At 54.4% G+C, this 121,896-nt stretch overlaps 7 protein-coding genes across 8 annotated transcripts; 3 read left to right on the top strand and 4 right to left on the bottom strand.

Annotated features, from left to right (window-relative positions):
• Positions 1-47,334: 47,334 nt before the first annotated feature.
• SMARCD2 (SWI/SNF related BAF chromatin remodeling complex subunit D2) lies at positions 47,335-62,122 on the top strand. The gene is made up of 13 exons (XM_082778907.1): positions 47,335-47,539; positions 55,226-55,410; positions 56,945-56,987; positions 57,524-57,646; positions 57,762-57,881; positions 58,061-58,156; positions 59,139-59,240; positions 59,526-59,687; positions 59,947-60,044; positions 60,320-60,455; positions 60,619-60,741; positions 60,831-60,932; positions 61,048-62,122. Exons 1-13 carry the CDS (start codon positions 47,360-47,362, stop codon positions 61,099-61,101), a joined length of 1,524 nt encoding a protein of 507 aa, XP_082635033.1. The 5' UTR covers positions 47,335-47,359; the 3' UTR covers positions 61,102-62,122.
• A 99-nt stretch (positions 62,123-62,221) lies between these two features.
• On the bottom strand, positions 62,222-65,617 carry PSMC5 (proteasome 26S subunit, ATPase 5). 2 transcript variants are annotated; one of them, XM_082778909.1, is made up of 12 exons: positions 65,490-65,614; positions 65,239-65,310; positions 64,850-64,919; positions 64,653-64,750; positions 64,251-64,307; positions 63,891-64,121; positions 63,552-63,678; positions 63,199-63,389; positions 62,996-63,094; positions 62,748-62,858; positions 62,553-62,639; positions 62,222-62,323 (listed from the first exon to the last, which is right to left on the bottom strand). In XM_082778909.1, exons 1-12 carry the CDS (start codon positions 65,526-65,528, stop codon positions 62,270-62,272), a joined length of 1,236 nt encoding a protein of 411 aa, XP_082635035.1. In that variant the 5' UTR covers positions 65,529-65,614; the 3' UTR covers positions 62,222-62,269. The 2 variants fall into 2 exon arrangements, with proteins under 2 accessions (XP_082635035.1, XP_082635034.1); XM_082778908.1 differs by having other exon boundaries at positions 63,891-64,307; positions 65,490-65,617.
• Positions 65,618-66,006: 389 nt separating this feature from the next.
• FTSJ3 (FtsJ RNA 2'-O-methyltransferase 3) lies at positions 66,007-72,920 on the top strand. The gene is made up of 22 exons (XM_082779286.1): positions 66,007-66,143; positions 66,279-66,390; positions 66,471-66,576; positions 66,769-66,815; positions 66,901-66,980; positions 67,212-67,311; positions 67,441-67,635; positions 67,732-67,847; positions 68,672-68,776; positions 68,953-69,053; positions 69,135-69,215; positions 69,305-69,463; positions 69,780-69,915; positions 70,023-70,228; positions 70,334-70,442; positions 70,525-70,618; positions 70,866-71,016; positions 71,117-71,193; positions 71,354-71,456; positions 71,598-71,781; positions 71,862-71,956; positions 72,251-72,920. The coding sequence occupies exons 2-22, from the start codon at positions 66,324-66,326 to the stop codon at positions 72,438-72,440; spliced, it is 2,502 nt and encodes an 833-aa protein (XP_082635412.1). The 5' UTR covers positions 66,007-66,143; positions 66,279-66,323; the 3' UTR covers positions 72,441-72,920.
• Positions 72,921-73,253: 333 nt separating this feature from the next.
• Positions 73,254-95,125, bottom strand: LOC309887340 (alpha-2-macroglobulin-like protein 1). The gene is made up of 58 exons (XM_082778965.1): positions 94,981-95,125; positions 94,321-94,510; positions 93,949-94,102; positions 93,788-93,840; positions 93,595-93,615; positions 92,892-93,042; positions 92,707-92,791; positions 92,528-92,633; positions 92,014-92,128; positions 90,790-90,899; positions 90,249-90,563; positions 89,956-90,013; positions 89,734-89,879; positions 89,472-89,621; positions 88,805-89,005; positions 88,176-88,239; positions 87,958-88,069; positions 87,395-87,620; positions 87,197-87,323; positions 86,996-87,117; positions 86,482-86,504; positions 85,212-85,293; positions 84,716-84,819; positions 84,149-84,338; positions 83,835-83,997; positions 83,514-83,566; positions 82,849-82,869; positions 82,543-82,696; positions 82,314-82,398; positions 82,071-82,200; positions 81,869-81,983; positions 81,051-81,160; positions 80,796-80,960; positions 80,408-80,638; positions 80,042-80,099; positions 79,820-79,965; positions 79,444-79,593; positions 79,028-79,225; positions 78,707-78,812; positions 78,303-78,462; positions 77,933-78,158; positions 77,727-77,853; positions 77,348-77,469; positions 77,123-77,174; positions 76,831-76,905; positions 76,510-76,686; positions 76,241-76,322; positions 75,950-76,106; positions 75,772-75,846; positions 75,411-75,567; positions 75,110-75,324; positions 74,809-75,024; positions 74,611-74,735; positions 74,437-74,527; positions 74,269-74,337; positions 74,074-74,176; positions 73,884-73,925; positions 73,254-73,691 (listed from the first exon to the last, which is right to left on the bottom strand). The coding sequence occupies exons 1-58, from the start codon at positions 95,055-95,057 to the stop codon at positions 73,660-73,662; spliced, it is 7,170 nt and encodes a 2,389-aa protein (XP_082635091.1). The 5' UTR covers positions 95,058-95,125; the 3' UTR covers positions 73,254-73,659.
• Positions 95,126-96,283: 1,158 nt separating this feature from the next.
• On the bottom strand, positions 96,284-100,676 carry LOC309887207 (1-acyl-sn-glycerol-3-phosphate acyltransferase alpha-like; the record flags this gene model as incomplete). Its single annotated transcript, XM_082778750.1, has 6 exons — positions 96,284-96,864; positions 97,040-97,112; positions 97,308-97,403; positions 97,562-97,737; positions 98,000-98,133; positions 100,492-100,676. The coding sequence occupies 6 exons, from the start codon at positions 100,674-100,676 to the stop codon at positions 96,629-96,631; spliced, it is 900 nt and encodes a 299-aa protein (XP_082634876.1). The 3' UTR covers positions 96,284-96,628.
• A 2,484-nt stretch (positions 100,677-103,160) lies between these two features.
• Positions 103,161-106,939, bottom strand: PRR29 (proline rich 29; the record flags this gene model as incomplete). The annotated part of the gene is made up of 6 exons (XM_082778966.1): positions 103,161-103,192; positions 103,351-103,418; positions 103,542-103,711; positions 104,992-105,107; positions 106,338-106,455; positions 106,862-106,939. 6 exons carry the CDS (start codon positions 106,937-106,939, stop codon positions 103,161-103,163), a joined length of 582 nt encoding a protein of 193 aa, XP_082635092.1.
• A 5,497-nt stretch (positions 106,940-112,436) lies between these two features.
• LOC309887236 (vasoactive intestinal polypeptide receptor 1-like) lies at positions 112,437-121,654 on the top strand (the record flags this gene model as incomplete). The annotated part of the gene is made up of 13 exons (XM_082778794.1): positions 112,437-112,520; positions 114,280-114,403; positions 117,254-117,361; positions 118,242-118,351; positions 118,525-118,622; positions 118,822-118,954; positions 119,508-119,661; positions 120,140-120,200; positions 120,436-120,502; positions 120,602-120,693; positions 120,840-120,969; positions 121,253-121,294; positions 121,562-121,654. Exons 1-13 carry the CDS (start codon positions 112,449-112,451, stop codon positions 121,652-121,654), a joined length of 1,284 nt encoding a protein of 427 aa, XP_082634920.1. The 5' UTR covers positions 112,437-112,448.
• Between the last annotated feature and the right edge of the window lie 242 nt (positions 121,655-121,896).

Here is a 121,896-nt window from a genome sequence, read left to right on the forward strand (position 1 = left end):
TGGCGGTGTCCCGCTGTGTCAGTGAGGATGGGAACAGGGGACACAAATCTGGGCAAAATCCCATGAAACCAGAGAGGAGCAGTTGTAGGACAGCACCTGGGCGTGCTCAGCCAGGAACCTGTTCCCATGCCCTGACCACCACGTCAGCGGCAGGCAGGAACCCGAGTGCAGGGCGCTCCCTGTCGCTCCACAGAGGTCAGCTCTGTGCAAAGCAGGGACTTCTGATTTGCTTTTAATGGCATTGTTTACTGCTAGCAAAACCTCCTGGAGCCAAAACATGTCTTTCCTAATAATAAACAAGCAAATAACAACAAGAGAGAGAAGGAAGCACATTTTTAAGCCATCAGGGCTTGATTTGATTGATCCTGGTAATAAACCGCAGCAAAAAGAAGTTGTTAAGCTGGAATGGAGGTTGTAGATCTCCATCAATAATTTAAGTAGGGAAAAAGGAATGAGAGCACTGCTTTTAAGCATGCAGAAGTTTCTAAGAGCTGGTAATGCAGAGACAAGGCTGAAAAAGGTGGAAAGGCACAAGTCAAAATTTCCTGGATGCTGGGGAGCCTGTGAGCCTGGAGGATGCACACAGGACACCACAGCACCCAGTCCCAAATAGGATGGAACAGGTCTGGAGGCTGACAGCTTTTTCTGCACAGGAGACTTAACCTGCATATGCTCATCCTGCTTGGTCATGTTTTTTTATTTTCTTTCTCTCCCTTCCTTCCAGGGCCAGGCAGCAGAGATTTTTCCCTCTGCCAACCCTATCCCTTGCCTGCGCATCACCCAGCCCACACATGACCAAGATGACAGAGGAAGGGATGAAGAACAAAACCTGATGTGAGATCTCCAGGCACAGCACCAAGCCTGCACCATCCTCAGGGCATTTCTCATGCACGGAGGAGGAATAGGGGATGCGGGGAGGGAGGAAGCCCTGCTCTCACCATTCACCTGTCTGCAGGGAGTCCTTCGTGCAAACAGCACTTTATAAACAGGGGACACAGGAGGCAGAGCTGCTCTTTACAAACTGCAGGGAAAGAGGCAAGATGAAAGCTTAATCCTTTAAAGGCATGCTGTGTAGCGGGGAAGCCGATACACAGTGCTGGGAACACTCCATCAGGCTGATTCTTATTTAAAACAGTAAATGGAAGACACTTCTGTTACTGTAGGATTTAAAGGCAATAAGGTGTGACTAATATCTCCTCGCTGAGCTCTAGCATCGGCACTTCACCAGCCATGCAGATTAGAGATGCTGTAAGTGCATCTTTACTTTGTTTCTCCCCCAGAGAAGGTGATACATCATGGCCTCGGAGAAGAGATGCTCCCAGCCTCGCATTGTTGATGGGGAGGACCCACAGTCTGGGCCCTGGACCAAGGCAAATCCCACCTTCTGGCTCCCCCACACCCATGCAAGCAGCTCAGCACCTCCACAGCTTTCCAGGTCGTGTTTTATCACTTCCTCCCCTGGAAACATGAGATGGTTTGAGGGCTGGTTGCTGCAGAGCAAGTGTGGGACATAATCTGCAAAGCCACTGGAAGGAGCCCCTGGGGCTGGTGCAGCCCATCTGGATGCAGCCACCTCAGGGCATGTCATAGCATCTTTGAGGTAGGTTTGGGTATGCCAGGACTGTGGGATCATGAAGAACAGGGATGCTTGGTGCTACCAGCCTGCTCTTCACTCACAAAGGACCAGCTCAACCTGAGCGTGCTTGCTGAGTTCTTTGTACAAGCTCTGCAGGCACATGGGTCCCTGCATGGCCAGGGGCATAATGGATGCTATGGGCAGAGCATGAACATGCCCCAAAGCCTTTCTCGTGTCTCCGTGTAAAACAGGAGATCCTTCAGCTGCTGCAGGGCTGCCCCTCCAGTAAAGACCGGTTTATGAACTATTTTAAAACTCCCAACATCTTCTGGCATCCAGCAGGAGTCTCACCTTGCTGAGAGAGCTGACAGCACGTAGTGCTTGCACCAGGGAGAAGGAAAAATGGGAAGAGATGGAGAGATGTCTTGCATTGACTGCTGCCTCCAATAAAACTCCATGGGCTTTGAAGCACCCTGAGTCAGGGGAGTGTGCAATATGCATGCCTCCCTGTGGAGATATACATGCTGCAAGGTGTATGGTGAGCACAGACAGCCCTGATTCTGTGTTACCTGCTCCCACAGCTGCCAAGCCAGAGAGATGGCATGAAAATCAGCATCACTAGAAAACATGCAGATGTCTTCAAGCCATGCAGCAAATCAAATGTACAACGGGCTAGCTATCACTTGATGGATATAGCCACCTTCACTTGCCAACTGTGTGGGGGAAAAAAAAAAGGAAGGGGAAGGGGAAGGGGAAGGGGAAGGGGAAGGGGAAGGGGAAGGGGAAGGGGAAGGGGAAGGGGAAGGGGAAGGGGAAGGGGAAGGGGAAGGGGAAGGGGAAGGGGAAGGGGAAGAGAGGAGAGGAAAAAGTAAAGAAGAAAAAGAAAAGATTTTTCCCGAACAGAGTTTTTATTTGGAATCAGCTAGCGTTGACTCTCAGGCATTCACAAGCACATATCTGCAGACATCCAACAGGCCAAGATGCCTCTGAGAGGTTTCCAAAAAACAGGTTGACTCCCAGGCTGGTGCTCATGGTTGCAGAGAGCAAAGGTTGCATTTACTGAAAGGCACCTTGAAAATTTGGGAATTTTCTGGTTATTCAGAGGGTGCGTTGTCACCTCCTGGTGCACACGCGGCCAAACATGTTCTCTCCTGCTGTCCCTCCTTCCCCACCTCCACCACTGCCCTGAGCTGGGGCACCAGACAGGCAAGAGGTGAGTTCCCACATGGCCATAAGGTGCTCCCTGGGAGCAGACCTCAAATTTCTGCAGGCAGTTTGGTGAAGGGGTTGAATGAGTGTGGGGCATCCAGATAGCATGCACACATCTCAAGTGGCCTCCTTAGGTCCCACCTGAGAGATGTGGACCAGAAATCTCCCCTCCTTCTGCCAGTGGCTGGAGGGAAGCTGGGAGCAGCCTGCTGGGCCAAGAAAGGGGAGATCAGCGTGGAGCCCTCCATCAAACAGCAGTGAATGCTGGACAGCCAGACCTCATCCTACACCTCTAACCCATTACCCTCATGATCAAACTTCATCTGTTGCTTTTAAGAGCCCAGGCCCTGGGCAATGTCCCTTGCATGGGAGTGTCTCTCCTCACAGTCTCTCCTCTTCCTCTGAGAGTGCCCTGAGCACTTCTGGCAAGTGGCCCAGGGCTTTCACCATCCCTACAAATGATTAGCTACTCTGTTTTCCAGCAAGGAAGGTTGTGAGAACATCTCCTTCTTACTCTGATCACATTAGGGACCAGAGTGAACATGGAACAGAAATTAAAGGAGGAAGCATTCGTGCTGGCTGCAATCACCCTGCCAGGATTTTGGCATCACCAGCAGGAGCAGAATGGGCTGCAGCTGGGCACTGGGAAGAAGCAGAACATGTCCTCGACCAGGGTTTTGTGGCCCTTTGGCTGCAAGCTGGACACCTCCTGTTCCCTGCCAGCTCTGCAAGAGCTACCTATTTAATTGAGCTATCAGTCCTTGAGACAGCTTGAATGCTGTGCAAGGCCCTGGGACAGCCTCTGCTGTGGCAAGGGACAAGTGCAGAGATATCCATGCCACTGGATAGCCATGCAGCAGGAGCCCAGTCTGTGGAAATCTGAAATGAAATGCCACTCTGCTTTCCAGGAATGGCTGCGTTGCTGTCACCAGCATAAATTATGGCTAATGATAAGTTATGCTTATTAAGTATGTCAATAATTTACACTCTTAAGACAGGAAGGATGTATTTTATCTCTGGCTCGAAGGCTGCTGCAAGTCCAATAAAACAGTGTAAATCAGCTGAAAGCAGCATGATCCCTGAGCCAGGTTGTGGAGTAAAATATTCCTGTGTTGTGAAGCAAGCTCCCCAGGAGGGGTGCAGAGCTCTGCAAAATCCAGCACCTGCCCAGACCCCATCATCATAGTCCCCAGGGTGGACCCCATTGGTCCCTGTGTAATGTTCTTCGAGAGCATGCAAGGTGCAAGGGACAGGTTGGGCACATAAAAACACCTGCAGAAGCACACAGAAAATGCAATGTGCAGCTTTAAAAATACATTTTCTGGGTGGTTATAGGTTGCATGCCTGCTCACCATGTCCTAAGGAGCTGTCCTGAGTATTGTATGAGCCTTGTTGCAGGCAGCAGGGCTTGCAGAGTTGCTGGAGGGTTGGAAAACACATTATTGTCCAAGTCTCGAGGGGCAATAAACGCAAACGTGGGGTTTCCAGAGCACCAAGTGGGAAAAGGAATCCCAAAGCTCAGCTTGGAAAACTGAGGGAACCCTCGGTTAATGAGGCCAGTGCAAGGCAGGGTGGGGAGACATGGCCACTTCTCACCCAGCATCTCTTTTATCCATTTTCCTCATTGACAAGCTTTTATTTTCTTTGATTGCAGGGTGTGGGCTGGAAATTTGCCACTGGTAATTTTTTTTCAATCAAAAAACAGGGGGTTTGATTACATGCAAATTTCTGCCCAAAACATCTGCTTTTCTCTGACAAGTTTGATTGTGCACTCAGAGAAAAACATTCTCATTTCCCCTTATGCTTCTGTGGGCAGAATATGTTCTTCCCTTCCCTCTCATGGAAAGATTCATTGTGCAGCTCTGCCTTTGTCCATGTCTCCCTCTGTCTCTTCAAGGTCCAGGTTTGCACCAGCTCCTTCTCCTCCCAGCCAGACAGGGCTTCTTTTCTGATGCACACATCCACAAATGTCTCTTGCATCTTTCAGGACATAAAAATATGTTTTCTATTAAATCAAGATCAAAGGGATGGGCTTGGAGGGAAATAAAAGGAGCTGTTTCTTCTCCACTTCCTTGTCTTTTTTTAAGCACATTCCTGAGAAACAATGGGTATTTGCCAAGATGTCTGGTGACAGCAGCTATCTCCTTCTCCAGCCCATCTCCATGTGGTAGCTGCAAGTTTTTTAACTGTTTTGCTTTGTTTTTCCTGCATGAGATGGGGGGAAAGGGAGGGAACAACCTTTTGATTTAGAAATGAAAGAGACTCCCCTCTCTTAAAACTTTTGTTATTATGCTTTTCTGCACTTGGTTGACTTTCCATAGCCCTTTCTCACGTGTGTCCTTCCATTCTCCAAGTTCTCCACCCAGCAGGGCTGCTGAGAAGCCAGCTGGTGACTTGTTGGCAGCCACACACGTATAGTGGACTGCAAAACCAGCAGTATTCCAGCACTGTGTGAGTTTCAATTGGGAGTTGTCTGGATGCAAACAAGAGCAGGCAGCTTCTGTTCCTCCTATGGGCCAGGAGAGCCCCGGTGAGGCTGACTGAGAGACCTCAGGTTGCACGGTTGTTTCTTCCTACCTCACAGGTCAATAAGAACAAGCTGCACATGGCCCCATTGCAGGTCATTAACACTGCATTGATCCTCCCAGGCTTTATGCTTTTTTAATTAAACTCCTTTAAAGGTTTATTGAAGTCTCAGAGGATCCGACTTCATTTCAGAAATAATCATGTTCTGCGGTCATAAAGAGTTTGTGGTTAATACGGTTATGTGCAGGCAGGATTTGCCAGTAGTCTGGGTCAGAGGTGTGCAGAAAACACAGAATCATCTAGGTTGGAAAAGACCTCCAAGATCACCGAGTCTAACCTCTGACCTAACACTAACAAGTCCTCCACTAAACCATATCACTAAGCTCTACATCTAAACATCTTTTAAAGACCTCCAGGGATGGTGACTACACCACTTCCCTGGGCAGCCCATTCCAATGCCTCACAACCCCTTCAGTAAAGAAGTTCTTCCTAACATCCAACATAAACCTACCCTGGCGCAACTTTAGCCCATTCCCCCTCGACCTGTCACCAGGCACGTAGGAGAACAGACTGACCCCCACCTTGCTACAGCCTCCTTTAAGGTACCTGTAGAGGCACACCTTGTGTTGGGGATAGGGAATGAGCTTTGCAAGACCACGTGGAGATGACTTAGGGAAGGGTCAGTTTCTACTGGAGGCTGGAGAAATAGGTTGATAAGAAGCTAATGGAGCTCAGGCAGCAGAAGTGCCAAGCCCAGCCCAGACTGGGGGCACCTGACTGAGAAGCTGTTCTGCAGGAAAGGCCCTGGGGTCCTGTGGGGCCCCAAGCTGAGCAGGAGCCAGCAGCGGGCCCTACAGCGAGGAAGGCTGGTGGTGGCCCGAGCTGAACCAGGCGAGGGATTGCCTGCAGGCAGAAGGAGGGGATCCTGTCCCTCTGCTCCTCGCTGCTGGGGCTGCCCACACAGTGCTGGGACTGCTGCTAGGCCCCTGGCACCAGAGAGGCCAGGCAGGCTGCAGAGAGCCCAGGAGAGGGCCACGAAGGTGGGGGGACCGGAGCAGCTCCTCTGGGAGGAGAGGCTGCGGGAGCTGGGGCTGCTCAGCCTGGATGCTGCGGGGATCCCGGCCATGCCCGTAAATCCCCGCGGGGAGGACGGAGCCGGGCCCAGGGGCACCGGGCACGAAGCGGGGCCCGGGAGGTGCCCTCTGACCGCCGGGAAGAGCTTCTGTTCCCTGGCGGTGGCGGAGCTGGCACAGGAGAGGCTGTGGGGGCTCCTCCTGGGAGACCTCCAGAAGCCACCGGGACCTCGCCCTGGGAACCCAGCTCTGGGCACCCCGGCTGTAGCAGGGGCTGGATCTGCTTCATTCTCAACCATTCTGTGGTTCTTTGAAGGGCTTTGATCGTGCCAGGGGAGCAGGGAAGTATGCACAACACCAGAGTCTGACTACCCTGTGCTCAGCAGCAATGGGACTTGTGTCTCATCTTGGCCCCGTGGTGCCCAACACAGTCCTGGCCCCAGGTCCGCCCTCCTGGCCCAGCCACCTGCAGCATCGCTGACACTGATCACACCCTGGCCAGTGTGGGGGGTTTTCTTGGCAAGCAGGGCCAGCATGAGGCCTGGAAGCTAACAACGGGTGGAATGTAATTGATTTTACAAGGAAAACAGAGTTTCCAGAATATGCACTCAACAACAAAGAGATGCAAGAGTAGTAATTGGAAGAAGGTACAGGCATGACTCACAGTATTATTAAATCACAAGCAAACACATTCCCAGAACTCAAACAGAGCCCATATGCTCAGCTCTGAAACCAGCTCAATCTGCATTCATTTCCAAACACCAAAACCACAGTATTTTATTTACTAGGGACAACTGGGTGAAGCTACTCAGAAAATCTACATTGTGGGGAAAATCAGAGCTTTGAATGCACCAACCTGTTGGAGATGGGTGTAAATACTCACCCTGAGTGCCAAAGGGGAGCATGGCATGGAAACAACTCTGGTACCACTGCTGTTGGAATTATTACTGGAGTGGTTGGATGTCCCAGGTGCTGGCAAGCACATCAGGACTGAAGGTAAGCCAGCAGTCGAGATAGTTCTCCCTTTAGCTGAGAAGAGAAACAACATCCTGAGAGATGGTGGCATGGTGTTCAGGAGGGAGAACATTCCCCATGAGACCTTCTGATGGAGCTTGAGAAAATGAGCAGCTTTTGGGCACCAAGTCCATCCCTAATGCCCTCCCTGGCTACAGCAGGATTGCACTGAGAAATGAAGGGATTTACCCCAATGGGAATAAAATCCATCCCTATAAGGAAGAGAGATGTATAATCCATGCCCACACTTCAAATGTTGAGCATGGCTTGGGTCTCCCATTACAAAGTGCAGCAGGGCTGAAAAAGGTTCAGTGCATGGTAATGGGGGGTGAGCAAAGCCCTGGCATGCTTTCTGGACAAGGAACAGTTGAGTAGACTAATCCAGGCCAAAATGAAAAGATTACTGAACAGTGGATATGGTAGATCAAACACTGAATGGCATAGGAAAAAAAAAAAAAAAAAAAAAAAAAAGGAACAGAAAATAATTTCTTATTGTTTATCTCAAGGAAAAAAAAAAGGGGGGGGGGGTGACAAACAAGGGAACTAGCAAAAGCCATGCTCTCTATGGGCAGCAATGTGGTTTTCACACTATGCCTGCAGTGTCCCTTGTTGTAAGATGTGTAGCTTCAAAAAGTGATGGCCATAATCAAGGAAAAAATATTGAAAAAATTCTAAAGCAAAGAGACCATGTCTGTCCCCAAAAGCACCTGCACTGCGAGCTTCTGAGGGCTGGGAAAGCATTTCACAAAGGAATCACAGCTTGATCCCCAATTCTCATATGCTTTCCAAGGTGTTGGGAAGGTGCCCACACTAGACCATGCAGGCTGGGCTGCCCCCAGGCCACATTGCAGCCCTTCTCCCCATTTGCTCTCACATGTACCTTCCTGTAGGGTACATGTACCTTCCCAACATCACATCCTACCTGCCAAGGAACTGCTCCAGGTAACTCACTGCCTTTTGTTTCCTTCAGCAACTGAGATAAAAGAGGGCAGCTCTTTGAACTCACCATTTGGATTGAAAGTAAGTGGTGGAGCACAATGCAGTAGATGCTCTTTGGTGCATTGCAGTGTGCTGGGGAAGAGGAGACGATTGGGGATCCCAGAGGTCTGTAGAGCACCCACCCATGAACACAAAGTTGGGAAACTCCAGAATGCAGAGCCTCAAGAGTATTGGGGGACCCTGGTCATTGGAAGCAAAGTCATTGGGATGGATGCTTAAATTGACCTAAAGTCCTGGGTCTCAGCCCCAGTTTTGTTTCAGCTTCTCTCCCACCTGGATGAGAGCAGGGCTGGTACCCCCAACACCCAAGGGTGCAAGATGAAGCATGTAGAGGACTGGGGAGTAGTGTGGGTATGCCAGGATATGAATGCGCAAATTGGTGATTTAGCTCTAAACTCATTCAGTTTTCTCATTGAACAGAGGTGACAATGGTTATTACCTGCGCAAAATCATAGCAGAAGAGCAATCATGCATCTGGAAATAGATAAAATCCCAAGTCATTATATTAGCACATTATCTGTTTGGGTCTGATTCCTATTGACAGTATTAAGCCTATTCCCATTAATATTTCAGTCTTCAGGGAAATTAAACTTTAATCAAAGTATGGCACTTACAATGCCAGCCTGACAATTCAAAAGGGAAAACAACAGCAAGGCCACTGCTGTCTGAATTAGCCCTTGCAAATAAGTCATCTAGGAAGTAAAGTCCTTATTTGTCCAAAAATTACTAAAGCCCGGCCCCAGCTGCTGGGAAGAGGCTGCACTAGGCTCTGTGTGACAACATGGTGGCCTCTGAGGGGACAGTATGGGAAAATGCATGGTGGCTGTGGTCCCCTTCATGCAGAGGTCCATGCATAGCTCCCCATGACTCCAGGGTTATCTCCTACTAACACACACTGCCACAGGGCCTTTGGGGCAGAATTTGTTTGCTTTGCTCCCTGTATCCTTTGCTTCCTGAATTCCCTATGTGAAATAAAAGCAAATATCCACGATGTGCATGAGCCCACCCCATCAGCATGCCCGGCAGAGCCTGGAGGAAGCAGGTCCTGGAGCAAACAAGTGAGCTCCAAGCCCCACGCACCAGTGTCTGCATGACAGTGATGTAGGGTGCAACACATCATGTATGAAGCCTCATTTGGAGTCTGAATTAATCTTGTGTGGTCTCAGCTGCTTCGGTTTCAGCTTCCCCCATTACCTCCAGAGCCCAACACTTTGGAAACGCAGTTACTGCTCAGCATTAAAAGAATATTTTTCTCTGTCACCACTTGACATTTCATTTTTGTCAAGACAAAGTAACTATTACTGTAACTGAGGGAGGGGAGCTGCTGCTGCAAAACAGCAATGCTCTCCTCCAGACTGCTGGCGCTGTGGCTGCTGATGAGAGAAAATTAATTAACTTCTTGGAATGCTTCCTGGGCACCCAGCAGCATCAGCTAGAGAAACCTTGCAAAGAGAGCATGTGGTGAGCCCAGCTCTGCCCTTTGCCTCTCCTCCCAGCACCCTCTCCTGGCAGCAGTGACTTCCAAGCAGCCTGACCCTCTGCCAGCTCTCTGCAATAGCACAAGGAGGATTTTTTTCTCCTTCACCATTGTATTTTGCAGCTCCAGTCCCCTGTGTGATTGACAGTGCCAGAGCAAGCCCAGGGGTCAGCCTTTGCTATGCATCAATGAAGTGAACATCATGCTGAAGGATGAAGTTGCTTGGACCCAGCTTTGCACTGGGAAGGAACAAGAGATTTCTGCTTCCAGCACTGCATTGCCCCATCTGCAGTTCTCCCAAAGCCTGAAAATACTCTCAGCCATCAAGCAGACAAACCACCTGCTCCTGCACTGCCCAGCACAGCCCCTGCAAGAACCCATCTCACACCTGGGACATGCCTGCATCTCTCCATCCATCTGGGGCTGCACCAATGTCCCTGCATAGGGCAGAGGCACCCAGAGCCCTTGCATAGGTGTGAGTCTATGGTCAAGATGCCCATCCTGGAGTTCAGGATCAAGAGATTGGATGTCTGGCACAAAAACCCGTTCAAGTGTTTCGATCCAGTCACAAGAAGGGGCTGTGGTAGAGAACCTGCCCTCCCAGCCCTGCAGCTGGGTCCTTCAGAGCCCCGTTGGTAGGATGAGAGCTGCCACAGGGCCACGCCTCTGCCTCTCAACCACAGAGGGTACCCAGAGAAGCCAGCTCTGGGTCTAGGTAACAATGAGGCTGCAGAGTCCTACTTGTTCCCCTAAGCAACATCTGCTGAAGCCCAGGGGGTTCCCAAGGACAAAACTTCTGCTTGAAGATTTTATAGGAAATATTTATTGAAAACAAGCTTTTTGCAGGGGTACAGAAAACTCATTTCAGGAAAGAGACTTTGAAGGCTGATGAAGGTGCAAGTCAGACCTAGAGAAAAAGCTTTCAAATAGGTGCCAGCCCCATGGGTACAAGCCAAAGCAGAGAGGAAAGGTAAAAAAGCCTCTTCCAGTGATTTTTCATTTCTGTAAGGACATGCACAAAGAAATTCTGCCAACTGGGTAAGCACAGAGCAGTCACCAGTTCCTGGGGCTACTGGGCTGAGACTTTATCCCAGCATCCCAGACTCTGTATCTCCTTTCATAAATAAAACCCTGGGGAAAAAAAAAAAAAAAAAAAAAAAAAAAAAAAAAAAAAAGCATTAAAGCTTCATGGAAAGTTTGGCTTGCTTTTAAAATCAACCATAGTGCATCTTCTTCTCTTACAATGATTAGTAAATAAACACCCCTGGGCCCAGTAGCAGTTAGCAGTGACATTTGGAATAACCCCAAGGAATTCACCTGTCAAGAGCAGCACAGCACAAAATGGGGCTTGTTGGGATATGCTTGGTCTCAGCAGTTGGCATCTCAGGGCAGAAGGGACTGTTTGCTTTCTGGAGGCATTCTTAGCTGAGTAGCGGATGGCAGCTGCCTCGCACCATGCAATTTGAGATCATTAAGTGCAGATGTACACACTGCCATCAGGCTGGTGGAGTATCACATGCAGCATCCCAGGTCAACAGAAAATTGGAGAAGAGTTGGCCAAATTGCAGAAATTGTGCTCCATTTCTAGAGAAAAATGGTGGGAAATTTCTCCCCATTTATCTGTGATGTGGATTGTGTGTCACCAGCTATTTCACAGCTCCTGTGCGGGCCCTGGGAGTTACCTTGGAGCAATCTTGAAGCACTCCTTGAAGCATCCTCCCCTTTACTTCTTAATTTGCTTCAACTCCACATCTTTTTCTTGCCAATGCAGCCAAGCCTCGGAAAATCTTAGCTCTCCAAGAAGAAAAGCTATGGGCCACTTCCCCCTTCATCTTGCTGTTTTCCCACTGCACGGAAATAAAAAGCAGAATGATTTTGGAGGAAGTCAGGCTTTTACTAAAGCTGCAAAATCACTTGTTTGTGTGATACGGAGCTTCCTGGTGCCCAGGAGCTTGTAGTTACTTTTCACCTTGGGATTTCAGTCCTATCCTTTTCTTCACTGGACTGTCTGCATTCATAGATGTCAGGATGTGAATGCCAGTTGATACAACAGCAGCAGCAAAGGCTGAAGAACATTCTGCAAAACGTTTCTACTTCACTAAAACTTGCTGCAAATAGAAACTGACTGTTTCTGTGCAATCCTGTTCTTGCAGGTCAGAAGTAATCCCACAGGACACCAGGCATAACTTTCCACCCTGTGTTACTGGTTAGACCCGGGCAGAAGTGGGCCAGGAAGCCTCTAACTGGCCTGGACTCAAACTCTTCAGAGACCCAAGGTACCATTACTATGATTTAGGTACCTAGCAAAATGCACTCAAAAGTTTAACCCCAAGACATTACTGAGGTCTGCTCCCCCATGACCCTGCATTTGCATCTGGTCTAGGGATGGAGAAGGTTTCTTGGGGGTTTTGGCACAGAGCCACCATCCCTTATTTTTCAAGGAGACAAGAAGTGCCAGCAACCTTTGCCTTGTCCCACTTCAATACCCTGCCAAGCCCCAGTCAAGCACTATTTGTGTTTTCAACCTTGCTGTTATTCTCCCAGAGACCAGCTGCCACACATACAAACAGCCACCTGTGGGGAGGGAAAGAGAGAAAAGATTTAAGCTGTATTACCAAAATGTGTGAAGCATAATGGGTACGATTTTGACACGCCAGCAAAATGCTGCCAGTTCTGCCTGGAAACCCACCAGTGCGTGCATCCCTCCCTCTAGTGACTAAACCCAGCATCTACAACCCCTCCGGGCTGGAGGCTTCGTCCTGCCAGAGCTGAGCAGCAAATCGGGCACCTCCACTGCATCCCGGGGGCCACAGCACCGGTGCTATGGCAGGTCCCCACTCTAGAAAGAGATGGGGATGCTGCAGAGACGCACCATGAGGGCTCCTCCACTCCCCTGTGCTACATTGGTCATGTACCACCCTGCTTTTGCTCCCAGATTATTAAAGAGGGGGATGCTGCCATGGCCAGCCAGGACTGTGATGGGATAAAAGCATGTCCTGGGTGATGGAGACCAGCTGAAGGGACATGATGGATGGGCACCTGGAGAAGAGGGGCTTTGAGTTCTCATTGCTCAGGTTGGATCTCCAAGCATGGAGCACTGGGTTTTGGTCCTCATCATTACCTGGAACGCCAGATGCATTCACCACAGATCCTCCACTTGAACAGCTTCTGTCCAACAGCAAAGACATTCAGGACAAGAAACGGCAGCCTTTGCCTAATTTTCGTCTCCTTGCATCTCCATGCCCCTCCTGGAGCCTGAGCAGGGCTGGAGAATTGGTGGATAACTAAATTCTGGTGCTCCCCACTGCAAACAGCCCTGAGCATGCACAGCAAGGATGTTCCATTCAAGCCCCAGGGTAGGGGCTGGGGAGGAAAATGCTGACCTTTGAGAACTGCCAGCCTGGTCTTGGCAAAATTCTGCCTTTGCTTTTTAATTGGACAAGTCTAGCTGCAGAACAAGGCTTCTCTGGACAACACTTCAGTGCAAGAAGAATAAGAACATCACACCACCTCAGCAGGGATCCATCTCAGAGATCCCCACCGCAGAACAGAGCTGCTTAAGCACTGCTATCGAACTCAGTGCAAGTGCCAAATTAACACAAATTCAAGGCTTGCTCCATAATAAGAGTTTGGTGGAGAGCTGCAAAATAGCACATGGAGACATCCCCCCCCCCCCCCCCCCCCCCCCCGCCCCAGCCATGCTGTTCCTTATCAGATCTCAGGAATACACCAGGGATGGTACAAATGAAAACAGCCCTGCATGGGGGAGATTTATGCATGGAACAGAAGGGAAATTAAAATTAAATCTCATTTCTTGGGTTGATCTCTGACCTAGCAGTCCAGGTCACTGCTGAGTCAGGGAGAGAAGTGCAGCATAGGAAGGGTGAGGACAGACTGTGCGTCCTCGTCATTTGCTCTAGCAGAGCTTTGGTCTCAGAGGCAGCACTGGAAAACATCTCTAAAGCTTTTAATCAGCTTAGCTCTCCCCCGTCCCTCCATGGAGGAGGGGCTCCAAGCTCTGCAGGAAAACAAGGCTGAGATACAAGCTGCTAGGGCAGATGCTGCTGTCCAAGAACTTTGCTCCCTCTTTCCCATGGACAGCAGGCAATGCTGCTCAGGCACAATGCTGCAGGGGCTGAGAGAAATTTTCCCAGATCTTTAAAGAGGGATTTTGCCTAGATCTTTAAGAGATGGGGGAGAATTGCCATCAACCAGAATATGTCTGGGGTCTCTGGAGCTGGTGACTGGGATTAAAGCACCTGAGGACTTGCTCAGCCAGAGCAAAAGTTGTGCACTGAGATGAGAGCTGATGCCTCAGGGAAATCCCTGGTAAAACACAGCACAAAGTTCTGCAACACTGCTGAACCAGTCACATGCTGAATACTTTCCCTGGCAAAATAAAGAAGTGTTCTTTTCAAGACATATTTCACAAAGAGGTTTCTGCTCCCTGTTGGAGGTATTGATTTCTGCTGTAAGAGATATAACTACACAGGAGCCCCCAGAAAACCTTCATATAGGAAGTGTTGACAGTGGGTCTTGTGGAAGCTGAAGTCCTCTTTTTTGGGGGGGTTAAATGAGGCTGTAGCAGCCATGTGATCATGGATGCCAATGAAACCATGGGAGGTGCAGCATGGGCAGAAAAATGGCTCAGCAAGAGCAGCTGAACCCACTCCCTGACCCCAGGCACAGAGCTCCAATTGCTAGACTTAGCTGAAACTTAGAGAAAAAAAAAAAAAAAAAAAAAGTTAGAAATCTCTTTTCCTCCATTATTGTTTACTAACCAAACTAACTCAGGAAACTATAGAAGCAGAAAAATTGCTAGGTCCACAGCAATCAGCATGCCAATTGTGACTGCCAGAATCTCTACCCAGAATGAAAAGGATTGGAGCTGTAAGTCACACTCGAGCTGCTGGTGGTGGTTTGGGGGCATTTGCTGTGCACATACCACTGCAATGCATGCTGGCTGAGAGGCAAACCTCCCTTGGTTTCTTGCCTGGGATGCTGCAGCTGGTGGAGCAGGATTTGGCTTAAAATGAGGCATTGAATCCAGCCACATCTCACCTCTCCAGGGAGGAGAGCAGCTGGGGACTGTTCCCATGGGTGAGCATTGGGATATACAGAGCCAAGGTCCCACTTGAACAGGAGGCATTAATGTTATTATTGCTCAGATTAAGAAGGATTAAGCAGATTTCAATTTGGCTTGACTCACAGCTGTGTGTGCCCTGTTTACCATGACCAAAGCCATCCCGGAGCTCTCTACACAGAGAAGGGATTTCAAGAACTGGGGCAGAATCATTAAAACAGGACACTTCAAGTACCGGATTTCCAAGGAGGACAAGAATGTTGTTTTCTTGGGCTCAGTTCTGAGAAGTCTCCCAAGTGACTTCAGGAACCAGCATGGGGACAACCATCAGCTTTGCTAGGTCCAGTCTCCAAAAGCCACCCTCCATCATGATCACAACTGGAAGCAAATACCTTTCCAACAGATCAGACTTTACAGAAACACAGCCACCCTCTATTGCTGCACTCGGCTTAGCTAATTAGTCATGTTTTGTGGGAAAAGAGCAGGTCGATATTTTAGTTTTCTATGGCCAACTTGACACCGCCAAGACAAGTTTATGGCTCCAACAAGATTTCCATCTGTCTTGGGAGGAATTCACTGCCACAGTAGAGCTCTCCACTTGCCATCTGCAGCAGGGGAGGAGGGAAAAGCTTTTATCCATTAAACATGAAGGCAAATCAGGCAAGAACTGTAAAGGAAAACAAACGTGGGTGCCAACCAAGAGCAGAGATTAGAGATAAGCATCATGTGGACAGTCAACCTCCATCACCTGCTAGAACTGGTTTGTGGGACATCTGGGACCAAGAAACCCTCTTGAATTTTGTTTAGGAGCCCCATAGCAGATGCACAGTTGGAGTACACTGCAAACGCTGTCTCTCCAGCAGTCTATGCCCAATTTGGAGCATCATGGCTTGGTCAGACCCCTCCGCTACCTAACCCAGCGATGGATAATAAATATCACCCCTAGCCCCAAGGCAGCATCACAACATTTGCAGTCACCTATATTAAGTCGATAACTTGTGTTAACATTACTACTCCCAATGGAGGTATATTACAGTCCACAATCAACTCAAAGCAATACCACACATACTTAAATGATGATTTAACATGAATTATTTAAGAAGGTCTAATGGGCTGGGAGGTTTAAATATGAAGAAGTTATCCATGACTATTGCTGGCTGTAAAAAGTGTTTATGCTTCTTCATATCATATTAGTGGCTACATGGTGATTTGCTAAAAACAGAAGAATAGCAGCATTTGGGAGTGCCATTTAAACAGATGTAATAACAGAGGGAGTGGTGCTGTCATGAGCAGCGTGAAGGAGGCTGCTCTGTTTGTACCTCAAAAGCAGTTGGGTGGGCAGCCAGGTTTGGGGATGGTGAGAAATTACAGGCAGAGAACAAAATCAAAGCCATCCTACTTTACTTTTAGAAGGATTTCTTTTTCACTTTCAGGAGGATTTTTGCAATAAGGGTGAAGCTTCCCTTCAAGATTCAGCCCCTGGATTGCTGTAAATGTGAGAAATTCAGCTTTGGGAAGAGATTTACATTTCTCATCATTAGAGAGATAAGGCTGAAAACAGCAAAAGGAAGTGATGGAGAATCACTAGTAACAACACAGCATTTGGGAGCCCACAGCATTGCTTGGTCCTACTAACCCAGAGCAGGGCTCACAGGCAGGGTGTTGCAAAAGCACTCAAAACCCCTGAACTCAGTCCATGCAGACCTAAAGAGGGCCCAAGCATGGTGACAGGGTGCTGCAACCACCCACCTGGGCTATGTGGACTCACAAGATCCAGTCCCCAAAACCCTGGGGACACCCAGACCAAGCTGAGAGTGCAATGTAGAGCAGCTGCTCTAGTGGACCACCGCATAAGGATTGCAAGGGGTGAAACACAGCACATATATGCAGGAAATCAGATTTTTGACAAATTAGTACTTTGGGGGACCCTGAGAGACAAGCAGAGACATGCTCCCAAGAAATTGCTAAGAAAATCACTTATTCCAGGCAGCACAGATGCTTCTGCACTTCTCCTGCAGCTACAGCAGAGCTGCAAATCTCTTCCTCCCCAAAGCCTAATGGTCCACCACAAAGGAAAAAAAATTAGATCTATCACTTCTCCCCAAATGTTTGAATATGATGCTCTAAACATTGTATAGGTTTAGATTTCCTACTCTTTTTCCATAGCTAACATATTACCTGGGATTTTTAGTGAATTAATTTCTCTTTGGGAAGTGTTGATGTTCATTCCCCTCTATATCTAGGGAATCAGTTCTTATAATCTCTCACATTTATGTACTATGTCATGCCCAAGTGGGTCCAGCTGCACTTTGCAGATCTGTGATTCACCCCATGTACAACTCTTCCACCCAGCACTGAAACAGCCAAGAAAAATAAGCAGGGGAAAAGCCACACACACACTTCCTAACTGATGGGAAAAGCTGCTACTTGCTTCTGTTTGAATCTGATTAAGGACAGAACGCTTCATTTCCTACACAAACAGCTATGAATCTCCTGTCCCCAAATAGTCCAACACTACAAGCATCAAAATAACTGCATGTTTGAAGAGGCTAATGCAGAACAAGCCAATAATGGGTGAACTTCATTACCCAGCAGCAATAGCGGGTTGTATTAACATGCCACAGCATCTGCTCGCCAGGACCTATATATGATGGAGGATGCTGTGCTGCTCAGAATGGCTGGGGATCCATGGCATTAGCATTAACAACTCACCCACATCACACTCAAAGTGTGATTTGCCTCCATTGCACTGGAAGCACAGAGGAGCAGCATTTGCCCTTTGTCCCCATCTGCTTCCCTCTGCACTGTCTGCTTGTCAAACCAACGCCAAGTGTTACACTGACTTCAAAAACCGGTGTTCCTGTGGGGATAGAAATCAATGTCTCTTGTTTGAGAGTGCAATTAGCACCATATGTTATGGACTTTCTCTCTGCTGGCCTGGGAACCCTTTGCTGTGGACTGCCAGCCAGAAGGACTGGTGCTGCAAAGAGCTAATAAGCAACAAGAGGTCTCCCTGTGTCCCAAAGGGGAGAGGAGCTGCTCTTCCCAGTGAAAAAAAAAAAAAGCCACACCACTTTTCCTGAAGTTATTAAGCCCTGCAGGTTTCCCTCTTCTGCCCAACACTCCAACAGTCACCATGGTTTACTGGGAAGCAATAAATGAAATAAGATGCTCTGCAGAGTTTATTTGCTACTGCTTTTGCCATAAAATACAGCTTAAATGTCACTTCACCTGTTTTCTTGCTTAGATGAAGCCTCATCTTCAGCTCTGATATGCCCAACAACCCTTTCTCCACTTATTTTTTACTGCCCTAAACACTCCTCTCACCTTTGCTTATTGGTTGCCAGTAAAAATGCTGGAGAAGCACCTTTGGGGAAACTTTTCCTCACTAAGAGAGGTCAGTCTGAATCAAGAAGTCACTGGCATTTCTGCAGGAGCTCACCTGCATCCATCTCTTTGGAGCTCCATAAGGGGAAGGGGGAAACTAGGAATCAGGCACTCAAAACACTGCTGCTGTGAGCAGTTCCTGATGGCCACAGCTTGACAAGGTTCCAAATACCCAGGCCCGTGAGCAGAGCCAGAAAAAGGATGGATAGGAAATAAACCCTATGTCCCAGCAGCCAGAGCTCAAATGTTTCCTCACTGGAAACATCCAGGTGAAATACAATTTCATTCCCTGTTGCCATGACCTGGTTCTCAGATCACAAAGTGCACTGCACACCCAATCCTGACCCATCACTGCCCAAACCCCTTCACTTGGGCTTCCCCTCTCTTCCCATATGGCCATAGGCATTTTCTACAGGTTGGCTCAGCCTTGTCCTTTTGGTGGGACCATCTGATATCTGCAGAGAGCCATTAGCAAATGTCCTTAATTACTGCATAGATACCACATGCCACCTAGGGCTGGTGACACGAAAAAACAAACAAACAAACAAAACAAAACAAAACAAAACAAAACAAACAAAAAAAAAAAAAAACACTTCTCTTTGCCACAACAAAGAGAAAGAAAAGAAAGAAAAAAGTCCCAGGAACAGTCAGGTTGCATGAGCTGGCTTCTCAATGGATACACTTCAGCTTCAAGGCAGGCTTTCCTGCTCACAAACCAAACCTCAAAAGCTCCACTTGCTGCAGCCCCTGGATCCCATGAGGACATGCCACAGGACTGCTCACTGAGCACCCTTGGCCAAGCATGGAGTCACCCAGAAAAGGGAGGATGCCCAAGTCCTGGGGAGGAAGATCTCTGCACAGGTTCTGCAGATGGAGCCAAGTGCCCAGCTTTCCTGAAGGTAGAAGGTTTCTTGGGGTCTGCAGGGACTCACCGCTGCAGAGGAAGGGTTCCCTGGGGGTTTGGAGGCTCAGGACTGGCACCACTTTCTTCTGCCCACATGCTCCTGGACCTACTCCCATCACCAAAATTCAGAAATCCCACCCTTTTCCTACCATATCTCTACAGATAAATTGCTTTTTTCACCTCTTTCTCACAAGCTTCAGCTTTAAGCCCACCCTCAGGAAGCAGCACTGTGTACATTGTCAGCAGTGTTTCTCTGCTTTATGGCAACACAAAGCCTCTTATCCCATTTGCAGCTACATTTGTACCCTGTTGCAGAGCCAGCCCTGCCTGGAGCACACACACCCTGCCTTGGATTAATCTTCGTCTGCTTACTGACAGATATATATATATTTCCTGTGCTCCATATCACTCTCCCATCTGTTTTTTTGATGGAACCCATGGGTTAAGCACATTTCTGTGCTTGCAGACAGATGCACCTCTATGTGAGAGAGAAACAGCTGGGTGCTCTGTGCACAGCTGGAAGCACAAGGGGCTGCACCCTTCTCAGCCTTGCTCAGAACCTCTCCAGCCCTTGAGGATTTGCCCTGTAGGGCATCTTAACTGCTGCCCCCTGTCCTGACAGGACATCATGCCCAAACTAGAAGTGAACATTAAATACTTCCTTGGGGCCATGTCAAGGGCTTGGAGTTGCACTTAAATCCCCTTGGGACAATGCTTCTCCCAGGGGAAGTCCACCAGCCCTGTATGGGTGCAGGGTGATGGCCATTTTTGGGATGTTGTTATGTTCTTGCACCTTTGTGTTTTAAGAGACCCAGGTGGTTTTTTTCCCTAACACATTTTTTTTCCATCCAAAAATCAAGATCTTTCCTGCAGAAAATCAGTTTCCAGGAAAAATTTCAGGAGCTCCACACAGCTTGTTTTCTTTACAAGAAATGCTCGGTAAACTTGCTGAGCCAAACAAGATGCTGGATAACTTCTTGCCTAACCTTTTATTACCATGACCAATAATCAATTGCTGCCTATCATACTAGCCCTTTTCAGAAAGAAATATCCCTTGTTCCAGAAAGCTGATTTTACTGGGCCTTCTTTCATCATCTGCCATGCAAATAGAATGTTTTCATAAAGTCAGCATCCTGCAACAAAAGAATGTCCTGAACTGCAAGCCTTGTTCCCAAAGGCCTAGAACCAAAACACATCATTGAGCCAACCTTGCTGGAAATACCTGCACCTGCAGAAAGCCTCAGAATGTTTGAGGTGCAACAGCTGAAACCACATTACAGGGCAAATTTACTGCTCATCAAGCTCTGTCATATAAATATAGCTGGGTTTATTCCTCCAGTTATGACTGGAACCAGTTCAAGGTTTTAGTAGTCTGACACTTTTCAGTATTACAGCAAAACAAAAATTTTCTAAAGGACAAAAAAGTAATGGAAAAATCAGGGCTTTTCATTAAGAAATGTTCAGTGCCTGTCAAAGCAGGCAATCTGTTAACATGAGTTATAACTGAAAGCCCATACCCAGGCAAATTCTTCCTTTTGAAAAGGATTCACTGAGACTTTTATCTGTAATATCATAACAACACATTTCATTACAGCCTCCTCCATGAAGGAGGCTATTTCAACCATTAGGTGAAAACACTGAATACCTGATGAATTTTTACATACCTCCAGGAACTCAGAAAAGGCTTTGAGCATGTCTTTATCCTTTTGCCTTCTTTTTATTTCCTGGGGAGAAAAAAAAACACAGTTGAGCTGTATTATTTTTGCTATTACCAAGACACTGTCTGTGCAATTTTTAATCAGACTCACCCCAAGAGTTGGAAAGCCTGCCAGCAGCATGCCTTGGGTTCAGCCAGTATAAGTTAGTTCAAGACTAAAGGAAGATTAATACAACAAAAGTAGGTATCATTCTTGAAAGTCTTAGGGTGAGCAAGAAGTGCAGAGACTTGGAGCAATGCTGTCCCCAAACAGAGAAACTCAAACAGAATAGGGCTGCTTTTAACAAGATGCCCTGGTTTGTCTTTATGGTGAGGAAGAAGAAAGTGACTGCTTCAGTCAGAGATTCTGCAAGACAAAGCATCCCAGCTCCTTCCACTGTTAATGCCAAGGCCAAGCTGTCAGAGTGCTTCAGGACCCAAAGGGATGCCTCTAACACATGCCACAAAAATTCCTCCAAGAGATTCATAAGTCCCCTACACACCCCTTTGCAGGCACTCAGTTTGACGCTAACTTATGTTTTACCTTACTTCCATCCACTGCTACAGCTCTAAATAACGGGTTTCTTCTGTCTTGCCTAAGAGAGATGCCAGATTCAGGAGGTACTAAGCACTGGAGAACTTAGAGAGCTGTAACATTAAGTGACTATGGGAGAGTTGATACAGCTGAAGATAAATCACTCACCAGCCCCAGGAGGGGTTCATCCAGCAGGCCACCACGGGTGAACCCCAGGGAGGCAGGAAACAGAGGGTGGTGCAGAGATCACTCTACACCTGACAAAGCTGGGCACAAGTGCAACAGATGCACTCAAAGCTTCTGGTGGGGAAGAAAGTTTTGGAGAAATAACAGAAGTATTTGAGGATGCTTGTTGCCTAAGAAGGTTTTTATTGCAAAGAACAGAATGAGGGAAAAGCAGAAAGGGAGTTTGTAAGAGATTTAAAATTAAGCCAGCCCTGTGAATATGTTTTTATAAGACTCTTTGAAGAAGACCACATAATCTACAAAGAGTTTCTTAGGGAGCTGGTTATGGGGCAAGGAAAAGTAACATGCACATACCAAGGGCTAGAAATCCCAGAAAGACAAATAAAAGCCTCACAGAAAGACCCAGGGACAGCTTATGGACCGAAGAGAAGCCGAGCTTTGGCTCACCCATACTTAGCTGTGAATTCAGAATCTTGGCAGTCACAAAAGAGGAAACCCAGGGCAGAATTAGTACACCCCCACACCAAAACCCACTTCACCATCCAAGCATCTTCCTCCCCCATGATGGAGCTGAGCACAAGTCAAGCCACTTAAAATAAAGCTCTACTCAGCAACCTCAAAAACCAAACCCACCACTCATAGAGGGTCCAGCCAAGGTTTATATACCTTTTGGGGTGTGCCCAAAAGGGCCTGAGCGGGAATGGGACTAACTGGAAACAAATGGGATTGATTGGTGTAGGTTTTTACACAGCCTGAGAGCATCTCTTGCTTGAGACCACACAGTCCACAGGTGGCGGGAAAGTTTCATGCAAATCTTGCACCACAGCCATGGTTGAACTCCTATCAAAGTCCTTGCATCTCCCAACTCCCAGACGGAAACCAAAAAGTTTTTCTTCTGCCCCAAATAATTAATTTGTGTAAGAGCTATTAAAATTTAATAAATTAATAAATTAATAATTAATAAAATTAATAAATATTTTAAAATTAATTTTTGTGTAAGAGCTATTTCTCAGTTCAGGAATGACTTTGTGGAAACTACAGGGATTGTGTAACCAAAGTGTGCCGTGATGGCTTAGACGTGGTCTGGCTGGTGCCACAGAGCCTCAAGCAGCTGTAGAGACATGAACTGATGGAAGTGGGAAGAAGCCTTGTGAAAAAGTAGGAGGAGGACAGGCATGGACACCAATGACCAAGGGGAGCAGCAACACAAGAGTTTGTGGCCACACAAAGAAGTAAAAAGTCAATTTTCACCCTACACTCACAGGTTTCCTCTCAGAACCAGTCTACTGAGTCAATCACGGCTGGATGCTGTATGTCTCAGTGTCCCGGAGAAGCTCAAAACCCTCTCTGAATTCACAGGAGATGTGGGCACCTGCTGAGGAAACCTGACACTGCTCCTCAGCAGCCTAAAGAGGGAGAGCAGCTTTTTTCATTCAAGGGCTGGAAAGTCCAAGATTTTGGTGTTACCATCAATGACACATCAGCTCCACCAAGGACTGGGATACAAAAAGCACATTTCATAGAATCATAGAATCATTAAGGTTGGAAAAGACCTTCAAGATCATGGCCAAGCTGTGTTCATGCTGGGCTTTGGCCTTCCTGATTTTTTCTCTGCAGGCTGCCCAGGGAAGTAGTGGAGTCACCATCCCTGGAAGTCTTCAAAAGACATTTAGATGTAGAGCTTAGGGATATGGTTTAGTGGGGACTGCTAGCGTTAGGTCAGAGGTTGGACTCGATGATCTTGAGGTCTCTTCCAACCTAGAAATTCTGTGATTCTGTGATATGCTGGCAACTTCCTTGTACTCTCCCTGAGTTGACTGCACCTTCTTCCACTGGGCATAAACTCTTTTTCTCCCAGACACTCAGCAAAAGTTCCCTGTTCATCCATGATAATCTTCCCCTCCAGCTCATCTTACAGCACATGAGGACAGCCTGCTTCTGTGCCTTGAAGACTTCTTGAGGAGCATCCAGCCTTCCTGGACCCCTCTGCCATTCAGGACTGACTCCAAAGGGACCCTTCCTACCAGCATCCTGAACAAATCAAAGTCTGCCCTCTGGACGTCAAAGGTAACAGTTTTATTGACCCCTCTACTGATTTCATCAAGAATCTTCTTCTTCACCTCTACCATTTTGTAGTCCCTCTGCCCAAGGCAGCTTCCGACTACCACATCTCTCTCCAGTCCTCTGTCTGTGAACAGCAGTTCTAACAGGGCACCCCCTCTGCTAGGCTCACTAACCAGCTGCATCAGGAAGCTGTCTTCCACACACCCCAGGAACCTCCTAGACTGCTTCCAGTCCAATTGTATTTCCAGCATATGTCCAGAAAGTTAAAGTGCCCCATGAGGACAAGTGCTGGTGATTGAGTGACTTCTTCCAGCTGCTTATAGAATGCCTCATCCATCTCTTCATCCTGGTTTGGGGGTCTATAACAGACCCCCACCAGGATGTCTGCCTTGTGGGCCATCCCCTTGATCCTTATCCACAGGAACTCAACCATATCATTCCCAGCCCCGAGCTCCTCAACATCGAAACACTCTCTAATATAGAGAGCCACACCACTGCCCCTCCTTAGCCCTTTTGAAGAGCTCGTAGCCATCCATTGCAGCACTCCAGTCATGGGAGTGCTCCCACCATTTTGTCAATGATGGCGACTAGGTCATAGTTTGTCTACTGCACAATGACTTTCAGCTCCTCCCGTTTGTTGCCTATGCTGTATGCCTTGGTGTAGATGCACTTCAGTTGTGCCATTGCCCTCACCCCCAGTCCTGGCATTGCTCTCCCAGGCTCATCTCTATCGAGCCTCATCCCCTCCCCCCAACCCCGTACCGCTTTATACCCAGTTTAAAGCCCTCTCAATGAGTTCTGCCCACTTCTGGGCTAGGATCCGTTTCCCCCTTCAGGACAGGTGGGACTCATCTGCAGCCATCAGACCAGGTGCCAAGTAAATTGCCCCATGGTCAAGAAAAAACAAAATTCCTACAATGGCACCAGCCTCTCAGCCATGTATTTATCAGCTGAGCTTTCCGTGTCTGCTCGGTATCCCTCCCTGCCACTGAAGGGACAGAGGAAAACACCACCTGTACTCTGTCTACTAACCACCCCAGTTCCCTTAAGTCCCTTTAGATAGCCTTCAAGCTTCTCTCAGTGATTTCATTGCTGCCAGCCTGAATTATCAGTAAGAAGTAATAATTGGAGGGGTAAACCAGGCCAGAGAATTTCCTGGTAATGTCCCTGACCGGGGCCCCAGGGAGGCAGCAGACTTCCCTATGGGTAGACTCTGGCCAATATATGGGGCCCTCTGTTCCCCTCAGAAGGGAGTTGCCTGTGACCATTACCCTTCTTTCCTTCTTGGTGGAGGCAGTCTTGAGGAGTGGGGTCAACCTCCTGGCCCTTGACAACCTCCTGTGTGCACTTTCCCCCACATCCTCACCTACCCATCCCTCAAGCACCAGGACCAGTTTCCAGTCCTCTCCATCTCTTAGGTCCCCTCCCTCTGCCCAACAGCAATAGGACAGAGGATCAATGAGTATTTGGGGTGTATCACCCCCATGCCTTTCTCGCAGGCATGGCAGGGAGCTGCTCCACCAGTCTAACTCTTGCTCACACACCCTGATGGTCCTTAATCTCTCCACCTCCTCAGTCACTCGTGTTCCCCAGGGACCAAATTTGTATGACCAGGGCACTGCTGGCTCCTCCCGCACCTCATCAGCTGCCCTCGTGAGGGTTGCCAGGCTCTGGCAGCTTCCTCAGCTGCCTTGTGTGGCCTCGATGCTGGAACCCCCCTGCCCACCTCAATCCCCCGCTCTGCACACCAGCAGCATGTGACTGCCTTGGAACCGATCACCTGGTGAGATTTCAAGACATAGATGGGAGAAAAAACAGATGAGCAGAGCGTAAGACTCTCATCAAGGTATCTGGTAGTCTGGAGAAAAGAGCAGAAGGAGAACAGACATACAGAAAGAAAACAATTTGCAGATTTATCCCACTGTTGATATGAAGAGTCAATGGCATCAATGGGGTAATGCAGGTATTGTCTGTCCTCAGGAACTGGAGAAGCAATGTAGATATATCAGGATCTATTAAAGCAATCGCAAGAATAAGGTGATGACTGGTTCTGTTACAGTTTGTTTTTGTTTTTTTTTTTTTTTTTTTTTTTTTTTTTCTAATTATCAGTGGTTTACTCATCTCTGAAGTCTTTTGGAAAGTGCAGAAGGGACCCAGGTCATTGCATTTATTGGGTGTCCCATGGGTGCAGCAGCACAAGATGCAGGATAAAGGAGCATGCTGCAGAGCGAGCCACCACTGCTAGAGGAAGAGTATAAAACATGCTGCCTTATTTTCAGCTATTTTCAGTTCTTACAAAAGCATCGACCTTGATGGCAATCTCCATCCCCAGGAAGCCAGCAGGCAGTAGGCAAAGTCTTTCACAGCTAAATAGGCAGAAGTCACCTAATGCATGCTCCAGCAGAGATACCAGGGGCTGCCTCTGACTCACTCTGTAATATTTAAGCTTGATTCAGGCAATTTTCATGTCTGTTGAGGACTTTGTTGTTCTATTACAGCAGAGAGCAAAACTAACGTACCCATTTTTGAGAGGCAGCGACAGCTTGTACCTCCTTCCCATGGGATGGGGAGTATCCTGCCTGGTCTGCCGTGCACAACGCACATATAGGACCATCCCAGTAGCATTCTCTTGTCCTCCCAGACCCTCTCAGCACATTGCCAGCTTCCAGCTTGGAGCATGCTCTCAGCTGGAAAGCAGCACATGCAAGCCTGCAGACACCACTCACCTGAATCCTGAGACTGAGCATGAGAGCCTAGTGCCATGCAGTGATGTTTGCTCCCTGCTTTTCCACGGCCTTTGGGAGTGTCCCTCCCTGCTGATAACCCCAGGGAAGAGAAGTGCTGCTACCGTCTGCACTGATGCTAGATAGCGATTGATCACCAGCCAGGTTCATTTACTCCTTTACGAAGCAATTTATCAGACAACTAGGAGACAGTTTAGAGAAACCAAAAGGAGTCCGTTGGCATGGTACTAATGACTTGTCACTTTAATAGAAAGAAAGGAGTGCAGGAAAACAAGTGGTTTCCCCATGAAGCGTCCATCCCACCTGCCTGCAGGGCTGAAGCAGCACAGTGGACAACACAGCCGACTTAACCATGAAAATTCAAATCCACAAAACACAGAGCCAGAAGGCACTGACAGGTGCTGAAGTGGTGGAAACCCCTGCAGCCGAGCCAGCGGGACCACTGCCACACTTTGCTGAAAGGCGTGGGTGGGCTGCAACCAGAAATGTGGACCACGCTCCCAGAGCAAGCTTTCCTAGAGACCTCCTCAGCTGTATTTCACTGTCGGCATGGGAAGCCTAAAGCTTCAGTGACCTTCATTGGGAGCTGAACCTTGCTGAAGTTCACCTGAAAGAGCTGGGCATGGCCGAACTGAAAAGTTGGGACTTGGTGGTTCAGAGGTGTTCAATGGATGGGCAAAGCCCACACTCCTAAAACCCCTGTAATAATTAAATCCTCAAAGAGCTGCTTGGATGCACAGCATAGGCAGAAGTGGACCCATCCCATCACCATCCCCAAGGAGAAGGGAAATGGGAGCTTGGCAGGGAAGATTCTGCTTGTAAAAAGTGCCAAGCTGTGCTGATGAATTGCTTGGGGGCATTTGGACAAGTCTGTTAGGTACTTAAGAAATTTCTTTAAAAAGGAGCAAATTGGGCTGGGTGAGCAGTTGGGTACTGCAGGGGGAAATGTCAGCTTGGAGGTCTCTGTGGGTCTTTCTGCACCTGTGGTGTCCATGTAGAGCCCTGTCCTTCCTGCACCATACTTAGCCCCCACAAGGCATCACCTCTACTCAACCTGCTTCCCCCAAACCTCTGAGAGCATCCACCCAGTCACCTGGAACTAGTTTTAATTACCAAAAAATAAATAAATAAAAATCAAGAAAAGGGTGTCCAACACACTCATTTAATATGGATCAGCTGCAAGACTCACCTAGCCAAGGGGAATATCAAGGGGTAGTCCCAATGCAATTACAGTGATGTTTCAGCAGCAGGAACAACAGCATTTTTGTGGCCAGGAACAAGGAAAAATCATTGTAAAATCCATTATGTCAGTTGTAAAGGGAGAGCAGCCAGAAGCCAAGGCTTTCCAAGTGATGAGGACTTGGATGAGAGCCAGAGATGCCTTGGTAGCTCTGTGCAATGGGGTTCAGAAAGGCAGGAGGAAGAAAAGAGAGGATAGACTATGCTTGTTCCTTGCTCCATCCACCTCAGCTTCCCCAGGAGGCAGAAAGCTAAAGTGGGTTGGATGCCTTAGCTGTGAGAGGGAGCAGAGGCATGAGCTCGGCCCCCGCATCAGCATCGCAGGGATCAAAAAGGAGGTGAGATGAACCTCACCTACAGCATGCGGGGCTGGCCAGTGCAGGAAAGTAGAAAGAAATACGTGTGTGTGTGTGCGTGCAGCTCTTATGTGCATGTGCATACGTGTGTGCATGCATGTGACCAGGGAGAATGGCTTCTTTGGAGAAGAAAGCTTTTACTTTACTCATACAAACACCCTTAAACTGCAGCACAGATGCCCATGGCCATGCAGCCTTTCAGCCTGATTTTCTTGCACTGTTACCACATCCTTCTCTCCCCGGCTTTAAGGACACTCACAGCTGCTCTCTGCTGTATCCTTTTCACGCTCCTGCCCTGCTCCCAGCAGGCTGTGGTTGATGTTTTTGCTGTCTTCACCTACAGGGTGCTGGTCCCCACCAGAGACTTTTGGACATTCGTAAGGAGGAGAGCAGCTGGCTCCTGTGTACTGGTATCCCCCTATCCTCATCGCTCCCATCCTGACCTTCATGGTGGGGACGGAGTAATGATATTGATGTACTCAGCCTCCCCCTCTCCCTGCTGCTTTCATCTTGGCACATTGACAGGGGGCCTGAGAGCTTTAAAGGGCATCAGCTGCAGAAGTGTGAAGGGCAGGAGAGACCCTGCAAAACTCTTTCCCAATAAATGTAGAGAAATAAATGCTCAACACCACCCCCATCCAGACTCCCCAGTTTGCAGACTGGCTTTGAAGGTTGAGCTGGTCCCTGCTGAGCTGGTCCCTAGTTGGTTCAGTAAGGCTGTGTGAAGGGCAGTTTCAGAGGGTTTCTCCCTTTATCCCCCATCAGTAAATAGTTTCTGGAGCTAATGATGATTACCTTTAGAGTGAAGCCTACCGAGTCCATGGGATTCTCCAAGCCCTTCTCTTGAGAGGAAACCAGGGGGATGATGCATCACCCCCAGCATGCTGGTTGGTATCCCAAGGGGATATAGGCACCTCTCCACCTTGTAGGGGCAGTTTTGATGCCCTGGGTGCTCAGCAAGGCTATCAGGACATCCAGAGCAATAGCAAAGTCTTGGTTGTTGTTGCTTGCTCTGTTCCCTTTTGAAGAGGAGGCTAAAGGTTACCTCCAGGGACTGGTCACCACAAGTGACTGTCCTAGTTCATGGCTGGGTTTTTTAGCCATGGATTGCACCTCAGCACCAGGCTCCTAACTGGCTGCAACAGGTTCTCCAGGGAAGCCTTCAGAAAGCAGCAATGGTCCTGCAGATGTGCTGCTTGAGGACAAACTCTGCTCCTATAGCAATTCATGGTTGGCTTTATCACGTTTCAGTAAATCCAAAGATTAATCATTTTCTGTCATCTTCTAAAAGATATTGTCACTTCGTTGTTTTGGCCTGCACCACCAGCCCTCAGTGCTAAAGGTTGGTTCATGCTTTATTATTCTTCCATCCTAGTGTGTATCTTCACACCCTTGATGCACAGCACAAATTCCCCAGAAGAGCTGACTCTGGTCCCAGATTAGTTTCATTATTATGCATCTTTATCAAATAGAGTTCATTGTGGATGGGTACTCAGCCAATGGGGAGTTTTCATGCAATTAACTGGTTTTGCTGATAATTTAATCAGTTTTGCTGCACAGGTTAGACCTCTCAGCTGGATGTATACAAATAGGCCACCATTTAGGAAAGCCTTTTGCAGGCCTTCAGGGGATTAACGTCTGATTTTCATTTGTATAACACATTTCAAGCTGTAATGGTGCTAAAACACTTTATGAACTCCTTCCTTAGCTGGTTGCCCAAAGCAATCCCATCACTGTTGGAGGTGCTCTGAGGGCTCCCAACAGCCAGGGGATGCTCCTCCAGGTGTAGAGGAATCTCTGGTGGTGCCTTCAAATTTTTGTCCCACCACCACTCTGCCTACATGTGCTGATGTTTCCTCAGTAAGAATACCTGAATTGTGATGTTTTGATTCCAGCTGTGGCCAGACGTAATGCTCTGGCTGATGTCACTTAAGATACTGAGGTTATAGTCTTCACCTGCCACTTTATCAGATGGTAGCTCCATAAACTGTTAGACAATATAAGAAAATTTCCTCCTTATGTCCCTGGGGACAGAAATAACAAGCTCTAACAAATACATGCATGAAACCAGCAGAAGACAGAGCTGTGATCCCACCTCTGCAATCCCACCTCTGCAAAGCCCTGCTCTGACCAACCCACAATGTCCCAGTGTCCATAAAAGCAATGCCCAGCTCTCCAAAACCAGCTACATGTTCCATTTGCTGGATAAACTTCATCCAGATGCTCAGTAAAGTTGCAGTAATCATGATGGATATCAGGAAAATTTGGTAAAGAAACACTTCATAAATCAAAACAATTAAAACAATAACAACAGCAAAAAAAAAAAAATTAACATTCAAAGCATAGGTAACCTTGATTTTACACCACACTACTTTTTGGATTTTGGTTTGTAAGCACCCAGAAAACAACAGCTATGCACTGAAGACATTAATTTTTGTTACAAAGTTCCAGGCAGTGAATCAATTTTACCTGGGTTACGTTCAGCTGCAAAAAAAAAGGAGCAGTGATGCAAAACTGGACTGCTGCATGGGCAGGTGGTGCAGACCTGCCCGGCTCGTCACATTACCAAGCCCCTTCACACACATTTATTTTGCAAGCAGCTGCTCCCATGCTAGATGCTAAAAACCTCATGCTTTTTATACATCTTGAGTATGTAGCTCCAAGCTACTGATTTCTGTATGGCCATCAACTCAGGGACCGTGGGAGTGGAGCACCCCAAAATGGAACAACAGCACTCATTGCAGCGCATCAGCATTATTCCCCTCTTAGATGAAGGAACAGAAGAGAGAGAGAAAAGAAAAGGGAATAGGAGCAAATAAAAATAAATAAATAAAAATGAAAACATTAAATGACTGCATTTTCATTTCTGGAGTGGAAATGGAAGTTTTTTCAAAGGCATCCAGGCTCATGGCTGCAGTAATACAGCAAAAGCACACAAATCCCAGCAAAAGCCTCCCCATGCAGCAAAAAAAGCGCAAAGCTCTCCCTCCTTCTCAAACCCCTCTGTCTTTGAAGGTAAGCGCCACAAAAGCACACAGGTCTTCTGAACAAAGGGAACGGCTACTCCAGGTGATCAAATGCTTTTCCTTACCAGGAACAAAGCAAATCAGGCTAAACAAGGCAACACAGATGGCATCCTTCTGATGAAGGTGCTGTGATAAAACAGCAAGGTCTGAAACATCCTGCATGCCCCAGGGATGGGTTCCCAGGCTCACAGCATCCTGGGGTAGCTGCTGAACTGAGGAGGGGGTGTTGCTGTCAGCACGGTCTGAAAACCCACCCAGGCATGGCAGCAGAGCTCGGTCGTGCTGCCAGGGAGGCTGGTAGCAACACTTATCTTCACAAAGCATGGTCAGACTGCAGGGAAATGTTTTTGGTTGGTTGGTTGGTTGGTTTTGTTTTTCCCCACTTCTAGCTCATCCAGGCCATGCAAAGTGATGGTTTTGTGCAAGGTTTTTGCTGGTATGGAAGTACCCCCAAAGCAACGTGCTGCTGAAAGATGAAGCTCTTGCCTGGTGCAGGTTTGGTGGCTTGTCCCCTTATGCTCAGCTCTGCCTGTCTGCACGAAGCCCAAGCAAGATCAGGGGTGCTTCAATGCAGGTAGAAGGGGGACAGGAGGTGCAGGAGCCCAAACTGCCCCATCTAAATGGGAATGACCCTCTTGATACCATCCCAAATTCCCTTTGCAACCCTGGTGCCATGAGCCCTCCCAGAGTCCTGTTCCCTGCTTCACACCAACGTAACTGATCTGAGATGAAGCAAGGGAAAATCAACTTATAAACCCAACAATTTATTCCATCAATGTCTGAACTGATTACTGGGAAAAAAAAAAAAAAAAAAAAAAAAAAAAAAAAAAAAGAGCTGGGATTAGGGGCTTAATAAGGGCAAGCGTTTATTGCCGTTTCTCTTATTCTCTTTGTAACAGTCGTGCTGGTAGAGCTGTTACGGAGTTAGGCTGATATTAGCATTACAGCATTATCCCCCATAGCAGTGTTAGCAGTCCCAGGGGCTACATTAAGCACAAATCTCTCTTGCTGATGGCAGGGCTTGACTACGTGTTGAACCCTGACTGCAGCAAGCTGCCCATGCACAGGGTGAGGAGAAAAACAAGCCTGCTGCCAAAATGGTGCATCATCCTCATTAATATCCTGAGGAAGAGAAACTCCAGAGAGCTGTAGCTGGCAATGCAAACCTCCACCATGCTGCAATACAGCCCTGACATTCTCCCTTTTGTGGACAGGACTCATGTTCAGGCTTTGCAGTTTTAGCTATATCAAGATATATGGATGTCTACTTCCTTTGCTTCATCCCCTAATTTAGCAGTTCCATCAAAAATGTAATTAAGTTTGTCTAGCATGATTTGTTCTTAATAAACCTGAGCTGCTCATGGCTCTGCTATTCTCTTGGTGTTTATAGCGATTAATATTTGCCCAGCAAATTTGCTGGGATTTGAAATGAGATTCACATAAACTTGTATATATTATCTAATTAATAAACAATACCAAAGTACAAGCAGAAGAAAATGAGCAATGCTCGGTGCTCAGGCTTTGCTATCTAATTAATTCTGGTGTTCTGCAGGACTGGGTGCCAGCTTCTGATGCAGGCAGTTGCTGCAGGGGTGCTCCAGCATGATGCTCCAGAAGGGACAAGGAGGCACAGAATGACACAGATGCTTTTGTGCCTCAGATGAAAGCCCAGGTCCCTTTGATCCTCAGCAGCAAATGTTGCCTGGGAGGAAGGAGAAGATGTCCCCTGCAAGCCTCCTCCTGGCTCCATTGGTCACCTTGTGGCCATCAGTGGTTCAGGGACTTCCCAAGCTGCCGGGTGCCCCCACACCATCAGATCTGATAGCCCCATCCTCCAGATCTCCCTCTCTGAGATAGGACCTCTTGTTACGACTACGAGCACTGCCTGCTCTTCTCTCCGCTAGATTAAAGCCCCCTTTGATGCCTTCTTTTTTCACTCTGAAGGTAATTCAACACCACAACCAAATTATTTCCAATCCTCTTTTCTGTGGCACCAAGCTTCCTGTGCTCTTTGCCCCAAGCACTTTTAGCAAGTGCACCATGGAAGCCAGATTCCTGGAGATGTACATCTGTTTGCTGTCCTATATCCCACATGGCAATGTGATCCCATACCCTGGACTCCCAGGTCTTCTCCTGCACCTCTGCCTGCTGGAAATGAGGGTCCCTCCAGCTGCTGCTGTGCCAGAAAGCCTCCTTGAACATCAGTGGAACTGCAGCAGCCAGCAGAAAGTCACTGGCTCCTTTAGAGATTGATTTCTGGAGAAATCAAACACATTGATGGCTAAAAGGATCTTGTTTATAAAAATCATTAGCCCCATAATACATTAAAAATAAATGTCAGTATTGGGTCACCACATACTGTGACAGGAGAATAATGAGCCACTTGCCCTCATTGCCACTGCAGGACCCTTCTTGCATCCTATAAGTGCCTCCAGAAAAGGATTAAAAGAAGAGTGGGGATGGCTGAAAAATATAAATTTGGCTGTGGGTTTTTTTTTTTTCATGGAAAATTAACATTTCAGCAGGATGAAAAAGCACACAGCAAATGAAAGGCCAAAAATAACACATTACAGGAGAAGGTCTTGGTTCCTTGGAAGTTCTGGTTATTTTCTTTCCCATTTAAAAGTCCACATGTTCTGCAGGTGCCTTCTACATCCAGTCTGGTGCTTGCTGCAGGCTTCAGATGTGGGATGGGGAAGAGGATGCTGAGACAAAGGCAAACCAAAAAACATAGAGAAAAGCTTCAAGGACAAGATATAGAAGCAGGAAGGATTACTTCTCCACAAAGAAAACACAACCCCCCCCCCAAAAAAAAAAAAAAAAAAAAAAAAAAAAAACAAAGGGGGGGGGGAAAGGGGGGGATTTACCTCTGTGGGCTTTTCCATAAAGCAGACCAAGGGCACCCCCAGATTTTGAAGATCTGCTCCCAGAGCCCCACAGGCTGTCTGCAGCCTCCTTTGCCATCTCCTGAAGCCAACTCCAGGGGGCTGCTCCATGCTGTCCTGGCAGCCACTCCGTGACATTCCCCTCTCTGCTGCATTTAAAGGTGCATTTATAGTACAAAGTAGATGTTTACAATTTATAATGGTGTTCCAATTATAGGCTGGGAAAGCGCCTGGAATCAAGCCTGTCTCCATTATTTATGGGCAGTGTAATCCTAACCCAATAGATACCTCTCACGAAGAAAGCTAACATTTTTCACCGGAGCACTGAAAGCAATACTTCATGCTAATAGAGTCTGTTATCAGAGGGAAATAAGCCTGCACAACCAGCTCACCAGCTCCCCAGAGAAGAGCATCTTAAAGCACAGGGATGCTGAGGTCCCAATCGAAAAGCAGCATCCTTCCCATGCTGACAGCCTCTGTCCTAGTCCCTTGTGCCCCACAGGGCTCAGCTGGGAGTAGCTGCAACTGGAGATTGTTTCACACCTCCCTGAAAGCAGTGCTGCCCACCTGTATGGGGGGATTTGCCTGCTGGATGGGACACCTGCTCTTGCAATGCTTCTGCTGACAAAGCCACACCTGGGGGTAGTAACCATGTCTTGGTCTGAGCCTGCACAGACTGGCCTAGGACAGATTCCTCTAAGCATCTTTGTCCAGGGTGCACAGGCTGATGGGCCTCTAGTGCAGAGACTATACACATATAAAATATCGTTTCAGCTCCTTAAGGTCCACCAGGACTTAGATGCTTGAGTAAATGCACTCTGCTTTCCTCAGATGGCTTTCCCCACTCTTCCCCCAAGGGGATGTGCTGGGCTGCGAGAAGAGCTGCGCCGGTGGAGCAATCATCCGCATCTCTCTCTTGATGACCTTGATTTTGCATGACAAGCTGCATACTTTAATTAAAGAAAAAAAACTTTCCATCCCTTCTAAAAGACCGTTATTTTAATTTTGACAGATAATTACAGGAGAAGAAGTGATAAATCTTCCTGAACACTGCTTGTCTTTAGCAGAGGTGTTAATTATGGATGCTTTAAAGCTATGGTTGGATATAGCTGAAGACATATCAGTGGGTGAAGAAGTGCTCAGGACCTCCCTGAGCATGACTTCCAGGTGGGCAGCTCCATCATCGGGTTTCTTTCTGCACCACTTCTGAAGCTCCATAACATGAGCAAAGGATTGAAACAGCTAAATAAAATTCACTAGAGAAACCTGTAATGGCATGACACACTTGGCCTCTGGAACTCATTGCCATCATATATCATCTGGCAGCATTTAAAAAGGGATCACCATAAAAAAAAAAAAAAAAAAAAAAAAAAAAAAAAAAGATAAAAATATAAAAAGATAAAAAGAAAATCCAGGGTTATAACAAAGGGGAAAGAAAAGAAAAAAAAATGTGAACTGTGGAATTAAGAGGGTCTGATTTCTCATGTACTGCTGTGCTCAATGCCTTAAATCTGCACCCCACAGTAACACCAGCTCCTCCCTATGTCCTGCAGAAGAGGCCAACACCTTGCTCCTTGGCCGACTGGCTGCTTCCAAACTCCCCATCTAATGGCCAGGTTCTGCCCATTTTCCTCTTGGGCAAGGCTTTAATTTGGGTTGCTCTTCTCTGTTCAACCAAGAATCACCACAAAAGCTGTAGGACCTCCACCAGCCCTCAGACTGCTCTGCAGTTTGATGGAGTTCAGTGACAAGAGGTCCCAGGTCACACCATGGTGGGGGCACTTTGTTGGTGTGTGTGGGGAGAGGTTTTCATTGCTCCCTCTGCCTGGATGCTCTCAGTCCATTGCTCATGAAGACCCCAGACACAAAACCAGGGAATACTGCTGTGCTGCTCCTGATAAAATTGTTCGACTTCAAAGAAAATAATAAATCCTGGAGCCAGAAAGCAAGAAACATGCTTGAATCCTCAACCTAGGTATCCCATGTGTAGCGGGCAGCTCAGGCATCCCCTTGCCCCCCCACCAGCAGAGATGAGACACTGCTGTCCTCATGACCCCATGTCCTGAGGCTTGCCAAAATGCTGGCACACCAGCAAGGAAAGTGTTTTTTAAGATGCCGTGGCTGAGTTATTAATTGCTTATCACATCACCTGCTGCTCTAAAGGGTGATTCATTTTGGTATGAGATAAGCCCAAGCCACCAAAGCACCGGAGCCAGCCAGGGAAGTGCTTTCACTCAGAGCTAGCATGGGAACAACAGCTTCCATAAGCCTGGATTGCCTTGTTCCTGATCATGAGCCAAACCAGCTGCTAACATGCAGGTAGCATGCAGAGGAGTCCAATTAAGCAGTCGTTAGCCTTTTCTGACATACCAAAGCTATTTGCATCCCTCAGCCTAGGAGCTGCGCAAGCAGCTGCTGCAGTGCAGGTGGACAGGACTCAGCTCCAGCAAACCCAGGTGGCTCAGAAAGCACCCCCCTTTCCCACAGTCCCCTCCTTAAAAAAAAAAACACAAACAAACAACAACAGAAAAAAAAAAAAAAAAGTTAAATCGCTGAAGATTAGATTCCCTCTCTTTGATTTCTACATCAGCTTTGCAGCTGTCACACAGTTGTCACACTGCAGAGAATGGGCTCATCCCCTCTGCACATTGCTCTTTGTCCCCAAGCATCCCTGCACATGGACACTTGGGAGGAAGGTCCACGTTCACTCCTGCTCCATGGGGAGAGCCCATCCTGCACCTACATCCAGGAGGAGGAGCGGCAGGGTGAACCAGCAGCAGCAGCACCAGGCACAGTGACAGCAGGACACAGGGGACATCCTCCCAGACAAAGGTCCAGCCAAGCAGTTGCCAGCGAGATGGTGGCATCCCATCTTGCTCTTGCTCCTGACCTTTCAGCTTTCCCTGACTTCCCGCCTGGCTCTGAGCAAGCCAAGAAACTCAGTGCATCTGGAAGAGTCATTATCCGGGTAATTTGCATACCCTGGACTTGGAACTGTCATTAATAGGGCTATTTGCAAAAAACAGCAGTAAGTCCGTTAGAGTTGTCAGGACGTCCAACCAGTACCAGTCAGACAGGCAGGTCAGACCCCACGGCTGGCTGCCTCCTGCTTTTTCCATTCTGCCCATCAAGTCCAGACTCTACAGAAGGATTTATGTTGTTCCTAGCTGCCGAAGCTGGAAACTGCTCCAGTAATTAGTCAGTGTTAGACCAAAGCATGTGGCAGGGTTCTGGGTGCTGCAAGGGGGTGTTGGCATTGGGATAAAGACCCAGCAGCATCCCATTCCCGTCGACTGATGGAGAAGGTCTCGGCTGGAGGGATCTGCTGGACTGCACGTAGACAGGAGCCTGCCAGAGCTCATCTATGCCAGCATTTGCCCCAGCTGCATGTTAGGGGGGGGGGGGTTATCTCATCCTGGGAAAAGCTGGTGAGAGGAACCAGCTTTTGCAGGCTAACCACACATTTGGGTGCAGATCCAGGCAAATCCAGGCTGGTGCAATGGTAATGTGACACCATAACAGGGTGATTGCACCCCCTTGGAGGCCCTGAGCTGTGATCTCATACCTGTTGAAGACTCATCCTAGTATCACATTACCACAGAGTGTTCTCCCCCCCCCCACCTTGGTTTTGAGCACCAAATCCTCACTTTTACTGGAAAGCCAAGCTCCCAGCCACTCCAAACAAAGGCTGTTGCCTCCAGCCCTGAGCCAGCTTCCCTGACTCTCCAGCAGCTCTACAGCATCAGGTTTCTGTGCTTTCTTTGCCAGAGGGCAGGTACAGCATTAAGACATCATAGCAAGCCCCAGCAGGCTGGGCTGGAGCCAGGCTCCTGCATTAAATGCTGGCCCTGTCAATGAATAACCTACAAAGCACCAAGGGCTCTATAGCCCAGCTGTCAGGCACACACATCTGTTTTGCATTCACCCATAGGAAAGAACATCAAAAATCCACTGTAAACGGCTGTGCAGCCTTTATACATGCCCAGGAGGAGCCCACCCTGGATACTCAGAGATGTGCCTCAGGGAGGCATCACTGTCCTTGTGATTATTAGCATAGCAAGGGATGCGCTGCCAAAGGCAGTGTCCCTGGATGTTTGTACTGAGCCATAATCATACTGGAGTCACTTTGTTGTTCTTTGAACAGCCTTGGACAGAAGTAAGGGATAAATCCAAATTATTAAACCCCTTAATCACTTCTTGTCACCGAGCACAGGGAGAAATGACAAGGTGGTAAGCAGCAGGGACTGCTGAGAGACCCAAGTCAGGGTGAAGACGGGCAGCCAGGGAAGGTCCCCAGAAAATCTGGCCACTTGGCCACCACCTAGGCAACCACACCAGGTCTGCGGGACTTCCAGAGGCTTCTCGGTCCCCACCTCCCTTAATTTTTTTTGTCCCAGTGCCCACCTCCACTGCAAGCATCAGGGGGACAGCAGCACTGCTCTCCTGTGCAGGGCCGTTATCGGGATGAGAGCGCTGAAGACTGCACGACGGTGAGATATTACTATGGTAACGGCACTACCACATACCTGAGACAGACTGGGAGGATACGGCCTCCATAAAAAGAGCAGAGAGGTGCAGAAAAATGGGAGACTTGTTCTAACTCCCGCCTGATGGGAGCAAGCACTGCACTGTCACCCAGCCCAAATATAGGATAAAATGGATGGAAAACCCTGCTCAGGAAGGAAAGACAGACACAGGACAGCTGGCAACACCCTACGGGGTAGGAAACTAGCAGAGAAGCCGACAAGCTGGTCAGCACTTAAGGAGAATGTGTCCCCAGGCTCATCTGCTGCAGAGCATATTAAACCAACCAGGGGACCAGCACCAAGGAGGAAAGAAGAATCAGACAAAGGAGGTGGTGAGAGAAATGTGGTTTGAGACCCATGGGTACCCTGCAGGGTCTGGGGAAGGTACAGCTTGTCCCTTGCATGGGGACACCTGCAGACACATCCTGTGGCTTTGAAGGCTTTGATTTCCCATGTAACCCTTCGTTCCTCCGGCCACAGGTTCACATGAGCATCTGATGTTCAGTCATTGGGACCAACCTTCTTGGCAGCTAAGGCCACTCCATCTCCTCCAGTTCCCCAATAATTCACATGGGAATGAAACATCTCTCCAAAAACCTTCAAGTCTCTGCAGGAAAACCCACCCTAAGAGCTTTGCTCACATGGTTAATCTCCCTGCCTGCTTGAAGCACAAGCCTTGTTTCTCATCCAGTTTCCTCCTGTGTCTCTTTCCACTGGACACTGGCTGCTCTAGAGATGCTCACACTGGAATAAAGTCACCTCACAACCATCTTTCTGAGGAGCTGAATAGCACAAACTCTCTCCTTTCACCCCCCCCTCCCCCATCAGACATTTTCTCCTGTTCATCCTTCACTGGAGGAGCAACATAAAAGAATCTATCCTATATTCCCCTTCCAACGTGAGATGCTTAATAAGTTGGTTTTATTCTCCTCACCTGCACAAAATTGCTCACACAGGTGCTTCAGGGTTTGCAGAGAGGGCATTTTTATCGTTTAGTCATCAAAGGTTTTCAAATCCCTTAATTATATGCAATTCATAGTGGTTTGAAGAAGCAGAACAGCATCAGCAGCTTCTGTAACAATCAACACAAAAGCATCTTCCAAGTGTCTCTTTTATGTGGTTTTGCCCATAATCATGGTAGAGAGATAAAGTTCTGTAATTTATTTCCACTAATATAGTCAGGCAGCAATTGATGTTTTTATGAGGGTGAATATGTCTGTGGGATGTACTAATGTTTATAGGCTGGTAAATTTGATTTATATAGAATAGTCAGTGCTGCTATTGGTAAAGACCTAGTGTTTCCAGGAGAGCTAATATGATTTGCATTGATTAGATTAATATCAATTAAGCGCTCTTTGGTTTGCAGAGCACAGATGGGTGATTTCCACCTGCTCCAGTCCCAGCAGACGAAGGTGCTCTTTGGTTTTGCAAGCACAGAGCAGGTGTTAGAGTTGAGCAAGAGTGAAGCAGAAGGGATGTTGTTGCTCTTGCTTCGCTGGGTGTCCCAGGAAGCGATGATGTCTGAGGCCCAGAAATACATCTCTGCTCACACAGGGTGAAGTGCTGGCTCCTAAAATGATGCAGTTTAATGGTAAGGGCGCAACATGGGCATGCATGTCAGGGTGCAAGACAGGGGCATCCTTCAGATGTGTCTGCTCACCCCTCCCGTGCGCAGCCAGGGAAGGTGCAGAAGGGTCTTTATGGCTGCGGCAGCTCCATTTGCATATATAAACCATCCCATCGTGGTGGTGTTTCAGTGCCCTCTTGTGCCCAAGGACGAAGCGTTTATGGAGGGGCTGATGCTGATGCCAAGTCCCTCCAGTGGCAACGGGTGGTTTTGGGAAGAGGGGAGAGGAGGTTTTCCACTGGGATCAGCACCTCCAGCATGCTCCTGGCGTAATGCTATCCCATGAAGGGATAAAAATGAAAAGATGGAAAAAAAAAAAAAAAAAAAGGAGAGAAAGAAAGAAAAAGAGAGAGATTTAATCTGTTTAAATACCAGCTGCCTAGGAAGGTGGGGGTAGCTTGGGGTCACTGCCTGTGCAGATGGAGCACTGTGGGGCAGCCCATCACTGCTGGAGAGGCATAGGGGGAAGCGATGGGACTGGAAATAATGCTGGGGCTCTGCTGGGGGACCTATCTCACCTGCCAGCAGGGGTGCAGCTTCCCAGCTCTGGGTATCTGAAATTTTCAGCATTAACAAGTGGTTTTAAGCTGATACTCTCAAAGCTTCTTGGCTGAGATGTGCTGCAAAACAAGAGATTTGTGCCAGCTCCATCCCACAGTGGCTGAGCTGCCTGACAAGCCCAGCCTTTGCCACCCAATGCACGGGAACAGAGGGGACCAAGAGCAACTGTCCCCAGCCTCCAGGCAGTGTGACCCATCCCAAGCCCATCTCAAAACCCTTTAGCAGGGATGGAGTTTGACAGGCTCCAGAGTCAGCCTGAAAACTAACATCCACTGAACAACGACTGTGCAGTAACGTGACAAAATAAATCTCATTACAGCTTGGAGAAGGTTAAACTGGAGTCATCTTCCCATCATCAGTTTAAACGCCTCCTGACAGGGAAGCCTTCCCTGCACAGGTAAGTAATTTAAAACCTGGTTCTCTGGTTGATAATTCAAATCCTGGTCATGTGTGTTGTGGGCAGGGCTGTCTCTGGGCTGGACCCAGATGGAGCCTGGATGGATTAGGGCAGGAATGTGCTTACAGGCGCTCATGGCTAGATGGAGGTTTTGCAGCAGCCAGCTCGAGAATCACCTAAAAAGAAAGGTTTCCTTCCAAAATGAGAAGCACACTTGCTTGAGTGGGGGGTTGGTGACCCCTGAGCCTGCTTGCCACAGCACCTGCATGGCTGGGAGACTTCTAGCAGCAGCCAGCTCAAGCTGTGGAGCCCTGAGATGTGGAGGGGCACCACAAAGCCCATGGTCCTACAGCCAGGAGGGGAAATCATCCCTAACAAACAAATGGCAGGGCGCAGAGCAGAGCAGAGCAGGCTTGTACCCAGCCACCTGCAAAATGCACGTGGCTGGAGGCTAAGGATGCAGCCCCACAGGGTCTTACCTGGTGATGGCGTGGTCCCACACGTGGTGGGAGAGGGCTGTGGCCCCTCTCTTTGGCTTCTTCTTGCGCATATGGTGATGCGGTGGAAGATGTGGGATCCAACCCAATTGTGGTTTCTGTCATTTTTTTGACAGACGCAACCTGTATGCCACCCAAACAGCAAAGATCTTCCCAGAGGTTCATGAAAAACTTTCTGCTCCCTCTACAAATATCCTCGCAGGCTGGGAAATGCTGCAGCCCCATCTCCAACGCTGCCATGTTTTGGGAGCTGGGGAACCTCTGGAGGATGAGAAAAACAATGCTGAAAGATAAGAAAACAAGCCCTTAGCTGGAAACCTTTTCCTTCTTTTTTTCCAGCTCTCTCAAGCCTGACTCCATCATGCTCTGCACTAATCAGCTTGGAAGGATGATTTAGTTGTTGTCATTCTTCCTCCATCCACATCTCCCTCTTCTGCTTCAGTCCCCGGAGCTATCAGTGAAAAAGCAGTGAGCTCCCTGCTCCTCAGCTCAGGCTGGAAGTCATCAGCTCAGGTCTGGATCAGATGAAGCAGAAGATTGCTAATACTGGGAGAAAGCAAAAGGTATGAAAACAATGTCTGCAGCCCTGAGAGTAGGGTTTGCCACTCTGTCCTAGCAAGGGGACCCTTCTCAGCAAAGTCAGCCCTTTAGCTGGCTGAGCTGTTCCAGCTCTTCTCTGTGGCAAGAGAAGGGAGGTTGAGTGGTGACACCCAGCTTAGGACTTCAGAAATCACCGTACCAGAGAGAGATGAGAGCCTCAGGCTCTCAGCTGGGAGACCTACACCTGCAGGAGGTGGCCAAGAAGAAGGTCTAAAGTTGTCTTCACAAAGTGCCCCAAAGGTAGGACCTCCTCATGAGCTGGGAAGGGGCTATTTCTTGTGTTGGAGAGGTGCTCAAATATCAGAGTGGGCTGAACTGAAAAAAAAAAAAAAAAAAAGTCAGCCAAAAAAAAACCCAGTCAGCTGGGTTTGGAAGGCTCCTTTTCCTCCTGGCCAAGCAAAGGCAGGTTCTCCATTTGCTGGAGACATCAGCCTGGGGACGTCAGCCTGCACAGCCTTGCTGCTTTGCCAGAGCTCATGTTCATGTCCTGCTTGGGGGATACCCACACAAAGGGCCCTTTGTCGTCAGTCCAGAGTGGGTCTATGGCTTGTAACAGACAAACTGCTTCAGTCCTCCAAGAAATAAAACTGGTAGAATTTGCAAAATCTGGATATTTTTAGAGACCTGTGCAGTCATCTTGGCCTTTCTTTGACATGACCAAAGCTGCTCACTAAATGATATTTCTCCCTGCTGCCTTCCTCCGCCACCCCTGTCTGTCTTTCCATCTCCCAAGAGTGTGGCAGTGATAAGGTAAATATCTCAATTCCATCCCCAAAGGCACAAATTGGCCACTGGCATGGATTTGCAATTTATATGTTAATCATATCTGCCTCAAGGGACTCTGCTGACCTCCAGAAAGGGAGGTTTAATTGAAAGATCTGCAAAGGATGCTCCCGACTTTTCATCCAGAGAGGAAGTTCCCCGCAGTCTGTGCTAACAGGCAGCCTATCCAGAGCAGCACTGAGCCTCGTCTGTGCTGATGAACAGGGCCTCACTAATTAGGCATCCGCTTGTGCCACAGGATAGGAAAAGAAGCTGGGATAATTACATTTGCTCCTAGTCAGCAAGGAGAAGGTCTTTTAATCAGCATCCTCTGCGCTTTGACCCTGTGCTAATGATCTGACACCCGGTGGGATAGTGGAAAAGTTCAAAATTTGAAGAGGAATTCCAGCAAAGTAAGTGCTGGGGCTTCCACACCTCAGAAAATGTCACAGGGGGAAATCAAACTAGTGTCAGAGTAATGAAAGGAGGTGGTGTGGGGCTGGGAGGGTACCAGAGTTTGCCCAAAGCCCAGTGGGCTCCTTATCAGTTCTCTGAGCAGAGCTTGCTGCAAGCACCCCGTGTCCCATCAGCTCCCTTGGCACTTCTTGCACTAAGGGGAAAAGGAAAGCAGGATTTTCCCTCTGGAGATGAATTGAAGCAAGGAAGTAGCAATCAAGCTGCAGGATCTCTCAAGCAATAAAATGATTACAAAGTGCACCCATCATGGGCCTGTAAACCCCCAGGAGATGTACCCATGCAGCCTGGCTCTGCTTAGCAAGGCCATGATGTATCAGCAGCCTCTGCCCCATATAGGGGGCACCAGACCGGCTGGGATGGAGCATTTACCACTGCAACCGTGTGGAAAAGGTGGGAGAAAAAGGGAAAAGGAGCAACTTGCAGAAGGTCATTCAGCTGTCAGTGCTCAGCTGCAAGCCCTGGGGATTTCTGTGTGCTCACGGTAAAAAAACAGAAACAAAAAAATGCACTGGAAAAGCAATAAAGTTGTAATCCTCCCAATCCTTGCCTTCTTTCCCCGCAAGCCCGTAGTTTGTACAAGGGCCCTGCAGCATCACGGCAGGACACCTTGTACCTACTGACTGCATTGCAGAGCGTACGTGCAGACAAATTAAATTGCTGTTGTGCTGGCATTTCTTCATTGTAAGCTTTTTGCTTATCTACCTTATTTTCCCGAGTTTATGTGGTTTTAGTGGCATCTCTTACATTTCAGCAAAGGGAAAAAAAAAAAAAAAAGACAAAAAAAAAAAAAGTGATGTTTCTGTCTCAGGTTTCTTTCCTACCAATGAGCAGGAAAAGCAGCTCTGAGCCCAGGAGCATGGCATTCCTATGAGATAGGAAACTGGTGCCCAGTGTGGCCCATTGCGAAACAGGGTAGGAAAATCAAAACCCAGCATTGCTGCCATCCCATTGAGCTAAGAAGCCACCAGAAATGAGACTGTGACAAAGTCCCACTGAGGTCAAGCCCTGTAGAAGAGGGAAAGGGCTGAAAGGATCCTCTGCTGACTTGTTTGTATAAAGGAGTGTGCTGGCAGGAAGCTCTTCACTGATAGCAGAGATATAAAGAGGCTTTGCTGTCACCTTCAGATGGGTTTTGCCCATGCCACAGTGCCTGGACACTGCTGAAGGTGCTGGAAAGGAACCTCATTATCATTCTTGCTGCTCCCAATGCCTTCACCAAATGGACTGTGTGCAGTTCTGGGCACCACAGTACAAAATGGATGTAAAAGTGTTGGAGAGTGTCCAGAGGAGAGCGACGAAGATGGTGAAGGGCCTAGAGGGGAAGATGTATGAGGAGCAGCTGAGGTCACTTGGCCTGTGCAGCTTGGAAAAGAGGAGGCTGAGGGGAGACCTCATCGCAGCATACAGCTTCCTCGAGAGGGGGAGTGGAGGGGCAGGCACCGACCTATTCTGCTTAATCGCCAGTGATAGGACCTGCGGGAACAGTGTTACGCTGAGGCGGGGGAAGTTTAGGCTGGCCATCAGGAAGAGGTTCTTCACTGAGAGGATGGTCGCACACTGGAACAGGTTCCCTAGGGAAGTAGTCACTGCACCAAGCCTGTCTGAATTTAAGAAGCGATTGGGCTGTGCACTTAGTCACATGGTCTAAATTTTTGGATAGACCTGTGCAGTGCCAGGAGTTGGACTTGATGATCCTTATGGGTCCTTTCCAACTCGGGATATTCTATGATTCTATGACCATAACTACATGGCACCTGAATTGCCCTGAAATCCTGAAAAACCTGCCCAAAGGCTGGTAGCAGACTTAGTGGGATGGCAGACAGCAACGCAATCTGCACTGAGGTCATGAAGCTGGCCCAGAGGGGGTGTCATGGGGGGAGAACTCCCAGGCAGGGAGCACAGTCCCTGAGCATGGCTTGGCTCCACGTGTCACTGCTGATAAACACGGGGCTCGTTTCAGAGAGCTAATGTGGTTTGTGTCGATTGGTATTTCAGCCTTTCATGGGATTTCATTAAGGGTTATTAGCGGCTCTATAATTGCCACTGGAGCAGGGCTTCGTGTTCTGCTTAATTAAGTGTCAGCCCTTCCAAAGGGAAGACACAGATTTTAATAATGGTGCATGTGGTGGAAGCACGCAGGCAGGGAGGCAGAGTGAGACCCAGGCAACGACAGCCCCAAGCAGGGAGCACAAAGTGCCCCCAAACCTCCTTTCATCCCCATTTCTTCCAGATGTGGGGGTCTACCACAAGGACGAACTCGAATAGCAGTGTTGCGGGAGATGTAATTTAACAGGCAGACTCACTTTATTAGTGCTTTGCTCCATCTAGTGATCATGAAGGAAAGCTCAAAGGGGACACCCTGCTCGTGGGGCCTGATTTCTGGGTAAGCAGACCCACAGCAGGGCACTTGGCAGCATTTCCACTTCTCCCCATCTGAGCCGCTCCGGGGACTCTTCATGGCACAGCCACAAAGCAGCTCAGGGTCAGCCCTGACCCCACAAGCTGCAGGGTAGCGACAAGCAGCAGCCTCGCAGCATGGGATGGAAAAGAGAAAAAAGAGACGACAATGAACACCCCCACGTGAACACTGGGATTTTTTGGCCACCCTGTGATGAGCAGCAAGGCCCATCACAGCATGCCGGAGCTGCCAGAAGGCCCCGTCCCCCGTAGGGTGCCCATTTTCACTTGCAGTTCCAGCTGAAAGGTCTGTTAAACATCCACTTTATTACTCCTAATCCAGTGCTAGAAGATAAAAAGCCTTTCGCATCCCATCTGTGGGATGGCCTGGCTGCTGCCTTCCCCACCACACCCCGTGTGGGCAAAAAGGGGTGCTTCTGGTGGGCCGGGAGGGATGGTGACCAGGGGACGGCTACCCCCGGGGATGGAAAGGAGGGAAAGGAGGGGGAAAAAAGGAGAAAAGGAGAAGGGAGCAAGCCTCAGCCGACTGTCGGGCAGCTCCCCTGAGCAGGTATGGGGAAGCCCCCGGGGCCGGGACAGGGGGACGCAGACGGAGGCAGACCTAGGGCTGCTCCGCACCGTGCGGTGCACACTGGCTCAGATGGGGGGCTGAGGGGAACGGGGGCCGCGGCCAAATACTTGGCACACAGCAGGCCCAGTGGGGCCGCTCACACGTGTGCTGGCACCGGCGGCTGGAGGGGCTGGAGCACCACAGGCCCTGGTGCCGCAGGCCTTGTGCGGCGCAGCCCTTGCGCACATGGCTGTACCTGGGGTCGCTCAGCGCCCACTGCCACACGCAGCCTTTGCCACTGACACAACACATGTACACACACTGACACATTCACACAACACACCTACACACACTCACATACTCACAGACACACACACACACACACACACACTCAGTCACATACACACTCACACACTCATTCACAGTCACACACACAGTCACACCCACACACACTCACTCACACACACACACACTGACACACTCTCACACACACACCCTCACACACACAGTCACACACACACACACTCACACACACTCACACATTCACACAGTCACACACACACACTCACACACCCTCACACACCCTCACACACACACCCTCACACTCACACACACTCACACTCACTCACACTCACACACCCTCACACACACCCTCACACACACACACACCCTCACACACACACCCTCACACACACACTCACACACACTCCCACTCCCACTCCCGTTGCCCGCCTTGCGGGTTGCGCGCTCAGCCCTGGGGGGCGGGGCCATGAGCGGGGCGGGGCTGCCCTGGGGCGGGGCTACCGGGGCGGGCGGGGCTCGCTCTGGAGGCGGAGCCTGCGCGGGGGGCGGAGCCTGCGGGCGCCGCGCGCTCCCTGCAGCCCCGGCCGCCGCCGCCGCCGCCGCTTCCGATCGCAGCGCGGGCGGGGCCGCCCCCCCCCTCCCCGCTCCCCTCAGGCCCCGCCATGGCCGCCCGCGGCGCCTTCCCGCTCAGCCCCCTACCGCCCGCCGCCCCCGCCGCCCCGCCGCCCCCCGGGCCCGGGCCCGGGCCCGGGCCCGGCATCCTGAGAGGCCCCAGCCCGGCTCCGGCAACCGCTGCGGCTCCGGGATACCGGCCCATGGGGCCCGCGGCCGCGCAGTACCAGGTGGGGGCGACCGGAGGGGGCGGGGGGGGTCCTGAGGGGGGCCGGAGGACGGGCGGGAGGGGCCGGGGGGGGCCCTGAGGGGGCTCGGGGAGCCCTGAGGGTGTTGGGGCCGGGGGGGGCTGCGGGGCTTGGAGGCCTCGTGAGCTGTGGCTGGGCCGGGGGGGGCAGTCCTGGAGCTCCATCTCCCCGTGTGCCCCTCCCGGCACCCAGCCCGGACCCGGCCTGAGCCCCCCAGCACGGCCCCCCCGGGCTTGGCTCAGGGCAGGTGCCCCCCCCCAACCCCTCCCGGGCCCAAAAAAGCCCAGGGCGCTGCGGGGTGGCCGCGGGTTTACCAGGCCTGGCTCCTCAGCAGCGCCCGCCGCTGCTCCGTACTGCGCCGTGAGCGCTTGGCAATTCCCAAAAAAGTTGTGGGAGGTGAAGCCATCGGCCCTGTGGCAGCGTGTGGGGACGGGGGGGCCCAGTCGAGCACCCTCGGGGGCCGCTGGCGATGGGAGAACCCCCCCGGGAGGCGCGAGCTGCTGCAGGACGCCGTGCGCGCAGCTCTGGCTTCGCGGCCGTGCCCCCGTTGCACGTTTCGTGCCCTGAAAGCCGTTTGCCTGCGTCTGTTGCAAACGTAGAGGTGACCGTTGCAAACGTGAGGTGGGTGTTTTCAGGAAGAAGATGGAGTGGTGGTGATGCAGGTGCTCGCAAATATTAGGGGAAAGAATGGGGACAGGCAAGGGCTGGGAAGGGAAATCCGATCAGCAGTCCTGGAGAAGCCACAGAAACTGCTCTTTCTTCTGCCTGCAAGTGTTTTGTAGGAGAGAGATTTTGTCTGACGCTCACTTTCAGCCTCCCCCTGCGTGCGCAGCTTGCCTGTTGGTTCGCTCATGCATGCGGGGCGATTATTTTGGTTCTGGTGCACAGCAGAGTCTTGCAGACAAGCTGGAAATGGAGGAGCCCAGTTGTGCAACGTGTTCTGAACCACTGACGATTGCCTCCTCCAGCACTGCCGCGTTGTTTGCACGCATTAAAACTTAAGAAATCGATGAAGCCAAGGGAATTTCCAACTTGTAAACCTTGCTAACAGAAAATGAGGAAACGACCCGGGAAGCCGAAAAGTGAAAACTGAGATGGCGCAGCCAAGACCAATCCGGGCGTGCATCGGCTGTAACTCGACTCAAAGGCTCAAGGGCCAGGCGGGATCCCGAGGGTTTGCCTTGCAGCAGGGTGCAAAATCCTGCCGGGCATCGCTTGCCGCTCCACTGCGGGTAAACGGGAGAACATATGCTTGTTTTCCCCCTGTGCCAGCCAAAATGCTGTGCTCAGAGCAGGTGCTGGAAGCGTGTGGATGGGGTAGGGTGGGACTGAGCATATGGCGCTGCGCTGCAGCCTTCGGGAAATCCACATCGCACAGGGCGGCAGCGAGCAGCGTGGGCTGTGCCTGGCCATGGGCTGTGTCTGGCTGGCTGCTTGCTGGCGGTTGCCTTGCAGCAGGAGGGGACAGTGGGTCTAATCAATACGGTCTGGCCTTTGTTTTGCAATTTCCAGGCGGTGGAAAGCAGCTCCTCCCTGCTGAGCGGTCAGCCCTGCCATGCCCGCGGGACCTCTAAGGGGGTAGCGAGTGACTCAGGCCCCTTCTGCTCTGTTATGCCCTGGTGTGAGAAAGAACTTTGTCCATTATTTGGCCACTAGAAAACACAACAGCCCTCATGTATGTCAGTGAGTGCTTAGGGGCTTCTTAATCAGTGGATTATTAAACATACGCTAATCCTCTGACATCCTGGCACGTCTGGTTATTCGCTAGCAGCTCAAGGAGGGAATTCAAGAGGACAACTCCCTCTGGCACCAGTGGGAGCTGATGTTTCCAGAGCAGAAAGGAGAGGGATTTTCAGGAGCGTGCTCAGGGAATGGGTGATTGGCTGCTTGGTGGCAGCTGCCCGCATTCCGACACACAGGTTTGTGTAAATTCAACAGGAGTTACTTGTGTTTATTGTGGTGCAAGTTTCAGGCTCAGGAGATTTCTCCCGAGATACGAGATTGATGCTGCTGTAGGGAGCAGGCTTGGCTCTGTGACACAGCTCTTCTTTAACACAGGTCGTGCAGTGGGGAAAGGGTTGTGCAAAATGGTGCTCTGGCCTTGAAGTTAGCATGTGCTTTTGCTTTACTGGCACAAATCAGTGGCAAAAAGCAGAGTTAGTGAAGTGCCACGTTAAAAGGGTTTCATTGGCACTTGCTGACAAGAAGGAATCCCATTTCCATGGGACGGAAAGGCTGTTGCAATCCAAACAACTGCTAACAAATTGATTTCGGAGGAGCCAGGAGGCTGAGCTGCTTTGATTCCTCGTGGAGTGGGGCTCTGGATGGCCAGGGCAGGGTTTGGGGCTTGCGGTCTGCAGATCCACTGGATCCACGCTGGGGAGGAGGAAAGTGGGCTTCCAGCTCGTCGGGTGAGCGGGGCCGGCTCGGAGGCAGCTCGGGCACAATGGCTGGGGCTGGAGCTGCAGGGACCAGCCTCGTGCCCGGCTGTGTGACCCACCCTTCCCGGGGGAGACGGTTTCCAAGGCAGGTTTCATCAGAGGCTGAGCATCCCATTAATTTAAGTGATGATACAAAGCAGAGAAATGCTCTCCTCTCGGGGCAAGAGGGAGGCGGGCAACCACAGAGGCCAGAGCACCCTTTGTTTCTCCTGTGGAGACATGGCGGTGAGGTTCTGCTGGGTGGAAAGCATCTCCAGAATTCGGTGCTGAAGGCCCTTGCTCTGTCTTCCTCTGTTCGGGGGCTCTCAGCACCGCTCCCTGGACATCTGAGCCGTGTTTTGTGCCAGGCACTGCTCTTCCCATGGGTGCCTCCATGCTGCCTTACCGAGGCTACCGCAGTTTCTCTTTCAAGTGGGAACCAAACACCTTTCTTCCTTGTTCCTGCTTGCGTTAACACCTCTGTTATCATTTAAATCCCTTGCCTTCTCCCTTTCTCTGCCTGCTGCGGTCTCTTTTCTTCAGGTCGCTCTTTGTTTCTGGTCTCCTTCTCCCCCTGTCCTGCCCTCATCGCCCTACCCTTCAGGGAGGGCAAATGCAGGATGTTGGCACGAGGTGAAAGTCCCAGGCCATAACACGCGCATCACGTCTGTGTGCTCGCCAAGTCCCTGTAGCATGGAAGCTGTGGAGAAAACTTCACTAGCTTGGCCTTTCCCCCGAGCCCGCGTGTCACAGTGTACAAGCCCGGTGTGCTCGTGCCAAGGGCAGCGGAGCTGCTGCCTGGGTCCTGACATGAGCCGCGCAGCCTGCACGGCTCGTGGCAGCCAGAGCCTCTGACCTGGAACATCTGTGGCTGCAGATATGAGGCCCCAGACAGGCAGGTTTGTCAGGACCCGAATATCTCGGCTGGTGCTTGACGCATTGCCAGCACATGTCCTCAGTCTGCTCGGTTTTGTTGCCTGTTGCTTTGCCATTCCTCCTTTCATTTACTACTGCCTCACCTACAGATTTTAGCGGAGACTCCGACTCCTGAAACGCGGCCGATCTTCCAAGCATCGCGAGCTGCCTCGGTGCAGCAGCCTGCCCGTGGCTCGGAGCTGGCTGGGAGCAAGGTGCTGTGCGAGAGCTCGCAGTGAGCAGCGGCACCTCGGTGGCAGTAACGCCTTGCTGCTGAAGGTCGCTGCCGATGCTAACCCAGGCTCTTCCTGGCACCCTCCCGGGAGGGATTTGCTCATGGATAAGAATGAACAGAGACACAGCAGCCTTTGGAGGCATGCTGCGGGGCCATGGTTCACCCCGAGCCATGGTTTGGGGCGATTGACCTGTCTGTGAGCCCAGCCTGATGCAGAGCTGGGATCCTGTCCGAGCAGGATTTGCTTTTTGCCTGTGGCACAATGGGAAGCTGGAGGAGCTCGCAGGAAGAGCCGTCCCCTGGCGCCACTCCAGACTCAGCTTCCAGAGCCCCGGGTGAGGATGCACGTGGGCTTTCCCTCCCTGAGCCTCAGTGTGTGCAAAGAGTGAACGCTCCTTTCTGCGCAGAGCCAAAACGGGATGTGTGTCAGGAAAGGCCGGTCAGCTGGCATGTTTATGAGCGCTTCTCGAGACTGTGTTTTGGGGAATTAGCAGGAAGCCGCGGGGGCTCGGGGTGTCTCAGCCCTCTCGCACGCACGTGTCCTTCACGTGGTGGCCCTCGGGAGCGCGTGCTCCACTCACATTCCTGACGAGAGGCACGGTGGGACGGGCGAGCTCTTGTTTTTGATGCAGATGGTCCTTTTTGTTTGTGCTGTGTCTGGGAAGAGCTTCCCCCTCCTCGGGGGGCTGCAGGGAAGATCTGTGCTCTCAGAGGGAGGACAGAGAGAGACTCTGGAGCTGTTCTCTGAATTGCAGCTTTTCTTCCAACTCGCTCCCAAGCCTGCCTTCTCGCAGATCCATCCTTCAATTTATTGTTCCCCTTGTTTTTCCCTTTCTGCTACCAGCATCTGATTTCTGGCCTGCCCTTCCTCAAGAAGAGGTTTTTGGCAAGCTGGGAGGCTCCTACCATGCAACCAAATGTCCATCGAGAGGCATTCCAGCCCCCGCTAGATCCAATTGAAGCTGACTCTAAACAGAGCTCCCCGAATGCAAGAGGCCTGCACGCTGACCTGGGATGAACCACGGCACTGCAGCCAGCCCCATTCGTTCTTTCAGCTTTGGCAGGGAGCAGAAACAAGCTGTTTTCTGTCCCATTTCCAAATGGCTCTACTCATTCTCCACGGGGAGGGCTGGATGCCATCCAGCTCGTTCCTTGGAGCGGAGCTTGCGAGATTTTGCCCTTTGTCCGCCCTGCTGGCAGGAGGAGGAGGCGGTGGTGGGACAGAGAGGGGAGGACGAGGAGGTGTCTGGAAGGGGCAGGACCAGAGCGCTGCTCAGATGAAGAGGGGTGGATGGAGCCCCCGAGCCTGCTCCACGGAGCTCCGTTAGCCAGGAAGGATGTGAAGAAGGTCTCAAATTGAGCTGCTCTAATAAAAGTTCCTGAATTTAAACCCTCCTGCATCCTGCTAATTTCCAGGGCTTCTGAAGGGTGCTGGAGGCTTCACCCCGCTGGGGCTGTAATGCTGCTTAACAGCTTAACCAGAGCTTTTTAAGGCTGCGCTGTGTTTGCGTGCCAGGAGCCTGCAGCCTTTAGGCCAGGGGGCTGGTGGCCCCAGACGGTGCTGGCTGGACACAGCAGGGGCTGCGCTGCTTTGCTGAGAGACTTCTCCATCTGCTCCTTGCAAATCTTACGGGTAAACAGAGAAGAAAACATACGCGGAGGATTCTGCCTTCCCTGTGGTGCTTGTCAAAATGATCAAATGCAGGTCCACAAGGGGCTCACTCCACAGGCAGCTTCACTGAGGCTGATGGTCCTGGGTCGTCTGTGGAAGGGATGTTCACGTCTGCAGTAGGACAGGTCCGCTCGTCCTTGTGCCGTCTCTCTCCTGGCCGACAGAAGCTTCCCTGGCTCTGAGCAGTCTGTGGCCTCCCCACAAGCAGACAGATGCGTGGGAGCCGTGCAGTAGATGTTACCCTTGTGTGGAGCTGTTGAAGACCTCAGTTCATTTCAGACAGTCCCCGTATCGCTCATTTCAGGGATGGATTCAGCAACGTGACCCAGGGAGTGGCACAGGAACCTCAGGGCCTGGTGTCAGTGCCAGGGGAACAGGAGCTGCTTGTGGCCGTGTCGTCTCATAGCTGCTCAAGAAGGCTGCCAGCAGTGTTTGCCCCAGCCATGGGCTTGCGCAAGGGGTCCTTGTCCTGCAGCTGTGTCAAGCTACGTGCAGGGAACCTGCGAAACCCTGGTTTCACTGTGGCACTGCAGATGGTTTTCTGCATGGGCTGCTGGTGCTGGAGCAACACCCAGGTGTTTCCTTGGTGGCCATTTGTCTTCTCCATGCTGCTGGTGGCTCAGGGGCTCTTAGACACAGTGTCACGGGTGACCGCAGAGTGTCTGCATATAGCCTTGGCCCCCTTTTCTGGGGGTTTCCCTATTTTTTTTTTTAAATCTAATTACAAGTTTCACAGCCCCTTTTCCTGGCTCGCTTGTTCTTCAGAAGCCCTCGCAGGCAAGTCAGCACAGTTCCCAGAGCACGGTCCTCCAGTAGCTGTGCTGCACTGCTGAACAGCCCCGGGCAATGAGCTGCAGTGAGCAGGACTGCACAGACAACGCCTGTGCAGTCCTGCTCGTTGCGAGTCATTGCCCAAATGTGGCTGATCAAAGGGAGAAAAACATCTGGGGGCTGTTAGGAAAAAGCTTTTGCCTTGTAGCGCAGGCAGGTTGGTGAGCTGTGGAGCTGTAGGTGCAGCTTCAAAGGCAAGCTGAGCAAAGGTGAAAGCAGCATATGGTTGTGCAACAGGCTTTGTGTGTGTATTTTTGAAACCCAGCGTGGAGTCCTGATCCTGCCACTTCCTGGCCTGCTGCTGCTTGGATTTCCAGCTGTGAGGCACTTCTCGATGCTAAGGCTGGTATTTTGGGGATTTCCAGCTGGGTTTGGCATTTGCAGAGATGCTCGTGGTTCTGGAGGAAGAGCCGTTCTTGCTCCTTGAGCTCTTCCATGTACTGTTTGTTCAGCCACACCAGCAAGGAGGTGAGTGGGTTTGGGCTCTGACCGCCCGCCATGGCTCTGAGCCTGCCTGAAAAAGCTGCTGAGGCCAGGCAGGCTGCCAGTGGTGGTCTCACACTGGGTTTGCACTGCAATTAATACCTGCACGTAGATAAACTCGTCAGCCTGCAGCATTGCCTGCAGCTGAGCTCTCCTTGCCGGGCTCCTGGCCCCTTCAGGATAACGAGGCAGCTTCGTTAGCTCTTTTTCACCGAAGCCTCAATTCTGTCCTCAGGATGCAGGTCAGAAGCAAAGGCGGGAGAGGAGCCACGGGGATTGTCTTGGCATGTCGAGGAGCCTGTGGCAGGGGAGAAATGCTGTTCTGCTGGCTCCGTGGCTTTCCCAGGCTCGCCAGCTCCTCACCAATGGGGAGCTGGAGGATCAAAGGATCCCATGAGGGTTTTGGCTCAGGGTGCCAGCAAAGCATGCTGGAGCAGGTAGAGGCAGGCAGCAGGGGGATGCTGTGACCATTTGTCAAGTGCCCGGGGGCTGCGCGTGGTGCAGAGCCAGTGGCACCCGCAAGCTGGCAGTGCTGGTGCTGGCCAAGGGGCTGTGAGTGCTGCCCCAGGTCAGGACTCCTTGCAGAAGTTGTTCAGCATTACACTGGGGCTTGTAAATGCCCCTCCTGGGTGTCTGGAGGGGAAAGGATGCAGCAGGAGCTGGAGTGCTGGTGGGGATGAACCCTCGCCTCCATCCCCTGTGTGCAGGGGACGTCCCCATCCCCAGAGCTCAGCCTCCGCCCTGCACATCGGCCTCATGCCCAGGCTGTTAGGAAGGGGTGCTACCAGGAGGAACATCCACCAGCCCCAGAGACAAACCCACCACTCAACCCATGCTGCCATCAGCAGTCCCTGGGGTGTCAGGTCTGCGCCACCACAGGTCCGATGTCCCTCTCTGCGTGGGGAGGAGCACGGCAGCGGCTTGGCTCCACACCTGCCAGCACACTGGGTGTCCCCAGCCCTGCATCCATCCTCGGGGTGAGGCCCCTGTGGTCAGCTCCTCCTCCTGCTTTCCTCTTCCTCTTCCTGGAGGAATTACGGCTGCTGCTCCTGATGCCCTTTCCCTGGTTAAGGGCCCATGTTTAACGCCCCTTCTCCTCTCTCCCGCACCAGCGCCCTGGGATGCCTCCAGGTGGCCGGATGCCCATGGCGGGGCTGCAGGTGGGCCCACCGGGAGCACCCCCATATGGAGCAGCCTCCCCGCTGAGACCTGGCCTGCCGCAGTCGATGATGGACCCGTTCAGGAAGCGTCTGCTGGCCCCCCAGTCACAGCCGCCGATGGCCAGCCAGCGGAGAGGGTAAGGGGTGGTGCGGGAGCACCCGCAGCCAGGCTGGAGTCAGGGGGGTTGACCTGCTGGGTCCGGCCGCTGCCTCCTGGTTGCTTTGCTCCACCAAAACCCACAGCACGGCTCAACCCCCAGCAGCAGGAGAGCTGCCAGAGCTTGGTGCTGGGATGCAGAGCGGTAGCGGCGGGTGAGCGTGGGGGACAGATCGCTTGGTCTGCGGCTTCCCCTCGCTATGAGCACCAGTAGCCAAAAAGCCTCGCTGCACTTGTTGCCTTCAGCACCGGCTCCTCAGAGTCTTTCCCCCTTCTCAAGGGAGGGCGTGCTGTTCCTGGCAGGCACAGATGCAGCTGGATGCTCATTCCCGGTCCTGGCACAAGGCAGGCTGCTCCCAAGCAGAGTTGATGGGGGCAGCAAGTTGCAGGGATGCTCCACGGGACTGCGGTCTCAGTGTGACTGCTTGGGCTGGTCTCTGTGCCGTGGGGCTCTGCCAGCAGCTCCTTGCTTGTTTATGAGGCTGCTTTGCCTGGTCCTGTTTCCGCAAGGGTTTCTTGGTTACTGGAGGCTGTTTCTCAGGGCCCCTCTGTCCTAACAGATGTGCAGGTCCTGCTCCCTGCCCTTGCTGCACAGCAGGGCTTCTTGATTCTTTCACAGGGAGTCACAGTCTCTGTGCCAGGGCTGCACATCCATTTAGTGCTCCAGAGCAATTTGGGGACTAAGGACGAGGGGCAGAGGCATCCTCACCTGCTGAACGAGGACAGCAGCAGCCGGATAAGGCCACAGCTGTGTGGGATCAGCCATGCATGGCCGGGGAGCTCTGGGTTGTACGCAGAGCCCAGCCAAGCTTCCTTGTTCCCAGCTGGCTGTGGGGTGGTGGGCCAGGACCTGCCAGCCCTTAGTGGCCAAATCCTGGGACACCTCCAGATGGCAGCATTGATGCCGCATTTCCTGCCCTGTTGGTTTAGACACTGCCAAGGGAAATGAAACTCTCCCCATACGGGACTCTACACATCTGAGCAAGAAATGGGGCAGAAGACGACAGCATTTTCCTGTGTATTTCTCCTTCTGGGAGCTGCACAGCAAAATGGGCCCAGGGACTGGGTTTCTTTCCCTGCTGATGGTATAGAGCTCCCACACCTCCCCCTCTGCAGTTGCCTTGGCTTGCCCACAGGGATCTAATCTCTTATCCACTTGCTCCAAGGGCATGTACTCTAGATGCTCTTACAGACTTCCTTCATCCCCTTTCTGCAACTCCAAGTGACAGTCCCCTAGAGCAGCCTTGACAGGCGACTTACTGCCTCAGATCGTGCTGTTTGCTGCATCAGGAGCCTGGAACCTGCCTCAGACTGAACAGTGCGCATGGCATGCAGCTGGCATTGCCACGGTGACACCTCCCCAGAGTCTATCCCCATGCATCATGCCTGGAAGTGGCCAAAAGAGCCACCGGGCTCTGGGCAGTGGCCCCCAAGACGAGGCAGCAAGACCCACGGTGTCCTGCAATTGCTATAGGGTTATTTATTTATTTTTTTTCTGTCCATGCGTCTTGCAGGGTGAAAAGGAGGAAGATGGCTGACAAGGTCCTGCCACAGAGGGTGAGTGTCACCTCAGTGCAAGGTGATGTTGGAGTGAGGAGGTCCCCATGGGAGGATGATCGTGTTCTCACCGGGCCATGTTCTGCTTGCTCACTGCTTCTGCTCAGTCCCAAACTGGCCTGGAAGATTTCTGTCTCATCCTGTGCGGAAGCAGGAGAGTGTAGCAGGGTGTGCACAGGTTGGACAAGCACGACTTTGGGCAAGCAAGAAGCAGAAGTGGCTTAGGGTGGAGACTCCAAGTTACTCCTGAGCTTCTCTCCTGGGGGTCTCTTTTGACAGCACAGAGTTTAGTTACCTGCCTGTGATCCAGGGCAGGCCGTCTGGCATGGGGATAAGTTCCAAACAGTACAGCTCTGTGATCTGGGGAGAGCTTTGCAAGGCTGTAGTCTTTGTTTGAAGTGAGAAATTGTTTGAAGTGACAAATTGTGCCAGGCCTACCACTTGGTTACTCCTTGGTATGTCAACCTGGTGCTGATGGAGTTGCTGGGGTTGGATGTGGGGGCTGCAGCACCATCCTGACTGCTTCCACTTGACAGATCCGGGAGCTGGTCCCAGAATCCCAGGCCTACATGGACCTCCTTGCCTTTGAGCGCAAGCTGGACCAAACCATCGCTCGGAAGAGGATGGAGATTCAGGAGGCCATTAAGAAACCGCTGACGGTGCGTGATGGAGCAGAGCAGCGAGCAGCTTGGGGGGGAGGTGGAGGTAGGAGACGGGTGCTGCTAGCCACCCTCTTGCTCCAAGTGTCCCCCTCTTTGTTTTCCTATTCCACAGCAAAAGCGGAAGCTGAGGATTTACATCTCCAACACTTTCACCCCAGCCAAAGAAGAAGGGGAGGGTGGTGAGCGTGTGGCCTCCTGGGAGCTACGTGTGGAGGGCAAACTGCTGGAGGATGTAAGGATATGGGCAGGGATGAACCAGGAGCGGTAGGAAGGCTGTGCTGGTTTCACAGTGCTCTGTGCTGAGAGCCAAGCTGCGATGCATTTGGCTCCCTGGGTGCTGGAGGCGGTGATTTGGGCTGGGGCCCTCCATGATTGGCAGTGTCAGGCCAAGCCTCACACTCTGTTTTGCAGCCAAGCAAGCAGAAGAGGAAGTTCTCCTCCTTTTTCAAGAGCCTCGTCATCGAGCTGGACAAAGAGCTGTATGGGCCAGACAACCATCTGGTGGAGGTGAGCTGTGCCTGGCTGTGTTGCAGGGCTGCCTCTGTGCCCTAGGCAGGATGGGGAGAACTGGTTGATGCAATGGGAGAGGGGAGATGGTCCTGCCACTTCCCTTGCAGGTGCTCAGCTCCCCAGCCCAGCATCAGCAAGGTTCACTGGATTCTTTGGGGTGGAGAGGCAGCTCTGGTGCTGCTGTGTATGCAGGGGAGCAGTGCTGAGCCCTCCCCGGGGACCACACCGCTGCGCTTTCCAGGCTGCAGCTTTCAGTTCTGCGGGGCTGGCTGGCAGCCCGGCGTGGCCAGCCCTCCCCCTCTCACCTGGACAGCTCCCAGCAGCAGGCTGCAGCTCCTGGCTGCCCCAGGGTTGGCTCTTAACCCCCTCACACCTGCAAGTCCACGGCTGGAGCCGAGAGGTGTCACGCTGCAGCAAGGATGTGGCTCTGATGTATGACTTGCAGGCAGTCCCAGGCCCCCAAGAGATTTGTGAATCGGGGACCAGACACAGGTGATGATACCCCGTAGGTGGGATCGGGTCTTCTGTGGGTGCTTCTGCCTGATGCAGGCTTGCCCTGCACGCAGCTCATGCTGTTCCTGTGGGAAGCACCCATTTTTGCAGTGGTGCCCCCTTGGTGAAGGTAAATCCCCATCACATGCGGGATGGCTTGTGAGAGCAGCTGAGACATCCAGCCCCTGCAGTGGGTGAAGCAGCACCCCAGGAGCTGTTTGAGCCTTTGGTATCAAGTGCTTGGGCTGTTATGCAAGCAGTCCACCCGAACTGCCTACAGCCATCTCTGGGCTGAAGCATACCGGTGTCCACAGGACCGAGTTGGCTCCCTGGGTGGATGGATTGGACTCCCAGGGACTGCCTGGGGGGGGCACGGAGGGTCCAGGCTGTCTGCCTGCCTGCACAGAGCCCAGGCACTGGCTCCGTCATCTCCTGGGTCCTGTTAGTGCTTGGCTTGCTTGAAGAGTCACCCCTTGCTCTCTCACAGTGGCACCGACTGCCCACGACCCAGGAGACTGATGGTTTCCAAGTGAAGCGTCCTGGTGATGTCAATGTGAAGTGCACCCTGCTGCTCATGCTGGATCACCAGGTAGGTGCTGGGGGTCGTGTGGGAGCTGCCCCCCCCCGCTGGCATGGCTCATCTGGAGCAGTTAGAGGAGCCTGGGCTGGGGCAAGAGCCTCATGAGGCTATTGCGATGCTCTGGGGTTATTTGGTGTGGGGCACAGTGGAGATAAAAAGGAGCAGAGAGAGCTCCAGGCTTGGCCCTCACAGCCTGCAATGACCCAAGGGCTGTGTGGGGCACTGTGCCTGAAGGAGGGCCCTTCCACGTGCCACCCCCTCCTCTCTTTAATCCCATGTGTGCTGTCCCTGCAGCCACCACAGTACAAACTGGACCCTCGCCTGGCTCGCCTGCTGGGGGTGCACACCCAGACCCGTGCCAGCATCATGCAGGCGCTCTGGCTCTACATCAAGCACAACAAGCTGCAGGACAGTCACGAGAAGGAATACATCAACTGCAACCGCTACTTCCGTCAGGTCGGTCCGTACCCCTCCTTGGCATGCCTCGTGGGTGCCCCTGCCCTGCTGTAGCAGCACGACTCACCTGGGGCGTTGCTGGGTGTAGAGCACCCTTCCCACCTGTAAACGTCGGAAAAAGCATGCTCTGGTGTGCATCTGTCAGCTTGCCACGCACCAACTGGGGCTGGGGGAGTCCCTGCTCCTGCCTGGCCCTTTTCATGCTGGGTAGAAGAAGCCCCTGACATCGGAAGCTAAACACTCTGCTCTGCCCCTCCAGATCTTTAACTGTGTCCGCATGCGCTTCTCTGAGATCCCCATGAAGCTGGCAGGGCTCCTGCAGCACCCGGATCCCATCATCATCAACCACACCATCAGGTAGGGGTGTGGGGAGGTGCCGAGCACTACTCCTTGGGGGTGGGCTGCCAGGAGGAAGGGGGGTACCTCCCTGATGGGGCACAGCATCCCTGGGTGCCACGCAGCCTCCAGCTCCAAGCAGCAGTGAGCACTTGGGAAGGATCAGCCAAACACTGGGGGCTCCTTGGGACAGTCAGCGGGGTACTTGCGTTCCTTATGGAGGGGTGGATCCCCCCCCGTGGCAGGGTGGAGGCTGAGGAAGCCTCCCCCCACCCCAACACACTGCCTCCTCCCAGCGTGGATCCCAATGACCAGAAGAAGACGGCCTGCTATGACATCGACGTGGAGGTGGATGACCCTCTGAAAGCTCAGATGAGCAACTTCCTGGCTTCCACCACCAACCAGCAGGAGATCGCCTCCCTGGATGCCAAGGTGCGGGGTCCCACCTCTCCTGGAGCCCCCACAGCTGCAGGCAGGGAGCAGCTCGGGTCTCCTGGGGCTGCCCCCCGAGCTGTGTCATGTTTAGGGGGACTTTGCATGACCCCAGCTCCCACCCGGTCACCCACAGCTGTCTCTCATCTCCTGCCCTTTCTAGATCCACGAGACCATTGAATCCATCAACCAGCTGAAGACACAGCGTGACTTCATGCTGAGCTTCAGCAACAACCCGCAGGACTTCATCCAGGAATGGATCAAATCCCAGAGGAGGGACCTCAAAGTAAAATTTCAGGGATGGGCCAGCTAAGAGTCCAGGAGGGAGCCACCTGCGGTGCTCACCCTCTCTCCCCCGTGCTTTGCTTTGCGCAGATCATAACGGATGTGATTGGGAACCCTGAAGAGGAGCGGCGAGCTGAGTTTTACCAGCAACCCTGGGCTCAGGAGGCTGTGGGCAGACACATCTTCGCCAAGGTGGGCTCTGCGCCGGGTTGGGGTGCTCCCGTGGGCTGAAATAAGGGGGCAGAAGGGGAGGGGGGGGGGCTGTCCCAAGCCTCTTTCCCTGACCGCCCACCCTCACCTCCTCTAGGTCCAGCAGCGTCGGCAGGAACTGGAACAAGTGCTTGGGATCCGCCTCACTTAAGGGGCCAGTGGGGGCTCGGGAGCTCTTTCTCCTCTCCCTGCTGCCTGAGCCTGACGGTACTTCTTACTGGAATCGAATACAGCACTTGCACAAACCCTACGTGCCTGGAGGGGCTCGGAGCCCCTCATGCCCCTGGGCTCCCCTCAGCCAGGAAGCTCTAGCCGCAGGCAGAGCAGCAGAGGGTCTCCTGCTTCCCCCGAGTCCTGCTGCAGCCTCTCTGGTGCATTAACATGTCCTTGCTTTTGCCGTTCACCTCTCCCTGTAGCATTGAATGCAGCCCTCTGTGAGCGCCTTGTCCAGCTCGCTCCCCTCCTTGCCCTGCCTCTGGCCAAAGCCCTCCTGGAGTTTGCTGCCTGCCCCGCCAGCCCTCCCCAGCACCATGAGGGCAGGCCTGGTCCTGCCCCTCTTCAACCAAAGTTTGTCATTCCAAACGCCAGCCCTGCTGGTGCCCGACGTTTTGCACTATTTTTGTGAACAGGTTTTATAAAAAAAAAAAAAAAAAGCGTTTTGTACAGTGGGTTTGTATTTGATTAATATATTGAGTTCCTCTTACTGCACTCATTGCCTCAAACTATGCAGTGATTCCTTGTTCTCAAAGGGCTGGCTTGGCCCAAGCTGTTCTTTTTATACGTGAGTTTTTAGTGTTGTTTTTGACAATCAGTTGATTGTTCCACCCCCTGCTGTTTGACTTAGAGACTTGTCCTGTGCCTGATACAGGTATGGGGGGAGGGGGGCAGAGGGGGTAGCTCTGTCCCCAAGAGCCTGTGGGCAGCGGGGACCCGGGGCTCTGAGAACTGGAGATGCTGGGGTGAGGGGCTAAGGGGACAGTGCCACTGCCCGCTGGCCCTGCTGAAGTGCCTTTACCCCGCTGGCCCCACGCCTGCACGCTCCTCACGGCACATCCCTGCCTTCTCCAGGCAGTCGCAGGCAGAGGGGGGGCGTTTACATATTCCCAGGGTGTATGGCTCAGGGGTGCCTGCTCTGTCTTTTGTGTAACCATTTTGTCTATTTTGGGTATTTTCTAATAAAACCAGTTAGCAGCAGTCTGTGTGTGTGTGCTGGGGTTCTTTCACGAGGAGCAGAGTCCTGCAGCCCATTTCCCCAAGTCAGTGCACAGATGTGGCCACAGCAGCATTTTATTAGAGATAACACAGCCCAAAGCTCACCCTTACTTCCAGAGCTTCTTGATGGACATGTTCTTCTCACTGTCCTTCTGCATCACCTGGGCAAGAAGGAGATGCTTGGTTCCCAGGACACAGCCCCCTTTTCCCTGTAAGGCTACCTAATCACCCACCAAACCACCCTTAAAACCAGGCTCCAGCCCTGCGCAGGGAAGGGGCTCCTGTACCCTTCCACCCCACCCTTAGCCTCTCCTTTGCCCCTCAGTGCTGGCGTTGAGCCCCAGGGCTGTGCTGATGCTGCCGGGGACGGTCTGTGCCTGCACCGCCTACCTTGGCAACAGCCATCTCAAAGTCCTCCTGCGTGACGTGCACCCGCCTCTCCCTCAGCGCGTACATGCCAGCTTCTGTGCACACCCCCTGTAAGGGACAGAAACGCTCCAGCAACCCCGCTGGGTAAGGAGGGAGAAGGGGCAGGGCTGCCCAGAGCCCCCAGCCAGCCTGGGGCTGTGGCAAGGCCAGGCTCACCTTCACTTCTGCGCCCGATGCCCCCGGCATCAGCTCAGCGATCTTCCGCAGGTTGATGCCCCGCGTCAGGTTCATTTTCCGAGAGTGGATCTTGAGAATGTCCAGACGGGCCTGCAGGACAGCAGCAGCAAGGCGAGGGCTTAAGGCAAAGGAGTTATGCCCAGCCAGGGCTGAGGACAACACGCTCCACCCCAAGGAGAGGATCTGGACTGCAGGGGACTGACAGAAACCCCGGGCCCCCCACCCACCTCCTCGTTGGGAGGGGGGAACTCGATCTTCCTGTCGATGCGGCCGGGGCGCAGCAGAGCCGAGTCCAGGATGTCGATCCGGTTTGTGGCCATGATCACCTGCAGCAGGAGTGCAGCCCCTGTCACCACAACCGGGCACCCTGCTGCCGCCACGGGGCCAGCAGGACGCTGCCCCGTCCCCAGGCAGCTCAGCGCCCTCTTACCTTGATGTTCTTGGTGGCCTCAAAGCCATCGAGCTGGTTGAGAAGCTCCAGCATCGTGCGCTGCACCTCGCTGTCCCCACCAGAGCCACCCTCCAGGCGGGAGGAGCCAATGGAGTCGATCTCATCCATGAAGATGATGGAGGGAGCGTGCTCCCGGGCCATCACAAACAGCTCCCGGACCATGCGGGCGCCTGCAGGGGGACCACAGGGAGCTGAGCCCTGGCATCGTGCACCCATAGGTCACCCTGCCGGAGGGGCTCGTCCCGCCGCGGGCCACCCCGAGGTGCAGGAGCCCTCAGCGGGGCTCCAGCTCGCATTGGCACTGGGGGCGGCCTCGCCCTGCACCATTTTACCTTCACCGATGAACTTCTGCACCAGCTCGGAGCCCGAGACACGGATGAAGGTGCAGTCAGTGTGGTGGGCCACAGCCCTGGCCAGCAAGGTCTTGCCCGTGCCAGGGGGGCCGTAGAGCAGCACACCCTGAAAGTGCCACGTGGGGATCTCAGCGACACTGCCAAGGGGCTCAGCACCCCCAGCAGCACTCCCGGGGAAGCATAGGCCCTGCTGGCAGCTTCTGCTCCCACAGAGCCCCAGGCCCAGGCAGCCCCCCAGTGCCGCCAGGACACGTGGGGACCCCTGCAGGGGCGACACAGCCGGTGCCACCCCCCCGGCCCACAGTGGTCGGGACTCACCTTGGGTTGGGCAATCCCCAGAGCCTCGAAGAGTTCTGGGTGCTTGACCGGCAGCTCGATCACTTCTTTGATCTCCTTTATCTGCTTGTCCAAGCCGCCAATCATCTCGTAAGTGGAGTCTGGGACCTTCTCCACCATCATCAGGGACACCAGAGGGTCCACTTTGTTGGGCAGGATCTTGTGCAGCGTGTAGCTGTCGTTGCGCAGGGCCACGCGGCAGTTTGGGGTCACCTGCGGCAAGAGCGGAGGGGAGCTCAATGGGTGGGTATCGCACAGCCCTTCCACGTGACCCCACAGCAGGGAAGGGGACAGGCAGCGCAGAGCCCCATCGCGTCCCCTCCTGTAGCCCCTGACACTCACGTCATTAATGTCAATGTTCTTGTCCACGTCCACCACGAACTTCCCTTCTGGGTGTACCTGGAACAGCAGTTGCCACCACAAGGGTCACTTCCCTTAAAAGTTCCCAGCCACACGCCCCAAACCCACCCACCACAGCGGGGAGGTGCCAGAGAACCCAGCCCCACCAAACACCCTGCACCCCAGGTGGCTCCTGCCTGCATGTGCACGGTTTGGGCCCTGGAGAGCTGCTGCAATACGCTCCTCTGGAGAAAAAAGCTCTCACTCCTTGTTTTTTAAGCTCTTACACCCCCTGCAAAGCTTGTGCACTCATTGGGACAAAGCAAGGGTCTGTCCTGCCCCATCCCATCCAGGTCCCGGGCAGGAGCCAGCCCTGCTTGCCCCTGTGGCACCTCAGCACCATACCTTGACGAGCACTTTCTTCTTGTCCATGGCTCTCACCACCTCCCCCACGTAGGAGCCCTGCTCCTGCAGCAGTTGCAGCTCTTCCCGCAACAGACGCACTATGGAGAGAGGGGGGACATCAGCACAGATTTTGGGGGCAGCCCCCTGCAGGGCTGGTCACGGAGCACCACACAGAGATGAAGGAAGCGGAGCCAAACCTTTAGCGTTCAACTCATTCCTCTGTGCTTGCAGGCGCCGCAGGTTCTGGCTCTTCTCGTTCACAATGAGCTGTAGGGAAAGAAGCTTTGCTGCGCTCTCTGCATCCTCACCCAACCACGCACACCAGCCACGAGCAGGCTCCAGCACGGGCGGAAGCACAGCACAGCCCTGCCCGGCAGGACGTGGCTGCCAGAACCTCGTCAGCAAGAGCTGGGCAGCACCGTCGCCACCCCTACGGGCTGAGGCTCATCTCGCTGCCCTAAAACCCGGTCCAGGGGCCGTGCTCGGAGCCACCCCTCCCGCAGCAGCGCACCCTCCTCGTACCCCGGCGCAGGGTGCCCACAGCACGGGGAGGTCGCGGGCCCTCCCCCCCCCCGAGCCGGCTCACCTGCAGCTCCTCGATCTTGGACAGGTAGTACTGCCGCAGCCCCGCGCCGCCCTTCCCGTCCTCCATCTCCATCTGCGGGACAGACACAGCGCCGCTCAGCCGCCCCGCCCCCCGCGGCCCCCCTGCTCCCCGCCGAGTCACGGCGCCCAGCGGGCCCCGACCCGAGCGGGACCCGGCGCCGCCCCGCAAGCCGCCCGCGAGGACCCGGCCGCCCCCGGCCACCCCCCGGCGCCCCCCGGCGCCGCCCCGACCTGCTCGGGGCCGTCCAGCGCCATCTTCTCCGCCGGCATCGGGCCCCGCCGCCGCTCCCTGCCGGCACCAAAGATGGCCGCCGAGCCGCTTCCGTCGGCTGCCCCCGACGAGCGCACGACGTGCTGACGTCACTTCCTCCCCGCCCGCCTCGCCGGCCGGCGCCCTCCCGGCCTTGAGAGGAGGAGTGGCGGGGTGGGGGGGAGGAGAGTGCTCATGCGCGTTCCGGGAAGACCGGCGCCGTGCTGCGCATGCGTATTCTGCGCCCCATCGGCACGTTGCGGAGCGATCGGCATGCGCATGCGCAGTACGACGGAGGCGGGGGGGGAGTGCGCGTGCGCGGTAGTTTTTCGGCTGGGTCGGCGTTTGTCCGCCATCTTGGTAAGGTCGACGGCGGCTTCTCCGCGCTACGAGCCCCCGGAGGGTACGGACAGGCCCGGAACGACCCGTCCCGAGAGGAACCCGCCTCCCCCGAGCCTCTGCCGGTTACCCCGCCGGGTGGCGACGGCCACAAGGCAGCGCGGCGACGCCACTCCTAAGATGGCGGCGAGGGCGAGAGGAAGCGGAAGTCGGGGGAGGAGTGCGGGGAACGCCGGGACGGCGGCGGTGGCACGCGGCGGGGCCGGAGCCGGGAGCGGGGCCGCGATCGTGTCGGGGTGCGGGGCCGGGGGGGCCCTGAGGGGCCGGGAGGGGGGCGGGCTCCGGGCCGGGGGGCGCCGTGCGGGGCGCTCCGAGCCCTGAGGGCGCTCCGAGCCGCGCCGCCCCCCGCTGACGGCGCCCCCTCCCCGCAGGTCCGTGTCGGGGGCGGCTGCAGGGCCCGAGCTCCCCGCGCCGCCATGGGCAAGAAGAGCAAAGCGGGCAGGAGCCGGCGGGACAAGTTCTACCACCTGGCCAAGGAGACAGGTGAGGGGCCGCGGGCCGCGGGCTCCCGGCGGCGCCCCGCAGCGCCCCGCAGCCCCTGAGCCCGGCTCTGCGCCCCGCAGGCTTTCGCTCCCGCTCCTCCTTCAAGCTGCTGCAGCTCAACCGGCGGTTCCAGTTCCTGCAGAAGGCCCGGGCGCTGCTGGACCTGTGCGCGGCCCCCGGCGGGTGGTGAGTGGCGTCGGGGCCGACTCCATCCCGGGACCCCCCTCGTGAAGCAGCTCCCGCGCAGCTGCCCCGCGGTGGCTCGTCCCGGTTGGCGACCCCGAGGTCGAGGCTGATCCCAAGCCTCTGACGGCGCCGTGCAAGGCTGAGGGCTCTCCTGGCATCGTGCTGTAGCTTTGGTCCTCTTTGTTCTCACAGGCTACAGGTGGCTTCCAAATTCATGCCGGTTTCCAGCTTGATCATCGGTGAGAAGGGTGGTTTAGGAAGTCATCAAGGATGGGCTGGAGCACGGTGTCGAGGTGCAACATTGACACCTCTGTCTTATGCTAGGAGTGGATTTGGTTCCGATCAAACCTATTCCCAATGTGGTGACGCTGCAGGAGGACATCACAACCGAGAAGTGTCGCCAGGTGAGAACCCACATCCCCTGCCCCGAGTGTCACTGCTCTGGGTCTCAGCAGGTCTGTTGGGTGGAGGGGCACCACCTGCCTGTCTGGGGCTTGCCAAACAGTACAACGAGGGCAAGGGATTGAGCGGAGCACCGGGATAGGGAGGCTTGAGTGTAGATCAGAGCTGCTGCCTGCCAGCTTTTGCAGAAGAAGAGGGGTTAGGTGAGGCTAACGCAAGTCTCTGTTCCTCAGGCTCTGCGCAAGGAGCTGCAGACGTGGAAGGTGGATGTGGTGCTGAACGACGGATCGCCCAATGTGGGAGCCAGCTGGGTGCATGATGCCTACTCCCAAGGTGGGGCCCTCCTGGTGCAGCTCAGGGGAGGCTGGCACGCTGCGGTGGCAGCGGGGCGCACTGGGGGACGGGGAGTCGCCTGATGTGCACACCGGCAGCTCTGCTGAGTGTTCTTCTCCACCTCTGCAGCCAACCTGACCCTCATGGCTCTGAAACTGGCCTGTGAGTTCCTCTGCAAAGGTGGCTGGTTCATCACCAAGGTTTTTCGCTCCCGGGACTACCAGCCACTCCTCTGGATCTTCCAGCAGTTCTTCCGCAAGGTCCAGGCCACCAAGCCCCAAGCCTCCCGCAATGAATCTGCTGAGATCTTCGTGGTGTGCCAGGGTGAGCAGCTGCAGGGACCTGCAGTCGCTGACAACCTGAGGCACTGGGTTGGGTCTGGGGAAAAACTGTTAGTATCTTTGATTTCTCCCACCCTAGGTTATCAGGCTCCAGACAAAATTGACAGCAAGTTCTTTGACCCAAAATATGCCTTCAAGGAGGTCGAGGTTCAGGCCAAGTCTGTTAGTGAGTTGGTCAGCAAGAAGAAGCCAAAGGTATGGGAAGGGAGAGCTGCTGGGGTGGGCTAGGTGTCACTTGTCGGAGAGCTGGCCCAGGGGAAAAGGCACAGCCTGACAGAGGGTCTGGCTCTGGGGAGGCTTTTTCCTTGTTTTCCTCCTGGCAAGTGACCCACTCCTTGTGGGACAGATGGATGGGGAAATTCATGGGGCAGCAGGTAAGTCTGTGGAAATCAGAGACAGATGTCTACGGAGAGCTCATTAGCAGGCAAAAAGCTGCAGGAGTGAGGGAGGAGGGTGCTGAGCAGCCAGACAGTTTGCCTTGCTGGGCAGCATGGCCAAACACGACTGAAACGAGCTGGGGTTTGGGGCCAAAAAGATTGTAGTAAGTAAAGATGCTTAGGGAAGTGTAAAATGCGGGGTGCAAGGCGTGGGGATAACTGCTGTTAGTGAAGTATAAAGCCTGAGAAGGCGGCACAGTGATGGAGAAGCAGTGAACAAATTGTGAGATTGATGATGGTTCAGTACAACTCACCCTGTAGTAGTTAGGCACTGGGTGTGTGTGTCTGTGAGGTGACTTAAGGTTACAGGTTAAAGCCTGTGTCAGGTGGCCTTGGGTAGGCGTGGAGCTTCTCAAACCTGTCACTGTCGCCTTCCTGTCTGGGGTGAGGCTGTGAGAGGCGTTCTAGAGCTGGCCCCGTTACCTGGGAGGCAGGTGGGGGCTGCCTCCGTGCCCAAATCCTGTGGGCATCTTCAGGGGGACGCTGCAGTAAGGCACGAACTATGCCGAACCGTTACTGCTCTGGGGATGGCAAAGCAGTTTCGTACTGTGCTGTAGCTCACACGGCGCTGTCCTCCTGCAGGCAGAAGGCTATGCGGATGGTGACACGACACTTTACCACCGCTTCACCCTGATGGACTTCCTCAAGGCTCCCAACCCTGTGGACTTCCTCTCCAAGGCCAATGAGGTGAGCGCCCGCAAGGGGGACTTCGGCAGCACCAGAGACAGGTCCCCACAAGCACAGAGCGGAGAAAGAAGGCAGCCAGGTGCCCCAGCAGCGGCCCTGGCCCTGTTCCTTCAGGAGGGAAGCGGAACAAAAGCTGGGACTCGGGACTGACAGCCCTATCCCTCTGCTCCATCCAGATCACACTGGGGGATGGAGAGCTGGAGAACCACAGTTCCACCACAGAGGAGCTGCGTCAGTGCTGCAAGGACATCCGTGTGCTGGGACGCAAGGAGCTCAGGTACTGGGGGGGACCGGGACAGGGACGGGGCATCATGCTGGGCCTGGGTGGATGTTTCTAACAGGCTGCCTCCCTGCACAGAGCCCTGCTGAACTGGAGAACGAAATTGCGGCGTTTCTTGACTAAAAAGCTGAAAGAGCAGGCAAAGGAGCTGGACATCAAGTAGGAGTAACAGCGCTGCCTCAATGCACCAACATGGTGGGACGGGGCTGCCACCAGCAGAGGTTTGTTGACCTCCTTCCTTTTGGCAGCCTGAGCTCTGGTGAAGAGGAGGAAGGCCGGGAGGAGAAGGAGAAGAAAACATCACCAAAAGCCACAGCTGATGAGGCAGGGAAAGAAGAAGAAGAAGAGGAGGAGGTAGAGCTGGCATTAGCAGAGATGAAGGCCAAGGAGCTGGCAGAGCTGAAAAGGTAAAGACAGCTCAGGAAAGGAGAGGTGGGGTATCATTGTGCTAGCATAGCATGAGGGGTCAGGGTCTGTCTCCCTGCAAATGGGGGTGGGGTCTGGGGTTCTCAGGATTGTCCACTTTTCAGGCTGGTGACGCAGCTGTTCCAAGCTTCAATGGGCTCTCTCTGCCCAATAAGGGGACACCTCACAGTGGGCTGACTGTTGCAGGATCCCAAATTTTGTGAGAGATCAGGCGTCAATGTGGCAGTAGACGAGCCACTGGGAGGTGTGTGCATGGGGAGGGGGAGCAGCGTAGCCTCAATCCTTTGTCTTCTCCAGAAAAAAGAAGAAGATCTTGAAGGAACAGCGGAAGCAGCGTGAACGTGTGGAGCTGAAGATGGATCTTCCTGGTGTCTCCATCGCTGATGATGGCGACACCAGCATGTTCTCCCTCCAGACTATCCACAGGACCCAGGTGTGTGGGCTGGAAGCGAGCAGGCTCCCAGAGCCACCAAGGCTGGGACGTACTCAGGCACGTGGCTGAGACTCAAGCTCCTGACTCCAGTCTCACTTGCATTGCAGCTGCTGAATGAGGTGGCCCGGGGAGACATGGCATCAGCAGATGCCCTTCTGGAGATGCGACCTGAGGATGATGACATCTGTGTCTCTGATCCGGACGAGGCTGATGATGTGTCCCTGGCCAGTGACCTGGACCCAGAGGAGTTGGTGGAGATAGAGGCTCGGCAGCGCCAGCTGGAGCGGGAGAAACGAGGGCAGGGTGCAAAGAGGTAAGAGCTGGGGGAGGCCATCATGAGGCAGGGGCTCCCTTGAGAGCAAATCTAGAGAGTGGCTGTCCTGGTTGGGGACACTGATCCTGCTACTGTCTGTCACAGGGTGAAGCCTGAGCAGGAGGAAGAAGATGCAGAGGAGAATCCTCTCCTCATGCCTCTGGAGGAGAAGTCGGTGCTGGAGGAGCGGCAGACCAGCCTGTGGTTTGGGAAAGTGAGTCCCAGTGGGTCAGAAAAGGCAGGGCTTTTCCCCAGCTCTGCCCTACGTCCCCTGACCCATGGCTCCATGTCTGCAGGATGCCTTTGCTGGCATCGAGGATGATGCAGACGAGGACCTGGAGCTTGGGCAGTCGCAGATGTTGGCTGAGAGACAGCGCAAGTCCCAGACAGGTTAGTGGGGGCTGCGTGGCTGTGGGGAGCACAGAGGGACATCTCCGTGGCCTCACATGGGGCACTGGATCAAATGGCAGTTTGGGTGCTGTACTGAGAAGAAGCAGAGACCTCCAGAGGTTGCTTCCAGCCCATATCGTTACAGTTAATGAGATAGGTCTAGTGGTAATGAGCTGTACCTCTAGGGGAAGGGTCTGCAGTGGGATCTGCCTCAACCTTCTCTCGCCCACTGGTTCTCTCTCCCCAGACAAAGCAAAGAGGAAAGGGCAGAAGAAGAAGGTTCCCCAGGAGGACACCATGGCCGAGCCTCAGCCTGCAGCAGACACAGCAGCTGATGCTGATGAATCACAGGCTGAGCAGAGCAGCGATGACGATGACAGCAGCAGTGATGAGGAGAGGTGAGGGGCAAGAGAGGGGCAGTCTGGATATTCTCCTGCAGCTCTGGAGAGCGGGGAGGTGAAGACCCTAAGCTCTGATGCTCCCTTCTTCTCCCCACAGGCCACCAACACCCGTGGAGAGGAAGCGGGGCCGGGTTGAGCCATGTGGCTTTGAGGTGGTGCCCATTGAGGACCCAGGTGAGTGTGGGCTGCTGTCTGCACCTGTGTGTGCCGGGTGATGCCACACAAGTCCAGGAGGCAGGGTCAGGTGGTACTGGTCCAGGAGGGCTGCTCGCTGCTCTCTGGGTCTCAGGCTGTTTGCAGGTGGGCCAAGCTTTAACCTGTCTCTGTGCTTCAGTGAAGAAAGCACGTGTCCTGGATGCAGAGGGTCTGGCACTTGGCTCCGTCATTGCCACCTCCAAAAAGGCCAGGCGGGACCTGATCGACGACTCGTTCAACAGGTGATCCGCTGCGGGTGCTGCAGGGCGAGCACTACTCGTTCTCTTAGGGGACAGGCCACGGGGTGGCAGATGTATTGGTGTGAGACTAGGACCTGGCAGGGACCCTGTGTCCCACTCACAACTCGCCTGTTTCCCCCCCAGGTACTCCTTCAATGAGGAGGAGGGAGAACTGCCAGAGTGGTTCACGGAGGAGGAGAAGCAGCACCGGCGCAAGCAGATACCCCTGGACCGGCAGACGGTTGAGGAGTATCGGCAGCGCTGGCGCCAAATCAATGCCCGCCCCATCAAGAAGGTGGCGGAGGCCAAGGCCCGAAAGAAGCGTCGGGTGAGTGGGGCTGTGGTCCTGGACGGGTGCTCTGTCCCCATCGCCGATCCCCTTGTCCCTGACCCTTTGCTGTCCCCCAGATGCTGAAGAAGATGGAGCAGATGAAGAAGAAAGCAGAGGCCGTGGTGAGCACGGTGGATATCTCAGAGCGGGAGAAGGTGGCCCAGCTGCGGCGGTGAGTGGTGAAGCTGGGTCCCAGCTCCTTCATGTTGCACTGGGCTGGGTTACAAGGTCCCATTCCTGCAGCCGCAGCATGGGGCAGTTCCTGTGTATAACTCAGCAGGGCTGGGAGGGGCTGGGCAGGATCTGGCTGGGGCTGAAGGTTGGCAGAGTAAGCAAGGGAAGCCCTGTCTTAGGGCACAGCAGAGTGATTGGGCCTGATACTTGTCTTTGGATATGTGCCAAAGCCAAATTTCTGGAGCAGGCTCCATCTGAGGATGTCTGTTTCACCTTTCCCTTTCTCCCACAGCATCTACAAGAAGGCCGGGCTGGGCAAGGAGAAGCGGCAGGTCACGTACCTGGTGGCTAAGAAGGGTGTAGGACCCCGGGTGCGTCGCCCCCCTGGTGTCAAGGGACAGTTCAAGGTCGTTGACAGCCGCCTGAAGAAGGATGTAAGGGCTCAGATGCGCAAAGACCAGAAGAAGAAACGCCGCAAGTGATATGGGACGTGGCTCGGCGCTGGACAGGGCTGGCTCCTGTCCCCCCAGCACAGCCTCAGGAGCTTCTGCCTTGCCTTGCTGCTCCCCCATCGTGGGGACAGGGCTGGGACAGCCACACGCTCCCGTAACTCAGTGCCTTCATGTCATTGCCTCTTGTCCCGCAGTGGGGCAGGGAGGGTTGATTTGGGCTCAGGGCTGTAGCATCGACCCCCCTGCCCAGGCTGGCTGTGTGGCTGCAGCTCCAGGGCTGTCACCCTTGCTGGTTCTGCTGGGATGCTGCTCGGACCCTTGTGCTGCAGAGATGGCAATGAGCACCCTTCCAGTCCTCGCTGTCCCCACAGGGGTTGTGGCCACGTTTGTCACTGAAGTCCCAGGGCTGCATGGGGCTGTGGGTGTTGAGCCCTGAGGCAGGACAGTGCCTGTGGTCTGTACAGAACTATTTGTCATTTACAACAAAAATAAACCCCAGCCTGAGGTCTCTGGGACTTGTCCTGCGTCTTGACAAGGTGCTGGGCCTGTGATTTGAGCTGCTGCTTCCTTTCCTGCACTGCTTGACAGACACAGAAACAACCCTAGGTTGTACAGGGTCTGTGTCCCTTTGCTAACACTGGAGTTAGCCTGTTCACCTCAGTACGCCTCAATTTGTCTCTGGCCCAAAAGCTTGGGCCAAACAGCCAGCCAGCCCCAGAAGTCCCTCCCTGCCCAGCATCATCCACAGTAGCCACCTCCCCCTCCAGCCTCTGGTCAGCCCCACTGCCCTCTCTAAGTGGGGGGACACAGCAAGTTTAGGAGAAGAAATACAAAGAGAAAAGATGCACTTAAGAAAATATATTTATGTAGACCCAGGGCAGGTAACAAGTGCCTAAATCTGTTGTGATGAGATTGCAGAGTTATCCCCAGATCCCTTTTAGTGGCAGCACTGTTTGTGGAGGGAGCTGCACCAGGGTGTTCCCATAAAAACGTCTGTGGCAGGGTGGTGCAGAGCCCCGAGACATCCCTGCCCTGGGTCTGGCAGGGCAGGAGCTGCTCTGTGGGGAGAAGCTATTGAGTCTGTGCTGTGCTGGCTGCTGGTGGTGCTGTGAGGGCCTGGGCCGTGTTCTTCCGCTGTGGAGGGCTTGGGGCCTCGGCCAGGGGGAGCAGAAATCTTTGGCTGTCCTGGTTCTTGGCTGAGGGCATTGGGGTGAGCAAAGAGGGACCAGTTGCCACACCTCAGGCTCCTCTAGAAATTCTCCTTTGCCTGGTTGTCATCCTCTTCAAAATTGAACAAGGGCATGCTGTGAGAGAAGAGCCCCTCTGCCACCCCCGGCCAGTCCATGGTCCTGACCCCATCCCCATGTGACCCCAGACCCCTGGAGAGGAGCTGCACAGGGGGCAAAGGAGGGAGGCCAGGGCTGCTGGGGTCCCGAAGGGTGACCCCACTGCCTTGCTGGACTCAGCCCCTACCTGAGCTGCAAGGAGCGCTGTAGGCAGCATCCGTGCGGTCACCTGTGAGGAGAGCAGTGATCGCTGGCACGTGGGCTCAGGGCAAGGTGGCCCTGGGCTGCTCCCATTAATGAGCCTAAGCTCCTCAGTGCTAATGGATGGCTCAGCTGAGCCCCAGCGAGTCTGCTTTGGGGTTGCAAGGGGGGCTCACCCGTCTCGTAGTAGTCATACAGTGTCACGGTGGCCGGCTGGAGGTTCCTCACCGGGAAGTCCTGCGTGGCTGTGAAGACGAAGGTCTCCTCCTCCTTTGTCAGCTGGGGAGACGGCACAAGGGTGAGGTACGGCCACCTCCGGCCACCTCGGCCCCTTCCTTGCAGCTGGAGGTGATGGCCCTGCCCCATCTCACCTGGTCCAGGTAAATTGTCACCTGGTCGGTCTGCACCTCCACCTTCTTCACCAGCTTCTGCCTCTTCAGCTGGGGACAGAGGGAGAGCAGGAGTGTCGTTGTCCCTCTGTCCCCGTGTGGGCCAAGGGCCCAGCACCAGGCAGAGTGGAGGGGCAGCAGGGACCTCACCTCGGCCACCGAGCCCTTGTCTGGGATGTAGCCAGATGGCAGCTTGGCCTCGATGACAGCCATGTTGGTGGTGGGGCGCTCCCCGGTGTACCTGCAAGGCCAGAGCCCCGTGCTGAGGCTGGGGGTTGCCCCTGTCGCCCCCCCCAAAACCCAGGGGGCGTCCCCTGCCCTTACCGTGCCCGGAGGAGGAGGCGGAAGCGGGCGCTGGCCTCTGCCCTACACGTCTTGGGATCGGTCTCCACGCGGAGCTCGAAAGTCCCCGTATTGGGCGGTGGTGGCACGTTGTAACGCAGGGTCACCTGGGGTGGGGTGGGGTGGTGAGGGACACCCCATGGGTGACACATGGGGACAGGGACCCCAGGCTGTGCCCACCTGCACCAGGGCGCAGCCCTGCCCGCGGGCTTGCACCGTGTACAGCCCCGGCAGCTCGTGCAGGGCTGCCCGCTGCAGCACCAGCCGATTGCTCGTGTCCAGCACGAAGTCCTGCGTGGAGCCCGTCGGGGCTGTCACCGTCACCACGGAGTTCCCATTGCTGCCGTATGTCAGAGTGGCATACTTGGCCAAAGCTTGCAGGGCCACCACGGTGTCCTGGGGGAGAAGCACCCAGCCATGGTCACCCCCAATTGCAGCCTGCAGCAGCCCCAGCCCCCTGTTGGGATCCCGACGCCCATACCTGTGTGGAGGCAAAGCCTCCGTAGGGGTTTTGCTGCCTGCTGAGCCAGCGGACGATTTGGGAGGCTCTGGACAGGTCAGCGGAGGACACCTGAGGCTGGGTCAGGTGTGCCAAGAGGACGTAGGCGGTCATCTCCACCTCTGCCGGCGCGGCCGCAGCCCAGAGGGACTCTGTGGGCAGAGCCTTCCCCTTCCTCTGCCAGAAGAGCAGCCCCTCTGGGGGAGAGAAGGGTGGTAGTGCAGGGAGGCCCCCGGCAATGGGCAGGGGGTTGCCGCGTGGCGTGGGGTGGTGCAGGAGGTACCAGTGCTGACACCGCGCTGGACAAGGCTCTGCAGCCGGGCTTCGTGCTGCTTCTCGCGCCCCGCCAGCCCGCAGACATAGGCCAGCAGCGCCTGCGTGTAGAGGTCATCGGTGCTTGAAGCCTCCAGGCACTGCAGGGCCAAGCTCACCGTGGGTTCCTGGTGTGGGAAGGGGGGACACGGAGCAGAGTCAGGAGCCAGCCCAGGGGCACGGACATCGCCGCACTCAGGTTAGGACCCCTGCCCAGTGAGACCAGTTACACCCAGGTCCGGCCCAGAGCAGAGTGGCCTGACACATCCAGACCTTGGTGCTGGGCTGGTCCCTTGTCCCAGCGCCTGCTCCCCTCCAGGGGTTGTCCTCACCGTTGGGGACACCCCCAGCTCCAGCAGCGCAGCCGTGACGTAAGCCGACAGCGAGAGCTCATCCGATACGCCGCCCTGCAAAAGGGGGCAGCAGGAGGTGGCTTTGCCTGTGCCACCAGCACAGGGATGTGCCAGGGACAACCCGCCCCCACCTCCCCCCACACCACCCCGTGCCCACCTGCAGGGCATTGTTGAAAAGCTTGCCCACGCTGCGGAAGCATCCCGTCTTCAGCTGCTGCTTCTGCAGCCAGCGCAGGGCATCTGTGATGTGCTGTTCCTCGATGGCCACGTAGGCTCTGGCTTGCCCGAAGGACTTGAGGACAAACGCCGTCAACCTGAGAGCCAGAGAGCCGTCAGAGGGGTGGGGACCCAGGAGTTGAGCGGGGAGGGGGTCTGTTTGGTGGCAGGAGGAGATGGCTGGTCCCTGGAGGGATGTCACTGCACTGCCCCGTGCCATGCGGTCCCTTACCAGGTGTTGCCGCTGTCATCGCTCTCCCCAAAAGCGCTGTAAGAGCCGTCAGCATGCTTGTAGAGCAGCTCTCGCTGGTACCCTGCAGAGAGATGGGGACAGCGATTCACACGGCGCTCTGCAGCCCACCCTGGAAGACCCCAGAGGCAGCCTGGGTGCCAGACCCACCCCAGGGCTCAGGGAAGAAGACGGGACAGAAGTGGGGGGCCCGGGGTTCCCCTGGGCAGCAAGGCAGGGTAGGATGGGGAGAAGGGGCCGAGGACACTGACCGCTCTGCAGGAAGCTCTGCGCCTTGGCACGGATGTCGGGGGTCAGCTGCCCGCTCTTCTCCAGGTACTGCTGGATGTAGATGTTGGGGGCGAAGCGGACCATGTTCTGCTCCCCGCAGCCATAGGGCATGGCCAGGAGGCGGTCCACGTTCTGCAGTGCATTGCCCATGATGTCGCCTGCACCAGGGGAGGCGAGGAGAATCGTCACTGGCCGTGTTCCCCAGCAGGCACCCCGCATCCTGTCCCACCTCAGCTCAGTGGGGGTCCCACCTCCAGCTGAGCTTGGGTCACAGAGCTCTGCGCCCTCGGCACATCCCTTACCCATCACAGTGACGTGGGCTCGCTGTGAGCCCTCCAAGATGTTTTCAGGAAGCTTCAGGGAGACTTCTTCAGCAGCTGCAGGGATGGAGGGCCATGGCAGTGGAGATGCCCAGCTCCTCCAGGCCTGGCCCCACAGTGTCCTCACCCACCCCTCGGTGCTCAATCCCTCCACAGGCTCAAGGCTGGGTTTGGACACCTCAGGCAGGAGACTCAAAGACTCCAAGGTCCTTGGCTCCTCCATGGCTGCATGACCAGCAGCCAAGCATCCTTGCCCCACATCCCCACATCCTACCTTCCTGGCAGAGCAGGGAGCTGTGTGCCTTCTCCACCAGGATGCCCCCGGGCTGTGGGAAGCAGCATCATAGGGTCGGTCAGGAGAAGGGACCAAACCCCTCCCCACGTCCCCAAAGCCATGCCAGCATCCCATGCTCCCAGGACCCTGCAGTGGGGTCCTCCTGCTGCCCCCCTGGGGCTGCTCAGCCCCCATCCCTCCTTCCTCCTCCATAACCCATCTGACCTGCACCAGCAAGGGCTTTATCACAGTGTCCACACGTCCCTGGGCTGGCACCACAGGCTCCTCGTTACCACAGAGCTCCTCTGACTTTATGGCCTCGGTGCTGATGGTGATGTTCACCTCCCCTGCAGATGCAAATGGGGGCTCCATGGGAACTGAGCCCACACTGCAGCCCCCATGGGCTTGCATCAGGTTTTGTGTGGGGCTGGCTGGGTTGGGATGGGGTCACCAGGGAGGGGAAGAGTACTGGAAGGGGAAGCGGAAAGTGGAGCAGAGAAGAGCTTCCCAGACAGTATCATGTTTGCTTCCACCCTCCCTGCCCATGCCATTGTATAAGGGGGAGTCCCCAAGCAGCAGGGCAGAGGGTCCCAGTGTCCCATACCCAGGCTGGTGGCTTTCACGTCCCACCGGAAGGTCCTGGCTTCATCCGCACAGACGCAGCCGCTGTACATCCCACCCACAGTCTCTGACACCTCCAGCTCCGCCGACTCTGCCAGCGTCACCCGAACCTGCGGGACCACGACCCCCTCAGCCCCCACCAGGCCACAGCCCCCAGCCCCTGGCCCCCGGCCCCTGCCCCCCGCTCACCCGCAGACACTGCCGCAGGTAGTTGAAGACGGTGGCGGCCAGGGTGAAGGCTTCACCCCGGGTCACGGCGTAGGGCAGCGCCAGCTCCACGAAGAAAGGCTTGAAGGCCATGAGGGTGACGGTACGGGACAGCCCCAAGCCTGTGGGTGCCGTGCAGAACATCCCAGCTGTCCACTCCGTGATGGCGTCGGGCACTGTCACCGGCACCTCTGCGGAGCCCTCCTCCCTGTGGGGTGGTGGGACAGAGCATCAAGAGGCCACCAAGAGTCTTCTGCTGGCATCTGGGCACCTTTTGGGGTCGTCCCAGGTCCTTCCACGCAGGAGAGGAGGTGGGGTTGGGACCGGCCCTGCAGGGACTGCTCCCACTCACCCCACAGGGACCAGGTCCCACAGCCACGTCTCTGGGAAGTACGACCGCGGAGCCGGCGGCTCCTCCTGGCTGGGAGGTACATCTAACATACGGGTGGCAACAGCAGGCATACTCATCCTGTTTCTCGTCGGATATGCAGAAGAGAGTAATACTACTTCACCTAGAAGAGGCAGAGCAGAAATTAGGGTCCGTGGGTTTCTGTGTATCAGCCCAGGGCTGGATCTCTGCTGAAGGCAGCCAAGAGCGGCCAAAATCCCCTTCAACCAAGAACTGAGCCACCAGGGAAGACCTCCGGTGACTCTGTAAGGTAAAACGCTGTGACACAGCCCTCCCCACCACCCCACCAGGAGAGGGAACACCCCTGCCCAGCCCCTCTCTACTGAGTGCTTCATGAGGACGCCGACCTGTGGGACTCATAGATTCCACGGTAGGCATGCCACGAGGCATGCTGAACCACTCTTCACAAGCAGTCCTGATCTCGGCATTGGTGAGAAGTTTCAGTGCTGCGTCCTGCAAAAATGAAAAGAGGTTGGCTGTCCCCAAAACTCAGCAGGGCAAAAATTCCTATCAGAGCTGTGAATGGTCGCAGGGCTGCAGAGGGGAGCAGTCTGGGAAAGGTTTTCCCCACAAGCATGGTTTTCAGGGGGCATTGTGCTGCCCGGGAACCTGGCACAAACCACTGCTGACTCCTGCCTGAAGAGGAGCAAAGAGGCACAAGACTTTACCTGAAATAACTTGTAGGCGTCCACCTGGAAATTTTCCCAGAAAGGTGGAGGTAAAATATATCTCCTTTCATGGAGAAAAACATCTCTGTTTCTCATGGGTAGGGTGCGGGATGAGGGGGGATGTCTCCAGAAAGATGAACAGGGCTCTGGGTCTCGAATGCTTCCAGGGGAGTCAAAATTGGGTAGCACTTTGTAGATCTGGGAATAAACACAACATATAAGGCACAAAACCAGCTGGGGTCTGCTGCCAGCCTGCCTCCAGCCCCCAGAGCCACCAGGCCACCACCTGGTCCCAGGGGCTGAACATCCAGCTGGGGACAGGCCAGAGTCCCCACCAGGTTGATATCATCTCCACCTCCATCCTGGCTGGTCCATGGTGCTGCAAGAGGGGGCGAAACCCCTGTTGGCCCACCTACCTCCTCCATGCTGAGCTCGGCCTCAGGTTTCAAGAGCAGCACGCTCCGGTCCACAGCGCGGATGGCACACAGGGATCTTGGGGCTGCCTCCAGCTCCAGCCTCAGCGCCGAGCCGGGCAGTGCCCGTTCCTCCGAAAAGGCCAGCTTCACCTGGGGAGGGACAGGGGTGTTAGGGGATGAGAGCAGGATGGCGGAGTTGCAGAACAAAGCTGCGGATGTGGAGGTCTTCTGGAGAAGCACAGCGATGGATAAAATCAAGCTCAAGGGTTCAGGGCATGGGTTAGAGTGGCTGCAATGCTGTGAGGTGTCTGGAGCAGGACAGAGCACCATGACAAGCCAGGGGAAGATTTTCTGGCCTCCAACAGCTTCCACTCACCTTGTTGGGGAGGCACTTGGCCAAGCTGATCTTGGTGCTGTCAGCCACCATCTCGCCACTGGGCAGCACCGCGTAGCACAGCACCGTGGCCGTGGGCGCCAGCTCAGGGCCAACAGGCAGCTCCAGGGAGAAGGAGCCTCTCAGCCCTGGGACAGGGAGGGAGGTGAGGTCCAGGCACGGGCAGCAGAGCCCTGCACAGCCCATCTGTGCTGTGGGACCTACCTGCCTCCATGGGCAGCTCCTTCCTGAGGATGGTGGCAATGGTCCCCTTGGCCATGACCTGCAGAGGAGGAGATGGGAATGGCAAACCCGATGCTTTGTGGAGACCTAAAATACCCTGACAGAGGATGGACCCCAGGGCTCGAGTGCTGGGAAGGTTTTGAACTTGTCCAGTCTCCAGCCCCCACAATATCTCCCACTGGCAAGCAGAGCGAGCAGATACCTCTGCTAACAGGCTTTGGTCTTTCAGTCCAGCCAGGAGAGAATGCTAATTGTCTGGTCCGTGGGGACACAACTGTGCATGTGTGTGTACACAGGGACTCTCATATCCTTACACCTGCTGCCTTCCCTCCCCAGGTGAATGCTCACCAGGAAGACCACATCCAGGCTCTTCAGCTCAGTCCCAAAGGCTTCCTTGTTGAAGATGTAATCCACCTGGAGCTGCTGGGGCTGGCTGCAGGGCAGCTTGCTCTCCAGCTGGTGGATTTGCAGGAAGCTCTGGCTCTTCGAAACGAAGGGGCGCAGGGTCGCAAAAGCTGATTCGTAGTGGGGTGACGAGCCACTGCTCTCCTGGGTGTTGGCCAACTCATTGACTTGACCCTGAGCAATGAGGGTGGAAATCAGGGTTCAGCAGCCTCAAGGACCTGGCACCAGGCACCACTGACTCGGGCTGTTGTCTTGGCTTGGAGAAGGTGCCCAGCCCCATACCAATGGAAAAAGCAATGCAAGAAGCCCCAGGGGCTGACAGTTTGCTTACACGCAGGGTGACAGTGCTAGTCCAACCAGAGGTGTCCAGCTTGAAGGAGGCTCTCCCCAACGTGTCAGTCAGGAAGCTGTGTTTTGTAGCTTGTCCTTGATGGTTAACTAAGAGCACAAGCTGCTTCTCCTTGGGGGCAGAGCCACCAGGTCCTTCCAGCCGCATCTGCACAGGGAGGGAAGGGGAGATGTGAGGGTTGGGCTGGAGCTGTGGGGCAGGGGTGGGAGAGCAGGGCTGTGGGGGAATCCCTGTTACCGTCCCCGTGTAGGGAATCCCACGCTTGTAGAAGTCTTTGGTGTTCTCAAAGGTAACCTTGTATATTTCAGGCAAAATGTCAAAGCTCTTGGTGTTGTTCATCTCCAGCCCTGTGGAGAGAGGAGAGGGGAGCTGAGTGTGTCTTGGGGACACCAGGCACAGGTTAGCTGCTGCCAGCTCACTGCACAAAGGGTCCTGGGACATTTTAGGCTCTCCCTCTGCAGCCAGCATCTTTGAGCACTGTTTGCACCTCCTACAAGTAGATCAAAACTTCTGTGGCTTGGTCTAGACCTGAAGCAAAGACATTGTTTACTGCAAAGACTTTGTAAGAGGCATTGAAGCACCATGATGTGGGCCTGCCTCAGGGCCCATGGGCCTGCGAACAACCCCCAGTCTTCGCATTTTTTCCAAAGTAAAGCCATCAGTGATCATTTCTGGCATGACCGGGTTGGTGGGTGGGGAGGACAGTCCCGCTCACCACCCAGGGAAGGAAGCAGTGTCACGGAGCCGAGTGAAGGAACTGCTTTGCGTCACAAGGACTATACTGGCTGCTGGCTGTAGGGCTGAGTTGGATCCTTGCAAAGCATTTTATCTTCCTGACCATTTCTCTGGTCACTATGCGAAATATTGCCTTGCTGACCTGTCTCACATCCCCACCTGGGCCTGATTCCTACACACGCACACCTCTAAAACACAGCATTGCCTGTGGGCTTCCCCGAGGAAGCCTGACACCTCCATGCTGTGTGCATGTGGGTGCACGCAGGGGTGAATGCAACAACAGATCCCACTCCTGAGCAGGAGGACACCACCACCCCTACCTGTCCCCTCCTCCACCAGTGATGCCTTGACTTGCACACGCTTCTGAAGCCTTCCATTGGTCTGATTAAAGGAAGTCATCAAAACTTCTGTCGAAAAGCAGCCGTTCTTCTCCGTCTGGAGGGAGGGAGGGAGTCAACCGCGCTGGGAGCAGTCCTGGGGGTGGGCTGTCCCACTGTCCCCCGTGCTTCCAGCTTTGCTCACCTGCCCGCCAACCTCGATACAGTTTGTACTCGGTGAGGATTGCTCAGGAACGTATATCACCCAGCTGAACATGAAGGGCCTGCACACAGTGGCCTGGACCTTCCCCTGGACGGGCTTCCCGTAGGTGTACCTGTTGGGTGGAGGGCAGGCAGGGGGTGCGGGGAGCAACAGCACCTGGTGGGTCACATCGTGTTGTGCCCCCCATCCCCTCCGTGCTCCCAGCATAGCCTGTTTCGGGCTCACCTCCCACAAATCTCCACCAGAAACTTCTCGTCTTTCTCCAGCACAGTGGAGGGGATGTCAATGGTCACCTCGAACTTGGGCAGCACTGATGGAGAAGTGAAGGGAGGAGGAGTTGTCCCTCCCAGCACAAGGGCATGGGTGGCCGGGTGGCCACAACACACTGCCCAGGGGATGTGCCAAGGCACGGCTCCCTCCCACCCTACTCCTCACGGCCCTGGTCCCCACACACCATATTCCTCCACGCTGAAGGAGCGAGTCCTTCCCTCCACCTCAATGGTGTACGTGCCCAGGGCTGGCTCCGCAGCCAACGGGAGGGACAGGTCCACAATGCCCTGCCGTGGGCTCACGTCTCGCCACTGCGCGATGCGGTTCCCTCTCGGGTCCTGCTCACGAGGACACACGGTGTCGGCCCTCGCTTCCCAGGGCACCCCGGGGAGCCCAACCAGCACCCCCGTGTCAGGTTCCCCCTCTCCCAGCCATGCCACATTCCCATGCCTCCACCACCCAGGAGCCTCCCTGCACCTCCCAGACTGACCTTCAGGAACACGAGGGGCAGCTGGAAGGCAAGAAGGAGATGGTTACAGGGGAAATTCAAAGTTTTCCTTAGGTTCTCCCCAGGGTGGGGACATCTCTAGAACCACAGGCAAAGGACAGCGAGGGCTGCTCATGGGATGCTGTGACCTTCCACCCCACTGGTTTGCTTTGGGACTGATTTTGAGCCTGTGGATGACTCAAGCTGAGGTGAGCCAGCATGGCAAGGAGAGACAGCATCTCCCAGCGCCTTTGCAAGAAGTCATCATCCATTTCATCTGGGAACCTCTTGCACTTCCAGACACACAAGTGACTGCTTGGGAGCACCAGAGATTGAACTAACCTATAATTCTGGTGACTTGTGATTTGATGGATAACAGCAGCACTTTCCCTGCTTCCCACTCACTGTTCCTATGTCCCTAAATGAAAGTTTAAGTGGGAGCATTCCCATGTCTCATGTGCAACTAACTCTGTGGTTCTTTCCTGCCAAAGCTGTATGAAGGACATACCACACCCTGAGCTTGGCAGCCCAGGCAGAGTTGCCTGGGGCAGCATTCCCAAGGGGAAAGGTGATGTCTGACCCCCAACCTCTGCCATGGATGCTGAGATGGAAGGAGAGCAGCGCAATGAGCCCTGTCACCTCTCCTTTGTCCCTCACGCTGTCCTCACCTTCTTGTCACTGGCAACGAAGTCTTTATCCAAAGAGACAATTCGAAACTTCACTGGAAAGAGCAAAGGGGGACACAGGAGTGAGTGGTGGGCACATCTGCATGGGGAAGGTGGATAGAAGCCCACCCTGAGCCCTGTAGTGGGGCACTGTCCCCAGCCAATGCAGCCAGCATGTCCTGGCATTGCTCTGGGTCAGGGCTGGAGGTTCCAGAGCACCCTGGGGTGAGCCCCCCATCTCCATCAGCTCACATTGGGTGGGAGCAAGGCTGAACCTGCTGTCCCCTGGTCCTTCATCCAGACAGACCCCATCTCGCCCCTCACCTTGCTGCCCAGGCTTGTAGACAGCCTTGTCTGTCTGTATGAAGATCCCAGGCTCCAGGGCTCTCAGCATCACCTTCTTCTTTTGGGAGACATCCAGGGAATCTCCCTGGATTGAGACGTGCAGATCCACGATTTCCTCCTTCCCCTTGGAGGGCGCTGGGGCCTAAAGGGGGGAAATGCCAGGAGACAGGCTGTCATGGTGCAGAGATCTTCTGCCTGCACAGGGAAATCCTACAAAATGATGAGGAAACCAGCCCAGCTCCCAGGCGAGCTGGAGGCAGTGGGGAGTCAAGGCATCCTGGGGTGACACTCACGGTGAAGGTGACGTTCAGATGCACGTGAGGCTCCTGCACCTTCCTCTCCAGCAGGGTGATGTTGCCAGCCCCACCTGCTCTCTGCAGCTGGACAGTCACCTGGGCAGGCTGGGGGAGGTCGCTGAGATGGACCCACAGCGTCGCTGCATGGGGGTGGTAGATCACAGCTGGGGACGTGACCACGTAATGCCTGGCAAGGAGAAGCACCACCATCGGGGCATGGGGACAGCAGCCAGGAGCACAGCCTGGGGCAGCCACCACAGGGCCACCCCACTGCACCTCCTCTCCCTGCTTCTGGCCTCTCCCTGGCTTCTTGGTTCAGTAAAGCTAAGGCTCTGCTTGCCCACCAACACTGCGTGGGGTGGCACCAACAATAAACCAAAGCCACCAGCCCCAGAAGCTTCCAGGTGCCGTGTCCCTGATGCTCATGGACAGCTCACCCCAAACACTGCCACCCTCACCAGCCACTGCAGGCACAGGGACCTTTACATCCCACTGAGCACTGAGCCAAGACTAACCACCCTCCCACCAGGTATGGACAGACATGTGGACGCAAAGAGTGCTTACAGTGCTGCAGATCCTCCAGCTGTGAGGTGCAGGACGAGAAGGAGCAGGCAGGGCAGGGCTGCTGGAGACCCCATGCCTCCAGCTGCGAACAGACTTTGGGGTGGCTACAATCTCCTTGTGTTGGGTGGCTGAAGACCTCCGTCTGTACTGCTGCAGGCTCCCCAGTGAGAGCTTCGCTTATGCCCACAGTGAGCAAACAAGGTGTGGGACGATCAGCCAGTGTGGATCTGCAGATATAGCCAGGGCAATGTTTGCCATCCTGGGTTCAAGGCTGTGATGGACTTTTGCAATTTGAGATGTTCCCATAGGCTGAAGAGGTTCTGAACCAGGGGGCAGGAACCTCCTACGCACCTCTTCACTTCACTGTAATCCCCCAGCTGCTGGGAAATGCTGGCAGGAGGGAGCAGGGCCATGTTTCCAAAACGAAAGCGAGCAGCAAGCTACTAGAACACCCTGTGAGCTGGTGGTGATTTCTCAGTAGGGTTTGTTCCCAGACCTTTCCTATTTTTCCAAACAATAGATACTTGGGCTGATCACAGGTCTCAAGCTGCATTTTTGCCATGTTTCCTCCAATATCACTAAAACAGGCATGAGCAAAGGAAGCCAGAGATGGGGCCAAGCCCTTTCCCGTGGACTCTGGGCTGACCCTGGGTGCTGTCCCCATACCTGTCCCCATACTGGCCCTGGTCCCCACTGCCCTCATGGACGTGATGGGGGAATGTGGCTGCACGCTGGCTCCAGCCTGTCCTGCCATCTCCGGGTGTTGGCTCAGGTCAGGGTCCCACCAGGTGTCCCCAGGGTGGCACAATGTGACAGAGAGCTCAGGGCCATCACACCGAGCCCTCTGGGACATGGGGGTGGGATGAAGAGGGGACCATTGGCAGCGAGGCCAAGGGGAGATCAATACAGGGACCTCCATCTCTCCAATCTGCACCTGCTGAGGAAACACTGAGGGGAGGATTCATCGCCTGGGGCTGCTGGTGGCTCTGGAGCAGAAGCTGGAGCAAGTGCAGGGGCTGCCCCCAGCCCAGGCAGGTGGCCCCTCCTGGCCAGGCAGCTCTGCTGCTGCTCTTCCTTGTCCTCCTGCCTTGCCACCCATGCAACAAACATTCTTTCAGTTTTCATTTCAGCTTTTTATTTGTTAAAACAAAGTGAAGATTGGATGCAAATAAAGCTACAGCCCCTTTTACACATCATTAAGGAAGACAGGGTCATTGAGACCTGTATGCAAAGGGCCAGCACTTAAGACATGAAGCTGGCTCTGGCTAGAGATGCTGGGAAAGAGCCTGAAGAAAATGAGCTTTCTTGCAAGAAAAACACTTTGCTGCTTCTGTTTTCCTTTTTGTTGTTGTTGTTGTTGTTTGGTTGGTTGTTTTTTTGTTTTCCAGCCTGGTGGAGCAGGGGCAGAGCTGTGCCCGGGGCACCTCCTCTCCCTGCCCAGCCCCTTCCCCTGCCCATGCTGTCAGATCCCTTCTCCAAGGAATTGTACCAGAATCAGCTCATGGAAAACCATGCCTCCCCAGTGGACAGCACAGCAGAGGGTCCTCACCAGCCCCCGAAGCATGGGGGACAGCAGGGCTGCTGGGGAGGGAGGGAGGGGGGCACAGGTGGGTCGCGGAGTCCTCATCTGAAGCACAGTGCTGCAGGATGCACTCAGGTGAAGGGGATGAAGCAGGGGTGGGAAGACGCTCAAGCCCTCAGCTGCCTGGTGGGTACAATGGGGTCAGGAGCAGAACAAGAGCCAGGCAGCTGTAATTTCCGTTCACATCGGTCTTCTGTGCTTTAAAGCCTGAAATACAACAGGTGTGAGACCGCAATCAGTCAGCCTACACTTCTCTATCTCAGAAATTCCTCTCCTCCCTCTGACACACTGTCTTCCCGAGCCAGAGCCCTTCACACCTCACCTAGATCCCATCCCCAATGCTCTCTGGCCATTCTAATGGGCCAGGGAGTTCAGGACCACATGGAACGAGCTGGAGCAGCCCCTTGCATGGCACAACAAGGGGATTGAACAGAACATTGCCCAGCCAGCAGCCTCAAACCTACAAATCTAACCCCCAGAAGGAAAAGGAAGGCACTCCACTGATGGTATGGATGGCAGGGAGGCAGGAGCCTTGATCTAGGAGTCTGTAGTACCCACAGGCACCGTACAGCCTGGCCAGGGGACAGGAGCAGTTCTGTTCTGCTCTTGGGACAGCTGCTTTGGGTGCAGCGCTGGTACCCATGAGGGTACAAAGCAGCCTGTCCAAAGCAGCCACAGCCACCAACCTCTGCGTTTACCTCCACCACCAGCAGCTTCGTCACGGTGTCCACATGCCCCTGCGCTGGCACCACGGGTACCTCGGTGTTGCAGAGCTCCTCAGAGTGCAGCGCCTGGGTGGTGACGGTGACGTTCACCTTCCCTGGGGATGCAGATGGGGAACGCAGCTGTGACACAGCCCTGGTTTCCCCAGCCCTTCACCAGCTCCTCCGCACCCATACCCAGGCTGGTGGCTTTCACGTCCCACTGGAAGGTCCTGGCTTTGAACCCCGAGATGCAGCTGCTCTCCGCACCATCTGCACTTGCTGACACCTCCAGCTCTGCTGACTCTGCCAGCGTCACCCGAACCTGCAGGACCACGACACCCTCAGCCCCCACCAGGCCACAGCCCCTGGCCCCTGCCCCCCGCCCCCACTCACCCGCAGGGACTGCTGCAGGTAGTTGAAGACGGTGGCGGCCAGGGTGAAGGCTTCACCCCGGGTCACAGTGTAGGGCAGCACCAGCTCCACGAAGAAGGGCTTGAAGGTCAAGAGGGTGACAGTAGGGGCTAGCCCCAAGCCCGTGGGTGCCGTGCAGAACATCCCGGCTGTCCACTCCGTGATGGCGTCAGGTACTGTCACTGGCACCTCTGCAGAGCCCTCCTCCCTGCAGGGTGGTGGGAGATGGACAGCTCTTGCTGGCAAGGCCTGACGGGCAGAGCCAGCAGAAGGAGCATGCCAACCACCCGTGGTCCAAGCACTGGTGGTCATCGCATGTTTGGGGTGGGCAGAGGTGCCACCAGTGCTCCTGGTTCTCTCTTACAGCATCCCCTGCCTGCAGGACTTGGTTTGCCACGGTCTGTCCTGGGGCTGGTACTAAGTTTGCATCTGGATGCATCCCAGTGCCACTCCTGGACACAGGGACGCCGACCCAGTGGTCTGGGTGCTGCACCCAGAGGGGAAGCTGCCCCCTGGCTTGAGGTCTTCCAGGGCTCCTTACTTACCCCACAGGGACCAGCTCCCACAGCCACGTCCCAGGAAAATCCTTCTGCAGTGCTTGGCGCTGCCTGGGTCGGGGCTCTCTCTCATCTTCCTGTTCGTACTTCTCCAGCCCTGCTGATGGGCACAACTTGAATGTGCTGCCAGGAAGGACAGGGGCTGGACGTCCCTCTCCGCCCTTCAGCAGCTGGTGTGGGGGCTCTTGCAGACCGTCCCTGCTCACCCACTGTTCGGAATGCCATAGAGCTTTTCAGGACAGTGTTGGTGACAGTTCTCAAAGCTGCACGCTGAAATGTGACACACAAGAGGGAACCACAGTGCGCTGAAGACCATCATTGCCAAAACACCTTTCTGACCCTTTCTGAAATGAGGAATCATCTCGTGCTTCAAGCCAAAAAGGAGCTCCCAGAAATCAGGACCCCTCTCACACTGCAGCAGGAGTGCAGGAGGGGAAAAGGAATGCCAGGGCGCACGGCTGCACTGGGGCAGGTGGCCGTGACCTGCTGGGTCTGCTCTGCTCACCCCGTCCCCAGCCAGCCCCAACCCAGTGCTGCCAATGGGAGGCCTCTCCTTGGCTGCTCACTTCAAATCCAGGTTCACAATGGAAGATCAGAGCTTAGCCCTGTACCCACGGTAAGCCACCGTGCCCAGACAGACAGGCATGATCCGCACACCTGCCGCAGGCTGGGAGCGGGGTGCAGTGCGTGGGGGATGTAGGAGGACGGTTTGTGAGCACGGATGTGGGACAGCGGGGGGGGACCGGGTGCCCCTGCATCCCAAGAAGCCCTCCCTGTGAGGAAGAGGAGCATAAGGCAGGGATGGGGAGGTGGGGGGGTGGGGGATGGCTCCTACCACTCCTGGGTCACATGGGTCCTGAAATCTGCGAAATTCTGCTGCCTGCCTAACGCGCCGATGTTTGTATGCGAAGAAAGTCATATCATATGGGTTGAGTGGTATAGCGCCTGCTGGTGGCATAGCCCCGCTAGGGACAGCACAGGATGCTCCATATTCAGAATAAGAGCTGTCTTCAGAAGATGGGCGTAAGTTATAGACCTAAGCCAAACACGTGAGCTTTAGTTGAGAAAGACCTGAAATACTCCTGGCCCAGCTCCAGCCCTCATTGCTCCTGGCATCATCCCATAGCCCTGGCACTTCTCCAGGCAGGGCAGTGATGCTGCCAGCCCCAACCCCTCTGATGGGGCCCCTTGCTGCTCCATCTCCTCCTCTCCCAGAGGAGCAGGCATTGCTTCCCACCACTCGCACCCTATCTTCAATATTGCCACCCAAGGAAGCACCGCAGGGCAATTCTGTGGCTCAGGCCCTGGCCAGTAGAGCCCTGGACCCTATGCAAAGCCCCAGCCTCTGTGGATGGCAGGGCTCTTGGGACCAGGTCCTCACTGCCGTCCCCTGAAATGTGCCTGGCAGTGAGAACCCACTGTCCCTGTGCCCCATCAGCAAGTCCCCTGCAAATTCCCCATGGAAAGGCACCAGTCCAGCACCGAGGCCACTCCATACTCACCACTTTGGAGCCGTAGGCAGCCTTGAGACCATAGTACGATGTGAGCTGATCCATGATGTGGATGGCACACAGGGACCCTGGGGCAGCCTGCACCTTCAGGCGGACCTGCGAGCCTGCCAGAGCCTTCTGCTCTGGGAAGGACAGCTTCACCTGGGGAGAGGGTCCCAGGAAGGAATTCCTCTCCATCCCCCCAAAAAATGGCAAAGGGTGGAGAGCAAGTGGTGTGCTGGAAGCCAGGAGATGGCTCGCAGCCTCCACTCACCTGGCTGGGGAAGCACATGGCAATGCGCAGCTCAGCCCAGTCTCCCACCACGTTGCCACCGGGCAGCATCACATAGCCCAGCACCATGGCCGTGGGCACCAGCCTGGGGCCAACAGGCAGCTCCAGGGAGAAGGAGCCTCTCAGCCCTGGGACAGGGAGGGAGGTGAGGTCCAGGCATGGGCAGCAGAGCCCTGCATAACCCGTCTCTGCTGCAGGACCTACCTGCCTCCAAGGTCAGCTCCTTCCTGAGGACGCTGACAATGGTATCTCTGGCCATGACCTGCAAAGGAGGAGGGAGGAGATGGGAAGGGCTAAATTGGTGCTTCAGGAGGAAGTGAAATGGTTCCCCAACACCCAACAGCTCCAGGGTCCAACCCCAAGACCCTAAGCCAACAGTGCCCATGCAGGGCTGACTGGAAATGGCTCCATCCTGGCCAGTCCAGCAGCTTTATCCTTCTCCTCTGAGCTCTGTCCTTTGTGCACTGTCCCCCATTCCTCCCTAGGCAAAGACCCACCAGGAAGACCACATCCACACTCTGTAGCTCGGTTCCCAGGGCCTCCTTGTTGAGGACGTAATCTACCCGGAGTCGCAGGGGCTTTCTGCAGGGTGGCGTCCTTTTCATCCTGTGGATCTTCAAGAAACTTTGGCTGTCCGAAGAGGAGGAATTCAGAACGGTACTGTCATTTCGGCTTTCGTGCTTCGAGGGCAGAGACACCTCCTTGAGATCACCCTGAGGGGTGGAAATCAGGAGTCTCAAAAGTGAAGACAGCCTAGCAGGATGGAAAGGCTTGCAGCAGCCGCGACCACCGCACACTGTGCTGTGAGATCCCTGGAGGAGTACACCGGGAGACATGAGCCAGCCATGCTCAGTCCCCCAAAAAGAGTGAATAAGCATCCCACAAGTGGTCATGTTGGGTTGGTGAAGGCAGAAGGGATACCAACGGCTCCCTTCAGCAGCATCTGCACCAGGAGGAAGAGGAGATGCACAGGCTGGGTTGGAGCCAAAGGGTAAGGGTGGGAGAGCGGGGCTGTGGGGCACAGGAAACCTCCATTACCGTGCCAGTGGGGGGCATCCCATGCTTGTAGAAACCATTGGTGTTCTTGAATGCAGCTGTGGGCATTTCAGGCAGAATGTTACAGCTTTTAGTCAGTCTATGCAAATTCCCTGCAGAGAGGAAGCAGAGACGAGAGAGGCACTGGGTGGCACAGCGTTAATGGCTCCATCCCTGCTTTCTCCCACATGTCACCTCCACCCATGCCTCTGTGTCCTCAGGATAGGGGTGTGAAGTTTGACCCCCTGATGTCCCACGTTCAGCATCACAGCTGCAGAGCTGTGCTGGGTGGTGCATGAGACTGGAGATGGCGCTCAGCAATTTGTCCTGGCAAACCCCCCAGGAGAGCTGGGCCCAGTGCCTGCTCTCCAGTCCCCACCCCAAGCAGTGTTACCAGCCGGTGCTGATGCAGACACCACTCTGGCCCAGTCCGAAGCGAAAGGAAGGACAGGAGAAGCAGCAATGCAAAGCTCATGAGGCAGAGCTTATGATGCAAAGCTATCTCCCTCTCTTCAACTCATGCATGGCAGGAAAATGGGTCAGAGTCACGAGCATGCAGAGCTGCATGTTTGCTCCCCACTGCTTTCTTTGCATGTTGCCATAAGAAACAAAGCTGTCTTCAATGCAAGCTATGTTTAGGGGTGAGTTTGCACAGTGCAAAAGCCCATTTGATGGGCAACAACACAAGAAATTGTCCTCAGGGTGACAGGAGCTGAACTATGAGCAGCACTAGGCAGGATCTGGGTGCTATCAAAGTTCCCATCTTTACTCCAAAATGATCAAAACTACCCATCTTTACTCCCTTAGCTGATACAGACAGATAGGATCTGCCATTCCTATCTGTGCTGTGCTGAAACTGGGCTCTTTACCTGATCCTAAGGAAGTTTATAACAACCCTACTCAGGCAGATAACAGCTATTTATAATCTTGACCAAAGTCAGAAAGACCTGACAAGAAAAAGATAATAACCCTAACAGCTTTCCAGTCACTGACAAAGCATCCCAGCTTGTGTCAGAGAGGCAGAGAGTGCAGAATGGGAGGTGGATGGTGGGGGAATAGCTGGGGAAGGATCCTGGAATAGGAAGAAGTTCCTGAAGAGCCTTCAGGGCCTGAGGGATTGCTCCACAGATGGGAGTAGAGGAAACACCAAAGCAAGGAAGGGCCAGAGCAGCTGATGCGTGTGTATGGGAAGAATGGACACCCCAGGTGCACCCTGACTGCGCTTACCGGTCCTCTGCTCTGTCAGAATTGCATTGGCATAGAGCCGCCTCTCATAGTCGGGGCTGGTCAGGTTGAAAGAAGCCGTGGATATCTGGGTGGAGAAGCAGCCGTTCCCCCCTGTCTGAAGGAAAGAGTTGCCCACATTAGCAGCAGCCCATGGCCAGGCCCTTGGGTGTCATCTGCAGGGAAGTGGTGGACTGGGGCTCTCAGGTGCTGCTGCCTCCCACCAGCCCATTCTCCAGCACTGGAACCCTGCAACATCCACCCCAGGGCTGGTATGCTGCTCTGCCATGTGGCTGTCCCATTCCTGCCCATCCTGTCCCGAGGAGCACCCCAAGAGTCCCCACCCAACTCCCCCACACTCTTTGGGATGACTGGCTTTACAGAACATTGATATGAAAGCTGGATCTCCCGGTGATGCCCAGTCACTGCACCCAGCCATCTTCCCCAAGGCACAGTACCCCGAGATGGGGAAACACCTCCAGGATCACCACCCACATTCCCCGTCTTCTGCCCTCACCTCAGCCTCAAATGTAGCACATCTGCCAGGTTCTTTCAGATAATAGTTGTGCCACTGGCACAGGCTGGCCTCAGCCCTGCCCTGAAAAGGTTTCCCAGATGGGTACCTGTGGGGATGGAGCAGGAAGGGGATGGGGAGGCTGCAGGGAACATCGGCCCCGTGGCCACTCGCCAACTCACCACCCGCAGATGTGCAGTGGGATCATCTCGTCCGTCACCGTCACAAAGGACGGCAGCTGAAGAAGCACTTGGAAGTGGGGTGGCCCTGCAGGAGAACAATGGGAATCAGGAGCCTGCCCACTTCTTCCTTGCCCGTTTCTTGCCATCCAGCACGATGGCTCCCAAAAGCCTTCATGCCCACTCACTGTTTATCTCCACATAGAAGATGTGAATATTCTGTTCCACCCTGATGGTGTAACTGCCAAGGGATGAGTGGGCCAGCGGGAGGGACAGGTCCGCAATGCCCTGCTGCAGGCTCACATCCTGCCATGACGCGATGGTTCTCCCTGTGTAATCCTGCACATGGGGGCACACAGTGTCAGCCCTCACCTGGGGAGTTGTGGCAGCAGTGGGGTTGACCGCTTGGACTCATCGCTCTGTTCAACCTCGCAAGAAGCAGAGATTGCCATGGATTGCCCTGCTGCCATGCTCAGACCCTGAGGGCATCACCTCTCCAGGTGGAACACTTGCCCCAGAAGCTGCGTTAGCTGATCTCCAGCCTGCAGGCTGAGTTCCAGCAGCAGGACACTGGGGGATGCTCCAGTCTGCACTGGGAGCTCCTGGTTTTCTACACAGATTGAAATCTCTGTGGCAATAGTCACCACTGTCTTCATGCACATAAGCTGGCCCTCAGTGGCATTGCCTTGAGGTCCCCCATGCAGGCAAGCTGACCCAAATGGGGTTGGAAATGAGGATGAGGAACCCAAGCCCTTCTCCCTACTCCTTGTGATGTCTCTGCATCAGGGATGTCCTCTCTGTCCCCGCTCCTAGTGCCCAGCAGCACATGTGTTCTGGGCCCCTTTGTGCCTCCCGAGGGAGCTGGCAGGATGGCACACGGTGAAGACTCACATTCACAGTCACCAAGGGAAGCTGCAAAAACAGAGAGAAGGGGTTAGCACTCAGCGTGGAGCTGCCCAGCCACGCCTCTGCCCAGCTGCCTGTGCTCACTGTGACACTGCGGTCCCTGCTGCCAAGACCCAGCAGATTCACCACGTGAGGACCCTGTCACCACCACACCTCCTGCACTCTGACCCCATCTCACCTTTCTGTCACTGGGAATGAAGTCCTCCTCCAAATGGAGAATTCGAAACTTCACTGGAAAGAGCAAACCCCAGAGCAGGAGTGAGTGCTAGAGCCTGGGACCCAACCTGGGCATCCCATCCCAAGAGCCCATGAGCTCTTCCAGCATCTCCTGCCCCTCACCAGTTTGCCCAGGCTTGTAGGTAGTTTTGTCTGTCTGTATCACAGTCCACAGACCTGGGGCTTTCAGCAGGACCTCCCTCTGCTGGGAGACCCTCAGGGAACCTCCTTGGATGGAGACATGCAGGTACGCCACCTCCTCTGTGGGGGTAGAAATCTGCCCCCAGGGAAACAACAGAAATGGGTGCAAACCCTTTACGGTGGGCTTGGGTCTATCATGGGAAGACAATGTAGATGCAGCTCACCAGGTCTTCGTGTCTGCCCTGTGTCCCTCTGCCCTCCATTGCCCACCTCGGACAGCCCCCATGTCCCCTCCCCTGGCTCCAGCAGTGGCTAAGAGATGGACATTCCCTCCTGGGGCCCTCAGTCACTCACGTTGGGGAAGAGGGGCCAGTCCAGCTGGAGGATCTTGTTGCCCGTCTCCTCCAGGGTGACATTAGGGACGCCATGGCTGCTCGCCAGGTGGAGGGTGACCCGCACGGGCCCATCCAGGTCCATGAGGTGGATGTGCACCTTGCCCCCGTGTGGGTAGTAGATCACGTAGGGGAAGAGCACCAGGTATCTCCTGGGGAGAGGACTCCTCAACAGTGGGCAGGGACCCCCACCAAAGACCAGCACTCCCTTCCCATTCAGACTCCCAAGGCAGGGGATACCTGATTTGTTCTACCCCTGGATGTTCTCCGTGGGGCTGTGCCACCCAGCCTTCCCCCATCTGCCCGGTCCATAGACCAGAGCACCCTTTGCCCATAAACACCTCTGGAAGCAGCTGTTGGTTGGGTCTGGGGGGAGAGGAATGATTCTGCTCATGCCCCAGCTTGTGTGTGAGGTTGCACCTACACCAAAGCAGCCCAGAGGCTCCAGCCCCAGGTACAAAGTCCTCTGCACTCACAGGGATAACACAACATACCACCCCGAGCACTTCTCCCCCAACCAGCAACCACAGTCAAGGCCAGGATTGTCCCTGAGCATCATCAGCAAGCTAAGACCAACCATCATCCTACCAAGCATGGACAGATGGACACAAAGAGGTCTTACGGCTGTGCAGATGCTCCAGCTACGAGGTACAGGAGGCAAAGCAGCATCAGGCAGGGCAGGGCTGCTGTGGAACCCATGCCTGGGGAGAACGCGGCAGCTAGGCGGACTGAGCCCTCACACTGCACCTTCCCCCTCTCCCTTTCACATTCACCTCCCCACTGGCCGCAACGAAAGCCAGAGAGGTTCCTGGTGGGGGCCTGGCCATTCAGCTAGGACAATGTTTAACCACCCGACCCAGGGCTCAGTGGGTTCAAGGCTCCAGGCAGCCAAACCCCACCTGCAGATGTGGGCACGTGGCAGCACCACCGAGCCAGCGCAGAGCTGCAGAGCAAACAGCGAGTGGAGAAACCTGGCAGGAGGGAAAAGAGAGAAGGGGCTCCCTGGGAATGGAGCACCTCCCCGGGCATGCTGCTCTTGGCCATCTCCATATGATGGTTCCTGACCCGGAGAGCTCTTGTTCGCAGGATGCTTCTTTGCAGTTGCTAGTATTGTTGCCCAGCAGAAGCTAATGGACAGACTTCCATGATCTTGCAGAATTTCTTCCAGCCATTCCCAAGAGCAGGAACAATGATGAATCAAAGCACTGTTCCCTTTCTTGGCCATCGTTTGCACATCATATTTAGAGAATTTTAGGACTGATGTCATGTGAGTCTTGCCCACCCCACTTCCAGCACTGGGGGCAGCCACACACTGTCCTGCTGTAACCCCAGGTGGGAAGTGACCACAGGGTGCCCAAAGCCCTGCCTGGCTGCAGGGAGCAGATAGAGGAGGAGCTCACAGGAGCCCCACAGGGCTGGCAGATGAACGTGGTTGTACCAGGTCCCTCCTGCTCCAGGTGGGCATGGTCCAGGCCTTCCTCCTTTGTAAACTTCATTGGTGCCCCTCCTGTGAGCGTACTGCTCGCCCCCATGGCACAGGGGACAGGCCCCGTGTAACTCCCACCCTGCCACGTGCTCCTCGTCCCGTCCGGAGCCATATCCCCAGGAGAAGCCGTGGTGTCCATAGGGGTGCTGTGTGTGCAGCATGGCCGTAAGGAGATGGATCCCCCCCCACTGTGCCCTCTCCCCTCAGGCTCAGGCACCATGCACAGACACCAGCTGTGGATTCTTTAATCTTGCACCATCCTCTACACTGAGGTTGCTCTTCCCACGTGGCAATATCCCCCTCCCCACGTTCCTCCCGTCCCTCCCAGCCTTACCGTGTGCTCTGCACCCTCCCCACAGGTGGCTGCACGAGGACAGCGCTGCCAGTAGGACCATGGCTTGCAGCTTCCCCTGGCAGGAAACAACTGAACAAGCCCACAGGTGAACCACACCACGAGGGACAGAGAACAGTGCAGTGAGCTCTACCTGGCACACCCAGCCCTTCACCCCTTGCATGGGCAGGATCTATCCCACCAGATGGAGCCCACAGGCTGGGCCAGCTGCACAGCACCAGGTCTGGGGGAGACACACGTCATTGCAAGGGGGTTCTGGGGCACCTTGCTCTGTTTTCAGCGCTGCCTCCCACCCTACTCTGCTTCCCCTTTTACCAGGGCACCATCCTGCTGCAAGCCCAGAAGACACATCTACAGGGGACAGGGGGACAGTGTGGCCCAGCCTGTGACTGCACCACCTTTCTGATGCCCCAAGAGGTTCTGTTCCTTTGCCTAATCACTGGACCCAGCTGTGTCCCCCGTGTGCCATGGACTGCCAGTCCCCTTGGTGGCCCCAGCACAGCATGGGAGCGGAGGGTGCTCAGTGCACTGGTCCCCCCGCTGATTTGCAGCCATCTCAGAGAAGACATCAACCATGGCTTTGCGGACAGTCTCTGTTAGCTCGGGGACATCCTTCAGGCTCAGGCCCTGGGTTTCTATCTTGGGGAGGACTTGGATGGTACATGTCCCTGGAGAGAGAGGGGAAAGGCCAAGGAGGCTGCTGGACAAACCCCCCAGGAGCAAGGTCTTCCCACCAGCATCCTCCACCACTGGCTGCCTGCCCACGTCTCCCAAAGACCTTCATCCCCCATCCCCACCACCAAATTTTCCCTCCAGCAGCAGGGCTTCTTCTTTTACACTTACCAGAGGTGAATTTCTTATCCTTGGAGCTGAAGAAGTCCCAGTACGGGGAGATCACAATGGGGAAAATGGGAACCTGCAGGAGACAGGGGGTCAGGGGTGTCCTCCATACAGACTCCAGCTCCTGCTGTGCCCTGGGCTTCAGCAGGTCCCTGCCACCTCCCTGGGCCCTGCAGACCCCAGAAGACCCTAATGTCCCCCATCCTCCTGCCCCAGGGTGTGTGCCTATCCCTCTCTGCCAAGGGTGGGTGGAAGAGAATAATTGCCTTACCTGAGCCTGCACAGCCAAGTGAAAAGCCCCACGCTTGAAGGGCAGCATGGATTTGTCCTGGTTCCTGGTGCCTTCAGGGAAAATCAGCACTCGGAGCTGCACAGGACAGGAAGGGATGTGAACATGGATCCCAGAGGTCCCCTGGCCCAGGACTGGTGCACCCCAATCCCCACTATGTTGGTGCCCCCCCATGCCTCCCACTGCACCCCCCTGTGTTTCTCCTCCTCAACTGCCTCCGCTGCCTGTCCCCTCACATTTTCACGCCGTATGGTCTTGGCCGTCTGTGAGATGACACCGATGGCATCTCCCCTCTTGTGGCGGTCAATGAAGATGATGCCACTGAGCCAGCAGGCCCACCCCACGGTGCCCATGTACATGAGCTCCTTCTTGGCGATGGGCACGCAGCGGTCGGGGATCACTTCCACCATGCCTGGAGGAGAGATGGGAGAAGAAACGATCAGTCCCTGCCTGGTAGCTCCCATGACCAACCAAGCTGTGGCTGCAGTGACCCAACATCATCCTCACTTCTTGCAGCCCTGAGCTCCAGCCCCACCAGCTTTTCTACCCCACACCTCCTGTACAAATCCTGGTGCTGGCCTCACTGGAACACCCCGGCACGAGCCTGGTCCAGCCCTGCAGAACCCCAAAGGCTGCCCAGGCAGCGATGAGTCCCTCCTCTCCTCTGCACTTACCCATGAGGTCAAGGGAAGCTTGGTGGTTGCAAACTATCACATAGGGCTCCTCGGTATTCAGATGCTCGGAGCCCCACACCTGCATCTTGATGCCGTACAAGTGCTTGAGGGGCCGGATCGCAGCACGCAGGAGCCTAGGGCAGAGGAACACGTGTGGGGAGCAGATCAACACAGACAGGGGCTGCTGGATTTCTTCCAGCCCTTCACAGTCACTCAAGAGCAAGGTGCAAGACGGATCAGCTAGAGCTGGTCCATACGAGCAAATAGCGTGTCCCAAGGTGGGTCTGTGCCCAGTCTCAGCAATCCTGTGTGGTGGTTTTCTCTTGTAAGCACATCTGTAGCCATCCCCAAGGTGAGAGCAGTCGCTGCCTCAGTAGTAGGAAGTGTGGCTTTGAGCCACAAAGAGTTGCCACCATGAGCAGGTGGGAGAAATAACAAGGTTCTTGGAGGGCTGATGTCCAGGGAAGGTGAAAAAGTGAGATGGGAAGGGGTAGGATGGGATGGGAATGCCTGCAGCCACAGTGTGAATCATCGCATCCCAGAGGACAACGGCCTCTGGCTGGGTGAGCCTTACCATGAGGCTCCAGCACGTGCACCGTGGGCAGGAACCCCAGCCCCACGCTCACAGCTTGCATGGCCACTGCCTCCTGTGGGTGGTGGGTCACAGCGAGATGTGCCAAGCAATGGCTGGGGGAGCACTGCAGGGAACAGCCTGGGGACAGAGAGGTCAGCAGGGCTGCTGCTGGGGAACAGCCACTGGGCAGCACTGCTAGCACCACACGTGGAGGTGGAGGAGGCTTTGCCAAGAGCAGAGAAAAAAAGGCAGGAAACAACTCAGCTTTGTTCATTAGAGCAACTCAGAATAGCTTCAGGGGTCCTGCAGCATCAGGAAGGGATGGAAGTTTCTCATCCACATGGATGGACAGGAAACAAGGAAGAGCAGTGTCACCAGAAAGGGTTGGACAGGAAGGGTGACACCAGGATGGCAATGCTGATGAAGGGTGACAGTCAGTATGAGAACAACAAGAAGAGTGAAGGGACAATGGGGCAATGGGAATTGCAACACCCAAGGAGAAGATAAAGCCTGGTACGCTCTCATTCCAACAGTGTTGAAATGGGGCACTTTCTAACCCATAGCATGGAGAGCATCCATGCCAGGGACCTCACATCTATCAGTGACTGTTCCCAGAGAACCCACAGGGGACAGGGCAGTCAGGAGGAGCTGGGGACCAGGCAGGCAGGAGAAGAGATCTGGGAGGAGTGAGGAGGCAGGGGAAATTCATGGGGAAATTCACAGTGCCTGGTAGAGCCGTTGTGCCAGAGGACTGAGCTTTTGGGAGACCTGGGCACGGCAATCCCTGTGCCTGTGGAGAAGCAAAACACTTGTGGCAATGCCCCAAAGCCAGGATTAATGACAGGATACTGCTCCAAGCTGGAGGCTTTGTGATTTGGAGGCTGAAGAGGAGGCAGAGCAGGGCGTGCTGCTCTGGTGGAGGACGGCTGTGAGGTGTCAGTGGGACAAGGTAAGGCACTGGTGACTCATGGCTGCATCATGCCGAGGAGTTCCTCTAAGCCAGAAGCTTTTGCCCCAGTGCTCAAAGCACCTCAGGACATGTGCGTGTGTGCACAGCATTTCCGCACAGACAGGATGAGAGAGAGAGGCTGCACAAGGGGACTGATAACATCAAACGTCTGACCACACTGCTGCCGAGGGCCCCAAATCTCTCAGCACCCACACTCAAGCTTGCCAGATTGCACAGCCTCAGACATCTTGCACTCTGACACAATTACATCCCTTCTGGTATGCTATCATTCCCAGGAATCCAGCACCAGGATTGCAACACCCTTGGAAGCAGACAAACCTTCCTCTCGTGCTCAGAGATGCTATCGCAGCTGCCACCACCCCCAGCTCAGCCGAGCCTCCCCTCTGCTGTGGGGCAGCACCGGCACAGCTCACCGGCACGTGGCAGCGCTGTGCCAGAGCTGATGGCACTGAGGAATCCCACAGTCCCTCTGCCAAAGCACAGTCCCCTGAACACGACGTGGCTGCACTGCCAAAGAGGCAGGCATGGGTATGTGCTTGTATCCTGCTAATGACAGCACTTTGAACCCTTGCCAGCCTCCCCATCTGATGGCCCAATGCTGCAATGGCCAAAAAGGATCCCTTGTAAACGATTTCATCCTCTGGGGACCAGCTAGTCCAAAGCCAGGTGGCCACCCCATTGCAGTGTAACCATCCCTTGCCTTGGCCAGCACCCCTCCACCACACCACAAGATGCAGATGCACCCTTCCTTGCCGCAGGGATGTGGCCACAGCTCTCACCGTGGCTCCAGGGCTTGACTCAGCCTCACTGCACAGACACACCGCATAGTCCCGGCTCTGGGTACAGCCTGGGAAGGAAAAAGCAGGTCCACAAGACCTCCAAACTCCTCTATCACTGCCAAGCCCCAGATGTCACAGCGGTGAAAGAACAACCCCAAGCCATACTCACTTCATATTCTCCACGGAGCGTCCCCGAAGAGCTGCCAAGGGGGAGAGGAGAGTGGCCATGGCCACAACCCAGCAGTTAAAGAAGGCCACCTTGCAGAAGTAGTTGAAGGCGGCATTGTGCTGGTAAAGCAGCAGGGCAGCGAACAGGAGGAGGAGCAGCAGCCCCTGGAGCAAGACAGCCTCCATCGTGCTGCCTGGGCACGAGGGTGCTGGAGAGCTTAGCCTGTGTCCCCAGGAGCTGGGGAGGAGGACAGGGCTGCCAGGAGCACGGCAGGAGACACCTGGGTATCAACAGAGCCGCATGTGGGTGTGTGGGGCTGGTCCCGGGAAAGGAGTTGTGTGCTGCTCGCCCTGTGCAGAGGCTTGAGTATGGACTGGCAGAGGTGGGAGGCAGGCTCACCAGCCGAGGGTGGAGAGCGGAGGTGAGTCAACACCATAGACCCTGGGTCACCCACGGAGTCACAGCTGGGATGTGCCTATTGCAATGCTTCCAACTTGATGCAATCAGCACTGCTGCTTATTACAGTGCTCACGCTGGGGGCACCTCCTGGGGTCACGGGAACCCCTGATATCCTCCTGATAGCAGGAGCAGCTCTGGTCCATACCCATCACCCCAGCGAGGCTGGCCGCAGTTCCCCAGCACCATCAGGACCCACACTGCAGATTATGAGGCCGCTGGAGCATACCTGGCTGCTCCCCGCGCAGGCTGGCCAGCCCCCGCCCCAGCTGGCAGCCAGGGGCCACGTTGCGTTAGGTGTTTATGGCAGTGCAGTCAGCGTGCACAGGAGTGTAATTAGCCTCTCCTCCTGCTCACTTGCTGTCACACCAGGCATGTAAGATTCAAGCCCATTCCTGGGCTGCGGAAGTCTGGAAACTGGTCTTGCTTTTCAAAAGCAGCGTTCTGACATAGCAAAACTGACTGGCTTGGTGTCAGCCAGCTCAGCCACCAGCATCTCTTATGTGGGGCCTCACAGCCCCACTGCTCCATCCGTGCACTGCTGCCCACACCCCTTGGTTCCTCCAGCCCTTGGGTCAGAGGGCTCTGCTCGTGCCTTCCCATAACAACCCCAGCACCGCATCTCCTGGGTCACACCCAGTGGCTCCAACCCTTTTCTGACATGACGTACCTTCTACAAAACCATCCTGCTCCACTCCCACAGCAGCTGCTTCCACCCACACCTTCTCTCCACCTCCAGTGGCATGGGAACAAGCAGATGCCTTCCTGCTCCTGGCCGTGCCATGCCCCCTGTGCCGTCAGCTAGAAGTGCCCCAAGACGGTCTCCTTCTCTCCTGATCTACGCAGTCAGTCTTGTAGTATCTTGGGGTACTGCCACCCGAGGGAGATGTGCCTTCATGCCCAACCCAACACAGCTCCTCCACTCCACGCTGGGGCCAACCTTGCTAGCATCTCCCACAGCTTCAGCAGGAGCCAGGCCGAGCCTTGCTGCAGAGGAAGATCCACCTGTGGCAGAGCATAGCTCAGTCCTGGGCAGGGGGAACATGAGCTCTCCCTTCCATAGGGACCCCAAAATAGAGACAGGGCAGTCCTTATTGCCCAGTAGGGGCAGAAGGAGGGGATTTCAGGGTCAACTGCCTGGACACCATTTTTCTGCATGCTCTCAGCTCCACGTAACTCCCAGCCCTAGCGTCTCCTACTAGGAGCTAAGGCAGAGCCTCCTGATAACCGGGCTGTAATGCTTCTGGCTGCGTGGAACTCCACAGCCCTCATCAGAACCCCATAGTCCCACCAGCCCACCCACCCTGGTGGCATCAGAGCAGAGCTGTGAACCCTGCAGCAGGGCTGGGGAGGTGGCAGAGGCAGGGACCAGCTCCTAGCACCCATAAAATGCCTGAACACACTCCCCTCACCTTTTTACCCAAACGGGGGGGGGAATCAAGCCCTGGGGAACCCCACAGTCACTCAAACAGGAGCCCTCTACAGGATGGATCCCTTACTGCGATCAGCACTGGGCCAGCACTGTGTGGAACAGCGTGGAGCTGTGGAACTGTGTGTTCCCATTGCAGGAACAGCACTTGGCCATATCCAGCCCTGCCCGTGCTGTGCTCGGCCAGGAGCATCAGGCACTGGTATTCCCCCTCCTTTGGGTGCCAGAGGCTCTCAGCCCCCCCTCACCCCTGCTGCTTGGAGGAAGCCCTATGCTCAGGCACAGAGCCAGCAGCCTGGGTAATTACAGATGCTTAATTAGTGACAGCAGGGAGCTTTCTTAACAAAGCAAATTAATTACAGGCAATGTGCTGCATTGGGAGCTGAAGGGACACCTGGGCTGGCACAACCCCACCCCACCGATGCCAGCATGTCCCACAGGGACAGAGCATGGTGCTGAGCACCGCAGGGCCCTCGTGGCTTGGCAAGGTCACATTGTCCATCTGGGATTGGGATTTCACTGATGAACTGGAGCTTGTCCCTCTTAAGCAGTCACCTGGGTTTGGTGATGGGCTTCGTGACACCCAGTGCCTTGAGGTGGCTCACGGGGAGGAGGACAACATGCCTGGCAAAATGCACTATTTTGATGCATTTTGCTGCGCACGTTGTCCTCCTCCCCGTGGGCCACCCCAAAACTGTCAGTACCATAGGGCAACCACTCTCAGCACACACACGGTCTTCTGGCCAGGGATGTGCAGGAGAAGCCACCTCAGGGTGCAGGGACCTCACTGCCGCTGCTCCAGCATGTCGTAGTACTCTGCAAAGAGAAAGCAGGGCCTGGAGGGCGTGTGAGGGCTTGCACGGAGGGAGGGAGCAGGAAGGGCTCAGCCCTCGTCGGGACATGTGGGAAGGTTGATGTATGCCTGGGGACATCTCCCATTGAAGGTAGGTGCTATGGGGAGAAGTTGTCCTCACCTGATGATGGCGGGACATTGGCTCCTACAGTCCCTGTGGCGCTGGGGGGAGGAGGAGGTGGCACTGCACTGGTGAAAAGGACAAAGAACAGGAGTAAATGCCAGCCCTCCGTGTCCCATCTGGTGCCGGAAATGCTGTCACACCAGGGGCTGCAGGACACGTACGCACAAAGCAGCACCCTTACTACTCACGGCTCCCCATCCTCTGCTGCTGTGTCCTGGTAGCGCACGACCGGTGGTCCCCCAGCCCCAGCCAGGACCGGCCATGTGAGGATGGAAGTGGGACCGGCGTAGGGGACATAGTGGTGGTGGAAAACCACGGCCTCCTCTTCCTCTCCAGTCTGCAAAGGCACCATGAGTGGCTGTGGGGAGGAACGAAAGGCAAAGAGATGCTGGGCTGATCTCAGCAGCTGTCTTCCTTGGGCTCCCCAAGACAGGATCAGAGTCACAGAGCAATTGAGATTGGGATCTCAGGAGGCCAATCTCTCCAGCCCCTGCTCCAGCTGGGGTTCCCAGGGCAAGGTCCCGGCGGCTTCTGGAGGTCTCCCAGGAGGAGCCCCCGCAGCCTCTCCTGTGCCAGCTCCACCACCGCCAGGGCACAGAAGCGCTTCCCGGTGGTCAGAGGGCACCTCCCGGGCCCCGCTTCGTGCCCGGTGCCCCTGGGCCCGGCTCCGTCCTCCCCGCAGGGATTTACGGGCACAGCCAGGATCCCCGCAGCCTCCCCTCCAGGCCGAGCAGCCCCAGCTCCCGCAGCCTCTCCTCCCAGAGGAGCTGCTCCGGTCCCCCCACCTTCGTGGCCCTCTCCTGGGCTCTCTGCAGCCTGCCTGGCCTCTCTGGTGCCAGGGGCCTAGCAGCAGTCCCAGCACTGTGCGGGCAGCCCCAGCAGCGAGGAGCAGAGGGGCAGGATCTCCTCCTTCTGCCTGCAGGCAATCCCTCACCTGGTTCAGCTCGGGCCACCACCAGCCTTCCTCACTGTAGGGCCCGCTGCTAGATCCTGCTCAGCTTGGGGCCCCCCAGGCCTCTCAGGGCCTTTCCTGCAGAGCTGTTTCCCAAGGGGTGCCACCACAGCAATTCTCCTGCCTGATCTCCATGAGGTTCCACATGAAGAAACAATACAGGGGCATTGCAACCTGAGATAGGACCCCAAAATGCTGCCCATGGCATCTGAGCATTGAGCAGCCACATGCAGGGTCCAGTCTCCCACAGTATAGTGAATTGGTGGGGACTGGGAGGATGTGCATGAAAGATGCCAGCTAGCAGTGAGCAAGGCAGCTGCCTGCATCCCACCAAGAAAGCAGCATTTGTTTCCCCGCACGGAGATTAAATGTTTCATATAATTTTGGTTCGAGATGGACTTTTAAATGAATGCCCTTGCAGAGCTGTTCTGCCTAATGAGCAGTGCTCAGCCTTTCTGCTCAGCCCAGCCCAGCCCTGCACCCTGCCCACGTCTGGCAGACCTCAGTTCTTCCCAGCTGCACTAAATCCCTTCCAAGCAGCCTGATATGATCCATGCTGGGGGTCAAACCAGCCCAAAGAGCCCCAGACCCTCCAGGAGCTGCAGAGGGCTGTGAACATCCAGCAGCTGCACTTCATGCTGCTATGAAATGGGACCCAGGTGCTATCCATCCTCCTTGCCCCATACCTGGGCAGCAGCTGGAGATGGCCCGAACCCGAAGGACGTCAATGCCGACACGGCCAGACTGTTCATCAGCACCTGGTGCATTTGGGAGTTTTGAATCATCATCAACTCGATTAAATCTGCCAGAGAGGAAGGGGCTCTGCGTCAGAGAGGGATTAGAGCGAAGGCATGGGAAACACAGCCGCCGGCTGAGCGGTGTGGATGCAGCCCCCAAAGGGTCCCTACTGGGATGGGGTGGCACCACAGCTTGTCCCTATGCCAAGTATCAGGAACCAAGCCAGACTGCCCCACGCCCCAATTTGGAAGGCCTACATGGCATTTAAAAATTATTTTGCTTGGATAAAGCTTTAAAATAGACATAGTTAAGCCTTTCCTTATTTGCAAATGTGATTAAACATCTGGTCTGGCTTGACGAAGGCTGTTCACAAAAGGTGATTAGCGGTGCTGGAGGCGGCAGACTTTCCGCCCATTCGGAGGAGAATTGCTGCGGTCCTGGCAGTGCTCAGGACTTGGCAAATCCTTCCTTGGCACCGGGGCAACAGTGCCAGGGAGCCAGGCAGTGGGCATGGTGCAGTGCGTGGGGGCTTGGAGCTCAGAGACCCCCAGGGACTCATAGTCCCCATAGGGACTGATGCCACCTCCAGTCCCAGAGCAAGTACCTATTGAGCAGGGCTCAGACCCAGGTGGCCATGCACATACATGTCAGCATCTGAGTCCCCTTGGCTGGATGCCTGAGGCTTTAAAACATCCCCATTAAAACATTGACACATCCCCAATGAAACATCACCGTTTGCTGCAGGCATGAAGTTCCCCTGCAAGGTGCCTGCAAACCTGCTGGAGGATGATCTCCAAGACCCTGCTTTGTGCATGAGCTTCCCACACCAATTTGGAGCATGCCCTTTCCTCCATGTATTTTTAGACAGCTCAGCCTTCCCCCTCCCCACAGCATGTCTTTGGTCATAATTTGTCCCAGCAGCTAAAAATCCCTCTGGAGCTGATATAAAATAATAATAATAATAATAATAATAATAATAATAATAATAATAATAATAATAATAATAATAATAATAATAATAATAATAATAATAATAATAATAATAAATCCCCCAGGAACATCCCAGTGTTTTCAAAGCCAGCCCTGACTTCAAGTTTGGTAAAACCACCAAAAATTGCATCCTGTAGGGCAAAGACACCGTCAAGTAAAGGTGTGGCCAGCCCTATGAGGTTGCAGCCCTACCCCCTGCCCCCCCAGGTGTCACTCATCCTAAAGAGGCTGAAAAAAAATAAAAGGATGAAATTAAGATGGTTTTAACATGGGACTATGGTCACATGGGCCTGTGGTCACACACCTTCCCGCAGGTGCGGGGCTCTGGTGGGCAGGGCTAGAGTTCCAGGAAGCTGCTGGAGGATCACCACCGGCTGCTGGGACACCGGCACAGCACCGTGGGGACATGGCACAGGCGGCAGCTGAAAGGCAGAAGGGGAAAGAAAGCCCTGGGCATGGAGGGTCTTGGAGGAGGGGGCGGCTTGCACTGACCCCCCTTTTTCCAGGGGTGCAGTCCTGCAAGCATGGCACATCCCCAGCCCTGGGGAAATGTCCCCGTGGTGCAGTGAGCACTTTGCTTTTTGCAGGGGACATTTGTATCTCACAAATAAATAAATATATATATATATACATATATATATATATATATATATATATATATAAACAAATAAAATAACAAAACCAGCATTGCTGCTCCAGACCCCACTGCCTACCTAAAACCACCACCCCATTCCCTCTCCTCCCACCCCAGCCCATTTTCCCCACCACACCCTTGCAAACCCTGACTACCCCCTTTGCCCAGAGGCAGAGCTGCTCTGCAAGGCTTACCCCATGTGGGATGATGTAGGTCCTGGCCGCCAGGTCCCCCCAGACCCCCTTGGGGTCCCCTGCTGCGCCGACCTCCATGGCTCAACCAAGCAGCACTGCAGCCAGCAGCTCCAGCTTGTTGCTATAGCTGCTGGGGCCAAACAAAGCCTCAAGCAGGTTTGGCAGCCACAGCAGCGTCCCCACACTGCTTTTCCCCACTGTGCATCCCCTGGACACCCCCCACCACCAAAGGGGTGGGACAGAGGTGTTTTGTGCTCCCCACCCCACACCCCATGGTGTTTCTGGGCCTGCAGGACAATTGTCCCCGCAGCAAACTAGGGTTGTGGGTTCATTCAAGCTCTGTATACTGGTCCTAGTGGCTGGGGAGCACTGGTCCCAGTGGCAGGGCTGCTCAGCCCCATTGCATTCTCACCAGCAGCATCTCACAGCTTCGGGCATATGCTTTTGGAAGCTTTCCTAAAAACCCAGGTCCCACAGCCCCGTGGTCTCCATCAGTGCCGGCCATCGTGGGAGGTGGGAGATGGCTCTGCTCCTGTCTGCTCCCTGGGTGGGAGGCAGGAAAAAGCCAACAGGAGAACACAGACGGGGAGTCTGGTGGGATGCAGTCACCTGTCAGAGCAGCTCTGACTGCCTGGCTTGCTCTCAGCATGCCACCCCTTTGTTTGGGACGTATTGAAAGGTCCTGTCAAACGCTGGCAGAAAGCAGCTGGAGGGGCTGGAGGCAGCTGCAAAGCAGCAGCGTGTCCCTGCAGGGCTGAGTTGTCGCCTGCATCAGGGACTCAGGCTGGAGGAGCAAACACAGCCAGGTTTCTACATGGGAACACTGGGAGATGGGTCTGGCCAATGCCTGGGAAAGGCTCAGCTCTGCAGGGCTCGGCAGTGCCTGCCATCGGATGCAGCGCCCTGCCAGCACGCCGCAGCTGTGTGGTCTCTGTGGATGGAGGACCTTCCACTCCATGGGATGTCCCTTGGTCCTCAGACGCAGTGTGCCCCCATGCATGACCAAGGCACAGTGCTGCTGGGGACATCAGTCAGGTGCCACCGCAGATCTGGTCCCCATGGACCACTTCCCTCTTCTGCAGTGACCAGCCACAGCACACCCCCACACCCCTGCCCCATGCTGACTTGGCATGCAAACCCATTGCAAGGAAATTTTCTCCCCAAATGGCCCAACCTCCAACTGTCCTCAGATATCTTTCCTCTACCTCCGAAAGCTCTGGGACTGCTCTTCTGGGTGATTATTTCATCAATATAAAACCCAAAGTTCCCTCTGTCCCTAGCATATAGGTCTGTGAACATTTCCCAGGAATCCAGCCTGGAGCAAGCCCTGCTCATGAAGAAGGAACAGATCTCAACAAAACCTCCTGTCCTGCCCCAAAAGAGCACCAAGTCACCTCCAGATGGGCAGGAGCACCCACTCTGAGGTCAACTGCCTTAGCCCAAGCCCTTGGCTCTAGCCAGCCTATTTTCTGCTTCATTACATTTTGCTCCATGCTGCTAATTTCTCTAGGCCCCTCTGGATTATTTCACTGCCTTTTGCTATAGCTCCCAAATTCACATTATTTGCACATTTAATTACCGTGCTGATTGCCCCTTGCTTCTGGCAGAGCCTGGTGTTTTCTGAGCAGAGCCTGGGTATCCGCCTTGTCAGTGCTAATATTGTTCTCATCTGTAGGAAGGACTCGAGCATTGGAGCAAAGAGCTGAGCCATTTGCAGCACAAGAATTTCTGCCGTGGTCGGACGTGGTGTGAATGTTCTCAGACCTCCCTGGGGCAGGTTGAGTCCCTTTGGGGGTCTTATTGACTGCTCTTTGTCCACAAGTGTGGGTCTGGTGCAGCACCGCAGGGCAGGGCAGAGGCTGGGGCTCGGCTCTGGGTAGGCCAATGCTCATCTGCAGCCAGTCCATGCAGCATGTCCCTTTTTAAGTCCCCCAGCACATCTGTCATGAAGAGAGGAGGTCTGAGCATCGGTGGCAGCAGGAGATGCAGGCACCCACGCCTGCCAGCCCGGCTCTGTGTCTTTAAAGCGCAGCACCATAGAATTAGGGCTGCAGGGATCGGCGCTGGGGCAGGAGCGCTCATGGCCATGTGCGTGATTCTAAAGTTCTGGTGGTGGACACCTCTGTCCCCAGTAAGAGCCACCCGGATGAAGCCTACCCCTAGGCTGAGACGTGTGCCACAAGACACACTTGAGGATGCTCAGTGGATGTTTTTATTAGCAGCTCTCTTTCTGGCAGCTCCCAAGCCCTTCTTGTACTGTGAATCTGAATTTCTTGTTCTGGAAAGCCAAACCAAAATCTTCACCCTAATTAAAGCCCGAGGACAGGACTTCAACCCCATACCCTGCTTGCGGAGGGGGGGGGTTCCACTAGCAGTGCCCCTGCTGTGAGAAACGTCTCAAATAATTTTCTTCAGACAGGATCTTCTGTGAAGCTATTTTATTCACGATTGCAATGATGGGCGTCCTGTCAATCAGGAGAGCATTTTAGTAAACAAAGCCGAACTTTTTATTCCATATTACCCGATGCCTGATCACCTCCCCTGTTTCCTCATTGGCTGAGTACTACAGGTTCACAAGCTACTCGACACTCCTCTATACCATATACGTACAATATTTTTTTTCAACCCTTTAGTTTCTCCTTTCTTATGTTTTGAGAACTTGTGTTCTTTGTTTTACTGTTCTCACACTGCTCATCCTGTTTTTCTCAAACTTCTACCTTATTTTAGAACAGTGAGGCTTTCTACTGTCCACTTATCTACTTAGCATTTCTCCTTATTATGACTACACAACTACCTTGGTATACAGAAAAGTAATTCTCTACTGCAAAAACACAACTTTGTTTCTCACACTGCTGCTGGGTGCAAGCAGAGAAAGATGCTGCACCAGGCATCTGGAGCAAAAGCAATGCAATCCAGCCCCTCTGGGATGCCCAATGCTCTCGGCATGAATCTTTGCTCACAAAGCAAGCAATGAAAGCACCACAGCTTCAACAAGCTTTGGTGAACCAGCCGAGCAGAGGAACATGGAGAGCCAGGCCATGACGGATGGCACCACGCTGGGAGCGGTGCTGTGCCGTGCCTGGATGGGCTGCACTCCCCTACAGCCCAGCAGCAATAACTGGGGTGACTGGGGAGGGCGGCCAGCATGCAGCTCGTCTGTCATTCCGTGCCCAAATCGCAGCTGGGGCAATCCCCCAACATGAGGAAACAGCAGGCAGCAGCCTTCCCTAGGACTCATGGAAGACAAAGGAAGCCAGATGGAGGCAATGCATCCTCCCCTGTGCACTGGGCATCTAAACCACCCGACCAAAACTCGGTTTGTCACTGCACATCAGGACAAATCAAGGACATGCAGTGAGGGCTCAGCAGGGGCTGTCCCCTGTGCTCCGTGCCACATCCTCACATGCACCTCTTGGGGCTGCTCTGCAGGTCCGGGAGCATGACTGGGTGGAAAGATCTCACTTTGAATCCCAGTTACGAAAAAATAACGTTTTCCTTTCCAGGAGGTCTTGTTCTGAGGTCTCTTCCAAGCCACCATCCAGCCACTCTGGTCTCACGCAGCACCATCACTGGTTGGTTCCTTCCAGAGCCCAAAATGAGCACGAGGCTGTTGGCAATGGCAGGGGAGGGGGCTGCTTGGGGAGGGGAAGGGCAATGCACAGCCCTCAGCACGCAGCAAGGGTGCTCTGCAGCCCCCCCCAAACCTCAGCTGCTCCTTCCCGCCCTGCAGACCAAAGCAGCCACCTCCAAAACTTGTCTGCTCCCATCCAGTGACAAGCCCTGGTGACATTGCCACCAGATGGCACCAAATAAACCAGCCTTGTGGGGACACGCGTGGCTTGGGGCCACCACGACCAGCAGGCACAGCCTGCCTTCACCCTGCTCCCTCGCCCCCATCTCCACCAGCACAGCCTGGGATTATTTGCACCAGTTATAATTTTATTTGATTAAAGCAGTGTCTGACAAGGCAACCTCCCACTGCTTGTTTACGTGCTGATGGAAAATTAAATGATTAAAATTGGGTGTTTGCATTTTGCTGTAAACTATTAGAAGGTAATGAGTCTGGCCGCGTCCCGGAGGCTTTTTGTGTCAATATAACTGCAGGCTCAGACTTTGCTGCTCTGTGCCTGTGAGAGGAGTGTCGGTCACTCCTAATAATGTTGTACAAGTGGTTTTAAATATTAAGAGCCCATTTCCTTTATTTGCATTTTAGGGGTATTCAAATTACATAGCAGTTATTTGAAAGACAAGGTGAATTATTCCACTAAAGCTTTTCCTGAACCCGCTTGCCATTCCCCCCAGTCCTTCCCCAGCACAAAGGACAGCACAGCTCCCCTAGCCCCCTGCCTTGCTCTAAGAGCACTAAGAATTGTGAAGTTTGGGTCAAAATTCCATGTGCTAAAGGGGTTGGTGCTTTGCAGCATGGGGCTGAGATGTAGATATACATGTACAGCCATGGAGAAGTGCCCAGGGCATGGCTGGCAGGGATGCTGCGCTGGGCATTTTGTGCCACCCACTCTGCTCTGTACCCAGCATCCTGGTTGCACCCAAGCACCAAGATCATGAGCTCAGCGCAGATTAAAACCCTCCGTTTTGCACTTTGCTGGGGTTTCATGCAGATTTCTGGAATCCAAGGACTTTGAGCATGCTTGGATGGGGCAGAGTTAAGTTTATCCTACAGAGCCAGCCACACACCCATCTTCTAGTCCTTTCCGGCCTTTTCCCCATTCTAGAAAGGGGATCAGAGGTGTCCCAGCCCATGCAGGTGAGCAGGCAGGATGGGCAGCTGCCCACAGAGCCTCCCATGCACGCAGGGCTTGAAGGAGCATCCCTGCACCCTGTGCATGCACCCATCCAGGTATGCAAAAGCGTGTCAGGGCATGTGTTTGCACATGAGAGTGTGCACCAACCCAGCACCACGACATCCCCGCAGGGCTACTCTAGCACCAGACAGAGCTGGCTGGGGAGCAGCGTGCCCCTCAGCACGCCCCCTGCACCCCACCCTGGATCAGTCCTGTCTGCACCCCCACTTCCCAAAGCCTTTGGACATCGGGTTTCCAGCTCAGCTGCATCCAAAGCGCAGGCAAGAGGACTCCGCGGCCCCCCCAGTGCATGCCCCTGGGCACAGCTGGAGGGGGTCCCAGGGCTCCAAGGGGTGCAGATAAGAGGGTGCAGGGGACCGGGCCATGGCAGTGCCAGGCTGGGTGTCCCCCCCATGCTGCTCCTGGCAGCCAGCCCTGTGCGTGGGGAGGGGGAGCAGAGGGTGGAGCCTGCACACGGCCAGACCCGGGAGCTGTGACATTCAGTCCGGCAGAGAGAAGGAGCCGTGGGCGCTGGGCAGAGCTGGGGGGACACTGGGAGCAGGTCAGGGCCACCTTCGGGGACCAAGCACCCCCTGAGGGAAAGTGGCTTGAAGGGACCTGGGTACAGGACAGGGCTGGGAAGGAGCAGGGAGAGCAGGGGCACCCCTGGGAGCTGGGGTCCCCCCAGTGCTCAGGGCCATGCAGAAGGACCTGGGCTGGCCCCAGCCCCTTGGGGACTGAGCTGGGACACCCACAGACCGGGCAGCACGGGGCTGTCTCCAGCCATGGGGTGCCCGTGGCAGCTCCCCGGCTCCTGCACGCTGCTGCTCCTGCTGCTCGCACTCCCGATGCTTTGGGTAAGTGTCCCCAGGGAGGACGGGGATGGGGAGGTCAGGGGGGCAGTGAGAGTGGCGGGCCCCTGCCTGTGATGACCACCTCGGGGCCCACCAGCCCGGGGGAGCGGAGCACCCACAGTCCTGGTGGGGTGGGTGACCCCACGGGGTCAGGTGTCCCCAGCGTGTTCCTGTCCCCATCCACATCCCTCCCACTACCTGTTCCCATCCCAGCCAGCTGGCAGTGGGGACACCAAGCTGCACCTGCTTTCACAGGAGCTTCGGGGGGAGGGTTTGCTGAAAGGCAGCAGGGACAGGCAGGGAGGGAGGTGACAATGGCAGCACCCTGAGGCTGTGACACCAGGTCCACCAGCAAAGCTCAGGATGGAATGAGATGGTCCAGGGCACCCCCAAGGAGGAAAACCCCGTGTGTCCTGCAGGGTGGCTCCCAGTAACACCATGCTCCCCAAGGACTTTGGGTGACTTGGGGGCCAGTGGAGGGGAAAAGAAAGCAGAAAGGAAGGGAACAGAAAGCGAAAAGAAAGGGAAAAGAAAGATAAAAGAAAGGGAAAAGAAAGAGAAAAGAAAGGGAAAGGAAGGGGAAACGAAAGGGGTGGAAGAGGAAAGGAAAGGAAAGGAAAGGAAAGGAAAGGAAAGGAAAGGAAAGGAAAGGAAAGGAAAGGAAAGGAAAGGAAAGGAAAGGAAAGGAAAGGAAAGGAAAGGAAAGGAAAGGAAAGGAAAGGAAAGGAAAGGAAAGGAAAGGAAAGAGAGAAGAGAAGAGAAGAGAAGAGAAGAGAAGAGAAGAGAAGAGAAGAGAAGAAAAGAAAAGAAAAGAAAAGAAAAGAAAAGAAAAGAAAAGAAAAGAAAAGAAAAGAAAAGAAAAGAAAAGAAAAAAGAAAAGAAAAGAAAAGAAAAGAAAAGAAAAGAAAAGAAAAGAAAAGAAAAGAAAAGAAAAGAAAAGAAAAGAAAAAGAAAGAGAAAGGTGTCAGAGGGTGCTTTGGGGCTTTATTAGGAGAGTGATGGCATCAGCTCATTTCTCACATGGGGAAACTGGGGCACGGCGCAGGGTTGGCTCTGAAGGGAGCACAGTCCCGTACCTGCTGTGGTGCTCCAAAGTCCTGTGAGCTTTCTCAGTGTTTAGCACAATGGCCACCGCCAAAATGCATTTTGCAGGCCAGGAATTTCCTTGCATATTTTGCATTCAGCAGCAAAAGGAAACGAAACTTCCTGGAGGAGGTGAAGGGGCTGCAAGAAGCAGCCTGGACAGGGCAGGGAGGACAGGGCTTTAATTCCCATTTGGTCCATTTGCCCATCCTCATGCATCCCCTGCATTTTTGGGAGCCACAGGGTGTGCTTTTCACTGTCTCATCACTTCTGCTAACAAAACCAAAACCTTGAAGGAGGAGGGCAGGGGAAGGATTAGCCATGCCTGAATAGGTGTTTTTTTAAATCTTTAATTACATGGTTCTCTTGCATCTGTCCTGCTGATGGGGTCAGCCCCTCTCTTTTTAAAGCCTCTGCACGGCGTGTGCATCTGGGCAGAGCGGTGCCCTTAAGCATCACTTGCTTTTGGAGGGAATTAGAAATAATTGCGGCGGTTCTTTATGATGTTTACAAGTCAAACAGTAGAAAGCTAAGGAAATGTCAGGGTCTGAAAGCACAGCTACGTAGATAGGCTCTCCTGGGGCTGGCTGCAGTAGAAATAGTGAATATCAGCTGGTTTCCTTCCTAGTCAGGCTTTTTAATGCCCGGCGTCCTGCCGTCTGTGCGTTCCCTCCCCAAGGTGCGAGCAACGCATCCCGACTGCTCTGTCGTCCTCTATTTCCAAGAGCAAGAGTCTGAGTGCTTGGAGATTATCAAGAGTGAAAGCCGAAATCCAGCCGCCCCCACCGCCCACGGGCAGCAAGGTGAGCGCAGCCCTCCCCACACGCAAGCACATTTTCCTAGGGACAAAGGGGAGGATGTGCTATGGGGGGCTTTGGATGAGAGTCTATGGTAGAGGGGTTGCAGCGTCCTTGGAGAACCCCTAAATGTGCTGCTGCAGGGAAATGGGGGCTGAGATGGCACCTGGGGGGGTACGGGTGGGCAGGGAGCTGCAAACAGCCACAGGGGCTGAGGCCACCCACATTGCATATGGCACATGCAATAAAAGGATGGCATAGTTCTGCCCCAAACAGATCGTCCTGCCCTGGATCTGCCCCAGACCGAAGTACAGGCATTGGGCATGGGCACCGCAGAGTCCTGGTCCCTGCCACAAGCATCGCACAGCACGGCGCCCCTTCTTGCCTTGCTAATTCAGTTAGTTTCAGTGCAAAACATGTTTTGAGCAACTTAATTTTTACATATCCGGGACTTTTAAACTGATTAACTAATTGAAGAAAGAAAAAAAAAATAAGAAAGAAAAAAAGGAAAAAAAATAAAGTGCTGCTTTTGTACATTACTTTTTTTTTAACTGCATTTCAATTTCCATCCAAGAGCAGCTTGGCTCAAATTCTGGATAAAAATTATCACCTAGTGAATAAGAAATGCGTCATTCAATGGATCTCATCTAATACAAATGTAAAAATGAAGCATCTCAATAAATGCATGTTAAGGTGCATAATTGCTTAAGTAACTGTGCAGAGATATAACGTATCCTCCTGCTTAGCAGGGAAAAGCCAAGTTGATTGGAAAAGGTCCATTGTGCAGCCCAGATCGTGCCAGCCAAGGAGAAAGAATCGCACTCTAGGAAAATAACCAAGAGGCACAATTAATTAAATTCAGTGTTTAATACCAAGTTTCCTGCTTGGCTGCAGCCTCCACTGCCCACCTGAACTGAATTTATCCCTTCCCTTTGCTTGTTGGTGCCACCATGGGGAGTGTCCTGCTGAGAGCTGGCATAAAGTGCTGGGGGGATGCTGTCCTGGGCATGGTAGCAATATAGCGAGGACCAGGACAGGGACCTGAAGCTTCAGCGTCATGCTGGGGAACCCAGCTTGAAACCTGATTAGAGATCACTTTTGCAGTGCTTTTTCTTCCACGTACGTGGTACTTGTGGTGTTCACTGCAGTGAGGTATTTGGAAAGAAACCACCACCCAGCAAGGCTTCTGCAGATCTCCAGATGCCAGTCGGAGCAGCACAAAATAGGGCACCGACCCTGGCACAGCCGCATACAATTAACCAGTGGAAATGCTGAGCTGCAACTTCCCATCAAACGGCATTTTGATGGAAAAAGCTCCTTTCTGCCAAATCAAGAAGAACACCATGAGGATAGTGTTTTGCTCAGGGAAGTTTCAAAATCTGATGAACTATGGTGCTTTGGGGCAAGCCAAACCACAGCCGTGCGCTTTGGCTGGTGGCAGCCTGGGGACAGCATGCGGAAGTGGTGGCTCCTGGGGACAGTGTGGGGACACCAAAGCCACAGCAACCTCCTGCAGGCATAGGCAGGTTTGCAGAGATTCGCTGCTGGTTTTTCTGCTCAGTTTTTTGCTCTGTCCCTGCAGAAGTTGCCTCCATCACCTCTTCTCCATGGGAACATTTTGCCCATTCTCCGCAGCGCTTAGAAATGCGGTGTTTTGATTTTGTGGTTTTTTTTGTTTGTTTGTTTGCTTGCTTGCTTGTTTTGTTTTGTTTGTTTGTTTGTTTTGTTTTGTTTTGTTTTGGATTCTGCAACAGCCCAGGCAAACAGAGTGGGAAGAGGGATTTAAACCTTTCCCCCTGATCCCAGCACCTTTATTCCCTGCAGAGCTCCTCTGGTTCCTGACCAGGCATCTCACAGCTCTCACCACTGCATACAGCAAAAGATGCCTTTATACAGTGGGGCAGACACATCCAGATGCTCTGCACCAACTCCTAAAAACAAAGCAACCCCTCTCAGCAACAGTCCCAGCAGATGACAAATGAAGACATACCTCAGTGCTGTAATGCCAGCCCTGCAAAGCCCTCCAAGCCTGGCCAGATACTCCCAGCCCACCTCGCTGAAATCAGAGAAAACTAATTAGATGTGTCTGAGTCCCCGTTCCCTGGCTGAGAATAGCTGTGGCTCCGGGTTAATAATGTGTATCTCCAAGGTTAATCACGTACGTGTGCAAGGAGGGGAGCTGTCCTGGACGTGTGTGTCTGTGTGTCTGTTAGCGCTGCAGCACTAATTCTTCAAGGCCCTGCATCTGCTCCACTGTGCTCCTTTCCAAAGTGATCTGAGAGTCATTTAAACCCTGGATTAGTGCTAAAGAGGGGAGCACAATGTGGCTTAGCTAATTATCCTCCAGCAAGTCTAGTGGTGCTTTCTCCTTTCTTCCTCCTTCCTCCCCTCTCTCTGCCTCATCCCCTCCTCTGTCCTGGCAACTTTTTTGCAAGTTCTTAGAGGAAGGAGCACTTCTGGTGGCCCTGCTGCTCCTGGTGTGATGAGAGCCTCCCCAAGGGCATCCCATATAGAAATGAGGCTTCTGACTCCTCCAGGACCCTCCAAATCCTCCCCTGTCGCATCCCCTTCACCAGACAGGACTTACAGGGGTGGCACTTTGCGCCCTCCTTGCAGTAGAAATTCAACTCAGGAAACCTGCATTATTTCAGGTGCCACCAGGGAGTTCCCAGCCCTTCCCTGCACCCCTTGGGTTGTTCCCAGAACTGGGATGCTCCCGGTTCCTGCCAGGTACAGCAAGATATGGTGACGGCCAGCCGGTCCCCGCTCTCCCATTACAGCCACGCCATGTTTTTGTGGGGCTGGGGGCTGTCACCTCCTCCCAGCACGTCCCCTGATCATCCCGTCCCTTTCCAGGCTGCCAGACAGCGTGGGACGGAGTAAGCTGCTGGCCAGCTGTGCCCGTTGGTCAATCCCAAGCCGTCGCCTGTCCTGACATCCTCCACGTCTTCAAGAAGTCCAAAGGTGCGGGGCTCTGAACCCAGCCCCAGATGCTCATCCCCACTCGCACGGATCCTGATGCCTCCCTAGCCCTTTCCTCCAGTCCCACAGCTCCTGTCCCTTCCTAAAACTCGATGCAAAACACAACCCAAGGAGGGGGGGTGGGTGAAAGCAGAGACACAGGGTGCTGCCACACCAGGGATATCCCCAAGCCCTCTCATCACCCAATGGATACTTTCCCTTTTGGGCAGAGCATTTGGGGGGCATTATCCTCCAGCCTGTGTGGCACTGGGCCAGTCCCCCAGCTGCTTGGTGCCCTCCTTTCCACATCTGCAGACTGGACTAATGCAGCTGACATGCTCAGTACTGCCCCGAGCCGCACTGGTGAAAAATATAGCACAGAATCATGATTATTTCAGGGCCAGAGCAGGTGCTGCTGCCATGGGAGCAGCTGCCTCCATCCATCTCGGAGGCAATGAAGTGCAAAGGAAAGCACCTGAATGGCAACCAGGTGCTCCCTTGGCTGGGTGTAATTGAAAAGGTGATGGAGGGTTGGTGAATTGCTTGCATTAGGGGAAAAATGAAGAAAAAAAAAGCTTAGGGGAAGCTTGATGAATGGAGAAGTCCCCATCCGCCCTTCCTTCCCTCCCACTGTGGGTAGTGACGCTGGTTTTTGTGCCCTGCCCTGCCAGCACAGCACTGATGGGATGTGCTCGTGCTCCTGTAGTGCCCACCACCCCCTGCTGCCAGTGCCACCACGCTGGTGGACGTCCTCATGGGAAGTGATTTAGGCACCATCCCAGAGTTCAAAGTGTGGGTGGACATTATGGGGGTGCTGGTGCAGAAGCCAGGGCTGGCATGAGGGGCAATGGTGCTCTTGTGAGGTCCTGTCCTGCCACTGCAGTGCTAATCCAGAGGAACTGCACCGAGGCAGGATGGAGCCTCCCCAGCCCACCCTACTACAACGCCTGCGAGCTGGAGGACATCAGGAGTGGCAACGACACTGAGGCCAAGGCAAGTGGGTCCCATGCTGTTGGGGTTATTTTGGTGGCCTCATCCTTGTCACCTGTGGGGATCAGAGCTTGTCTGCATGGTTGCAAAAGGCAAAGGATTCACCATCTCCCTGCCCATGGCAGATGAGACCCCCAGCCTGTGCCACCTCATTCGTTTGGTGCTTTCCCTTCCAGAAAGGCTACTTCGTCACCATGAAGGTGCTTTACACCTGCGGCTACTCCACATCCCTGGCAGCCCTGTTCCTGGCCATTGGCATATTCTCCTGCTTCAGGTAGGGCTCGACGCTGGCTGCTCTGTGAGCTGGACCTGGAGGCAAACCGTGAGCAGAGGATGGCTGCTCTCCACCTCTCCCCTCCCGGTGCTGCCAGCACCATCCCTGCACCACGGATGACCAGGGACAGACAGACATAAAACCCTCAGGCTGCCCTTTCTTCTCCTGCCTGGACACGGTGCATCTCTTCCACACATAGGAAGCTGCACTGCACCAGGAACTCCATCCACATCCACTTCTTCACCTCCTTCATCCTGCGTGGGGCTGCCGTGTTCATCAAGGATGCTGTCCTCTTCTCAGACGAGTCCGTTGACCACTGCACAATGTCAACGGTGAGGTGCTGAGCCTTGCACAGGCACTGCGTGTGCTGGTCTGGAGGGGTCTGGCTGCATTTGCAGCAGATTTAGCACTGCAAAGAGGGACACAGAGGCTGTGAGGATCTCTGGAAAAGACTCAGTGGACCCTGGGAGGTTCACAACAGCTTAGCTGGATGGGTCCTGTCTGTGAGAGAACATGTTCTTGCCCTCAAAGCCATCTCTGGTCTGTAGCTCTGCACAACCCCAACAGAGCTCATGTGCACACAAACCTTGCAGCTCCAGATGTGTAGGTTTGGGGTTGCCAATAAGAACAGAAAGGACACAGATATGACATCAAGGACACCCACAAAAACAGGTTTCTAAAGGTCCTACGATAACTGCATAGTCCATGGGCCAACCTGTGCGAGGTGCCAGGCTGGAGCATTGCAGCATCCCTGGGGCTGCACTAGAAGGGCACCACGGGTCTCCTTAAGCAGGCAGACGGGAGGCCAGCTGTCCCCTGTATCCTCGGGATGGGGTCTGCCTCCCAGCCAGCACCACTGAGCTTTTCTCCTCCCAATCCTCGCAGGTGAACTGCAAAGCAGCCATCGCCTTCTTCCAGTACTCGGTCCTGGCTAACTTCTACTGGCTGCTGGTGGAGGGCATGTACCTGCAGACCCTCCTGCTGCTCACCTTCACCTCCGACAAGAGTTACATCTGGTGGTACATCCTCATCGGCTGGGGTGAGTGTGCCCCCCCCAGCACATCTGCCCCTTCCAGTGAGGTCCCAGCAGTGCAGAACCAGGCAATCACTGATCCCAAGATCATCACTGATCCCCAGCCATCACCCAGATGGCTCCACTGGTACCAGACGTAGAGACTTCACAGCATCTGCTGCCCACCCATCCTGTATGTGATCGGGATGGGGCACAGGCAAATCCTTCCCACTCCCCTCCTGTATCTGGGGGCTGCAAACAGCCGTCCCAAGAGCCAGGTTGGGTGTAGGAGCTGGCAGGAGGGTGGCCAGGAGGTGACACACACACATACAGGTGCAGCACCATCAGTGGCCACCATCCCATTCTAAAACTTGAAGGAACCCTCCTACCACTTCCAGGGCCTCAGGCCTGGCTCTGACATAGGTTTGGAGGGACAAGGGATGGAAGGAAGGTGCCCAGAGCCCTGGAGTGATGCCACAACCCTGCCCGGGTCCTGTCCTTGCAGGTGTCCCCATGCTGACGGTGTGCGTGTGGGTGGCCACCAGGCTGCAGTACGACAACCATGGGTAAGTGCAGACACCCCTCTTCTTCCTCTGGGCCAGCTTGACCATGTGTCCCCTGCGCAAGTCCAAGGGGACAAACCTCTTGTGTGGGAGGCTCAGGAGGGGAGAACTGGGGCAGCAATTTATTTTAATGCTTGTTCTATTTTCTGGTGGGGCACAAAGACACCCATGCCAATGGGGTGAGGGGCTGGGACCTGGGCTAAAAGGGAGCGGGTGGGTTTGTTCTCCTCTCCCACAGCTGCTGGGATGACTACACCAGCCGGTTCTGGTGGGTGATCAAGGCTCCCATCCTCCTGGCCATATTTGTGAGTATGTCCCCACTGCAAGCATCCCAGGGGGCCTAGATGGATGCGGGGACCCAGCTGGGGCTCTGTGCAGATCCTGAGCCAAGGCTTCCATGGCAGGTGAACTTCCTCATCTTCCTCAACGTTACCAGGATGTTAGCACAGAAGATAAGGTCCCCAGACATCAGCAAAAACTATAAGCAGCAGTACATGTGGGTACATAGCTCAAGCAAAGGGCAGCTCCTCTCACCCTGCTATTCAGGAGGCCCCGGGGCTCCCCGAAGGAAGGACCATCCCCGGGGCCCCCGGGCTGCTGTGACCACCCACACAGCCCCACTCACGCCATCCCTCTCTGCAGGAGGCTGACCAAGTCCACGCTGCTCCTGATCCCCCTCTTCGGGGTGCACTATGTGGTGTTCGCGCTCTTCCCCGAACACATTGGCGTGGATGCCCGGTTGTACTTTGAGCTGGTCCTCGGCTCCTACCAGGTGCAGATGGGGGAGATGGGCAGGTGAAATCCCAAGGTACCCATTCCATCCCATCCCATCCCATCCCATCCCATCCCATCCCATCCCGTCCCATCCCATCCCATCCCATCCCATCCCATCACACCAGGAGCCCACAGGATGTGCTGCTGGGGCTTGCATTCAATCCCATACCTGTGCTGCCCTCAGTAAGAGGCACAGTGGGTGCTAAATGTAGGCAGCAGATGAGCATAGAGGGGTCTGGCCCCTTCTCTTGGGTGGAACATGTTCTTTCTGTGCTTTTCAGGGGTTCCTGGTCGCTCTGCTCTACTGCTTCCTGAACGGGGAGGTGAGTGTCACCCCCATGGCATGCACAGCACCCACCCCTGAGCACCACTGACTTGCACGTGGGCACACAGACACCCCCAGGGGCTCACTCCAATGTGCATCACATGTGTGCAGCCGTGCCTGTGTGCGCACATGGGCACACAGACAGGCACAGGGTCCCCTCTTTCTTGCACTCCGACTCCACCCTTGGTTGGGGTGCAGCTCCCACCCCTCTGCAGAGTGATGGTGGTGCCCCTGGAGCCAGCACCAGTCCATGCTGTCGCTTCAGGTCCAGGCTGAGATCAAGAGGAACTGGGGCAAGTGGCAGTCATCCATGGAGAGCAACGTCTTCAACCTGGCCACCCAAGACTTCACAGCATGACAAGGATGGCGTCTGGGGGGAAATTTCTCCCTGTGGATGGTGGTGGTGGTGCGGCTCCATGAGTACAGCCCCAAGAACCACAGTAAAAGGGGATTTGTAGGTTCTGGGTCTTGCGCCTTCAGAGGCTGATGTGAGCAGCCCATGGGGAAAGGCTCTGCCCACTTGGGTGCTGGTGTCTGTGGAGGCTTCTTACTGATACGTGCTGGGGTCTCACCTACCCAGAGCTCCACTTGCAATTCGCT

The sequence above is a fragment of the Aythya marila genome (assembly GCF_965140915.1).
Source record: "Aythya marila genome assembly, chromosome: 25".
Taxonomy (NCBI): Eukaryota; Metazoa; Chordata; class Aves; order Anseriformes; family Anatidae; genus Aythya; species Aythya marila.

Excerpts from the sequence above, each read along its gene's own strand:
- PSMC5 (XM_082778908.1), bottom strand. The coding sequence starts at position 65,528 with ATGCCGGCGGAGAAGATGGCGCTGGACGGCCCCGAGCAG. Across the intron at positions 64,920-65,238 it reads CCAAGATCGAGGAGCTGCAG|CTCATTGTGAACGAGAAGAG; the intron begins GTGAGCCGGCTC and ends CTTTCCCTACAG. Across the intron at positions 63,095-63,198 it reads AGGCCACCAAGAACATCAAG|GTGATCATGGCCACAAACCG; the intron begins GTAAGAGGGCGC and ends CTCCTGCTGCAG.
- LOC309887340 (XM_082778965.1), bottom strand. The coding sequence starts at position 95,057 with ATGGGTTCCACAGCAGCCCTGCCCTGCCTGATGCTGCTTTGCCTCCTG. Across the intron at positions 81,161-81,868 it reads ACTGGTGGAGGAGGGGACAG|GGCTGGAGATGAACAACACC; the intron begins GTAGGGGTGGTG and ends CTCTCTCCACAG. Across the intron at positions 79,226-79,443 it reads CCGAGCTCAGCATGGAGGAG|ATCTACAAAGTGCTACCCAA; the intron begins GTAGGTGGGCCA and ends GTTTATTCCCAG.
- FTSJ3 (XM_082779286.1), top strand. The coding sequence starts at position 66,324 with ATGGGCAAGAAGAGCAAAGCGGGCAGGAGCCGGCGGGACAAGTTCTAC. Across the intron at positions 68,777-68,952 it reads TCCTCTCCAAGGCCAATGAG|ATCACACTGGGGGATGGAGA; the intron begins GTGAGCGCCCGC and ends TGCTCCATCCAG. Across the intron at positions 71,194-71,353 it reads GGTGCCCATTGAGGACCCAG|TGAAGAAAGCACGTGTCCTG; the intron begins GTGAGTGTGGGC and ends TCTGTGCTTCAG.
- SMARCD2 (XM_082778907.1), top strand. The coding sequence starts at position 47,360 with ATGGCCGCCCGCGGCGCCTTCCCGCTCAGCCCCCTACCGCCCGCCGCC. Across the intron at positions 47,540-55,225 it reads CCGCGGCCGCGCAGTACCAG|CGCCCTGGGATGCCTCCAGG; the intron begins GTGGGGGCGACC and ends CTCCCGCACCAG. Across the intron at positions 58,157-59,138 it reads CAGACAACCATCTGGTGGAG|TGGCACCGACTGCCCACGAC; the intron begins GTGAGCTGTGCC and ends GCTCTCTCACAG.